The sequence below is a fragment of the Oncorhynchus mykiss genome, chromosome 16, assembly GCF_057628025.1.
Source record: "Oncorhynchus mykiss isolate SJ-2025 chromosome 16, ASM5762802v1, whole genome shotgun sequence".
NCBI lineage: Eukaryota > Metazoa > Chordata > Actinopteri > Salmoniformes > Salmonidae > Oncorhynchus > Oncorhynchus mykiss.
Genome location: NC_143037.1, coordinates 15,153,877 through 15,298,055, shown reverse-complemented (window position 1 = coordinate 15,298,055; position 144,179 = coordinate 15,153,877). Strand labels below are relative to the sequence as shown.

The 144,179-nt window shown below is 42.9% G+C and overlaps 5 protein-coding genes across 12 annotated transcripts; 4 read left to right on the top strand and 1 right to left on the bottom strand.

Moving 5' to 3' along the window:
* The first annotated feature begins 9,785 nt into the window (after window positions 1-9,785).
* On the top strand, window positions 9,786-24,704 carry LOC110491442 (V-set and transmembrane domain-containing protein 4). Of its 2 annotated transcripts, none has more exons than XM_021564903.3 (9): window positions 9,786-10,163; window positions 11,253-11,657; window positions 21,238-21,291; window positions 21,470-21,577; window positions 21,759-21,792; window positions 21,946-22,067; window positions 22,778-22,842; window positions 23,079-23,194; window positions 23,513-24,704. In XM_021564903.3, the coding sequence occupies exons 1-9, from the start codon at window positions 10,112-10,114 to the stop codon at window positions 23,595-23,597; spliced, it is 1,041 nt and encodes a 346-aa protein (XP_021420578.1). In that variant the 5' UTR covers window positions 9,786-10,111; the 3' UTR covers window positions 23,598-24,704. The 2 variants fall into 2 exon arrangements, with proteins under 2 accessions (XP_021420578.1, XP_090058158.1); XM_090202032.1 differs by having other exon boundaries at window positions 9,894-10,163; window positions 23,434-24,704.
* An 8,370-nt stretch (window positions 24,705-33,074) lies between these two features.
* LOC110491441 (leucine-rich repeat-containing protein 18) lies at window positions 33,075-37,380 on the top strand. Its single transcript, XM_021564900.3, has 6 exons — window positions 33,075-33,789; window positions 33,938-34,008; window positions 34,142-34,201; window positions 34,397-34,475; window positions 35,334-35,463; window positions 36,049-37,380. Exon 6 carries the CDS (start codon window positions 36,053-36,055, stop codon window positions 36,818-36,820), a length of 768 nt encoding a protein of 255 aa, XP_021420575.1. The 5' UTR covers window positions 33,075-33,789; window positions 33,938-34,008; window positions 34,142-34,201; window positions 34,397-34,475; window positions 35,334-35,463; window positions 36,049-36,052; the 3' UTR covers window positions 36,821-37,380.
* Window positions 37,381-41,004: 3,624 nt separating this feature from the next.
* On the top strand, window positions 41,005-80,044 carry LOC110491439 (rho GTPase-activating protein 22). 4 transcript variants are annotated; one of them, XM_090202027.1, is made up of 11 exons: window positions 41,691-41,932; window positions 46,176-46,375; window positions 47,090-47,263; window positions 47,584-47,671; window positions 69,729-69,860; window positions 72,916-73,123; window positions 74,698-74,830; window positions 75,004-75,077; window positions 75,194-75,315; window positions 75,597-76,551; window positions 76,834-80,044. In XM_090202027.1, exons 3-11 carry the CDS (start codon window positions 47,237-47,239, stop codon window positions 77,054-77,056), a joined length of 1,962 nt encoding a protein of 653 aa, XP_090058153.1. In that variant the 5' UTR covers window positions 41,691-41,932; window positions 46,176-46,375; window positions 47,090-47,236; the 3' UTR covers window positions 77,057-80,044. The 4 variants fall into 4 exon arrangements, with proteins under 4 accessions (XP_021420565.3, XP_090058153.1, XP_021420569.3 ...); XM_021564890.3 differs by lacking the exon at window positions 47,090-47,263 and having other exon boundaries at window positions 41,005-41,932; XM_021564894.3 differs by lacking the exons at window positions 41,691-41,932; window positions 46,176-46,375; window positions 47,090-47,263; window positions 47,584-47,671 and adding an exon at window positions 52,204-52,597.
* A 111-nt stretch (window positions 80,045-80,155) lies between these two features.
* On the bottom strand, window positions 80,156-96,518 carry LOC110491440 (mitogen-activated protein kinase 8). Of its 4 annotated transcripts, none has more exons than XM_090202030.1 (12): window positions 96,256-96,518; window positions 93,188-93,355; window positions 91,207-91,336; window positions 90,785-90,843; window positions 88,194-88,332; window positions 87,809-87,974; window positions 87,215-87,286; window positions 85,494-85,676; window positions 84,982-85,106; window positions 84,322-84,385; window positions 83,630-83,707; window positions 80,156-83,345 (listed from the first exon to the last, which is right to left on the bottom strand). In XM_090202030.1, exons 2-12 carry the CDS (start codon window positions 93,328-93,330, stop codon window positions 83,329-83,331), a joined length of 1,176 nt encoding a protein of 391 aa, XP_090058156.1. In that variant the 5' UTR covers window positions 93,331-93,355; window positions 96,256-96,518; the 3' UTR covers window positions 80,156-83,328. The 4 variants fall into 4 exon arrangements, with proteins under 4 accessions (XP_090058156.1, XP_021420571.3, XP_021420573.3 ...); XM_021564896.3 differs by having other exon boundaries at window positions 80,156-83,340; window positions 96,256-96,514; XM_021564898.3 differs by lacking the exon at window positions 87,215-87,286 and adding an exon at window positions 86,244-86,315 and having other exon boundaries at window positions 96,256-96,514.
* Window positions 96,519-102,999: 6,481 nt separating this feature from the next.
* Window positions 103,000-119,228, top strand: LOC110492840 (FERM and PDZ domain-containing protein 2-like). The gene is made up of 25 exons (XM_090202031.1): window positions 103,000-103,138; window positions 103,485-103,648; window positions 103,944-104,189; window positions 104,667-104,830; window positions 104,988-105,147; window positions 106,067-106,138; window positions 106,257-106,431; window positions 106,583-106,718; window positions 106,851-106,989; window positions 107,192-107,344; window positions 107,774-107,959; window positions 108,969-109,128; window positions 109,500-109,689; window positions 110,117-110,214; window positions 110,461-110,544; window positions 110,638-110,745; window positions 112,783-112,899; window positions 113,401-113,579; window positions 113,824-113,925; window positions 116,538-116,631; window positions 116,777-116,862; window positions 117,351-117,540; window positions 117,885-118,102; window positions 118,401-118,467; window positions 118,990-119,228. The coding sequence occupies exons 1-25, from the start codon at window positions 103,000-103,002 to the stop codon at window positions 119,025-119,027; spliced, it is 3,465 nt and encodes a 1,154-aa protein (XP_090058157.1). The 3' UTR covers window positions 119,028-119,228.
* Window positions 119,229-144,179: the final 24,951 nt, after the last annotated feature.

Below are 144,179 nucleotides of genomic sequence, written 5' to 3'. Positions count from 1 at the left end.
ATAGCACATTCACAGCTCAATAGGGACTCATTGGAACGTAGCGCTTTCAAAATATGGGGCACTTCCGGATTGGATTTTTCTCAGGCTTTCGCCTGCAACATCAGTTCTGTTATACTCACAGACAATATCTTTACAGTTTTGGAAACGTTAGAGTGTTTCCTATCCAAAGCTGTCAATTAAATGCATATTCTAGCATCTTGTCCTGACAAAATATCCCGTCTAAAACGGGAATGTTTTTTTTCTTCAAAAAATGAAAATACTGCCCCTAGAGTCGCAACAGGTCCCCTTAAGTGACAGAACACTCTGCCAATCATGACGCAACTAGAGAACATTACCAACCACTGGCTGCCTCACCACCACAAAAATCACTGAGCTAAGCCAAAACACCAGCATTCTGGAGCTGCCTTACTCAAGAAAGCAGAAAAGAGACCAGGTTGGTATGGAGGCTTTATTAACTCAATGATTATTTATTTTTTACATTGTTTTCAAACTGATATGTGACACGTATTGATGCTAAAATAACATGCAAAACAAGCAACCCAAAACATTTAGCTAAAAATGTGGAGCTCAGAATGCACCACCTGCCACTGGCCCTACGTTACCTAAGCCCTTTATTTAAATTGTTTTATTTCACCTTTATTTAACCAGGTATGCCAGTTGGGAACAAGGTCTCATTTACAACGGTGATCTGGCCAAGATAAAGCAATGCAGTGTGACAAAAAACAACAACACAGAGTTACACGTGTACAGTCAACAAAAGTACAGTCATTTAGCAAATGAACACTGGAGTGATAGATGTGCAAGTAGAAATACTGGTGTGCAAAATAGCAAAAAAAGTAAACAAAAACAATATGGGGATGAGGTAGGTAATTGGATGGGCTATTTACAGATGGGCTGTGTACAGCTGCAGCAATCGGTAAGCAGCTAAGATAGCTGATGCTTAAAGTTAGTGAGGGAGATATAAGTCTCCAACTTCAGCGATTCGTACCAGTCGTTGGCAGCAGAGAACTGGAAGGAAAGGCGGCCAAAGGAGATGTTGGCTTTGGGGATGACCAGTGAGATATACCTGCTGGAGCGCCTGCTACGGGTGGGTGTTGTTATGGTGACCAGTGAGCTGAGATAAACTTTCCCTAGCAAAGACTTATGCGTCTGGCAAAGAATATGTAGCAAGGGCCAGCCGACGAGAGCATACAGGTCTCAGTGGTTGGGTGGTATATGGGGCTTTGGTGACCAAAAGGATGGCACTGTGATAGACTGCATCCAGTTTGCTGAGTAGAGTGTTGGAGGCTATTTTGTAAATGACATCGCCGAAGTCAAGGATCGGTAGGATAGTCAGTTTTACGAGGGTATGTTTGGCAGTGTGAGTGAAGAATGCTTTGTTGCGAAATATGAAGGCGATTCTAGTTTTAATTTTGGATTGGAGATGCTTAATATGAGTCTGGAAGGAGAGTTTACAGTCTAGCCAGACACCTAGGTATTTGTAGTTGTTCACATATTTGTCCACATAAGTCAGAACCGTCCAGAATAGTAATGCTAGTCGGGCGAGCGAGTGCGGGCAGCGATCTGTTGAAGAGCATGCATTTAGTTTTACTAGCGTTTAAGAGAAGTTGGAGGCCACGGAAGGAGAGTTGTATGGCATTGAAGCTTGTTTGGAGGTTCGCTAACACAGTGTCCGAAGAAGAGCCAGATGTATACAGAATGGTGTCGTCTGGGTAGAGGTGGATCAAGGAATCACCCAGCAGCAAGAGCGACATCGTTGATATATACAGAGAAAATAGTTGCCCCGAGAGTTGAACCCTGTAGGTACCCCCATAGAGACTGCCAGAGATCCGGACAACAGGCCCTCTGATTTGACACACTGAACTCTATCTGAGAAGTAGTTGGTGAACCAGGCGAGGCAGTCATTTGAGAAACCAAGGCTGTTGAGTCTTCCGATAAGAATACAGTGATTAACAGAGTTGAAAGCCTTGGCCAGGTCGATGAAGACGGCTGCACAGTACTGTCTTTTATTGATGGTGGTTATGATATCGTTTAGTATCTTGATCGTGGCTGAGGTGCACCCATGACCAGCTCAGAAACCAGATTGCACAGCGGAGAATGTACAGTGGGATTCGAAATGGTCAGTGATCTGTTTGTTAACTTAGCTTTCGAAGACTTTAGAAAGGCAGGGCAGGATGAATAAAGGTCTGTAACTTTTTGGGTCTAGAGTGTCACCCCCTTTGAAGAGGTGGATGACTGCGGCAGCTTTCCAATATTTAGGAATCTCGGAAGATACGAAAGAGAGGTTGAACAGACTGGTAATAAGGGTTGCAACAATGCTGGCAAATCATTTTAGAAAGAGAGGGTCCATCGGTGGTGACCTTGTTTCCTAGCCTCAGTGCAGTGGGCAGCTGGGAGGAGGTGTTCTTATTCTCCATGGTCTTTACAGTGTCCCAAAACATTTTAGAGTTAGAGTTACAGGATGCAAATTTCTGTTTTAAAAGCTAGCTTTGTTTTCCTAACTGACTGTGTGTATTGGTTCCTGACTTCCCTGAACAGTTGCATATCGCAGGGACTATTCGATGCTAGTGCAGTCCGCCACAGGATGTTTTTGTGCTGGTCGAGGGCAGTCAGGTCTGGAGTGAACCAAGGGCTATATCTGTTCTTAGTTCTACATTTCTTGAAAGGGGCATGCTTATTTAAGATGGTGAGGAAATTACTTTTAAAGAACAACCAGGCATCCTCTACTGACGGGATGAGGTCAATATCCTTCCAGGATACCCGGGCTAGGTTGATTAGAAAGGTCTGCTCGCAGAAGGGATTTAGGGAGCATTGGACAGTGATGAGTGGTGTTTGTTTGACCGCAGACCCATAACGGATGCAGGCAATGAGGCAGTGATCGCTGAGATCCTGATTGAAAACAGCAGGTGTATTTGGAGGGCAAGTTGGTCAGGATAATATCAATGAGGGTGCCCATGTTTACGGATTTAGGGTTGTACCTGATCATTTGTGTGAGATTGAGGGCATCTAGCTTAGATTGTAGGACGACCGGGGTGTTAAGCATATCCCAGTTTAGGTCACCTAACAGAACAAACTCTGAAGATAGATGGGGGCAATCAATTCACGTATGGTGTCCAGAGCACAGCTGGGAGCTGAGGGGGGTCTATAACAGGTGGCAACAGTGAGAAACTTATTTCTGGAGAGATTCATTTTTAACATTTGAAGCTCGAACTGTTTGGCCATAGACCTGGAAAGTATGACAGCCTGCGAAGATCTAACTCTGCATTAGATTGCAACTCCTCCCCCTTTGGCAGTTTTATCTTGACGGAAAATGTTGTAGTTGGGGATGGAAATCTCAGAATTTTTGCTGGCCTTCTTAAGACAGGATTCAAAAACAGCAAGGACATCAGGGTTAGCTGAGTGTGCTAAAGCAGTCAGTAAAACAAACTTAGGGAGGAGGCTTCTGATGTTAGAATGCATGAAACCAAGGCTTTTACGGTTATGTTCCTTCAGCCCTATGTTCCATCAGCCCTATGTTCCATCAGCCCTATGTTCCATCAGCCCTAAGCTTGTTTGGAGGTTCGCTAACACAGTGTCCGAAGAAGAGCCAGATGTATACAGAATGGTGTCGTCTGGGTAGAGGTGGATCAAGGAATCACCCAGCAGCAAGAGCGACATCGTTGATATATACAGAGAAAATAGTTGCCCCGAGAGTTGAACCCTGTAGGTACCCCCATAGAGACTGCCAGAGATCCGGACAACAGGCCCTCTGATTTGACACACTGAACTCTATCTGAGAAGTAGTTGGTGAACCAGGCGAGGCAGTCATTTGAGAAACCAAGGCTGTTGAGTCTTCCGATAAGAATACAGTGATTAACAGAGTTGAAAGCCTTGGCCAGGTCGATGAAGACGGCTGCACAGTACTGTCTTTTATTGATGGTGGTTATGATATCGTTTAGTATCTTGATCGTGGCTGAGGTGCACCCATGACCAGCTCAGAAACCAGATTGCACAGCGGAGAATGTACAGTGGGATTCGAAATGGTCAGTGATCTGTTTGTTAACTTAGCTTTCGAAGACTTTAGAAAGGCAGGGCAGGATGAATAAAGGTCTGTAACTTTTTGGGTCTAGAGTGTCACCCCCTTTGAAGAGGTGGATGACTGCGGCAGCTTTCCAATATTTAGGAATCTCGGAAGATACGAAAGAGAGGTTGAACAGACTGGTAATAAGGGTTGCAACAATGCTGGCAAATCATTTTAGAAAGAGAGGGTCCATCGGTGGTGACCTTGTTTCCTAGCCTCAGTGCAGTGGGCAGCTGGGAGGAGGTGTTCTTATTCTCCATGGTCTTTACAGTGTCCCAAAACATTTTAGAGTTAGAGTTACAGGATGCAAATTTCTGTTTTAAAAGCTAGCTTTGTTTTCCTAACTGACTGTGTGTATTGGTTCCTGACTTCCCTGAACAGTTGCATATCGCAGGGACTATTCGATGCTAGTGCAGTCCGCCACAGGATGTTTTTGTGCTGGTCGAGGGCAGTCAGGTCTGGAGTGAACCAAGGGCTATATCTGTTCTTAGTTCTACATTTCTTGAAAGGGGCATGCTTATTTAAGATGGTGAGGAAATTACTTTTAAAGAACAACCAGGCATCCTCTACTGACGGGATGAGGTCAATATCCTTCCAGGATACCCGGGCTAGGTTGATTAGAAAGGTCTGCTCGCAGAAGGGATTTAGGGAGCATTGGACAGTGATGAGTGGTGTTTGTTTGACCGCAGACCCATAACGGATGCAGGCAATGAGGCAGTGATCGCTGAGATCCTGATTGAAAACAGCAGGTGTATTTGGAGGGCAAGTTGGTCAGGATAATATCAATGAGGGTGCCCATGTTTACGGATTTAGGGTTGTACCTGATCATTTGTGTGAGATTGAGGGCATCTAGCTTAGATTGTAGGACGACCGGGGTGTTAAGCATATCCCAGTTTAGGTCACCTAACAGAACAAACTCTGAAGATAGATGGGGGCAATCAATTCACGTATGGTGTCCAGAGCACAGCTGGGAGCTGAGGGGGGTCTATAACAGGTGGCAACAGTGAGAAACTTATTTCTGGAGAGATTCATTTTTAACATTTGAAGCTCGAACTGTTTGGCCATAGACCTGGAAAGTATGACAGCCTGCGAAGATCTAACTCTGCATTAGATTGCAACTCCTCCCCCTTTGGCAGTTTTATCTTGACGGAAAATGTTGTAGTTGGGGATGGAAATCTCAGAATTTTTGCTGGCCTTCTTAAGACAGGATTCAAAAACAGCAAGGACATCAGGGTTAGCTGAGTGTGCTAAAGCAGTCAGTAAAACAAACTTAGGGAGGAGGCTTCTGATGTTAGAATGCATGAAACCAAGGCTTTTACGGTTATGTTCCTTCAGCCCTATGTTCCATCAGCCCTATGTTCCATCAGCCCTATGTTCCCTCAGCCCTATGTTCTCTCAGCCCTATGTTCCCTCAGTACCCACAGAATCACCTTTATTCGCCAAATTAATTTGCATGTACAGGAATTTGACTCTGAAATGGTGCTGCTACAATAAACAGAATATACAGACAAAATATTTAGACACATCACAATCCACATACAGTATGTACATGAAGCTAAACACTACAGGCTACACTATGAACACTGAAGCTAAAAACTACAGGCTACACTATGAACTCTGAAGTTAAAGACTACAGGCTACACTATGAACACTGAAGCTAAAGACTACAGGCTACAATATGAACACTGAAGCTAAAGACTACAGGCTACATTATGAACATTGAAGCTAAAGACTACAGGCTACACTATAAACACTGATGCTAAAGACTACAGGCTACACTATGAACACTGAAGCTAAAGACTACAGGCTACACTATGAGCACTGAAGCTAAATACTACAGGCTACACTATAAACAGGCTACACTAAAAACACTGAAGCTAAAGACTACAGACTACAATATGAAAACTGAAGCTAAAGACTACAGGCTACACTATGAACACTGTAAGCTAAATTATAACTGTGCGTGTAGAGATGTATGAATAAAACATTTTTAAAGGTTGAGCATACAAAATATTAAGAACACCTGCTCTTTCAATGACATAGACTGACCAGGTGAATCCAGGTGAAAGCTATGATCCCTTATTGATATCACCTGTTAAATCAACTTTAATCAGTGTCAATGAAGGGGAGGAGACATGTTGAAGAAGGATTTTTAAGCATTGAGGAGATGGGGACATATATTGTGCAGGTGTGTCATTCAGAGGGTGAACGGGTAAGACAAAATATTTAAGTGCTGTAGAACGGGGTATGGTAGTAGGTGCCAGGTGCACCAGTTTGTGTCAAGAATGCAACCCTGCTCGGATTTTCAAGCTCAACAGTTTCCTGTGTGTATCAAGAATGGTCCACCACCCAAAGGACATACAACCAACTTAACACAACTTTGGGAAGCATTGGAGTCAACATGGGCCAGCATCCCTGTGGAACGCTTTCGACACCTTGCAGAGTCCATGCCCCGACGAATTGAAGCTGTTCTGTACAAAAATTCGCTTTTTGGTCTTAATTTAAGGTTAGGGTTAGGCATAAGGTTAGCAGTGTGGTTCATTTTAGAGTTTAGGTTAGGGTTAGGCTTCAAATACAAATGTAAGAGGAGAAATTGTAGAACTGGGTGAGGTTTATGACTTTGTGTCTATAGAAGCTAGGGATGACCCAGAAGCAGCTCAGGGTGAAGGGTCAATGGGGTTGTCTTCACGTTTTGCTGCACGCGACTTCTGAATCGTCATGTTGTCGCACTGTCTCCATCCACCTTGTAATTCAATATTTGCCATGTTTGGAAATATATTGGTGGAAGCACTTAATGTCCCTCTATGCACATTAAACATGTTTTCAGCTGCAGGCAGTTTAAATGTACTTTATCTATCTGTAAGATTGATGGAAGAATACATCAAACATTATTTCAGAAATATCCTGACTTCATTAAATCATACAAACTCCAAAAATGCTTGCTATTTCAGCTAAACCTACTTCTGTTCTGATGACACAAATAGAGACAAATGTTCTTATTGGGAAACACTATCAATATACATCCCACAAGGTGGCAGTATTTCTTACCATTAATAGCACCATAACAAGGCAGCTTGCCTAAACTGCAACTCCACAACTCACTTCCCTGAGCTCCAATTCCTCCCACACATATCTCACATCTGAGTGCAAGAAGGATCTTGTTAACATGCCTGTTTACTTTACTTTCCTTGCAACCACGTCAGTCTTAACTGCCTTCTGTTGAAAAGACATAGACTTTGACTGAAAGGAACTCTTGACTGATGAGAGTCTGAAGTCACTGTAGGATTTATACCCCCCCCCCCCCTCCCCGCAATGGTTTCAGTCTCTCAGTGAAGAGAGAGAGAGAGAGAGAGAGAGAGAGAGAGAGTGTAATTCTACGCAAACGTCAGATGCACTTAGGATTATCCTCAACAGACGTTCTTGAGCAGTGAAAATACAGTAACTCCCCCATGCCACGCCCCCCTAGTAGCCTAGTGGTTAGAGCGTTGGACTAGTAATCGAAAGGTTGCCAGATCAAATCCCCGAGCTGACAAGGTAAAAAATCTGTCATTCTGCCCCTGAACAAGGCAGTTAACCCACTGTTCCTAGGCCGTCATTGACTTACCTAGAAAAATTAAATTAAAAATTGCTCTATATAAGTGTCTTCTTGGACGCTTGTCAAGTCATTCTGGGGATGCGGAATAGCTCAGGATTTTCTATACAACTCACAATTGAGATGATTTCATCTCCAGCCTTGAGCATGGATAGAATATACATATTTTAATTTAAAGACTTTTGAGAAAGTTACCGGACATCCATCTACAGTTGAAGTCGGAAGTTTACATACACTTAGGTTGGAGTCATTAAAAAAAATCAACCACTCCACAAATTTCTTGTTAACAAACTATAGTTTTGGCAAGTCAGTTAGGACATCTACTTTGTGCCTGACACAAGTCATTTTTCCAACAATTGTTTACAGACAGATTATTTCACTCATAATTCACTGTATCACAATTCCAGTGGGTCAGAAGTTGACATACACTAAATTGACTGTGCCTTTAAACAGCTTGGACAAATCCAGAAAATGATGTCATGGCTGTAGAAGCTTCTGATAGGCTAATTGACATCATTTGAGTCAATTGGAGGTGTACCTGTGGATGTATTTCAAGGCCTACGTACAAACTCAGTGCCTCTTTGCTTGACATCATGGGAAAATCAAAATAAATCAGCCATATCCTCAGAAAATAATTTGTAGATCTACACAAGTCTGGGTCATCCTTGAGAGCAATTTCCAAAGGTACCACGTTCATCTGTACAAACAATAGTACCCAAGTATAAACACCATGGGACCACGCAGCAGTCATACCGCTCAGGAAGGAGACACGTTCTGTCTCCTACAGATAAACGTACTTTATTTCGAAAAGTGCAAATCAATCCCAGAACAACAGCAAAGGACCTTGTGAAGATGCTGGAGGAAACAGGTACAAAAATATCTATATCCACAGTAAAAACGAGTCCTATATTGACATAAACTGAGAGTCCGCTCAGCAAGGAAGAAGCCACTGCTCCAAAACTGCCATAAAAAAGCCAGACTACGGTTTGCAACTGCACATGGGGACAAAGATCATACTTTTTGGAGAAATGTCCTCTTGGTCTGATGAAACAAAAATAGAACTGTTTGGCCATAATGACCATTGTTACGTTTGGAGGAAAAAGGGGGAGGCTTGTAAGCCGAAGAACACCATCCCAACCGTGAAGCACAGGGGTGGCAGCATCATGTTGTGGGGGTGCTTTGCTTCAGGAGGGACTGGTGCACTTCACAAAATAGATGGCTTCATGAGGAAGGACAATTATGTGGATATATTGAAGCAACATCTCAAGACATCAGTCAGGAATTTACAGCTTGGTCGCAAATGGGTCTTCCAACTGGACAATGGCCCCAAGCATACTTCCAAAGTTGTGGCAAAATGGCTTAAGGACAACAAAGTCAAGGTATTGGAGTGGCCATCACAAAGCCCTGACCTCAAGCCTATAGAAAATGTGTGGGCAGAACTGAAAAGCGTGTGCGAGCAAAGAGGCCTACAAACCTGACTCAGTTACACCAGCTCTGTCAGGAGGAATGGGCCAAAATTCACCCAACTTATTGTGGGAAGCTTGTGGAAGGAACATTTGACCCAACTTAAACAATTTAAAGGCAATGCTACCAAATACTATGAGTGTATGTAAACTTCTGTCCCACTGAGAATGTGATGAAAGAAATAAAAGCTGAAAGAAATAATTATCTCTACTATTATTCTGACATTTCACATTCTTAAAATATAGTGGTGCTCCTAACTGACCTAAGACAGGGAATATTTACTATGATTAAAAGTCAGGAATTGTGAAAAACTGACTTTAAATGCATTTGGCAAAGGTGTATGTAAACTTTCGACTTCAACTGTCAGTCTCGCTAGCTCTAAGACAAATGGATCCATGAATGCAGTCACGTTTTATTTCAAGAAGAGTGAATGTCTCAACGTTTGTTCTAAACTCTAGTGTGTCTATAAAGAGAGGAAACCGAGTTGCTCTCACAAACTCCTGTACAAACATTGTCTGTGGGCTCCAGTTACACAGTCGGAGACTGTGTGTGTGTGTGTGTGTGTGTGTGTGTGTGTGTGTGTGATTGTGTGTGTGTGTGTGTGTGTGTGTGTGTGTGTGTGTGTGTGTGTGTGTGTGTGTGTGTGTGTGTGTGTGTGTGTGTGTGTGTGTGTGTGTGATAAAAATCTAGCCAAAAGTGTCTGTTTTCTCTGCTGTAGTCCACAGCTGGAAGTCTGATCGAGTCTGCGTCAAAGCTATAGCACAACCTTCCTTCCTCCTACACAGGAAATTGCATTTCCCACTTTCTGCCAAGCAGAGGAGTGAGGTGGGTGGGGTTGTGAGCCTGGGGGGAGGAGGGTGGTTCTAAGCAGAAACAGAGCGAGACCCATTTCGTATTACATACGAATACAGAAAAAAGAAAAGGGAATCCTGAGCTGAGGCTCTTTACTTCGGGAGACATTTAACTGTTTTTTATGGAGACTGCTGGTCTGGAAAATGAAGATCTCTTCTGTGGTCATAGTTCTCCTGACTAAAGCGTTCATTGGAGGTAAGCAACTTTTCTATTTAGTTAACTTGGTTAAAATGGAAAATAGTGTTTTTAGGTCATGCTATGAAATTTGGCAATACCTTGAAGAGTTATGTGTTGATGGAGAGAGAGAGAGAGAGAGAATGTCATAATAAAAGATTGGGAAAACTTTTATGAAATGAGTAAGTGTTAGAAAACACATTCCACATGACATGCATTTGAATCAGTAAATAATGGGTTTTCCCTCATCTTTGTTAAAAACAAAATTTACTCTGGTTTGTGTGACTTTTTCATAAGATGCAGCTTAATACTTTAGCTAAATAAATATATCTAGCAAATTATAGATTTTATCTAGAGATGAATAGTTCCCTTCTTAGTGGCTTGATGGCTTTGTGTGTCATAGAAATATACTTACTGCAAATGGAAAGTTATGAAATTACTTGAAAAACCAGATGTTGCTTTTGTCATGAAACAGGCCATAAAGTCTGGTCCTTAATATTTCTTCCACTTAAAATGGACATATGCTGGCACTTGAGCCAAACACCACTTTCAGATGTCTCATCCACAAACATTAACACAGTAGGAAAGAGATAATTGGGAACACCTTCCTAATATTGAGTTGCACCACCTTTTGCCTTCAGAACAGCTTCAATTCGTCGGGGCATGAACTCTACAAGGTGTCGAAAGCGTTCCACAGGGATGCTGGACCATGTTGACTCCAATTCTTCCCACAGTTGTGTCAAGTTGGCTGGATGTCCCTTGGGTGGTGGACCGTTCTTGATACACACGGGAAACTGTTGAGTGTGACAAACCGAGCTCAAACTGGTGTGCCTGGATCCAACTACTATATCCCATTCAAAGGCTCTGAATGGCACACATACGCAATCCATGTCTCAGTTGTCTCAAGGCTTAAACATCCTTCTTTAACCTATCACATCCCCTTGATCTACACTAATTGAAGTGGAATTGAAGGTGACATCAATAAGGGATCATAGCTTTCACTTGGATTCACCTGGTCAGTCTATGTCATGGAAAGAGCCAGTGTTCCTTAATTTTTGTCTACTCAGTGTTTATTTACTGTACATACCCTTTGTGTACTATATATTTCAGAAGTGTGCCAGGCCATCAACATCACTGTCACCCCCTCCCCGTTTACGGTGGCCCAGGAGGGCGAGAACGTCACCCTGACCTGCCAGGTGTCCCAGAGACGTCGCTCCAGCAGCCTGCCCGTAGTCAAATGGACATTCCTGCCGGAACGTTCTTCAAGCGACAAAGAGTTCCTCATCGCCAGGGTCAACATGAGAAAGGCCAGGTTCTATGGGGACTATACCAAGAGCTTCCCCTGGCCTAAGTTGAAGCTGACAGTGGTCAAGCAGGGGAAGATTTTCGACCTGCTCATTATGAACATCTCAGTGGAGGACCGCGGACTCTACATATGCCGGGTGCAGGAGTTCAAGAAGCACCAGAACCGATGGAAGGCATCAACAAACTGTACGGCCGCCACCGAGCTTAGAGGTAACTATGGCTTTAGGTGTAGCACTGTCTGTGGTGCAGTAGAATAGAAATTATGCAGTTGGTGGTAGTAGTAGCAGTAGCAGCAGTAGCAGTAGCAGTAGCAGTAGCAGTAGCAGTGGTAGTAGTAGTAGTACAGTGGTATGAGTAGTAATAGTAGCAGTAATAGTAGTAGTAGTAGTAGTACAGTGGTATTAGTAGTAATAGTAGCAGTAATAGTAGTAGTAGTAGTAGTACAGTGGTATAAGTAGTAATAGTAGCAGTAATAGTAGTAGTAGTAGTAGTACAGTGGTATTAGTAGTAGCAGTAGTAGCAGTGGTGGTAGCAGTAGTATAAGTACATTTACATTGATATTTAATTATTTAGCAGACGCTCTTATCCAGAGCGACTTACAGTTAGTGCATTCATCTTAAGATAGCTAGGTGGGACAACCACATATCTCAGGCATAGTAAGTACATTTTTCCTCAATAAAGTAGCTATCAGCAAAGTCAGTGCAAGTAGTAGCAGTAGTATTAGTAGTAGTAGAAGTAGTAGTGTAGTACAGTGGAAATATTAGTAGTAGCAGTAGTAGTAGTAGTAGTAGTAGTAGTAGTAGTAGCAGTAGTACTATCAGTAGTAGCAGTAGCAGGAGTAATAGCAATAGCAGTAGCAGTTGTAGTAGTTGCAGCAGTAGTAGCAGTTTTAAGACGGGTGACGTTTTACGTATTCCTAACCGATTGTTTTTTTTGTTTGTTTCTTTGCGATGTTTGTAACTTAGTTTTCAACTTATTTTGCACATAATGTTGCTGCTACAGTCTCTTATGACCGAAAATAACTTCTGCACATCAGAACTGCGATTACTCACCATGGACTGGCAGAATCCCTTTTTTCCCCTTCATTTGCGTGAAGAGAAGGTCGGAGAAAAAGGGGCCAGAGGGCGGGCTGCCTTCTGAGAATTTGTAGGCGATCGAATAAACCCCCACTTCCTTCCATTCTGCTAGCAAACGTGCAATCTTTGGAAAATAAAATCGATGACCTGCGCGGAAGATTAAACTACTAACGGGACATTCAAAACTGCAATGTCTTATGCTTCACAGACTCGAAGCTGAACGACGACATTATCAACATACAGCTGTCTGGTTATACGCTTTATCGGCAGGATAGAACAGCCGTTGCCCCTTGGTAAGGCAAGGGGCAACGGACTATGTATTTTTGTAAATAACAGCTAGTGCACGATATCTAAGGAAGTCTCAAGGTTTTGCTCGAGAGTATCTCATGATAAGCTGTAGACCACAATATCTACCAAGATAATTTTCATCTGTGTTTTTCGTAGCTGTCTACATACCAGCACAGACTGATGCTGGCACTAAGACTGCACTCATAAGCAAACAGGAAAACACTCACCCAGAGGCGATGCTCCTAGTAGCCGGGGACTTTAATGCAGGGAAACTTAAATCCATCTTACCAAATTTCTATCAGCATGTTAAATGTGCAACCAGAGGGAAAAAACTCTGGACCACCTTTACTCCACACACAGAGACGCATACAAAACTCTCCCTCACCCTCCATTTGGCAAAACTGGCCATAATTCTATCCTCCTGATTCCTGCTACCAAGCAAAAATTAAAGCATTAAGCACCAGTGACTCGATCAATAAAAAAAAGTGGTCAGATGAAGCAGATGCTAAGCTACAGGACTGTTTTGGTAGCACAGGAGTACACCACATCAGTCATTGGCTTCATCAATAAGTGCATCGATGACATCATCCCCACAGTGACTGTACGTACATACTCCAACCAGAAGCCATGGATTACAGGCAACATCCGCACTGAGCTAAAGGCTAGAGCTTCCGCTTTCAAGGAGCGTTTCACTGACATTTTCAACCTCGCCTTGTCCGAGTCTGTAATACCAACATGTTTCAAGCAGACCACCATACCCACCTGTAGCACTCACATCTGTAGCCATGAAATGCTTTGAAAGGCTGGTCATGGCTCACATCAACATCATTATCCCAGAAACCCTAGACCCACTCCAATTTGCATACCACCCTAACATGTCCACATCTGATGTAATCTCTATTGCACTCCACACTGCCCTTTCTCACCTGGACAAAAGGAACACCTATGTGAGAATGCTATTCATTGACTACAGCTCAGCGTTCAACACCATAATGCCCTCAAAGCTCATCATTAAGCTAAGGACCCTGGGACTAAACACCTCCCTCTGCAGCTGGATCAGTGATAGGCCTGATCACCGACAATGACGAGACAGCCTATAGGGAGGATGTCAGAGACCTGGCCATGTGGTGCCAGGACAACAACCTCTCCCTCAACGTGATGGACTACAGGAAAAAGAGGACCGAGCATGCCCCCATTCTCATGGACAGGGCTGTAGTGGAGCAGGTTGAGAGCAGTTTGACTGCAAGGCACTACAGAGGGTAGTGCGTACAGCCCAGTGCATCACTGGGGCCAAGCTTCCTGCCATCCAGGACCTCTATACCAGGCAGTGTCAGAGGAAGGCCCTAAAAATTGCCAAAGACTCCAGCCACCCTAGTCAGAGACTGCTCTCTCTGCTACCACACGGCAAGCGGTACCGGAGTGCCACGTCTAGGTCCAAGAGGCTTCTAAACAGCTTCTACCCCCAAGCCATAAGACTCCTGAACAATTAATCAAATGGCTACCCAGACTATTTGCATTGCCCCCTCCCCCCCACCCATATTTTACACCGCTGCTACTCTCTGTTGTTATTATCTATGCATAGTCACTTTAATAACTCTTTCTACATGTACATATTACCTCAACTAACCGGTACCCCCACATATTGACTCTGTACCGGTACCCCTCTGTATATAGTCTTTCTATTGTTATTTTACTGCTGCTCTTTAATTACTTGTTACTTTTATTTCTTATTCTTATTCGTGTTGATTTTTGTATTTTTTTAACTGCATTGTTGCTTAGGGCTCGTAAGTAAGAATTTCACTGTAAGGTTGTATTCGGCACATGTGACTAATACAATTTGACTTGATTTGATTAGTAGTAGTAGTAGTAGTACAGTGGTATTATTAGTAGTAGTAGTAGCAACAGTACAAGTAGTAGTAGTATTAGTAACAGTAGTACAGTGTTGTTATTAGAAGTAGTAGTAGTAGTAGTAGTAGTACAGTGGTATTATTATTATTAGTAGTAGCAACAGTACAAGTAGTAGTAGTATTAGTAATAGTAGTACAGTGTTGTTATTAGAAGTAGTAGTAGTAGTAGCATCAGTAGTAGCAATAGCAGTAGCAGTAGTAGCAGTAGTAGTAGTATCAGTAGTAGCAATAGCAGTAGCAGTAGCAGTAGCAGTAGTAGTAGTAGCAGTAGTAGTAGTATCAGTAGTAGCAATAGCAGTAGCAGTATCAGTAGCAGTAGTAGTAGTAGTAGCAGTAGCAGAAGTAGTAGTTGCAGTAGTAGCAATAGCAGTAGTACTGTAGTAGTAGTAGCAGTAGTAGTGTAGTAGTAGTAGTAGTAGTAGTAGCAGCAGTAGAAGTGTAGTAGTAGTATCAGTATCAGTAGCAGTAGTAGTGTAGTAGTAGCAGTAATATCAGTAGCAGCAGTAGTAATGTAGTAGCAGTATCAGTAGCAGAGGTAGTAGTAGCAGTAGCAGCAGAAGTAGTAGTAGCAGTAGCAGCAGCAGTAGTAGTAGTAGCAGTATTAGTAGTAGCAGTAGTATCAGTAGTAGTAGTAATAGTAGTAGTAGCAGTAGCAGCAGCAGTAGTGTTAGTATGAGTGCTAGTAGTAGTAGTAGTAGTAGCAGTATCAGTAGGAGTGTAGCAGTAGTAGTAGCAGTAGCAGTAGTAGTGTAGTAGTTGTTGTTGTAGTATTAGTAGTATTGGTAATAATAGTAGTAGTAGTAGTAGCAGCAGTAGCAGGAGTAGTAGTATTAGTTGTAGCAGCAGTAGTAGTGTAGTAGTAGTAGTAGTAGTAGTAGCAGTAGCAGTAGTAGTGTAGTAATAGTAGTATAGGTAGTAATAGTAGCAGTAGTGGTAGTGGTAGTAGTATTGGTAGTAGCAGCAGTAGTGGGGTAGTAGTAGCAGTAGCAGTAGCAGTAGTAGTGTAGTAGTAGTAGTAATAGTAGCAGGAGTAGTAGTATTGGTAGTAGGAGCAGCAGTAGCAGTAGTAGTGTAGTACAGTGGAAACATTAGTACAGTGCTAATGATAGCTGGAACCAGAACTGGCTGACCTAGTTTCGTGTTTCATTGATCATGAGAAGGAAGAGATTGTGTCATGTGTAAAGGTCATGTTTTCATTGTGGTAAGGAGTTCCATGGTTTTGAACAAGCTTGAAAAGAAGTGATACTTCATAGCGATGCTTCATGAGAGAGTATCTTGTCTTCTCTAAAGCTGATGTCAGCCCTTCTGATCTGCCAGTTCGATGCACAACATTCTGTGAAAGAATCTATGCAATATACACTGTAGCACAGCAGATGTAGCACAGCATATGTAGCACAGCAGATGTAGCAAAGCAGATGTAGCACAGCAGATGTAGCACAGCAGATGTAGCACAGCAGATGTAGCACAGCAGATGTAGCACAGCAGATGTAGCACAGCAGATGTAGCACAGCAGATGTAGCACAGCAGATGTAGCAAAGCAGATGTAGCACAGCAGATGTAGCACAGCAGATGTAGCACAGCAGATGTAGCAAAGCAGATGTAGCACAGCATATGTAGCACAGCAGATGTAGCAAAGCAGATATAGGAAAGCAGATGTATTACAGCAGATGTAGCACAGCAGATATAGGAAAGCAGATGTATTACAGCAGATATAGCACAGCAGATGTAGCACAGCAGATGTAGCAAAGCAGATGTAGCACAGCAGATGTAGCACAGCAGATGTAGCACAGCAGATGTAGCAAAGCAGATGTAGCACAGCAGATGTAGCACAGCAGATGTAGCACAGCAGATGTAGCACAGCAGATGTAGCAAAGCAGATGTAGCACAGCAGATGTAGCACAGCAGATGTAGCACAGCAGATGTAGCAAAGCAGATGTAGCACAGCATATGTAGCACAGCAGATGTAGCACAGCAGATGTAGCAAAGCAGATGTAGCACAGCAGATGTAGCACAGCATATGTAGCACAGCAGATGTAGCACAGCAGATGTAGCACAGCAGATGTAGCACAGCAGATGTAGCACAGCATATGTAGCACAGCAGATGTAGCACAGCAGATGTAGCAAAGCAGATATAGGAAAGCAGATGTATTACAGCAGATGTAGCACAGCAGATATAGGAAAGCAGATGTATTACAGCAGATATAGCACAGCAGATGTAGCACAGCAGATATAGGAAAGCAGATGTATTACAGCAGATATAGCACAGCAGATGTAGCACAGCAGATATAGGAAAGCAGATGTATTACAGCAGATATAGCACAGCAGATGTAGCACAGCAGATGTAGGAAAGCAGATGTATTACAGCAGATGTAGCACAGCAGATATAGGAAAGCAGATGTATTACAGCAGATATAGCACAGCAGATGTAGCACAGCAGATGTAGGAAAGCAGATGTATTACAGCAGATGTAGCACAGCAGATGTATTACAGCAGATGTAGGAAAGCAGATGTATTACAGCAGATGTAGCACAGCAGATGCAGAAAAGTAGATATAACAAAGCAGATGTAGTAAAGTAGATATAACAAAGCAGATGTAGCAAAGCATATGTAGCACAGCAGATGTAGTAAAGTAGATATAACAAAGCAGATGTAGCACAGCAGATGTAGGAAAGCAGATGTATTACAGCAGATGTAGGAAAGCAGATGTATTACAGCAGATGTAGCACAGCAGATGCAGAAAAGTAGATATAACAAAGCAGATGTAGTAAAGTAGATATAACAAAGCAGATGTAGCAAAGCATATGTAGCACAGCAGATGTAGTAAAGTAGATATAACAAAGCAGATGTAGTAAAGTAGATGTAGTAAAGTAGATATAACAAAGCAGATGTAGTAAAGTAGATATAACAAAGCAGATGTAGTAAAGTAGATATAACAAAGCAGATGTAGCAAAGCATATGTAGCACAGCAGATGTAGTAAAGTAGATATAACAAAGCAGATGTAGTAAAGTAGATATAACAAAGCAGATGTAGCAAAGCAGATGTAGCAAAGCAGATGTAGTAAAGTAGATATAACAAAGCAGATGCAGTAAAGTAGATATAACAAAGCAGATGTAGCAAAGCAGATGTAGCACAGCAGATATAGTAAAGTAGATATAACAAAGCAGATGTAGCAAAGTAGATGTAGCAAATCAGATGTAGTAGATGTAGCAAAGCAGATGCAGCTAAGCAGATGCATCCTTTCTTCCTAAGCTATTGTTTTGAGTAAATTGAAACAGAAGCAGATGTAGCAAAGCAGATGTAGTAAAGTAGATATAACAAAGCAGATGCAGTAAAGTAGATATAACAAAGCAGATGTAGCAAAGCAGATGTAGCACAGCAGATATAGTAAAGTAGATATAACAAAGCAGATGTAGCACAGCAGATATAGTAAAGTAGATATAACAAAGCAGATGTAGCAAAGTAGATGTAGTAGATGAAAGTAGATGTAGCAAAGCAGATGCAGCTAAGCAGATGCATCCTTTCTTCCTAAGCTATTGTTTTGAGTAAATTGAAACTTAACCCGTTTTTTCCATGAAATCATTTGTGCCGGCTGTGGCATTTGACTGTCCTGTCTGAGCCCAGGCAGACAGACTGGCGGAACAGCCGAGGTAAGGGAACACTGGCACCATCACCACCAAACACATTTTGACTTTGGCTATAGCCAGGATTTTCCCTGCGTATTATACACACATACAATTGTGGCTAGAAGTTAGTGAACTCAACAGTGAGAGAACAAGAGATAGTTGTAGTATGAGACTGCCCAACGTTGGTTGCCTAGACAACTGCATAGTAATGTGTAAACACACTCATTTTGCATTTACAGACGCTCTTATTGAGAGAGACTTACAGGAGCAATTGGGGTTATGTGCCTTGCTCAAGGGCACGTCAATAGATTGTTTCACTCCACAGCTAGTTTGAAATGTCGCCAACGGTGCTATCGAATTAGATCCTTTCCTATAGCTCATTTGGCTCATGTTAGAGCTGGGAATTTCCAGGGACCACAAAACGTAGGTGCCGATACAATATGTATTGTGATTCTCCCGATTCTCCCTATTCTACATGTGTTGCAATTTGATAATGTGATTTTATTGCGATTTCATGTCAGAGGTCGGAGGCAGAGCAGTTACCATACCAGGCAGTGATGCAACCCGTCAGGATGCTCTCGATGGTGCAGCTGTAAAACGTTTTGAGGATGCCAAATATTTTCAGTCTCGAGAGGGGGAATAGCTTTTGTCATGCCCTCTTCACGACAAAATCTTGGTGTGCTTGGACCATAATAGTTTGTTGGTGATGTGGACACCAAGGAACTTGAAGCTCTCAACCTGCTCCAATACAGCCCCGTTGATGAAAATGGGGGTGAGCTCTGTCCTCCTTTTCCTGTAGTCCGCGATCATCTCCTTTGTCTTGATCACTTTGAGGGAGAGGTTGTTGTCCTTGCACCACACAGTCAGGTCTCTGACCTCCTCCCTTTAGGCTGTCTCGTTGTTGTCGTGATCAGGCCTACCACTGTTGTGTCATCAGCTATACTTAATGAAGGTGTTGGAGTCGTGCCTGGCCGTGCAGTCATGAGTGAACAGGGAGTACAGGAGGGGACTGAGCACGCACCCTTGAGGGGCCCCCGTGTTGAGGATCAGCGTGGTGGATGTGTTGTTACCTACCCTTACCACCTCGGGGCGGCCCGTCAGGATGTCCAGGATCAAGTTGCAGAGGGAGGTGTTTAGCCCAGGGTCCTTAGCTTACTGATGAGCTTTGAGGGCACTATTATGCTGAACGCTGAGTTGTAGTCAATGAATCGCATTCTCACACAGGTGTTCCTTTTGTGCAGGTGTGAAAGGGCAGTGTGGAGTGCAATAGAGATTGCATCATCTGTCTATCTGTTGGTGCGGTATGCAAATTGGAGTGGGTCTAGGGTGTCTGGGATAATGGTGTTGATGTGAGCCATGACCAGGGTTTCAAAGCATTTCATGACTACAGAAGTGAGTGCTACGGGTCGATAGTCATTTTGGCAGGTTACCTTAATGTTCTTGGGGACAGGCACCATGGTGGTCTGCTTGAAACATGTTGGTATTACAGACTCAGACAGGGAGAGTTTGAAAATGTCGGTGACGACACTTACCAGTTGGTCAGCGCACGCTCGGGGCCTCACACGGTGAAAGAGGATGATGCAAAGAAGATGGAGAAAAGTGAAGAAAGAGGATGTTAAAGGGAAGGATGTTTTGAAGGTTTTTGTGATGAGGACCTTTGTGTGGATCATCACTGTATACTGGTATTCATTTATTTTCTTTTTTTCTTTACATTGGATGAATACTCTGACGTAGCCCAAAGTGACCCATTGAATTGGTCTATTGATTGCTGAAGACAGTATTTATCCCAGAATGCAAATCTGTCTTAGGGATGCTATTCATTCGATCTGTGTACCGTCACTGTGTGAGGATATAATGAGAGACTTCCTATCAAAAATAAAGGGGGAGCACATATGAATGGAATCAATTGAACAGTGAGAGACATTTCTTTGGCTCCAAGCAGTGCTGCAGATTCAGATGATTCATAGTATTCCAGAATGTGCAGCTGGCCTTTTGGCTCAGTGCATATTCATAATGTCCTATTGAAGTCATACTATATGATTCATGGCAAAGAAGAGTCTTCTGCACCACAATACTGATTTCTGATGGCCACTATCAAGTATATCCGGTACTCATCAATCAGACTTGGGAACCAAGAACACATGATTGAGTGTAACTTCACCTAGATGGGAACAAGCTATAGAATTTACAGTAAAAAAAATATGTGTGGCTAAAAAAGTACATGGCAAACACAACTACAGCAAATACTGAGCCAAGACTCATAGCTCGCTGTCATCTACCTCAGACTAATGTTTCAAAATAGTTGAATGTAGGCCATAATTATGGTCGGCACAGACAAAGCAAGTGCTGCTGGTTTAGCATCAAGGGAAATACTCTAGAGGTAACCCCAGCGTAAGGGTCAGTGCTATCCGGGTTCCTTGGAACATCCCTACTCCAAACCTGACGCTAACCTTAACCATAACCTTAACCATAACCCTTACCTAAACCTAACCTTAACCCTTACCTTGACCATTTTGCATTTCAACTTCAATGTGGGTTCCCAATGATCTTGGATGGCACAGACCCAGTTTAAACCCTAAATGTGCAGCACACCCAGACACCCAGCCAGGCTTCAGCCCAGTAACCCTGGAGATCTGGTGGCTAGCTAAGCTAAGGATGGCTGCTATGTGTGACAGAGGCTGTTGTCAGCTGCTCGCGGTTTAGGGTATTTCAGGACGACTCGGTGGGTGTTAGCTACCACTAGCCAGTGATTCAGGAAGAGGATCCAGAGGAGAGGATAACCTCAATGCTGTCGTCCTACGCCGAGCCACGTACAATTAGATGTATTGCAAATGTATAATCAGGCAGGACGGTTGACACACTGATGATCGTGGACTTTCCCTGGTTTCCTTTCAGTGCATGTCCTACCAGCGACCACGGCCAAGGAGAGTCTGTGGAGCCTGTTTGAAGGTAAGAACGTGACTCTCTGGTTCTCTGCATTGTACTTGACTAAAATAGCGCAACAACAAGAAATAGGTCATAAATGGCAAAGATATTTCTGCATAAGTGACAAACAACTGAGACATGAGTCTTCAGGGTTGTAGGATATTATGACTGTGACTAATCTGGTCGGTTTTGTGTGTTTCAGACGTGTACCTGTGCGCTGTGCTGATCTGCTCTGTGGGACTGGTGTGCATGTGCATGTTCACCGTGGCGGTGACCTGCCAATATGTTCAGAGGAAGAAGAAGTTAAAAGGTGAGTAAACACTCTATCCCTGCTCCTTCCCATCCAACACTGAAAGCCCTCATCTGGGCCATATTACCAGATCATTTAAAGATAATGGACTCTGATATGTAAAGCCAAGGCATGATTTTGATGACACGGCAGAATGTTTTTTTGCCCCTAATGCGCTTATGTTTGTCTCATTGCCTCATAGACAACTACCATTTGGTCAAGAGCCTACAGAACAGGTAAGTTTCATCATTCAAACTCAAGTAACTATGACTTATACTGTACTTTTTAGCCACTATGGTACACACAGACTCTTTTCATGCATGACCGCGATGGCTACTACATTTCCCTGCTCTAATTCTGCTGTAAACATGCCTGTCTGCTGTCTGCAGTTCAGGGGAGACGGTGACCAGTCTAGTCAGTGTGTCTCCTGCTCTGCCCAAAAAGCAGAGGAGGTACAGGAGGAAACGAAGCAAAGCCCAGTCAGAGATACCACCAGAGATACCAGTTAAAGGTAAACAGACAGTCTCTCAACAACATCATACATCTGTATCACATTTTCCCTTACCCAAGCATGTATGTTTACTTAGAAGCCTATCTTCATAAGCACAGTTGGGTATGTGGTCTGGGGCATCAGAGCATAAAGGAGTTCTGAACATTCTGTTTCCTGATGCTAGAGATGTTGTGAATTATCTATGAAACATTGCTTTACTTGCCACTACCTTTTGAGCCCATATATGGATCAACTGTACCGTACATGTGGGCATAGATAAACTGGAAATAGAGCAAAGCAACTTCTATATCAGTCTTTGTGATATCAGGGTGCTACCAGAAATAGTGCAAAGTTTATGGTCAACTAATCAAGTAAGAAAGCGGATTTGAAGAAAGTAACGTCTGTTCTTGATGATCATATTTTTGTTTCCCCTGGAGATGAATAGGCTGATGTTGGGCAGTTTTAAAGTGTTGCATCTGTCTCACAAGGAGTTCATGTCATGTCGTAGTAGTCTGAATGCCAACACACGTCAAACGTTGTATGTCTGTTCAACTCTGCTTTGACGCCTGCGTCCAAATCATCACTAATAAATGACAGGATGGGCACGTAAACATTGCAGACGGGGAACATTTTGGTTCTGGGTTTGGGTTTTAGGGGGGAAATGTTTCTTGTGACACAGACAATGTGTTCGCTATCTGCATAAAGTATGTAAACACTGTATTCTTCCACAGCACCCATAGCAAACAAAATCCCCAAACCCAAACTTTTAAAGGTACAGCCGATGAAAGTGGTCTTGGTAAGTGCTCTGGGGTAACTCCTGGTTCATACATACAATTTAAAAGGCAACAAGGTATTTCAGTAGAGGGCTGTCCAGAAATCTAAAATCTAATCTAAGTTTTACTTCATTTGATTTTTGTGTATATGTGACTGTTAACCCGAGGTAATTTTGTTCAGTATCAAATTATAAAAGACACAACGTGAATAACGAGTATGCTTCTTCACACATTTAATCTTTCTCCTTGTCCCCTGCAGCCAAAGATTGCAGAAGAGAGCCTGACATATGCAGAGTTGGAGCTGGTCAAGCCTCTGCCAGACAACAAAGCCTCGTGCACAAGCACTGTGTACGCCCAAATCCTCTTTGAGGAGAGGCAAGTATGAGAAACACACCACTTTTAGCCGAAGCTCATGTACAAAATGTTATATTTATGATCAGCATTATTGTTTTATATTATATTGAGTTTTATTTTTCTTACAAAGCCAAAATGAGATGAGATACAAACAGGTTTTCTATACTGTGTTGAAATTTTATTTTACAATTGACTTCTTTTTTTGTTTACCTCCCAAAACATCTGCATGATGTCTGTCATCTTCTGCTATGTTATTATAGCAATACTGCAGCTGCAAAGGTTGACATTAAGGCAACAATTAGACGCCCGCCCATTTGTGTTATTTGTGTTATCACGCAGCTCTTTCAACTGGTGCCAAAGTCAACGGGCTCTTGGCGACACACTTGTACCCAGAGCTGTGATCAGCTGTGACAGAGCAGTTTAACTGGCTACAAACGAAAGGCCTTGTTTGGCTTGACTTGTATCACCAGGGTTTTCCTCTCACCTTATGATTACAAAGCACATGATTACTTAAGTTTTTTATTTTATTTTTTACTCCTGGTAAGAACAACACCAATGACCAAATGCCGTTTCTTTATCTCTCAAGATCTGCACAACAGCGGAGATTTTGTCTTCTGTTTTTTTTACTTTTCCGTGAATGTAAGTGTGTGTAAAAATGCTTAGTATGTTTAATGACCCCTTGGATTTAACCATGGAAAACCGAGCAAAACAACAGTATTTTTTTTTCCCCCAGTGAACTTGAAATGCCAGACATCCAGGCACCATAACCATTCCCCATCCACCAGTTCTCTCTCTCATATATGAAGATCTATACATAGACTAATAATCACCAGAGTGCATTGAAACGATTCCATGTAGGAAAAACAAATCCTTCCCACATACATTGACAACAACGAAATCTATCTATATCTATCTACACACATCTATCTACACAATGGTTCAAAGTAACCTTCCTGGGGTGAGAAAAACGTCTTAAAACCTTTTTAAACTGTGAAAATTGAAGTCTCCTCCAAACCACGTTTGACTTAATGGGAGGCCACTGCGTGGACCTCTAACTAGAACCATGTGTGAACGCTGAACTCTGCACTTTCCTCTGCACTTTTCCTTTGCCATTCGTTTCACCCGGAGAGTGCCGTCGCCCGCACTCATCAACATTACTCTCCATTCCAGTTGGAGCACCTCTGTTATTTGTTTTTGTCATTTGAAAATGACGTCGTCGCTGTCTGATGAAAACCTCATAACTACATTTTTGCCAATTTAAATGTTTTTTTCATTTATTGAAAGCAATATGTCCCCTCAATGTACTCTCAACATTTAATGACTATAGGACCAAGAAAATGTATTCAAAATAGCTTCTGAAGTTTCGTAATTGTATGTTCATTAATGGGAAAATATGGTCATTTTTTCATTTACTGAAAAGTTTCTGTTTTGGAGATGAGGGTTCATCAGACAGCGACGATATATGTGTGTGTGTATAATGTATCATATGTGCTGTATAAACATAAAGTGGATGTATATGGTCAGTGGTTAATGGCATGTTTCCTTGTGCTTTCTTTCAAACCTCAGGATATCACTTCAGTGAAAAGTCAATGATTATTCATGACATGTTATAAGGAAACGAGAAATTGAACAAGTAGCAGGTAAAAGAGATGTTGTGGTTTGATCATACCTCCATGTGTGCTTAATTGAGGGAAATGGAGGGTGGGGTAAGGAGTGTCTCCTCTTGTGAAGGAGGAACTGTAATGAGAGAGAGAGAGAGAGAGAGAGAGAGAGAGAGAGAGAGAGAGAGGGACAGAGAGAGAGACAGACAGAGAGAGAGACAGACAGAGAGAGACAGAGAGACAGAGAGAGAGAGAGAGACAGACAGAGACAGAGACAGAGAGAGAGAGAGAGAGAGAGAGAGAGAGAGAGAGAGAGAGAGAGAGAGAGAGAAAGAGAGTAAAGTGTGACAGGCCCAGACAGGTTGACAGAGGGAGCAAACAGAGTGACTTTAAATAGACACAAACAGTCTGCCTCCCCGCCCTGCACACAGATTAAACTACAGAGGCCAGTGAATAATACATGAAAAATCAAAGCATATTTTTCTGTGTGTCACGTAGGGGGTCAGATCTCAAGTCTCCAGACATCACAACGTTTCTGAATTGCAGTGTACAGTAAACATAGTGTAGCTATTGCCTACGTATATCCTGTGTGGTAAGAGAAATAGGTATCGTGACTGTCAAAGTACCAGTCTGACATCTCTGACTCAGACTCAATAAGCTATAGGAAATACATGGTTTAGGCTATTTAACCATGTCATGTCTCACTGAAAATTACCCACTGGCTCTGTTAAACACTCATTGTGTTCAAAGAGTGTTTAGGTCATTGGCTTACACTAAAAGTGTTGGGCCGTAACTAATGAAAACAGTTTGGTAACTGATCCCTCTCTGGTCCCATGCTGATGACATCAGTCCTTAGTGACACACTATGAACGAACCATTACATTTTTACAGAATACAGAAGAGTACTATTTTCATTGAAGATGTTCTTCTGTATCGACAGAGTTGTTTCTTTTTCCACAATCACATCTGTAAGCAATGACACAGTATCCAACTTCTCTCACCACCAAGCCCTTCCATTTTCCTGTACATCATAGCACCATTAGACACATTATACAACTTTTCCAAGTATAATTATTATTGATACTCAGTCAAGTACCTTTGAAGTAGCTCCAGAAACATGTATACAAGGAAGGGCTCTTTAAATGTAATCTTTAGACTGTATGACAGGGTTGTATTGAGTCCGAGGAGAACAAAACCACATCGATTCAGGACTTGAATAAACAGAACGACATGTTTCTGCCCATTCTTGACAGTTTTCCTAAACATGATGTCCAACAAACGCATCCCTTGAATAGGCTACATGGCTAATTTTGCTATCTTTGAAAGGAATTACAATACCAAAATAAAACAGCGCCGCAGTCAAAGACATGCCAAGAAAAGAAATGAGAATTGTACAGAAATCCTCTGTGAGTATCATCAGACAATTAGTCACTTGGGGCCTTAAATATTTAACACATAATGAAAACTCTGTACCTAGTGACCCTACCAAGTTTCAGGTAAGACCCAAGTGCAGACTGTGTTGAAGTAACAATGTTTCTTGCAACAACAAGGGCAGTCAAACGACAGGTCAAGGCAGGCAGGGATCGATAATCCAGAGTAGCGGCAAAGGTACAGGACGGCAGGAGGATACTTGGTAGACTGGGGTGGCGGGGGGGAAAGTCGGCGATGAGTGCCGGGTCCAAGATGTCTTTAGCGGGAACCCAGCTCATCTCCCCTGGGCCATAACTATCCCAGTCAACCAGGTACTGCTCCGTGGACGAACCTTCAGGATGCGTCTCACAGTGTATGCTGGCTGGCTACCGATGACACAGGGGGAGGGATGGGCCTAGAAACAGAAGACAAGGTTTTGACTCTAGGCAGAGCCAAGTTAAGAAAAATACGGAGGGTACGGGGCAACAGAGGACAAACAGCAGAGGGGCTAATGATCTTGGAGCGGGGGGGGGGAAGTCTCAGCTTACGGGGATGTAGCCGCGGCACTACAGTGGCGTGCCAGCGCCTCAGGCTTGACCTTCTTGGATACCGGTCGGTGCAGCAGAAGCGAAGTGGCCCCTTACTGAACCCCTCCCAGAGGTCCTGGTACTCTGTGGAGCTGGCGGAGTGGTCCGGAGCAGGCAGAGCTGACTTCAGGCAATGAGTGTGGCAGGACGGTCTCCAGCCCACGATGGCACCAGTAGCCCAGGCAACCAGCAGGAATTTGATCGTCTCGCTGTGGTTCCGACACTCGTAGGTTGACGGGAGGGGGGGTGGGGGGTCTGGTGGGTGACCCGGCCTATAGAGTGCCTGTACAGCGCTCTAACACCCATGGGAATGGAGAGCGGTTGTGTGGGGATGCCCAGCTCGGAATCCAGGTTAACGTCCATGAGACTCACATCGGCCCCCGAGTCAATGAATACCTGGAGGGACTTGGACTGGTCACCCCACCGCAGGATGGCACAGAGAGGGGGGCGAGTAAGGGGAGACAGACATTTTTATTTTAAGGCCCACCAGAGTACTCACTCCAACGAATGAGCTAGGTCTCTTGAAGGGGCAGGTAGGTACATAATGACTGGCAGTACCGCAATACAGACAACTCTGGGTCTCAAGTCTGCGTACGCGTTCGGCTGGAGATAGCCTAGCCCTGCAGAGCTGCATCGGCTCGGGAAGATGTGAATCGGGCAGTCTCCAGAGGCTCTTGGAGAACTCGGGGAAGCTCGGATGGGGGCTGGAGGGGGGGTGGAGACAAGTCAGGTGAAACAGATCAGGGAGAGACATACCCAATAGGGCAGGTACACAATAACAGAGGAAGAAAACCGAGAGTCTATAACATACACTGTCAGCTGGCACAGGGTTGGGAGTAGGAAAGCTAGACCGGACAGAACGGACGTCCTGCTAACAAGGGTGTGAACACGAATGGCTGTGTTCACACAAGCAGCCCAATTCCGATACTTTTGACCAATTATGTCAGATTCTTTCACAGCAGATATTTTTTCAGAGCTGATGTCAAAAGACCAATTTGTGAAAGAAGTATCATATTTGGGCTGCCTGTCTACATGCAGCCGTTGTGCCCAGCAATCCAGCCTCAGCACTTAGCCAATGTGCTAGTATCGCAGCAGTAGATAACCCAGTATGATTGATTGCTGAGTGTCAGTGTTTGACATTGTCAGCTACTGGAGGGTTTTCTTGAAAGAAACAATAAGTAGAAACAGTGTGTATGGGTCGAATAAACCAATAAAATAACTAAATGAATAGGTTAGTTAAAACACCAGTTAAGGAAATGCAGGTATGTGTGTTTATACTCAACGGGTTGTCTGGCTGTTACAGAGGAATCATCACCCGTCAAGTAAAGCAGAGCTCTTTTTACAGGATGACAGACTGAACACAGGTAAACAAGAGGCCCTTGTGATGTGCTGTCATCCTGGGGACCAGAAACAGGATCCCATTGAAAGACACGATGACCTGGGGGATCTGTCTAGCTTGGTCTCTGTCTGTGGACAACCCAAAAAACCTGTGGACAACCCCCGCACCCACCCCCTCATCCTCTCTCTCTCTTTCCCGCTCTCAATTCATTTCAATTTAAGGGCTTTGTTGCATGGGAAACATATGTTAACATTGCCAAAGCAAGTGAAATAGATAATAAACAAAAGTGAAATAAACAATAAAAATTTACAAATAACATAACACTCACAGAAGTTCCAAAAGAATAAAGAAAAACATAAATGTCATGTTAATCAAATCAAATCAAATGTATTTATATAGCCCTTCGTACATCAGCTGATATCTCAAAGTGCTGTGCAGAAACCCAGCCTAAAACCCCAAACAGCAAGCAATGCAGGTGTAGAAGCACAGTGGTAAGGAAAAACTCCCTAGAAAGGCCAAAACCTAGGAAGAAACCTAGAGAGGAACCAGGCTATGTGGGTTGGCCAGTCCTCTTCTGGCTGTGCCGGGTGGAGATTATAACAGAGCATGGCCAAGAGGTTCAAATGTTCATAAATGACCAGCATGGTCAAATAATAATAATCACAGGCAGAACAGTTGAAACTGGAGCAGCAGCACGGTCAGGTGGACTGGGGACAGCAAGGAGTCATCATGCCAGGTAGTCCTAAGGCATGGTCCTAGGGCTCAGGTCCTCTGAGAGAAAGAAAGAGAGAAAAAGAGAATTAGAGAGAGCATACTTAAATTCACACAGGACACCGGCTACGACAGGAGAAGTACTCCAGATATAACAAACTAACCCTAGCCCCCCGACACATAAACTACTGCAGCATAAATACTGGAGGCTGAGACAGGAGAGGTCAGGAGACACTGTGGCCCCATCCAATGATACCCCCGGACAGGGCCAAACAGGAAGGATATAACCCCACCTACTTTGCCAAAGCACAGCCCCCACACCACTAAAGGGATATCTTCAACCACCAACTTACCATCCTGAGACAAGGCCTAGTATAGCCCACAAAGATCTCCGCCACGGCACAACCCAAAGGGGGGGCGCCAACCCAGACAGGAAGATCACATCAGTGACTCAACCCACTCAAGTGACGCACCCCTCCTAGGGACGGCATGAAAGAGCACCAGTAAGCCAGTGACTCAGCCCCTGTAATAGGGTTAGAGGCAGAGAATCCCAGTGGAAAGAGGGGAACCGGCCAGGCAGAGACAGCAAGGGCGGTTCGTTGCTCCAGAGCCTTTCTGTTCACCTTCACACTCCTGACTTAAAGGTTGAGACCGAGTTAGCGTCTCTCACATGGGTAGGCAGACCATTCCATAAAAATGGAGCTCTATAGGAGAAAGCCCTGCTACCCAGCTGTTTGCTTAGAAATTCTAGGGACAATTAGGAGGCCTGCGTCTTGTGAACGTAGCGTACGTGTAGGTATGTGCGACAGGACCAAATCAGAGAGATAGGTAGGAGCAAGCCCATGTAATGCTTTGTAGGTTAGCAGTAAAATCTTGAAATCAAGCCCTTGCCTTGACAGGAAGCCAGTGTAGGGAGGCTAGCACTGGAGTAATATGATCACATTTTTTTGTTCTAGTCAGGATTCTAGCAGCCGTATTTAGCACTAACTGAAGTTTATTTAGTGCTTTATCCGGGTAGACGGAAAGTAGAGCATTGCAGTAGTCTAACCTAGAAGTAACAAAAGCATGGATTCATTTTTCTGCATCATTTTTGGACAGAAAGTTTCTGATTTTTGCAATGTTACGTAGATGGAAAAAAGCTGTCCTTGAAACAGTCTTGATATGTTCGTCAAAAGAGAGATCAGGGTCCAGAGTAACGCCGAGGTCCTTCACAGTTTTATTTGAGACGACTGCACAACCATTAAGATTAATTGTCAGATTCAACAGAAGATATCTTTGTTTCTTGGGACCTAGAACAAGCATCTCTGTTTTGTCCGGGTTTAAAAGTAGAAAGTTTGCAGCCATCCACTTCCTTATGTCTGAAACACAGGCTTCTAGCGAGGGCAATTGGGGCTTCACCATGTTTCATTGAAATGTACAGCTGTGTGTCATCCGCATAGCAGTGAAAGTTAACATTATGTTTTCGAATGACATCCCCAAGAGGTAAAATATATAGTGAAAACAATAGTGGTTCTAAAACGGAACCTTGGGGAACACCGAAATTTACAGTTGATTTGTCAGAGGACAAACCATTCACAGAGACAAACTGATATCTTTCCGACAGATAAGATCTAAACCAGGCCAGAACTTGTCCGTGTAGACCAATTTGGGGTTCCAATCTCTCCAAAAGAATGTGGTGATTGATGGTATCAAAAGCAGAACTAAGGTCTAGGAGCACACGGACAGATGCAGAGCCTTGGTCTGATGCCATTAAAAGGTCATTTACCACCTTTACAAGTGCAGTCTCAGTGCTATGATGAGGTCTAAAACCAGACTGAAGCATTTTGTATACATTGTTTGTCTCCAGGAAGGCAGTGAGTTGCTGCGCAACAGCTTTTTCTAACATTTTTGAGAAGAATGGAAGATTCAATATAGGCTGATAGTTTTTTATATTTTCTGGGTCAAGGTATGGCTTTTTCAAGAGAGGCTTTATTACTGCCACTTTTAGTGAGTTTGGTACACATCCGGTGGATAGAGAGCCGTTTATTATGTTCAACATAGGAGGGCCAAGCACAGGAAGCAGTTCTTTCAGTAGTTTAGTTGGAATAGGGTCCAGTATGCAGCTTGAAGGTTTAGAGGCCAATACTATTTTCATCAATGTGTCAAGAGATATAGTACTAAAACACTTGAGTGTCTCTCTTGATCCTAGGTCCTGGCAGAGTTGTGCAGACTCAGAACAACTGAGCTTTGAAGGAATACGCAGATTTAAAGAGGAGTCCGTAATTTGCTTTCTAATAATCATGATCTTTTCGTCAAAGAAGTTCATGAATTTAGTACTGCTAAAGTGAAAGCCATCCTCTCTTGAGGAATGCTGCTTTTTAGTTAGCTTTGCGACAGTAACAAAAAGGAATTTCGTATTGTTCTTATTTTCCTCAATTAAGTTGGAAAAATAGGATGAGCAGCAGTAAGGGCTCTTCGATACTGTACGGTACTGTCTTTCCAAGCTAGTCGGAAGACTTCCAGTTTGGTGTGGCGCCATTTCCGTTCCAATTTTCTGGAAGAGCTTGGGTATTTTCTGTATACCAGGGAGCTAGTTTCTTATGACAAATGTTTTTAGTTTTTAGGGGTGCAGCTGCATCTAGGGTATTGCGTAAGGTCAAATTGAGTTCCTCAGTTAGGTGGTTAACTGATTGTTGTCCTCTGACGTCCTTGGGTAGACAGAGGGAGTCTGGAAGGTCATCAAGGAATCTTTGTGTTGTCTGTGAATTTATAGCACGACTTTTGATGTTCCTTGGTTGGAGTCTGAGCAGATTATTTTTTGCAATTGCAAGCGTAATAAAATGGTGGTCCGATAGTCCAGGAATATGAGGAAAAACATTAAAATCCACAACATTTATTCCATGGGACAAAACTAGGTCCAGAGTATGACTGTGACAGTGAGTAGGTCCAGAGACATGTTGGACAAAACCCACTGGGTCGATGATGACTCCGAAAGCCTTTTGTAGTGGGTCTGGGGACTTTTCCATGTGAATATTAAAGTCACCAAAAATGTGAATATTATCTGCCATGACTACAAGGTCCGATAGGAATTCAGGGAACTCAATGAGGAACGCTGTATACGGCCCAGGAGGCCTGTAAACAGTAGCTATAAAAAGTGATTGAGTAGGCTGCATAGATTTCATGACTAGAAGCTCAAAAGACGAAAAGGTCATTTTATTTTATTTTATTTATTTATTTATTGTAAATTGAAATTTGCTATCGCAAATGTTAGCAACACCTCCGCCTTTGCGGGATGCACGGGGGATATGGTCACCAGTGTAGCCAGGAGGTGAGGCCTCATTTAACACAATAAATTAATCAGGCTTAAGCCATGTTTCAGTCAGGCCAATCACATCAAGATTATGATCAGTGATTAGTTCATTGACTATAATTGCCTTTGAAGTAAGGGATCTAACATTAAGTAGCCCTATTTTGAGATGTGAAGTATCACAATCTCTTTCAATAATGACGGGAATGGAGGTCTTTATCCTAGTGAGATTGCTAAGGCGAACACCGCCATGTTTAGTTTTGCCCAACCTAGGTCGAGGCACAGACACGGTCTCAATGGGGATAGCTGAGCTGACTACACTGACTGTGCTAGTGGCAGACTCCACTATGCTGGCAGGCTGGCTAACAGCCTGCTGCCTGGCCTGCACCCTATTTCATTGTGGAGCTAGGGGAGTTAGAGCCCTGTCTATGTTGATAGATAAGATGAGAGCACCCCTCCAGCTAGGATGGAGTCCGTCACTCCTCAGCAGGTCAGGCTTGGTCCTGTTTGTGTGTGAGTCCCAGAAAGAGGGCCAATTATCTACAAATTCTATCATTTGGGAGGGGCAGAAAACAGTTTTCAACCAGCGATTGAGTTGTGAGACTCTGCTGTAGAGCATATCACTCCCCCTAACTGGGAGGGGGCCAGCGACAATTACTCGATGCCGACACATCTTTCTAGCTGATTAAGTCTATATACAGTGTTGTAATGATGTGCAAATAGTTAAATTACAAAAGGGAAAATATATAAACAAATATAGGTTTTGTTCTTCACTGGTTGCTCTTTTCTTATGGCAAAAGATCACAAATCTTGCTGCTGTGATTACACACTGTGGTATTTCACCCAATAGATATGGGAGTTTGTTTTCACATTCTTTGTGGGTCTGTGTAATCTGAGGGAAATATGTGTCTCTAATATGGTCACACATTTGGCAGGAGGTTAGGAAGTGCAGCTTAGTTTCCACCTCATTTTGTGGGCAATGTGCACATAGCCTGTCTTCTCTTGAGAGCCAGGTCTGCCTTCGGCAGCCTTTCTCAATGGCAAGGCTATGTTCACAGTACATAGTCAAAGATTTCCTTAATGTTGGGTCAGTCACAATGGTCAGGTTTTCTGCCGCTGTGTACTCTCTGTGTAGGGCCAAATATCATTCTAGTTTGCTCTGTTTTTTTGTAAATTCCTTCCAATGTGTCAAGTGATTATATTTTTGTTTTCTCCTGATTGGGTTGGGTCTAATTGTGTTGCTGTCCTGGGGCTCTGTGGGGTGAGTTTGTGTTTGTGAACAGAGCACCAGGACCAGCTTGCTTAGGAGGCTCTTCTCCAGGTTCATCTCTCTGTAGGTAATGGCTTTGTTATAGAAGGTTTGGGAATCACTTCCTTTTCGGTGGTTGTAGAATTTAACGTCTCTTTTCTGTATTTTGATAATTAGTGGGTATTGCCCTAATTCTGCTCTGTATGCATTATTTGGTATTTTACGTTGTACACAGAGGGTATTTTTGCCGAATTCTGCATGCTGAGTCTCAATTTGGTGTTTGCCCCATTTTGGGAATTCTTGGTTGGTGAGCGGTCCCCAGACCTCACAACCACATAGGGCAATGGGATCTATAGACGGCCCTTCTTGCCATGTCTCTCAGATCATTCACAGCTTTGTGGAAGTTTCCTGTGGCACTGATGTTTAGGCCGAGGTATGTATAGTTTTTGTCTGCTCTAGGGCAACGGTGTCTAGATGCAATTTGTATTCATGGTCCTGGCAACTGGTCCTTTTTTGGAACACCATTTCTCTCTCTCTCTCTCTCTCTCTCTCTCTCTCTCTTTCTCTCTCTCTCTCTGCAGATCATCAAGCGTAATCTATCCAGCCTATTCAAAGGTCCACAAGGTGCAGTGGGCCTCGCTCAATTAAGTAGGTCAGTACGTCTGTCTGTCTTCATTACATGCATACATTTGCATATGGTCTATGTTAAATTCAGGCACTGAAGCGAAGTTGGTACTGTCTAACTGGCTAGGGTAAACTATACCCTTACATTTTATTGACACCAGATTCAACGGCCATGGTAAATGTCAAGAGCACAGATTTGATGGAAATGTGTGCTTTATTAGGTACGTATTTTCAAGCACCAGAGACGTTATTACTTTTCATAACATTTTTTATACTGCTAGTCCTCCTTCAGATTACATTTCTATCAACAATGACCTCCAAATATTTCATGTACATGCAAATAAGACTGACCATAGATTTAGAATGTATCGATTTACAGCAGTGAGTGACATCATAAATACCTCTTCCATTCTTAGAACCATTCTCAGTAGAATACCAAATCATGGAATGGTAAGAATTCTACACGAATCTGTGCTGCTGAAGTTTCGGATCAAGGTAACATTCATTTATTTTCCATCACCCCTTATCATGGTGCCATCTATTGGTGCTAAATGATACTGACTGAGATTAGTGATTCTTGAATGTGTTATGAAATGCCCATCTGGCTAAAAATACACTTGTTGACAGGGCTGAGTAATGTGTGTGGCTTTAAGGTATCTTATGAACCATGTGACAGATTTCATAACACTAATTGGGCGAAGTCTGAGATGTGGGTCATAGTCTATGCTATTTACAAACATGGGAAGGGGACCAGATCGAAGGGGACAAGTTAATTTATATGCCCTACTTTTGACTCCATCTTGATGTCTTTAAGTTGAATTACATTACTCTCTTAGAGCTTCCAATAGCCAAAGATCAATCTCTTTATCTCCAAGTAAAAGAAAACATATTGTTTTTGCTTTTCTATTCCTGTAGGATGAGGGCCCACTTAGGTACTTCCATGTACATGGAAGTAAATGTAGCAGTAAATGACTTGAGATATATGAGAATGTAACACGAAAATAGTCTAAGATTTTCCACCATTTATGTCTCAACATGACAGGCTTATTTGTGCTTATTTCTTCTGAGTTTCAGCTGTATGCTAACTGTGTACAGAATGTACACAGTAAGGTATTAACAGCAACAACAGTACACTAGCTCTTTCCCTGTAGGCCTTAGACCTAGTTATAAACCAAATTCAGTTGCTTGGTTACAAAGAAAAACGTGACAAAGCTTGCAGCACTCACAGTGTACCCAGGCCAGGCTGACAGTTAAACACAGGGCCTCAGCTGCGTCCACTTAAAAACGTCGGAGCAATGCACTTCCTGGTTTTTATTTACATGGCTCTCGGTGGCTCTTATGTATAATTCACAGCCAGGGAGATGGAATGATCCTCGACAAACACGGCCGTACCTTGGGAGAGTATTCCTGTGTCTTCGCTCTGGAGATTGCACCCTCTCTGGTTCTGCACTGATCTGGGGGTGGTGGACTAACTCCAATGCTGGTAAGAAACAAAACATCATATTTTTCTTCTATTCTATAAGTTCAGAACAAGTGAAACTTGATGAAAAGTCATACAGTAGATTCTAGTGTTGATGTCAGTGTTGTAAGAGGTTAGGTTAAATAGGGGGAATGTGAGAATAGGTGAAACTTATTTATAATTGTTCATTTAAAGACAAGCTATACAGTCAAATCAATGACTATTCACTCTTTTATTCCACTAAAAGGTGGGATTGAGAGTTGTGGTCAAGGTGCATGTTCATTCTCTGCTACAGTGTGTCATGTCCTTAGCTGTAATGTGATGAGCTTAGTTACAGTGAGACAAGTCTATTGCCATGGATACAAGGGATTATGACAATATCTATTACATCAATTTCTGGTTCTACTAGTAATTCCATTGTTCTACTGTCTACTTCATGTGTAAAGGAGAAATTAAGAGCTTTGTTACGAACCTTGAAGTAGTTAGAACCATAGAAAACTGAATAACATATTGATGGAACAGGTTAAAGCTTAACCAAGGAAACCACCTTTAATGAAACTTGTTAAACACTAAACTCATAACAAGTTGCACCTCCTTTATTTATTCAAGCACTATGGCCAAGGGCAACAAGCAGTCAAAAGAGCCCAAAGGCCGGAAGATCACCCTGAAGATGGCAAAGCTGGCTCTGAAGCTGACCGTGGACGGCAAACGTCGGCTGGACCTCAGCAACATGGAGATCGCCAGCTTTCCCAAGTGCATCCTGAAGCTGTGTGATGTGGACGAGCTGGACCTGAGCCGCAACATGCTCAAGAAGATCCCTGACTCCATCGACAAGTTCGTCAACCTCCGCTGGCTGGATCTCCACAGCAACCAGCTGGACCACATTCCGGAAGCTATCGGGCACCTCCAGAACCTATACAGCCTCAACCTGTGTAACAACCTACTGAGCAGTATAGGACTCCCCAACGAGATCGGCCTCCTGCAGAAGCTGAGGAGCCTCAACCTGGGCATGAACCTTCTCGAAAGCATCCCATCCTCCATCGCAGCCCTCAAGGAGCTGCGCCACCTGGGTCTGTTCAACAACCACCTGACCCGAGTGCCCGAGTGCCTCCGCAACCTGCCCCACCTTGAGAGCATCAACCTGAAGTGTAACCCAATCCCCTCGGGCGATGACAAAGGCATAGACCCCATCCAGAGGGTGGAATGTCTGTACCTGGTGAGGGAGAGCTGCCTGTGTGCATCCTGCCTCAAGAAGGTCAAAGACACCAGGCAGAGGTTGGACAGCAGGCTAAGCAGAGCCCCTGCTCATGGGAGGTCCATCTTCGCCGGCCTGATCACACCCAACTCGGTGGCGCAGGAGGACCAGGCCACCTGGAGGTGATTGAGGAACCAGGGTTGTGACTAGATGGAGTATAGCTATGACCGAAAGTGACTTTTCATGGCAGGTTAGGATAGACTCTAAGCTAACCCTAACCTTAACCTAATACTCCTAACCCGATACATTATTTATCCTAATCTGCTGCGTACGTTCTCCTAACCTGCTACAAAAAAAGTCACTTCCAGGAAGCTCTACTCCACCGAGACAGAACCAGGAACCAGGTCCTCCATGATCATCAAAAGGTCACCAAGGACAGATTATTTAGGATTAGAACAGTCCAGGTGCTCCATTGCAATAGCTGCTTATTGCAAACAATGTATATTAAGCATATCAGGAATTCTGGTAGACAAAAACATTACAGAGGTTCCAGTCATACATCTGTAACCACAGCTTTTTAGAAGTGTTCTACTCTACCACCCTCTAGAGTTTGAACTACTGTAATGTTCTTCAACAAACTACTAGAAGAAAACCTGCCTTAGCTTCAGTATACAGTATTCTCATTTGGTGTATTCTAAATCATTTCACATGTTTCTGTTAATAAATATGATTTCATTCTCATTCTTTATCTGATTATCTGTCTCCTCTGTTCCAGTAAGGAATCACACTAGGCCCAAGACAACAACATCCCAGACATAGTTTTTATTTTGTATTTTACCAGGTAAGTTGACTGAGAACACATTCTCATTTTCATCAACAACCTGGAGAATAGTTACAGGGGAGAGGAAGGGGGGATGAATCAGACAATTGGAAACCTAGGAAAAAAATATACAGTACCAGTCAAAAGTTTGGGTGGTATACAGAAAATAGCTAAATCCATTTTATGGCAAGGACAACTCAAATAAGTGAAATGTGAGCCTATCATTACTTTAAGAGATGGAGGTCAGTCAATACGGAACATTTCAAGAACTTCTTCAAGTGCAGTTGCAAAAACCATCAAGCGCTATGATGAAACTGGCTCCCGTGAGGACCACCACAGGAAAGGAAGACCCAGAGTTACCTTGTGCTGCAGAGGATACGTTCATTAGAGTTGCCAGCCTCAGAAATTGAAATTGAAGTAACAGACACATCTCAACATCAACTGTTCAGAGGAGACTGCAAGAATCAGGCCTTCATGGTCAAATTGCTGCAAAAAACAACTACTAAAGGACCGCAACTAGAAGAAGAGACTTGCGTGGGCCAAGAAACACAAGAAATAGACATTAAACCAGTGGAAATCTGTCCTTTGGTCTGATGAGTCCAAATTTGAGATTTTTGGTTCCAACAGCCGTGGGAACTCCTTCAAGATTGTTCGAAAATCATTCCAGGTAAAGCTGGTTGAGAGAATGCCAAGAGTGTGTAAAGCTGTCATCAAGGCAAAGGCTACCTTGAAGAATCTAAAATCTAGAGTATATTTTGATTTGTTAAACACTTTTTGTTTACTACATGATTCCATTTGTGTTATTTCATAGTTTTGATGCCTTCACTATTATTACATTGTAGAAAATAGTAAAAATTAAGAAAAACCCTTGAATGAGTAGGTGTGTCCAGTCTTTGGACTGGTACTTTATGTTTGGCTTGACAATGACAGTGAAGTAGGCAAAAGCACAAACTGATCTGGGACCAGGCTGGCAAAGACTGCCAGCACATTACCTGCACCAACCGTGACGGCTTGATAAGGTCTGTGCACACACCTTAGTGGAACAGCCTTGCTATTACCCTATCTTCCATTTTAATAAACCCTTGAGACACAAGGTCATCACCATCTCTAACATTACACCGTATTTACCATGCGGCTGCCTGGGGCTGACGTTGACCGGAGAAGTGCTGAGTCAACAAGAAGATAAAGACGCTAAATCGATAGATTAACTAGTTAGTCAACAGAAACTACACAGTATTGATCTGACCATTATAAGATCTGGCGGTATCTTATAAGATCCTCCTTTCTGTGTTCTCTCCATGCAGCCTTGTCACAGGTGAGCAGTCTAACATGCTTTGCTTTACACACTGCTCACCACTGTGTCAGCGCTATAGGAAATCAATGCACCAGTACACACAGACACACACACACACACACACACATGCACACACTCACTCCGTCAGTCAGGCTGGCAGAATGCAGTGGAGCAGAAGCCGTATGTGTGTGTGTGTGTGTGTGCGTGCATGCGTGCGTGTGTGCGTGTGTGTGTGCGTGTGTGTGTGTGCGTGTGTGTGTGTGTGTGTGTGTGTGTGTGTGTGTGTGTGTGTGTGTGTGTGTGTGTGTGTGATGGACTTTAACACTCATCATTCAGACATACGTGGCAGCCAGTGCATGCTCTGCTGTCAGAATGTTCCCCATCACATCCATTAGCAGATGAAATGATGGCCCTTGCTAATTGCCAGTGACAGGGTAATGGGGGTTTGGGCATTGTGTCGGGGAGAACGGGGGCTGCAGGGGCACATGGGAATCAACTTTATCTCTACAGACGTTACAGGTTTGAACTAATAAGCCCCAATTGGATTTTTCACTGGTCAATTATGACTGTAGAATGCACTCAGCGTGGTTGGAGTCCACCTCCCACATCAAATTATTACCACAGATGTCTGTATTCTGGTATAACTGAATATATAGTATTAAATATTTAGAAGAAGATTAAAGAATGACTGGCACTGGAATAGCCCAAACAGTGGTTATAGGTTTTCATTTTCGAATTCAATTACATCATTCATTACAGTAAGGGCCCACCCCAGATGTGACCCAGTTTTCCATTCATCGCATCCTAAATAATTGTCAGTATAACAACAATCTGTGAAGTAATTTAGTCTATACCTGTTTGTAAACGACCCATTCATTTCTTTAGATGCCAGATATTTAATGAAGTGTAAGTCCCCAGCATTCCGACTAACGCTACATTGAATATAATGAATAGTATGTTTGGCACAGTGTCAACCATCAAAAAAAATCTTTACTGTAGAAACGAATGGTGTAGATCTGCAAAGCCTTCTGTCAATACAGTCACTGCCAAACACCCCCATAAGAATGGATGGCTGATTCTTGAACACACTGCAAATCAATAAGTCATTCTAAGTCATCACACCTTTAACAGACAGCCAAGACAATCTCACAACAACTACCACACGTATCCATTATGAAAATGTACTTAGGTTAAACTATTCATATCAGAGGAGGCTGGTGGGAGGAGCTATAGGAGGACAGGCTCATTGTTATGGCTGGAATGGACTGAATGCAACAGGTCAAACATGTGGTTTCCATATGTTTGATGTGTTTGATACCCTTCCATTTATTCCATCCCAGCCATTCCAGTGAGCCAATCCTCCTATAGCTCCTCCCACCAGCCTCCTCTGATGAATATTTAACTTGAGAGCAAAGCTCTGGATTCCCATTTGTAGACAGTCAGAAGTATCGCTAGTCAGCATATTCCAATTCAGTACAAGGACATGCATTGACACAAGAAGGCTACATGTGTATTATAAACTGGGTGGTTCTAGCCCTGAATTCTGATTGGTTGACAGCAGTGGTATATCAGACAGTATACCACAGGTATGAAAAAACATATTTTTACTGCTCTAATTACATTGGTAGCCAGTTTATAATAGCATTAAGGCACCTCAGGGTTTGTGGTATATGGCCAATATACCACGGCTAAGGGCTGTATCCAGACACTCAACTTTGCGTCGTGCCTAAGAACAGCCCTTAGCCGTGGTATATTGGCCACATACCACACTCCCCAAGGTCTTATTGCTTAATTACTGTACAGCATTGCTTGCAGGTTTTCACACAGCTAGTGCTAAGCCATGATATTTCCCATTTCAAACAATCCATCTTAAACCACTAAACAACAATACAACATGTGATGCACCTCTGAAATAGACATAGGAGCCCATATTTCATGAGCAGCCCAGTGGTTATGACTGAACAAAAACAGCAGTGCCCAGCCCAACCCTAACCATAGTCCTATACGCTATCCATGGTGGTGAGGTTTTTATTGCTGTCTCATTTTGGGCTTGTGCTAGGGTGTGTGTTGCCCTCCCCCCGCTGGGCTCTGTAATAAGAGCATCTGTGGTCTACAGGGCAGTGCTGATTCAATTGCAATGGAGGATTTAAAGCTATTATCCTCCATACGGGAAGAGGAGCATGAAGAGGGGGAGAAGAGGAGGAGGAGGATGAAGAGAAGAAGTGGAGGATATCTGGGCTGCTGCTGCCTGACTGAGGGACATATTCTTAGAGAGATGCGGAAATAGGGGAGAGAGAAAGGGAGAGTGAGGGAGGGATGGAGGGAGGGAGAGAGGCAATATTCAGAGATCTAGAGATGAGAAAGATAATATACAGAGATCTAGAGATGACAAAGGCAGAGTTAATATACAGAGATCTAGAGACGAGAGGCAGAGAGAGATAATATACAGAGATCTAGAGACGTGAGGCATAGAGAGATCATATACAGAGATCTAGAGATGAGTGAGGCAGAGAGAGATAATATACAGAGCTCTAGAGATGATAGAGGCAGAGACTCGAGAAAGAAAAGGAAGAACACAGAGGGAGAAGAAGAGAGAAAGTGAGAAAATGACAGAACATCTGTGAAAAACAGGGAAGCACACAGCTGTAGCCGATTAATATGGTAGCTGCCAGCCAGAGAGAGAGGAAGAGTGAGAGGACGAGAGATGGAAGACAGCAGCTCTACTCCTTGTGTGTTTCAGCCTCAGTGAAGCCTGCGCTTGGAAGGACATTCTGATCACACACAGGCATTTACCTGTCAGTGTGGTGTAGTAAGAGTGGGATGAGATCCCCCCTCCCTCCCTCCACCCTCCCTACCGCCGTGGTCACCCTGGCGATGAATAATGCAGTAGGGATGGGTGGAGGCCACTGAGCGTGTGCGAGGAGGAGGGATCCCTCCCCCTCAGCCTCAGCCCCCTAGCCTGCTGTTGCTGCTGCTGCTGTTGCCTACTGCAGAACGTCAGTGGTAGAGAGGAGAGAAGAGAGGAGAGGCAGGACAGAGGAGAGGATGGTGTGTTGAGAGAGAGTGATAGAGAGCAAGAGCAAGAGGGGTGGGGTGCCGGACGGACGGACGGATGAACATGCCCAGTGTGGTATTCCTGCGATGACAGCCATGCTGAGTCCCAAGATTAGACAGACCAGGAGAGGTGAGAGAGCCGAGCGTGTTGTATTTTTCTCTACCACTACTACCTAACCATACTACTACTACTACCACTACATATCTGAATGGAGCGTACACACGGGTCGTTCTACTACGATGCTGTCAATGACATCATCATCTCCTGTTTCATCTTGATAATGCTGATCTGATGCTTGTCTGTCAATTGCTGCTTTTGATGCATTGAATGGTGAACGTCAAAATGATGCAGGTGTGTTTAAATAGTGAATGTGAAAAGGTGAATATCACTAGATAAAGGGATAGGTCACTTTGTTATCTTTGTTCTGTTATTCTCTCTAAAGTAAGATACAATTGAGAGTGTACGAGAAACAAAATGGATTAATTAAATAGATTCAATTAGCTTTGTGGTTCTAAGACACACACATTCTCTGCATAGATGTTGTAATTGGAATGTGATTGCTTCCTTTTATTCATTCAACAAAACACATGACGAAATTCGATTTCAATTCCTGGTCCATAGAAAATCTATTTCCTGGTCCATGGAAACATCATTAAATAGCCCACATCGCAGCTGTTTCCCTCTTCTCCTCACCATGTTTTTTTGGAATGAGAGATCCCACTACTGTACTATATTACACATCATGGACAGTACTGACAGCTAAGCTACAGGCATGGTAGTACACCCACACACACAGCATAAATAAGTACCCCCACCCCCACCCCACCCCACCCCGGCAACGCAACAGTTTCTCCGGCAACGCAAACACTCCACTAATTCTCAATGGGTTAATACATTCATCAACCGAGTCAGTGGAAATTATGCACCTGTAACTCTACCAGCCCCTTCCCATAAATCACACAGCAACCAGATTCATGAAATAGAATTTCTCAAAATGGATTCCATGCTTGGCGAAAAAGAGCCAGGTAATTTGTCTGGTGGCTGATAAGTCTGCCCATTGTGACGGGTTAATGGATAGCTGTTCTTCGATGTGGAGAGGGGACATATACATCTATACCGTGTGATGATGACTACACAGCTCAAAAGTGCATTAAAAATAGCGACTGGATATCATAGGCTATAGTACGTGTGTGTGCAATGCAATCATGCAGTCATAATTCTCTAGGGTCATGGTGACTATCTCTGGGTTGAGTTTTCACCCACGTTGAAACATCATACTGTAAGGTAGGTATGAGATCAACAGGAAAACAGCCACACTTAGTCTATGCCATTACTATGGATCAGAGCCATGCATTTAGCTAACGTGGCTGCATCATAATGCTCATTCTAGACATGATATTCCTCATGTAATGTTAATAGGAAGCCAACATGGCTGCCATAGAATGTTGTAGTGTCATGTAAATGCATCATATTGCAGAAGCCTCAATGTCTCAACTCTCCAAATACATGGCTCTGCTATGGATTAAATCATACAATGTGTAATTACTATGGGTTAGACATATATAGCATACGCTAGTAGCAGCACATTGAAACATGCTAAATAAACAGATTATACAGAGCACATCTCCGCTGGCGCTTTTAGACATCAGCTCATTGATTGATGATATTAATGAAGCTCATACACAATGTAAATGACTCATGATGCACATCCTTGGCAGCCTATTCTCTGGGGTCAGGGGGTACATGATACATAGAATCAAGATGGTGGACCACCAATCTACTACTTGTTCATTGAAGATAACTATAGATCATATGGAGGGGATAGCATGTGTGGGTTTGAATCCCAGGGCTACTGGGAGAGTGAATCATCCATTTACCTAACTTTAAACATGGAAAAAGACCTAGTATGAACGCACACTCAATGAATTGCTAGTATTTTGTGAAAATGTTCACTTTGCACCACAATCCCAATGTTACAGATTGAGTGAGACCACATTGTAGCTACACCCATGTCAACCCTATGGAAGGTATGAATCACTGTGAGGAGAAAGGTCCAAACTGACTCAGTGTAGCGTTTGGCCTACAAACACACACACACACACACACACACACACACACACACACACACACACACACACACACACACACACACACACACACACACACACACTGACTCAGATAATTGGGCAGTGTATTCCAAAGCGCCCACGGATTGCAACAGCTGGTGCAAACTACAGTACATTACATTACTATGGCAACATTTACAAATCATTCCTTCATTCCTCTTGGACCCAGTTGGTTTCTTCCTGTGGAGACAAATTTGAAAAGACAGTGTGGAAACTGGAAAACAAAACTCATGAGGTTTCCCCCAAATGTCCGTTTAGAAAACCCACAACGCCACTGTGTCCTGAAACACCACTGATTAAATACATCTGTCCAGAATGACAGAATAATGACTACAGTAGTGAAAGACCTTCTCCTAATAGTTCCAATTAAGACAATATTGTTCTTGTTCGATAATTCTTTGATATTGGGTTCTATTCAATCCGCATCGCAGAAGTTCAGCTTTACAGAATGATTGAAATTTAAAGGCAATGTTCCCGCTTCGGCGGAGACTGTATTCACAGTAAACTCTGCATATGCCAGCTCAATCGGAAATGACCTTAACATTTCTCGCTTCAGCTTTGAACAGATTGACTAGAGCCCATTGTATCTCACAATAAACCAATTCAAATTAATTCTCACAATAAACCAATTCAAATTAATTCTCTCAACAAACCAATTCAAACGAAAGAGCTCAAACAACACTCTACTAACCATGCTTATAGTCCCTGCAGGACTCTTGAGTGTACAGTATGCACTTACTCTAATAAGGCTTCCAGGGTAGAACACAGGGCTAAGTGGGGCCAGCAGTGCAGCCAGACACGGTGACGGAGCCAGAGAGGGATGGTTGTAGACGGAAAGAGAGAGATGGTTAATGTGATATACGGCCCCTGTTCCTCTTGTGAGTTTAACCGATTAGGAATGGAGCCAGGCAACGATGGAGATAGGAGTAGAGGGTGGAGTGATGACCAGGCTATAGTGGCCATGCTATGTTGTGCCACAGCCAAGCCCACAACCACAGAGTATAGTACACAATGACTGTAAATGAATGAACCGTTTGAACTATCAGTTCGTTCCAGTGAAACATGGTTGGTGGTGCCCGGGGATATGTCGGGAAGTGTCTCTTCAGGGTGTCTGCATCTATACCATAGCATTCCCCATCCTTAGGGTCAGGAGTTTTCTTTGACCATGTGAGAAACTCCTGGCCCCCCATCCCATATCGCAAGAAGAAGAAGAAGAAGCAGAAGGAGAATAAGAGAGAAATAACAGAACAAACATTGATTTTCATCCCCCCTTCCGCCTCCAAGCCATCTGGGCATTGATCCTGAGTGTGTCACACAGGATGCTGGATTGATTCTTATAAATTATACATGATAATCAAATAGTTTTGTCTTGTTTGCCTTGCTGCTGTTTGGCTCCGTGAGATGTGTTGCTGAGTGGTTATTCTCTCAGGATTGTCTCTAGAAGCTGCATTCAGGGTTTAGTTGATTTGGGGAAATGGCATGATCAAAGCATGCTGTTTCCCACTAGTAATCACCAGATGTTACTTTCTGCACAGGCTGTACTGTATTCAAATCACATTTTATTGGTCACATACACATATTTAGCAGATGTTATTGCAGGTGTAGCGAAATGCTTGTATTTGAGTTTAATAGAAATAACACCAAAAAAAGATAAATACTGCAAAACTGCTTAGGAGCTAGAAGCAGAACTGCCATGCCTCTCAGCGCCATCTTCTCTCTGAGAAAAATATTGAGTAATATTGAATGATTCCTGTCATTTTTAATGTAGCTCATTTCATCAATTGCGTTGAATAGAGAACAGATTGAAACTGATACAGGATGAGGGACAGCGCGTGACTCCAGAGCCTCCTGACATCAACTGCATCTGAGACGATCCTTGACTGAGCTCACATTACACTAAAACCCAGAGACAATCCCAGGAGGCCTTGTTATCCCAGTTCAAACAGGTTCCTGGTTCTATTGGTCTGCCAGAACTGACAATAACTCTCTACCAGGGGCTTTACATTAATCACTTATATCACCTGAGGCCTCTCATTTCTTCCCTGTGCCGGGTGGGTCTCCAGCCACCTCTACCCGGGGGAGGAAGGGGGGCCTCAGCCTCAGCTCCAGGGCAGGACATGGTGTGTGTGGTATGTGCCTCACCATGGCAACCCTGGAGCGCACACACACTGTGTGTATGTGCCTGTCTCCCTGCTGCTTAAATGTGTATTTGTATTCATGTTTGTATGTGTATCTCCACTCTCCAGCCCGGTCCAAGAGCATGGTGATGGGAGATGTGTCCCGGGGCCCAATCCGCCCGTCCTCCCCCAGTCTCCAGGAGGGGGCTCTGAAAGCTGGCTGGCTGAAGAAACAGAGGAGCATCATGAAGAACTGGCAGCTGAGATGGTTTGTCCTGCGCTCCGACCAGCTTTTCTTCTACAAAGAGGAGGAGGAGACCAAGCCACAGGTACTGAACGTTCACACCTAAGCTCTTCTTCACGACCTTACAGAGGTTAGCTGACATCCTTTATTTGGTTGAATGTGGGACCTTACTATAAAGCCAACGTCGCAGGTTCAGATCCTCTCCACAAATACTTTGCATGTCTGCTGTGGTTTTTCCATCCATTCCTTAGACACGCAGGTCAAATGGCCAATAGAAAATAAAGATCTTTCTATACCATGACCTAGCCTGGATGGATTACATTGTCATGGTGCCCTGCCTAGGAGGAAAATCAGGATAAAACACAATTTTGATACCGTCACTCAGTGTTGGTCATGAGTCATGACATCTGTTGGTTGACACCTTTTAATCACAGGTTGTCCATAGTCATCCAGCCAGAACTGATTTCTCTACACACACACCTCCCTGTGCAGTATTCAGGATGTGTGCGAGTGTCGATCTGGACGCTTTCCCCCCATCTAATCAATAGGAATCGGAGCAGGGCATTGCATAGGCACATGACACATCAAGGTCTCACACTGAGATGAAAGGAAATTATAATTGGAGGAAGGACATTTGCACAAAAGCGATCTATAGCCATTTCTCATCATGCAGAGCAGGTCATTAAGGAATGGATTGGTGTTAGAGCCAGAGAGTTTGCTCCAAGACACATTCTGAAGGAAGAATAATCTCAGATCTTGAGTTACATTTTGGTTCTTCTCATTCATTCGTTCCCACCAGCAGTATTCAAGCCACATTGTACGCTTGGGAGATGTGCTTCTGGGCTGCTAGCCCTGCGCCAACGCTCTACCAATTTGTTGCCATGGCGACTAATGTGGTGACAGCTTGGCCTCTAGTTTGGCCATTTGGAAGATCGCAGCCTGTTTGATGTGGGATAGTGCCAGCTCCAGACTGGTAGGATGAGACCAATTTTCCTTCTGCGTAGTCTCTAATTAACAGGCCTTGATTAACAGGCCTTGTTAAATTACTATTGATCTGCATTTGATAATGTGTACATCTTCATCATTGGATAGATTAAAGAGATCAATATAAATAACGAGATCTTCGGTCTATTTCCTACCCTAATATTCTCATCATGATTTAATCAATATTTGTGATTTAATCGATTAGAGTCTCACTGAGGTATCATTAATCTTTGGTTTCAAATGGATCTATTCCCAAATGCTGCTGATTCCTGTGTTCCAGTTATGTCCTTCTCGGTTTGTTCGTTCCAGGGCTGCATACCCCTGCAGGGCTGTCAGGTGAATGAGCTCACCGCCAACTCAGAAGAACCAGGGAGGCATCTTTTTGAAATCGTTCCAGGTGAGGTGATCCATCAACACCAAAAAATATATGTGCTGTCAAAGTCAGGCATCACCGCACAGAGCTGATATTTAACATTGCAGTTTGCTCAATACCGCCGTAAGCCAGCAGGGGGCAATGCTGATGTTTAACAACGGTGTCTGGAGTAGAGAATGTAGATGTAGGACACATACAGTACACACTACTGACTGGTAGATGAGCTTGCACTCAATGCACTGTGCAATTATATGACCAGCTAAGAATTGCTTTCGAAATCCTGTGGATGGTAATCTCTCTCATAACATAATTTCCAAACTAAGACTCCAGAATCAGAACTAATCTCTAAGAACACATTAATACCTCAGGGAGAAAAGAGAATCTCCTAGCCTTGTCCAGGCTTATCGACCCCAATACCTGGGTCTCATGTCTATCAGGAGTCTGTTACTGTTGACATCCATACACAGACAATACACAGCGTTGCCTGGGGGCGAGTGTGCTGGAAAGACCCTACTCAATCAGCTCTTCAAGCTTTTGGTTGCTCTCAATACAGCCAAATGGTAATTTTCAATGAAAGTCACTCAGAGTATGCGAGTTAGCTACATCACTCAGTAAAGGGTATTTGCTAGGTGGTTTTTCCCACTGTTTATTGTTGTCGACGGGCCAGTGGGTCCCTGTGTGTTTTATTTATGCTGAGTAAATATTGCAGGAGAGTGTGACCCCAATCAGCCAAGTGTGGATGGGCCAGGCAGGCAGCACACAGCCAGACAAAGCCATTTCTGAAGACCATTAAAACAGTGCGACAGTGAGAATGGAAAGGGGATTGAATTTCAATCTGGTCTGTGCACTTTACATACCTTTCACTCCCAAACCCAACTCATCCCCTCCATACCGCCTACATCTAATGTTTACAAGATATTCAATCCTCAGGCCCTGTTTTGTTTTTTTATCCCCCTTTGTTTTATTCTTAATCAGCTTAAACGAAAGCCTTTTTCGCTTCTCAGCTTTGAAATGAACAGCCACTGAGGGCTTAGGTTGACTTTCGCACTACGATAAAGATCCACTCTAGCACTTTAGTAAGAGGGGTTGGGAAACAGGGGATCATGGTAAACAAGTATTAGTGTAAGGCTTCAACAGAGGCGCAGGGAAGCTTTCTGTACACTTCTTACAGTGGGTCCACAGGGAATAATACATTGACCCATGCCAGCCAAAATGTCTCCATACAGTATGGAGTCAGATCCACTTTGGACCGATGGTCCTATGTCCTCATTCATACTATCCATTTCAACACCGGTTCTGGCACAGAGCAGTGCCTGCAATTCGTTTAACAATTTGGCTTTTGACTGCAGGGGGATAGAGAGCCCTTGACTCCTGAGGCTACTGTCGGTATGATGTTCATAGCACGTTTGATGAATTTCTCTTAGCACCTTTCGTTTTCTGTTACTGCGTCGCGTAATCCTTTCAGAGCAAGGCTGTGCGATAGGGTGTTCCTGGGTCTCAGTTCACTGACTCTATGCATGAGCTCTGGCAATAAACGCCCTTGCAGGTCGTGTTTGTTGTGGACACCTTAAAGGTCCTTGCGCTGTCCAAACGAAAGAGAGGCAAAAGCCCCTGCAAACTGAGACTAACTCATCAAGGGTACTAGTAGCTGGATTTTCTTTGGGGTCGAAAATTTGGCAGGTGATGATACATTGATACATGATACATCTCCACTCATTTCCACAAGAACTTCTACATTGATAGACATCCTGTATGACCAAATTAACCTCTCTGATAGCATTTCTTCTGTCCTCATATCCAAGGGTTTTATTAAACTAGTTTGGGAGGCCTCACACCTTTTCAAAGTAAAATATCTTGCTTATTTTAACTGTAAAATCCTTGGGACCTAGAAAGTAAGCAATGAATGAAAGCACAGCCAAATCCAACAATCCATTTTGGTTCAACTGAAAGTATACGGCTATGACTGAAAGCCAGTCAGATTATGACTGAAAATCAGATTAAGGAACAGTTGTAATAATCTGTGGTTTTTAAATACTGTCTGTGCTTAAGGGGGCTACTCAAGGCTAAACTTCCCTTTGTGTTGGTTCTCTAGCCATAAAGCCAGCTGGGAAACAACAGGATGGTGCACTAACACACACACACACACACACAGACACACACACACAAACACACACACACAAACACACACACACACACACACACACACACACACACACACACACACACACACACACACAACACACACACACACACACACACACACACACACACACTAAAGCACAAGCCTGTGTAAACGTGACTACTTCAGCTAATTCCTTATTGCAGGCTACTTGTTTAGCCAGTGCATGTGCAAACACACACACACACACACACACACACGCACGCACGCACGCATGCACACACACACACACACACACACACACACACACACACACACACACACACACACACACACACACACACACACACACACTTGGAGCCTGTCCCCTGCCCCCAGCTCTCCCACAGAGTATTTAACTAAGTTCAGCCTTATCAAATATCTGTTTGTCTATCCCCTTCCCCCACACATGCAACATCCATGGGTTTTATTAAGCACACCGGTAACAGTTCTAGACAAAGGGACAGTCCTCCTCTCTAAAGACTTACAGTACTTCTGCTCTGAGTTCAGCTTGCTGTCAGTGCTGAATGTCTGTCTGATCATTCCTTACAGACCAGGCTGACTCGGAATAGGGATAGACTACAACAAGATCCTTATAAGTCTCTATAGTTAATTGCTGTGTGAAATTACGTGATTCTGATTGGTTTATGACCTTGTTTACTTGAGTAATGTAACCCAGGTTGGAAAAGTAGACAATATTAATGCATACCTACATTTCATCTGAGCTTCAGTGTGAGCTCTTCTTACTTGATATGCATAAACTGTCAGCAACTACAACAATGGTTCACTTCATGACCCCAGATAGTGTTGCGTAAGAAATGGAAACGAGCTAAGTGCTGGGTTTAAGTCCCACGTCTATGGATGGAAACGAGCTAAGTGCTGGGTTTAAGTCCCACGTCTATGGATGGAAACAAGCTAAGTGCAGGGTTTAAGTCCCATGTCTATGGATGGAAACGAGCTAAGTGTTGGGATTAAGTCCCATGTCTATGAAAGGAAACGAGCTAAGTGCTGGGTTTGAGTCCCATGTCTCTGAGCAGCATGCTGGAATTAATACAGGCCATTTATCAAACGTTTTTATCGAAAGCGACTTGCTTGCATACAGTACCAGTCAAAAGTTTGGACACACCTACTCATTCAAGGGTTTTCTTTATTTTTTTTTACAATTTTCTACATTGTAAAATAATAATGAAGACATCAAAACTATGAAATAATACATATGGAATCATGTAGTAATCAAAAAAGTGTTAAACAAATCAAAATATATTTTATATTTCAGATTCTTCAAAGTAGCCACACGTTGCCTTGATGACAGCTTTGCACACTCTTTGCATTCTCTCAACCAGCTTCATGAGGTAGTCACCTGGAATGCATTTCAATTAACAGGTGTGCCTTGTTAAAAGTTAATTTGTGGAATTTCTTTCCTTCTTAATGTGTTTGAGCCAATCAGTTGTTTTGTGACAAGGGTGGTATACAGAAGATACCCTATTTTGTAAAAGACCAAGGCACGAACAGCTCAAATCAGCAAAGAGAAATGACAGTCCATCATTACTTTAAGACATGAACGTCAGTCGATCCAGTAAATTTCAAGAACTTTGAAAGTTTGTTCAAGTGCAGTCGCAAAAACCATGAAGCACGATGATGAAACTGAGTCTCATGAGGACTGCCACAGGAAAGGAAGACCCAGAGTTACTTCTGTTGCAGAGGAGTTCATTAGAGTTACCAGACTCAGAAATTGCAGCCCAAATAAATGCTTCACAGAATTCAAGTAACAGACACATCTCAACATGTGTGGTTCTCAATGAGAAGCATGGAGGAGGAGGTGTGGGGGTGCTTTACTGGTGACACTGTCAGTGATTTATATAGAATTCAAGGCACACTTAACCAGCATGGCTACCACAGAATTCTGCAGTGATACGCCATCCCATCTGGTTTGTGCTTAGTGGGACTATCATTTGTTTTTCAACAGGACAATGACCCAATTGGACCGCAGAGTGAAGGAAAAGCAGCCAACAAGTGCTCAGCAAATGTGGGAACTCCTTCAAGACTGTTGGAAAAGCATTTCTCATGAAGCTGGTTGAGAGAATGCCAAGAGTGTGCAAACCTGTCATCAAGGCAAAGGGTGGCTACTTTGAAGAATCTCAAATATAAAATATATTTTCATTTGTTTAACACTTTTTTGTGTATGGGCTAGTAGTACAAACTAGCCTACAGCATTGTGTGATCCAACAACATGATTACATTGATACAGTACATTGCGGTTTAGACTCATACTATAGATCACCATCACAAAGCTGGCCAGCCAGAGGCTTCCCAATTGATTAGCAGGGTCTGTTTGTTTTCTGTGTGGGGACGGTGGAGGTTTGTTTGGTAAGGAAAGGAAGAGCAGCCCATCTTCCTGTCACTCCACGCACAGCTGCACACAGCCAGGGAGGGAGAGCAAGGCAAGGCAACACAAGGAGAGCTTAGCTCTTCCTCTGGGACCTGCCCCTCCATAGGGGAGCTAGGGGATAGAGGGATTTGCTGCTGCCCATGTTAGTGAATGAGGGACCGTGTGAACGGATGAAAAATAAGAAGGGACTTGTTTTTGGGGGGGGTTTTTCCTGGCATCGAGCATGCCTCATTGGCACCGTCTGCCCAGTAGTACCTGTTTGTGGATAAAGATATACAACCTCCAGGAGGGCAGTGTGTACGTTCATGCCCCAGCTGTAGCACTGTCAGCTCCCCTCAGTGAAACATGGGAATGGGGCTGGCCTGCTGTAAGCCCACCGGGCTCAAACAGGAACACCTGCAAGGTAATGCTAGCTACCTTTTTAGAGTTATATTTGGAAAATGTAATTTCATTTTATTTGAGTACATGTAATGTGCTGTAATTACAATGTACATTGGACAGCTATGGGTGGTTGAAGCCCAGTCTCATGGATTAGATGTAACATACTGTAGTAAATGTAAACACCCAAATGAGCATGATATGTTAGGTTTGGTATGGTTACATAAGACAGAAGGTTACCTAAGGCATAAATGAAAGGAGGGTGGTTGGGTTGGACGTGCAGGTCTAGCAACCCAAAGGTCATCAAGGACAATTTTAGCAACTATGTACTACTTTTTAGCTACTTTGCAACTACTTAGCATGTTAGTTAACCCTTCCCCTAACCTTAACCATTTTACCTAACTACTAACTCTAAACTTAACCCTAACCGTATCCCCTAACCCTAATCCCTAGCCTAGCTAACTATAGCTACAATTCGTGACATAGCATACGTATTGCAAAATCGTAACATATTGTATGAATTGCAATTTGTAACATATCATGCGAATTGTAATTCGTAACATAACCTACGAAATGGATGATGGACATCCACAAATTAATACATACCACACGAAACGTAACATATCATACTAAATGGAGTGTTTCGGATTTACATACAGATCCATAGGAAATGCTATGAGACCAGGTTGGCGGTTGAGATGAATCTGTCTGTTGTGGATTTCACTTGTTTTGTCCATAGTGCAGTCTGTCATACCCCGACAGAAGGTGTACTTAGTAGGGGCACTAGAGTGCTTCAAAGAAGTGTTATCTTTAGTTGGTGGCTCTGTTGTTGTATAACATAGTGCAGTCAGGTTTTGTGAAGAGTCCTTCGTTTCACTTGAAGGGTAAGCTTTTCTGATTATCCAACAAAGGTTGGACAATCACAATGGTCAACAGGAGTTAATCCACTCCCAATCCTCAGAATAATTCTCAGGCCAATTATTAACACTGACCCCACACACACATACCGTACACACACAACACCACTGCTTACCATTTACTGCAGTCAGTTAACTAAGCTCACACAGTAAAATCAGCGATAAGAAGAAGTGTATTTTCGCAGTAAAACCCATCCTTCATCTTCCACTAAGGATCCATTCATCCACAAGCACAGTTGGCAGTCTGACATTTACCAACCTGAGGGAATCATTATCATCCAAAAATGACCTTCACTGCAGTTTTCTGTGGTACATGAAGTGTCCTTTTCAAAATACCAGCCCTTCACTGTGCTCTGTAGGAGTGAGACTTACTATAATTAAATCCCAGAGCTCCTGTCTCCAAATCAAATCTTTTTACTTTCTTTCTTCAAACAGAGGATTTTCTTAGATTTGTTGACAGTCTGCCTGTCCTTGACTGATTTAGTGAAGCTGTCTTATCCGCCTGGCGGTGGGCTGGAAGACAAACTATTGGCTGTGTTCAGGCTCCTCTATGTCTGCGTCGGCAAGACATCTTTATCACTTGCTTGATTTCTCTCTTTCCCGTTGGCTAGGCAACCTGGTGGGAAGGGATCCATCTGGTCGACACTGTTATTAATGACAGGAACTGGGTCTGAAAAGCTTTGGCTTTCCTATCAGACCACATAAAAAGGAACAGCTTTTTGAAGAAGTGCTTTTCAAGCTGTAGCGATATCAAGTCCTATGTTTTAGAAACCGAAAGTAGCCAATAAAGACAAGACGGTCAGAAGGTATATTTGGTACAAGACAGTAGAAGGTATTATATTTGGTGAATGATATGATCATCTCCTACAGTGGGAGTCCATTTATTCTCTGCTTTATTGAAGTTCATATCAGATGGCAGCAGCTAGCTGGGCATTATTGCTTTATTCCTGCCTGGTATATGAGTAAGTTGTTTTGAAGCAGAAGACAAGTGGGAAAGACAGTATACCTTCGCAGAACCAATATTCCACCAGTCAAATGATAGGATCGTAATGCAATATTTTATGAAGGCAAGGGAATTCTCATTACTTTTTACTCGGGCATAAGGGGTTTCAACTGATTCTAAGACTATAGTAATATGGTAGCAATGCACTAACAGGAATTCTATCTACAGATGCTCTTAACTTGATCACACTTCTGTCGCAGAGTATTTTCGTGCTGCATCAGGAAATTCAAATGAGCCTTGTGAGTGGCTGAAAATTAGCAGTTCTCTTTCTCTCCATGCAGAGGTAGTCGAATCACTGGGATCAGGCTTGCTATCAAAATCATATTCTCTCTCGATTGCACAAACTCTAGGCCTAGGCCCTGTTACTGCAACATTCAAATGTACAAACATTTATCTAAAATTCAGCCATACACATCAACAACCGTCGTTTTATATAGAGTAATAACACAAGATAGACATTGGTCTCCACCAGACTATGACGTACAAATGTCTAGTGTATCCTAAGGTTATAAATTAACTGTCAAAATTTAGTTCAATTGTGGCCTGGGATGTTTTAGCGGTTAGGGACGCTGCCTTCAGTGCGCATATATGTGCCTACAGTGTCACGCAGATACGATTCCGGCTGCGCCCTTCTGGCACAAATAAATCAATCCCCTGATTGACTTGATGTAGTTACACATTTCAAATGTGGACAGTCCATGGTTGTTTTCCCCCTGATCTTGATAAGAAATTACACTTTTGGATAACGTAAATAGGAAACTATTAACAAATAAAATAATAACAGTCAGTAAGCTACACCAATGTTAATTTCCATTCATATGAATTGTCAAGTAAATTGCCACAGTAGATTTTGTGTGGTAACCAAGGAAATACTTTACAGAATACTTGTCAAATAGATATATTGCCCTTAGTCTGTTAAAAAAGGACTAAGTTGTTGCGATGGCAATACCAACCATAGGGCGAACATACACTACATGACCAAAAGTATGTGGACACATGCTCACCGAACATCTCATTCCAAAATCATGGGCTATAACAACCTCCATTCTTCTGGGAAGGCTTTCCAACTAGACGTTGGAACATTGCTGTGGGGATTGCTTCCATTCAGCCACGAGCATTAGTGAGGTCGGGCAGTGATGTTGGGCGATTAGGCCTGGCTCGCAGTCGGCGTTCCAATTAATCTCAAAGATGTTCGATTGGGTTGAGGTCAAGGCTCTGTACAGGCCAATCAAGTTCTTCCACACCGATCTCGACAAACCATTTCTGTATGGGCCTCGCTTTGTGCACGAGGGCATTGTCATCCTGAAACAGGAAAGGGTCTTCCTCAAACTGTTGCCACAAAGGTGGAAGCACAGAATCGTCTATAATGTCATTGTATGCTGTAGCGTTAAGATTTCCCTTCACAGGAACTAAGGGGCCTAGCCCGAACCATGAAAAACAGCCCCAAACCATTACTCTTCCTCGACCAAACTATACAGTTGACACTATGCATTGGGGCAGGTAGCATTTTTTGGGTAAAAAGTGATTCATTACTAAAGAAGAACACGTTTCCACTACTCCAGAGTCCAATGGTGGTGAGCTTTACATCACTCCAGCTGACGCTTAGCTGAAATAGCCAAATCCACAAATTGAAGGGGCGTCCACATACTTTTGCATACATAGTGTATCTTGAAAGACTTGGGTTGCAACAGGACACAAATATCATATTTTAGGGAGCGGTAAGGAGGTGACCAATAATAATTGAGATCAACTGTGCAGGTGAATTCAGCGTGTATTGATGGTTTTGAGGCAGAGTTTCGAGGCAGGGCGTCAATATTGGCATGTCCCAATGCCATGTATACTGAGTAGAGTCTATCTGCAGATCGCGTACTACATGCCGCGAGGGTATCGTTTATCTGAAAAGCCTGGATGGGATGAGATCGCCAAGCCTATGGGTTTGTAGCTTCAACCCTGCAGCACACACACACACTTACACAGACCAACTGATTATTGGGCTGCTGAATGTTTTTTCTTTCCTTTTTTGGTTTGTTTGTTCTTTTCCATATGATGTCTATCTCTGATAGATAGATAGGGCGTGAGTTGTGGTGGGCAGTCTATGTGTGTTTTTCTATGTTTTTCCATTTCTATGTTTGGCCTGATATGGTTCTCAATCAGAGGCAGCTGTTTATCGTTGTCCCTCATTGAGAACCATATTTAGGTAGCCTGGGTTTCAATGTTGGCTTGTGGGTGTTTGTTTCCGTGTGTGTGTGGTTGTCGCCACACGGTACTGTTTCGGTTTGGTTATTTCACGTATTCGTTTATTGTTTTTGTATTTCATTGTGTTCAGTGCTTTTCTTATTAAAATCGCCATGAACACTTACCACGCAGCATCTTGGTCCGATCCTTACTCCTCTTCAGACGAAGAGGAGGAAATCTGCCGTTACAGAACCACCCACCAAAAAAGGACCAAGCAGCGTGGTAACAGGCAGCAGCAGGAGGAGCAGCGTGATGAGGAGGAATGGACACGGGAGAACATTCTAGATGGCAAGGGTTGCTACACATGGGAGGAGATCCTGGCTGGAAGGGATCGCCTCCCATGGGAACCGGTGGAGGCAGCCAGGAGAGCGGAGGCAGCAGCTAAAGGGAGCCAGCGCTTTGAGGGAACACGGCTGGCAAGGAAGCCCGAGAGGCAGCCCCAAAATGTATTGGGTGGGGGCACACGGGGAGTGTGGCTAAGGCAGGTAGGAGACCTGCGCCAACTCCCCATGCTTATCGTGGAGAGAGTGGGCGTTGTACCGGGCAGGCACCGTGTTATGCGGTGGATCGTACTGTGTCCCCGGTGCGTGTGCATAGCCCGGTGCGGTACATTCCAGCTCCTCGTATATGCCGGGCTAGAGTGGGCATCGAGCCAGGTGCCATGAAGCCGGCTCTACGCATCTGGTCTTCAGTGCATCTCCTCGGGCCGGCATACATGGCACCAGCCTTACGCATGGTGTCCCCGGTTCGCCAGCACAGCCCAGTGCGGGCTATTCCACCTCGCCGCACTGGCCTGGCTACGGGGAGCATTCAACCAGGTAAGATTGGGCAGGCTCGTTGCTCCAGATCTCCAGTGCGCCTTCTCGGTCCGGTCTATCCGGTGCCATCTTCACGCACCAGCCCTCCGGTGGCAGCCCCCCGCACCAGACTTCCTGTGCGTCTCCAGAGCCCAGTACTCCCTGTTCCTGCTACTCGCACTCACCCTGAGGTGCGTGTCCTCGGCCCAGTACCACCAGTGCCGGCATCACGCACCAGGTCACCAGTGCGCCTTCAGGGTCCAGTACTCCCTGTTCCTGCTCCTCGCACTCGCCCTGAGGTGTGTGTCCCCAGCCCGGTACCACCAGTGCCGGCACCACGCACCAGGCCTACAGTGCGCATCATCTGTCCTGAGCCGCCAGAGTCTCCCGTCTGTCCTGAGCCGCCAGAGTCTCCCGTTTGTCCTGAGCCGCCTGTCAGCCAGGAGGCGCCAGAGCCGCCAGTCAGCCAGGAGCCACAAGAGCCGCCAGCCAGCCAGGAGCCGCCAGAGCCGCCAGCCAGCCAGGAGCCGCCAGAGCCGCCAGCCAGCCAGGAGCCACCAGAGCAGCCAGCCAGCCAGGAGCCGCCAGAGCCATCAGTCAGCCAGGAGCCGCCAGAGCCGGAATTGCTTTTCAGTCCGGAGCTGTCCTTCAGTCCGGAGTTGCCCCTCAGTCCGGAGTTGCCCCTCAGTCCGGAGCTGCCCCTCAGTCCGGAGCTGCCCCTCAGTCCGGAGCTGCCCCTCAGTCCGGAGGAGTTTGTTCAACCCAGAGGCGTCCTTCAGTCCAGAAGCGTCCTTCAGTCCAGAGGTGTCCCTCAGTCCTGTGGGCTCATTTATTAGGGTTCCCAGGCCAGGGTCGGCGGCGAGGGTCGCCGTTCCTAGGAGGCCACAGAAGCGGACTAAGACTATGGTGGAGTGGGGTCCACGTCCAGCACCAGAGCCGCCACCGCGGACAGATGCCTACCCAGACCCTCCCCTATAGATTCAGGTTTTGCGGGGGGGGGGGAAATACTGTCACGTTCTGACCATAGTTCTTTTGTATTTTCTTTGTTTTAGTGTGGTCAGGGCGTGAGTTGGGTGGGCAGTCTATGTTTTCTGTTTCTATGTGGGGTTTCTTGTTTGGCCTGATATGGTTCTCAATCAGAGGCAGGTGTTAGTCATTGTCTCTGATTGGGAACCATATTTAGGTAGCCTGTTTTCTGTTGGGGTTTGTGGGTGGTTGTTTTCAGTCTTTGTGTGTCTGCACCAGGTAGAACTGTTTCGGTTGTCACTTTTGTTGTTTTGTAATTTGAAGTGTTCAGTTTTGATTATTATTAAATTAAGAAGAGCACTAACCACGCTACGCTTTGGTCCTCTCCTCTATCTCCAGACGACAACCGTTACATTCATGAAATCAATAACTTGCTGACAATAGATAACATCCATATATTAGCCATGTCAGAGACTCACTTAGATAATTCATTTGATGATACAGCAGTAGCAATAGAAGGATATACAGTTGAAGTCAGAAGTTTACATACACCTTAGAAAAATACATTTTAACTCGGTTTTTCACAATTCCTGACATTTAATCCTAGTAAAAATATTCCCTGTCTTAGGTCAGTTAGGATCACCACTTTATTTTAAGAATGTGAAATGTCAGAATAATAGTAGAGAGAATGATTTATTTCAGCTTTATTTCTTTCATCACATTCCCAGTGGGTCAGACGTTTACATACACTCAATTAGTATTTGGTAGCATTGCCTTTAAATTGTTTAACTTGGGTCAAACGTTTCAGGTAGCCTTCCACAAGCTTCCCACAATAAGTTGGGTGAATTTTGGCCCATTCCTCCTGACAGAGCTGGTGTAACTGAGTCAGGATTGTAGGCATCCTTGATCGCACACGCTTTTTCAGTTCTGCCCACAATTTTTCTATAGGATAGAGGTCATGGCTTTGTGATGGCCACTCCAACAGCTTGACTTTGTTGTCCTTAGGCCATTTTGCCACAACTTTGGAAGTATGCTTGGGGTCATTGTCCATTTGGAAGACACATTTGCGACCCAGCTTTAACTTCCTTTTGATTTTCCCATGATGTCAGATTCTGCGCTTGATGAATCTATGAAATTGCTTCTTCCAATTATTGATAAACATGGTTGAAAGAGATGGGGCAAAAGGAGTGGGACTCACTGCAAATCGTGAAGTTAGGTGACTAAACTCAACAAATAGAAGAGGAAACTGTATTATGAAGCCAAGATCTATGACATGAAGAATGATGAAAAAAAACTTTGGAGTACTTTAAATGGAAATATGGGACAAATCTTTCATCGAATCAGAAACCATTTGGTTTTGTCAATTATTTTTATGATTACTTAATGGCAAAGTGGGTAAACTTAAGCAGGAAATGCCAACAATGAACAGTGAGCCATCGTATTCGTGCATAAAAAAAAATATTACGAAAGAAAAGCATTGTAAGTTTGAATTTTGTAAAGTTAGTGTGGGAGAGGTGGAGGCATTATTGTTATCGATCAATAATGACAAACCTCCTGGCACTGACAACTTAGATGGAAAGCTACTGAGGATGGTAGCTGCTATAGCCACTCCTATCTGTCATATCTTTAATCTGAGCCTAGAGGAAAGTGTTTGTCCTCAGGCCTGGAGGGAAGCCAAAGTCATTCCACTACGCAAGAGTGGTAAAGTGGCCTTTATTGGATCTAACAACAGGCCTATCAGCTTGCTGCCCGCTCATAGCAAACTGTTGTAAAAAAAAAATGGAAGCTTCTCTAATGTCAAACATCTAAAATGTGGTGTACCGCAGGGCAGTTCTCTAGGCCCTCTTCTCTTTTTACCAATGACCTGCCACTGGCATTAAACAAAGTCTGTGTGTCCATGTATGCTGATGATTCAATCCTATATACACTACCGTTCAAAAGTTTGGGGTCACTTGTTTTTGAAAAAAACAACAAAAATTGTTCATTAAAATAACATTAAATTGATCAGAAATACAGTGTAGACATGGTTAATGTTGTAAATGACTATTGTAGCTGGAAACGGCAGATTTGTTATGGAATATATACACATAGGCGTACAGAGGCCCATTATCAGCAACCATCACTCCTGTGTTCCAATGGCACGTTGTGTTAGCTAATCCAAGTTCATAATTTTAAAGGCTAATTGATCATTAGAAAACCCTTTTGCAATTATGTTAGCACAGCTGAAAACTGTTGTTCTGATTAAAGAAGCAATACAACTGGCCTTCTTTAGACTAGTTGAGTGTCTGAAGCATCAGAATTTGTGGGTTCGATTACAGTTTGAAATGACTAGAAACAAATAACTTTCTTCTGAAACTCATCAGTCTATTCTTGTTCTAAGAAAGGGCTATTCCATGCGAGAAATTGTCAAGAAACTGAAGATCTCATACAACACTGTGTACTACTCACATCACCGAAGAGCGCAAAACCCTCAAATGCTGATGCTCCAGATACTCAACTAGTCTAAAGAAGGCCAGTACCCGCAAAACACCAGTCTCAACGTCAACAGTGAAGAGGTGACTTCTAGTCAGAGTTGCAAAGAAAAAGCCATATCTCAGACTGGCCAAAAAAAGAAAAGATTAAGATGGGTAAAAGAACAACGACACTGGACAGAGGTACTCTGCATAGAAGGCCAGCATCCCGGAGTAGATTTTGCAGGTACTATTTAATGTTAACAACTCGTAAAAAACTCACTCATCCAATCTTTACACCTCTGTTCACGCACAACGTGCCAGATACATTCTTAAAGCAACCGTGTTCAGTACTCAACTGAGCTATGACACCATATTACTGAAAACAACATTTTGCATAGTCAACTTACACACAGCACTGCCAGCCAGTAACACTTACCCCGCCAGACATCAGGGGTATTTTCACAGTCCACAGGTCCAGAACAAATTCAAGGACACGTGCAGTATTATTCAGAGCCAATATTGCATTGAACTCCCTTACATCTCATATAGTGCAAATAAACAGCAAACCTGGGTCGAAAAAACAAATAAAGCAACAACTCACGGCACAACACCTCTCCCACATGTAACCTTCATGTTGTGTGTTTGTACTGACATGCAAACCCAGCAAAAAAAGAAACGTCCCTTTTCCAGGACCCTGTCTTTGAAAGATAATTCATAAAAATCCAAATAACTTCACAGATCTTTATTGTAAAGGGTTTAAACACTGTTTCTCATGCTTGTTCAATGAACCATAAACAATTAATGAACATGCACTTGTGGAACGGTCTTTAAGACACTAACAGCTTACAGACGGTAGGCAATTAAGGTCACAGTTATGAAAAATTAGGTCACTAAAGAGGCCTTTTTACCGAGGCATGAGGACTGCAGATGTGGCCAGGGCAATAAATTGCCATGTCTGTACTGAGACATCTAAGACAGAGCTACAGGGAGACAGGACGGACAGCTGATCGTCCTCGCAGTGGCAGACCACGTGTAACAACACCTGCACAGGATCGGTACATCCGAACATCACACCTGCGGGACAGGTACAGGATGGCAACAACAACTGCCCGAGTTATACCAGGAACGCACAAGTATAACGTAAGTATAACGTTTGTTTATTCATAAAATTATGTTTTTTTTTAAATCAACAAATTACTTTCATATGAATGTTTTATTAAAATTCTGAGTCACTGGTGTTTATCCGCTTGTTGCCAAGTTAGCGAGCTAACATGTCAATTCAACATCTACTCCATGTTCAATGTAATTTAATTGAAGTGACGTGGAAACAACGTTGATTCAACCAGTGTGTGACCAGCTAGCAGGCGATCTCATCCTGCTTATCGTATGTTTAGATATGAACAACTAAACTAACTAATTGTAGATTCAGCAATGGGTCAATTGTGAAGAATCTGACCGTTTTTAAGTCATGAATTGGTGAACTTGCTAGCCAGTTAAAGACATGTCGCAAATATTTTTTAAATATTTTCAGGAACTAAAGTGGGCTCCTGATCCCGTTTCACTCCATTGCATTGGCTTGGCAGAAGAAAACAGTCCTGCCCGACTCGTTTGGAGGTAAAACATTTTAACAACATCTGTTCATTGTGTATTGTTCAGTCTAGGCTTGCTAGCCAGCCAAGTTATTTGTGCGTTTTGTTGACGAGTCTGTTTTGCTAGCTAGCTGTATGCAGTGTCTGTTTACCTAGCTAACGTTTTCTTGCCACATTCCCTTTCCCTATCGTGTTGCACCATTGGGGTTGGTGTTACTAGTTAAAAATTAGAAGTTAAGTTATTCTACTCTTACTGTAAACAACTTGACCAAGCCTAAAAAAATATGCAAAACTGTTAACAACGATTGCACATTAATAAAGGTAGTTGTGGCTTCATCAACTTGAACCAGTAACGTTACTGAAATTTGAGCAGTGAGGTTAATTACTCCCCCCTTGTCTCTGCTTGTTCCAGGATGAAGGATCCCACCATGACACCCTGCAGATGTAAATAACTTGTTGTGAACTTCCCAGGCACCAGGATAATCACCATATCCCAGGATCATATTCAGGAGTGTTACATCACAATGTTAGATAGAAATAGATTCACCCATGTTATTGTGTACCATGCAGATTTGTTAGGACATTGTAATTTATGAAGCTCATTTTAAGATACAGATGTGATGTCTGACCCAGGGGAATACACTGAACAAGTCTTCAATTTAGACCACAATTAGTTGAATTAGGTGTTAGTGAAGGGCTGGAACAAAAAAAAACTGTAGACTCTGGTCCTGTCTATAAAAAAAACGGTGGCTGAACAAGCTTATGTACTGAACAAGTTTATGACTGTTGGAGGTTAATCTCCTTGAAATCCCTCACTTGGTAATTATTTATTTTGTACAATGGACTGTGTTTTAAGGACTCATGCACTGATACAGGAAAACCAATAAAAAAGTTAAGATTTATTTAAAATTACAATTGTTGATGTCTCCTCATGTTTCTGGTTTTGAGGCTTGGGCATCTAAAGTATCTGGTGACTGCATCTGTCCAATCCACTGCAAGGAGAGAAAGGCATCAATCATATTACAATTCTGTATTCATTTAATTGACTATATATTTCTATTTGATATACATTTACATAATTATTTTGGACACGTTGTCCTTTATCACATGCCAGTATTTGTTTTGTATACAATGCATTTAGCTTACATTAGGATGGAATAGCCTAGGCCTTCTTATCTAGTTAGAATGCATCATATCACCTTTTCAATATTAGTTATCAACTAATATAAATCTTGGAAATCAATGTCATTTAATAATATGCACGGGTGTGATAGTTATATGAATTACTCACAATGCAAGCCTACTCATTAGAGAAGTACATTATCAGCTCTAATGCAATATTAGCTTCACAGTGAAACCACTATTCTGGCTATTAATCATTCTTAACCTTTCTGATCTCCCCATCCCGGATCCGGGTTCGTGAATACAGACTCAAGCTCATTACCATAACGCAACGTTAACTATTCATGAAAATCGCAAATGAAATGAAATAAATATGCTAGCTCTCAAGCTTAGCCTTTTGTTAACAACACTGTCATCTCAGATTTTCAAAATATGCTTCTCAACCATTGCAAAACAAGCATTTGTGTAACAGTATTGATGGCTAACGTAGCATTTAGCATTAACATTCAGCTGGCAACATTTACACAAAAAAACAGAAAAGCATTCAAAAAAATCATTTACCTTTGAAGAACTTCAGATGTTTTCAATGAGGAGACTCTCAGATAGCAAATGTTCAGTTTTTCCTGAAAGATTATTTGTTTAGGACAAATCGCTCCGTTTTCTGCGTCACGTTTAGCTATGAAAAAAACCCTGTATCCAGGATTGTGTAAATCTATCAGCAAGCTCATTAGCATAACACAACGTTAACTATTTATGAAAATCGCAAATGAAATGAAATAAATATGCCATCTCTCAAGCTTAGCCTTTTGTAAACAACACTGTCATCTCAGATTTTCAAAATATGCTTCTCAACCATAGGAAAACAATAATTTGTGTAAAAGTAGCTAGCTAGAGTTAGCATTTCGCGTTAGCATTTAGCGTTAGCATTAGCGTTAGCATCCAGCACGCAACATTAACAAAAACATAAAAGCCTTCAAATAAAATCATTTACCTTTGAAGAACTTCTGATGTTTTCAATGAGGATACTCTCAGTTAGATAGCAGATGCTCAGTTTTTCCAAAAAGATTCCTTGTGTATTAGAAATAGCTCTGTTTTATACATCACATTTGGCCACCAAAAAAAATCCATAAATTCAGTCCTCAAAACGCAAACTTTTTTCCAAATTAACTCCATAATATCGACTGAAAACATGGCAAACGTTGTTTAGAATCAATCATCAAGGTGTTTTTCACATATCTCTTCATTGATACATCGTTCTTGGACACATGCTTTCTCCCCTGAATCAAATGGTAAAGTGGAAGCAGCTGGCTATTGCGCACCGAATTCGACGCAGGACACCAGGCGGACACTTGGGAAATGTAGTCTCTTATGGTCAATCTTCCAATGATATGCCTACAAATACGTCACAATGCTGCTAAGACCTTGGGCGAACGACAGAAAGTGTAGGCTCATTCGTTGCGCAATCACAGCCATATAAGGAGAGAATGGAAAACAGAGCTTCAGAAATTCTGCTAATTCCTGGGTGATGCATCATCTTGGTTTCGCCTGTAGAATGAGTTCTGGGGCACTTACAGACAAAATCTTTGCAGATTCTGAAACTTCAGAGTGTTTTCTTTCCAAAACTGTCAAGAATATGCATAGTCGAGCATCTTTTCGTGACAAAATATCGCGCTTAAAACGGGAACGTTTTTTATCCAAAAATGAAATAGCGCCCCTAGAGCTCTAAGAGGTTAAGCTAAAGCTGTCAGCTAAATAACATATTTTACTATCTCAAAAAATTGTAGCCTGTATAATATCATGTAGGCAAGCTTACAATGATGGAGCAGCAGACCAAGCAATATGCTTGAGGACGCTATTCCAAAGGATAATTATTCTGGTCGGTGTCAACTTCATTCATTAACAGGTACTGAGGAGATGGATTCTGTTACTTGTTTATTTGTGTCAGATATTTCCATTTTTAGATGATGACGAGATTGCTAGCACTAGTTGCTCACACTAGTCACACACTTAGCAGCCGAGGAGAGAGGAAGGACAGCTGTGAAAATAATAGCTGGAAAATTAGTTGGAAGCACAGTAGCATTTGGATGCATTTTAATAATGTAGAGAATGTTCGAGCACAGTGTAGAATTTGCCAAAACAAAATCTCATATAAGCCGGTTCTACGCACAACCTACACCGGCATAGCCAAACTGTGCACCCAACTGTGAAGCTAGCTGTAGCGGAGCTTCGAGAAACTAGCGGGCCTGCTAGTGATAGTTGTGGAGCCAGCACCTCCACGTATCCACTCAGTCAAGTAGGCCTACTCTGCGACCCACAGCAACGCAGTCTTCTATGGACCAGTTTATGCCAAAGTCTGTAGCAAAACAAGAGCAAATTGATATTGCATATTGGCTAAAATAATTTCCAGCCATTTTCGATCGTGGAGGACAGGTTTTTAGAAAGTATTATAGCAATAGTCTAAATCCAATGTACACAATTCCAAGCAGGACAAACCTTTCAAAATCACTTATTCCATAACTGTACGAGAGCATACAGGCTTCAGTGCGGGAAAGAGTCCAAAAAGCTACTGCAGTTTGTCTTACCACTGACTGCTGGACATCAAGGGTAACCACTTCTTACATGTCGGTTACATGTCACTTCATTGAAGATTTGTTGATGTCTAGCTGTCTTCTGGACTGCTTTGAGTTCAGCGACAGACACACCTCAGAGAACTTGGCAGAGGAACTGTTGAGAATGGCAAGTAGATGGAAAAGTAGTCTGTTGTGTTAGCGACAATGCAGCTAACATAACCAAAGCCATGAAAAAATGTTAATGGACCCATCATCCATGTCTTGCCCACACAATCAACCTGTTTGTAAGAGATGCTCTGAAGGTGATGAAGCCCACTGTGGACAAAGTGAAAGCAGCTGTGGAATACTTCCACAGGAGCACAGTAGGTGTTGAAAAACTAAAGTCGACACAACACCAGATGGGGTTGCCTGAGCTGAGGCCTAAACAGGACTGCACTACAAGGTGGAATTCAACATTTTATTTGTTGAAGCAGTTTCTTGAGTCAAAGGATGCCATTGTCAATGCACCTGTTGATGCTCTGACCCAAGAGGAATGGGAGATGGTGGAGGAGGTGTATGGAGTCCTGGAACCCTTTGAGCAGGTCACTGTGGAGATCAGTGGAGAGAGGTACAGTAAACAGTTATTACTACATCGTTATTTAGTATTATATATGTGTATGAGCAGTAGATGAGAATGTTGTATCAGTAGACAAAACATGAACCTGAACTAATAAGTTACTGTTCTCTCTTCTCAGCTATGTGACAGCCTCAAAAATGATACTCCTGTGTAAGGGTCTGCAGCGAATCACAGCCAGCCGCCAGAGAGAAGCAAATGTAACCACAGGACATGTGACAGAGTTCATGGACACCCTATGTTCATCAATGGACAGAAAATTCCACGGAATGGAATATAATCATGTGCTATCAGAAACTGCTGCACTTGACCCCAGGTTTAAGAAGTTAGCCTTCAGTGATGCCACAGCGATTGATGAGGCTCTTCAAAGAATAACCTCAGCAGCAGGGAGGGACAGCCCAAGCAGTCAGCTGGCTCAGGCACCAGGGCAACAGGAAGAAGAGAGATCAGATGGAGTAGAAGCACCAACAGTAGTGCCACAAACGTATTCTGTTTGGATGCTGTTTGACGAGAGAGCAACTGGGGATGCAGCACAAAGGAATCCCTCAGTAGATGCCATTATGGAAGTCCGATCCTATTTGGAGTAGCCCCTCCTCCAAAGATCTGCAGATCCTTTGAACTGGTGGAAGAACAAGGCCTCTGTCTACCCATGGCGTACTAAAGTCATGACAGGGAGACTTTGCATAGTGGCCACATCCGTTCCCGCTAAAGAAGAGAGAGAAAATAGGGAACAGTTTGATGTTTTAAGTGGGATGCTGCAGTTTTGCACATTGTTATTTATTTTTATTTGATATGGTGCAATATTCTATTATTTGTTGTTCAGATTGTATTCATTTTGAATTGTTACATTTATATGCACTTTGTTCATAAACATTAAAAAGTTATATTTTAAATGCAAATGTTTAATAGCATTCCTTTTTCATAACAAACCAATGCATTTTTAAATACATTTGTGGTTAAGTATGATTTAATCATTTAATTAGAATTGTTTTAACATCGATCATAGTCAAACTTTCGCAAACTGTTTGACTTGAAAAATTACAAAACATTTTTTTTTAAAGAGCGGTTTGGGAGCCAAAAGAGCCGTCTCTTTTTGGTGACCTGAGCGGAACGAGCCGGCTCACTGAAAATAGCCGGATTGCCCATCACTAGCTCACACTGCTACAGTGGCTACAATGTGACTGTAAACGTTTCGCGCTCGGTGGAATTTGAATGCGTTATCACGTGATGCTGCCTTTGACTCTCGTTGCAAGTGGCAGTAACCTACTGGAAAAGTGCAACCTACTGGAAAAGTGCTACCTACTGGAAAAGTGCTACCTACTAAAGGTAGGTGCCTCTGGAGGCAGGGAGGCAGTAGGTACCTAGCTGCTGTTGGATTGGTTAAACAATAACAGTAACCAACATTAGGTTCCAGTCATACAAAGTGTAAAAATGATTGCACAGCACTGGCCGCGAGCCTGTAATGATTGGCTTTGAAGTGTGCTGCTCAGAAAACTGCTCTATGGCATTTCACAATACTTTAGCAAACCATGAGAATACTTGATGATATGAGGTCGGTTGTTTTGCAATTACCCCCAAGGTATTGTACTGCATTGTGCAGCCTACAAACACCACTTCCAGCTGCCCCCTGACAGCGATTCTACATTTTCGATATTCATTCAAATCCTCCTGTGCGGGATTATTTTTCTCCTGCGACGAAATTGGTCATATTAAGATCCGACATCTGTACTCCATCAACATAATATTCAGTACCGTATATGAAGTACTGACTGAATGAAATGACTGCATGTGGTAATAATGATGAAAGTAATGATGACTAAAGAATTTCAGCTAGGTACTAGAATACAACCTTGTATCTACACTCTTAAAAAAGTGCTATCTAGAACCTAAAATGGTTCTTTGGCTGTCCCCATAGTATAACCGTTTGAGGACCCCTTTTTGGGTCCAGGTTTGGTTCCAGGTAAAACCCTTTCCACCGAGGGTTCAACATGGAACCAAAAAGGGTTCTCCTATGGGGAAAGCCGAAGAACCCTTTTGGAACCCTTTTTTCTAAGAGTGTAGGGGTCACATGAGTACACAGCAACTGGTCTGCTCAGTGATAAAGGTGTGAGTTTGCTGAGCTGGGTGACAAAGGCCTTTAACTTTGAGGCACTGCTGTTTTCTATTTGGTTTACCTTCCCGAAGCTAAATGCTATTGAGTAACATGGCAAGAGATACCATAACATATAACGACCACAGTAAAATTACATCTCAATAATTATATCTGATTAATCACTTAAATGTGACAATTAGGGTCAATCAATTGAGACATGTAGTCTATATCGGTATTTAAGTCATTCTGTTAAGTTTGTAGCTGTCACTGTATTCTAAACAAATCAACTCCACCATCTAGTGGTACTAACGCCAGTTACAACGTAATTTACTGATAGGTCTGAGATGAGGGCAGATGATAATTAGCTTGATTTGCTGAAAATCAAATCAGAATTTTAATTTAGACAATTAGATTTTTGAGGAGTCAGAGGTTGTTGACCAGTCACAATATCTCATACTGTAGCCTAATACAGGGGTGGGATCTTGAAGGACACCATCTCCCCCTGTAGAGCTGTGGTATGGGGGAAAACATGGGAGGATATTGAAGTGGCTGCTGGACTCATCAACCTTAACATCAGTCCAGTCTTCCCCAAGATTGGAGTCTGGCAAAAACATGTACTTTTCAAAGACTAATTCCACTCATCTCTCTCTCCCCATCTCCCTCTTTCTCGCTCTCTCCATCTCTCGTTCTTTTTCTCTCCATCTCTCTCTATCCATCTCTCTTTCTTTCTTTCTTTCTCTCCATTTCTCTCTCTTCATCTCTCTCTTGCTCTTTTTCGTTCTCTCTCTTTCTCGCTCAGGTGGTCCAGGAGGAGAAAAGGACCGTGCTGCGCTCAGTCATGAGGCCTTTCTGCTCATGGCCAACTCTCAGAGTGACATGGACGACTGGGTCAAGGCCATAAGACGGGTCATCTGGGCACCCTTTGGAGGAGGTAAACTAGCCTGGCATTCCAAATGATTTTGCTCGGTTTCAACGTTGTTTTGCTTTGTTCAGGCTGGTTTAGCCGGGCTAGAGGTAAACTGCTTTGCCCAGAATTATATTACTAGACAGAATGATTACAAAATGCACTCTAAATCTCAGTAAAAGCATATTCTGGTACGGGCTCACATTATGCTATTTGTATATGTCACTCAAACGTCTTTGTCTAGTGCTTTATGGGGTCAGTGGTTTGACAGACAGAAGATCATTTTATGACGTACTGTGCATTTGAAAAGTATTCAGACCCCTTGACTTTTTCCACATTTTGTTACGTTACAGCCTTATTCTAAAATTGATTAAATAAATAAAACATCTTTGTAAATCACACACAATACCACCATAATGACAAAGCAAAAACATTAAAAAAACAAAACAGAAAGACCTTATTTACATAAGTATTCAGACACTTTGCTGTGAGACTCGAAATTGAGCTCAGGTGCATCCTGTTTCCATTGATCATCCTTGAGATGTTTCTACAAATTTATTGGAGTTCACCTGTGGTAAATTCAATTGATTGGACATAATTTGGAAAGGCACACACCTGTATATACGGTCACACAGTAGACAGTGCATGTCAAAGCAAAAACCAAGCCATGAAGTTGAAGGAATAGTCCGTAGAGCTCTGAGACAGGATTGTGTCAAGGATCAGATCTAGGGAAAGGTAACACAAAATGTATGTAGCATTGAAGGTCCCCAAGAACACAGGGGCTTCCATCATTCTTAAATGGAAGAAGTTTGGAACCACCAAGACTCTTCCTAGAGTTGGCCGCCCGGCCAAACTGAGCAATCATGGGGAGAAGGGCCTTGTTCAGGGAGGTGACCAAGAACCCGATGGTCACTGACAGAGCTCCAGAGTTCCTATGTGGAGATGGGAGAACCTTCCAGAAGGACAACCATCTCTGCAGCACTTCACCAATCAGGCCTTTATGGTAGAGTGGTCAGACGGAAGCCACTCCTCAGTAAAAGGCACATGACAGCCCACTTGGAGATTGCCAAAAGGCACCTAAAGGACTGTCAGACCATGAGAAACAAGATTCTCTGGTCTGGTGAAACCAAGATTGAACTCTGTGTCCTGAATGCCAAGCATCACGGTGAAGCATGGTGGTGGCAGCATCATGCTGTGGGGATGTTTTTCAGCGGCAGGGACTGGGAGACTAGTCAGGATCGAGGGAAAGATGAACAGAGCAAAGTACAGAGAGTTCCTTGATGAAAACCTGCTTCGCCCCAGTTCTCAGGACATGAGACTGGGGCGAAGGTTCACCTTCCAACAGGACAACGACCCTAAGCAAACAGCCAAGACATTGCAGGAGTGGGTTCTGGGCAAGTCTCTGAATGTCCTTGAGTGGCCCAGCCAGAGCAGGAACTTGAACCCGATCAAACATCTCTGGAGAGACCTGAAAATAGCTGTGCAAAGATGCTCCCCATCCAACCTGACAGAGCTTGAGAGGATCTGTGTGCCAAGCTTTGAATGTCATACCCAAGAAGACTCAAGGTTGTAATCACTGCCAAAGGAGCCACAACAAAGTACAGAGTAAAGAGTCTGGATACTTATGTAAATGTGATATTTTTTAGATATATTTTTAAAATCCATTTGCAAAAATGTCTAAAATGTTTTTGTCATTATGTAATATATTTTAGAATAATGCTGTAATTAACCAAATGTGGAAAAAGACAAGGGTCTGAATACATTCCGAATGCACTGTATGTTCAGAACAGAATAAAAGGTCCTACCAGAGCTTCATTTCCTCACTAGTCTGTCTTTACACCCTGTACAGTTGCTAACGTTGCACTGGAGGCTAGTCTACTGTATGCTACTATCCTTGACATGTGTCCAGAAATATAACTAGGCTAGGTTGTGTGGAGGCAGCTGGATGTACAGATATTATGTTACGAAAAGGACGTTATAAATAGGAGGATCACAGTATGTCTGTGATCATTGCTGTAACTTTAAACCAACCAACTCTCTGGAACTGGAAGGGAGGCACTGTATTGCAGCCAGTACTTGTGGCTTCATACATTACATTTTAAAAGGAGCATGCAATGCCGAAGATCACTCTTCTTTAGCCCGACATGTCTAATTCATGTAAATAGGGCCTAAACTGAAAACGGTTGGCTATCATTTCCATTTTTACATCAGGAGGATATACACGAGATTGCTGATAACAGCAGGATTTCATCTGTACAGTATTCAAGGCTTATTGACACGTTTTGTATTGGCCCCTGAATGTCCTGTTGCACTGGAGTGTATTTCGTTTCCATCGTCTCAAATGTACATGGCTGCCGGAATGCTTTCCAAGTTCTCGCTCTCCATCAAGAATAGAATTGTTGCCAATTTATAGAACTGTCGTTAACAGGAATACTGCTGGCAGAACCCGTGACGCTTCCATGTCTGTTATTTAAATGTTTCTGTGCTAACTATCTGCCACCAAACCTTTTATCTCTTGCTCATCCTCTTCCCACTTCTGCACGGACGCTACGCTATCAACAACGTCTATAGATGTGTCATTACGGTCATTACGTGTTATTAGAAAACCAGTCATCTCGAGTGCACGAGCCAGACTGGATTGAATTACTTCGACCGTCGCTGCTTGGTAAATGTGGCTTTGGCATGTATGAAAAGCACGCTCTGATTCTGTGTAGCACTTGCTCGATGACGTACTACGACTACTCTGATCTGTCAGTGTCTAGTGGTTGCGACTGTGTTGAGAGGCGGCGTTGCGCACAATCAGGTGAGATGCGGTGCGCGATTGATCGATGTAGATGTGGAGACTGTCTGAACTGTTTTTCCTCCCTTTCCGTTTCTCCTTTATTTAATTTGCACTTTGTGTTTACTGTTCATCCAACTACTGAATGTTGACAAACTGCATATTGGTATTCCTGAAGATAACTTTCCATTGATTTGTCATTTTAATATGTTAAAACTTTTTAAATTGAATGAATGACAACCATCATAAAATACTGAAATACAGAACCCTATACTGTATGTAAACCATGTTTTTTGCCTGCAGGGATATTTGGCCAGCATTTAGAAGACACAGTCCAGTATGAGAAGAAATTTGGGCACCGCCTGGCACCTCTTCTGGTGGAGCAGTGTGTGGACTTCATAAAGGAACGAGGTCTGGATGAGGAGGGCCTCTTTCGGATGCCAGGGCAGGCTAACCTGGTAAAGGATCTACAGGAAGCCTTTGACTGTGGGGATAAGCCTCTGTTTGACAGGTAGATCTGCATTCGCTGATATTGAATGGCAAAAAGTGCTGACTTGCTATTTGTTCAGCTGGATGTAGAAGTGGGGGCCACAGTAATGGTGGCAGTGGTCAATTATTGACAGTCAAATAAAATGAAATGTTATTAGTCACATGTGCTGAATACAACAGGTGTGGGTGGACCTTAGCGTGAAATACTTACTTACAAGCCCTTAAAAAAAGTTACAACATTTGGTAAATAAATGAAAGGAAAAATAGTAACACAATAAAATAACAATAGCAAGGCTACATACAGTGGGTACTGGTAATGTGCAGGGGTACGGGTCAGTCGAGGTAATTGAGGTATGTGCATGTAAGTAGGGGTAAAGTGACTATACATAGATAATAAACAGATAGTAGCAGTTTGTGTGTGTGTGTGTGTGTGTGTGTGTGTGTGTGTGTGTGTGTGTGTGTGTGTGTAGTATTTGCGAGTTTGTGGTTAGATTCCAGTGAGTGTATATCGAGCCTGTGCAAGAGAGTCAGTGCAAAAATAAGGGTAGCCATTTGATTAATGGCTGTTCAGCCGTCTTGTGGCTTGGGGTCGAAAATGTTCAGGAGTCTTTTGGTCCCAGACTTGGCGCTCCGTTACTGCTTGTAATGCGGTTGCAGAGAGAACAGTCGACCCATCGTCGTGGGTGATCAGGCATATTACCGTCGTGTTGGAGTCGTGTGTGGCCACGCAGTCATAGGTGAACAGGCAGTACAGGAGGGGACTAAGCACACACCCTTGATGGGCCTCCGTGTTGGGGGTCAGTGTGGCGGATGTGTTGCTGCCTACCCTCACCACCTGGGGGCGGCCCATCAGGAAATCCAGGATCCAGGTTCAAAGGGATGTGTTCAGTCCCAGGGTCTTTAGCTTAGTAATGAGCTTGGAGGGCACTATGGTGTAGAACGCTGAACAGCATTCTCATGTAGGTGTTCCTTTTGTCCAGTTGGGAGAGGGCAGTGTGAAGTGCAATAGAGATTGCGTCATCTGTGGATCCGTTTGGGCAGTATGTGAATTGGAGTGGGTCCAGGATTTCTGGTATGATGGTGTTGGTGTGAGCCATGACCAGCCTTTCAAAGTATTTCATGGCTACAGATGTGAGTGCTACGGGGCGGTAGTCATTTAGGCAGGTTACCTTGGAGTTCTAGGGCACAAGGACTATGGTGGTCTATTTGAAACATGTAGGCATTACAGACTGAGTCAGGGAGAGATGGAAATGTCAATGAAGACAGCTGGTCAGTGCCTGCTCTGAGTACGCATCCTGTACTGTGATAGTGTATACACACGAGGCTGGTGAGGGGAGAACAGCTCATAACAACGACTGGAATGAAGTGAATGGAATGGTATCAAACATAAGTAAACCATGTGTACGATGTTTTGACTTCATTCCATTACTGCCATTACTATGAGCCCGTCCTCCCCAATTAAGGTGCCACCCAGCCGCCTGTGAAACACACAATAAATCCCTCTACTGTTGGCCACTAAGGCTATAGCACTTGCTATTGGACTGATTCATGCAGTTAGTAGACCACTCTAGATAACTATTTTGTACCCTCTTGCAGTAACACTGACGTCCACACGGTGGCATCCCTGCTGAAGCTCTACCTCCGTGAACTGCCTGAGCCTGTGGTCCCTTTCTCCAAGTATGAGGACTTCCTCTCCTGTGCTCAGCTGCTGGCCAAAGACGTGGAGGAGGTAAGAGACACTTCTCTGCACTAGTTCCAGTTCATGTTAGTATTCACACTATGACACCGAAGCCAAAGAACAGAACTGCTCTGTCATTCGATAGAAGCCAGTGTTCAAGTACATGTTGTCTATGTGAAGAAACAAGTGATGGTGATACTGTATGTTCTCCTCTCATCTTTTAGGGTGTACAGGAGCTGGTCAAGCAAGTGAGCAATCTTCCTCCCGCCAACTACAATCTCCTGAAGTATATATGCATGTACGTCCACAAACATACAACTCCTTCTTTTGAAGATCTCAAATATCTTATTTTATCACGGTGCCATTTTCATATAATTTTAATTCCATCCCACCGTGCCATGCCGTCCTTTGTAGGTTTCTTGACGAGGTCCAGTCTCACGCAAACAAAAACAAGATGAGTGTACAGAACCTGGCCACGGTATTTGGCCCAAATATCCTCCGACCCAAAATGGAGGACCCAGTGGCTATTATGGAAGGTGTGAACTCTCATTCATTTTATATTATACTGATATTAATAGGCACTGTATTAATCATATGAGACATTCCTAATATTTTTTTATACAACTGTCTGGGAGGTATGAGGCAGAGTAGATACAGTACATTAGCCTATGGAAAGCAGAGTACAGAGAAACGTCACTATTGCAGGTTATCTATTCATGACTCATCTTGTCTATCTCTAGTTCATAAAACATGTCAAATCTAAAGTAGAGCAGCGTTGTACAGTATAGTTCCTTATTGTTTTTTATTTCCTGTTAAGGGACCTCCCTAGTCCAAAGCCTCATGACCGTACTGATCAGTGAACATAACCGTCTGTACTCGGGGAGAGGGGAGCTGGAGGTCCCTGTTCCCCAACCAGAGGTAACCCTCCAGGGCCAAAGGCTCCAGCAGCACAGCATCGGTGGCTGGATCTCTGAGGAGGACCTCCAGAACTGCCCCACCAACCCCAACGAGGACCTCGCCTGCAGCAGCGCCTCTTCTTTGGACGCAAAGCTCTGTGCTGCCACCACCCCTCCACCTAGACTTGCTCCTTCAGGGAAGGGGGAGCCAGTGGTCAGCCCCAGCAAGCAGACCAAGAACCTTCCCTCCTGGAAGTACTCCTTCAAGGGCACCTCAACGCCACGGCCCCCTCCTCAGGCCGACGTCACCACCGTGTCCCCCAGTGGCAACTGGTTGATGAACGGGCTGTCCTCTCTGAGGAGCCACAGGCGCACCTCCTCGGGGGAGCGTGTCAGGGACTCCACCGGCTTTTCCCAGAGACTGTCCACCTACGACAACGTCACATCTTCCTCCAGCATGGGCAGTGGCCCTAGTGTAGCCAGCACGCCTTGGTCTACCTCCTCCTGTGACATCTCCGCATCCGACTCAGGCAGCGAGCCCTCAGGGCTTAACTGTGGCAATGGGAAGGGTCTAGAGGAGTGCCAATGGCAGGAGCTAGCCTCACCCCAGGGCAAGGGTCAGAGGGGAGGCCGGGTGGAGGAGAGAGTTGGAGATAGGGTCTCAGAGCAAGAGCAGGACAGTAGTGAAGCCATGGAGCTGTGTGTTAGCAGTGCAGGCTGCAGTGACAACGGGAACACCATAGCCAATATGGTGGTGCCGTCCATCGTGACGCCAGAAGACCTTGATGGAGGCTCCAAAGCACTTACCAGCCTGGTGGAGGGTCTGAAGGATGAGCTGAGGAAACAGAAGGTGGCCTACGAGACCAGGATCAAAAGGTAAGTCTGCAAGGTTATTTATTGTACTATGGGGGTTTATAAGTCCGAATTTTGAAAGAAACTTCTGAGAAACAGTTCATGTGAACATAACAACAAAATATGCACTGTCTGAGTAGATTGATTCCTAGTGTCCCAAAAAATCAAAGGACTAGAGTATTTTCCCCTCTAAAATACTCAATATTGCTATAAATCTGTCAACAATCTTTCTCGGGTTACATGTACTGAGGAGCACCAGCTCTACATTTGTGGAAATCAACATATGTGTGTGTGTGCCCCCTGCAGGCTGGAGGAGTCCAGTGCGGCGCTGTGTGCTCAGATGGAGCGTCTGGAGCAGGAGATGGAGCAGGAGAGAAAAAAGCAGCGGATGCTGGAGATCAAGCTCCGCAACTCAGAGCGAGCCCGTCACGACGCAGAGAACAGGAACCGGCTCCTGGAGAAGGAAATGGAGGACTTCTTCTCCACTCTGGGGGACCTGGCTCTGGGAGCAAGGACTAGTGACATTTAATAGCCCTGGTTATAGTCCTCTATAGTCTCTTCCCACAGCTGAGTGCCATGAGTCTGGCAAGCAAGACTGACAACTACATGGACTCAGTGAATAATACTGCATGTTGTCCAACGCAGGCAGCTGCGTCTCTCAATGTTTCCTCAGGCCTCAAAGTGTGCCTATGACTACCACGAGTATCTATCTGGATGGAATTCCGTGTCGTTTGGTGACAAAGCCTCGGTCCTTGGTTTACTCTGGTCAACTCTGTCAGTATACTTTTAATGTAAATCAAAGGGTTTCGACTGCTATCATTATGACTATACAATAATCCCTGCTGTGTTAATCATATGCTGCCTACAACAGTACACAATATGCAAATACAACATTACCAAAGCTGGACTCTGCTAAGGACCAGGGTTGAAGCCACCATGTTGGTTTGGGGCACATGAAGCTGATTACTGCCCTCAAAGGAACAATGAAGAAGTGTGCTGGCTGTGCCTTTGCAGACTTTTTGAATTCGATAAAAGAAAATGTTGCGTGCTTGTCCAGAGGTGTAGTTAGTCAATTACTGTCAATACTCACATGGTACATGTATTGCTTAACTTAATCACTACACTACTTGTTGAAGAGCCACATGACATCCTCAGAGTCACTTGCAGTAAGATAACAATCGCAGAGGTGCATAAAGATGGCGGCCCCCATGTACTTGCCGCGAATACCTCGTTTGATAAGTTCGCTGTATTGCTCTCCTGTTCTCCAGTGTTGTCGTTAGCACAGTATACATGATCCCAATTCTAGCTCCAAGACGGCGATTTAAAAACATATAGTATAATATTCTGATTTATTGGCGTGTTGAACTATGTCGCAGGCTGTAGTTTAAAAATCCAGTATATACAGTGCCGTGCGAAAGTATTCGGCCCCCTTGAACTTTGCAACCTTTTGACACATTTCAGGCTTCAAACATAAAGATATAAAACTGTATTTTTTTGTGAAGAATCAACAACAAGTGGGACACAATCATGAAGTGGAACGACATTTATTGGATATTTCAAACTTTTTTAACAAATCAAAAACTGAAAAATTGGGGCGTGCAAAATTATTCAGCCCCCTTAAGTTAATACTTTGTAGCGCCACCTTTTGCTGCGATTACAGCTGTAAGTCGCTTGGGGTATGTCTCTATCAGTTTTGCACATCGAGAGACTGACATTTTTTCCCATTCCTCCTTGCAAAACAGCTCGAGCTCAGTGAGGTTGGATGGAGAGCGTTTGTGAACAGCAGTTTTCAGTTCTTTCCACATATTCTCGATTGGATTCAGGTCTGGACTTTGACTTGGCCATTCTAACACCTGGATATGTTTATTTTTGAACCATTCCATTGTAGATTTTGCTTTATGTTTTGGATCATTGTCTTGTTGGAAGACAAATCTCCGTCCCAGTCTCAGGTCTTTTGCAGACTCCATCAGGTTTTCTTCCAGAATGGTCCTGTATTTGGCTCCATCCATCTTCCCATCAATTTTAACCATCTTCCCTGTCCCTGCTGAAGAAAAGCAGGCCCAAACCATGATGCTTCCACCACCATGTTTGACAGTGGGGATGGTGTGTTCAAGGTGATGAGCTGTGTTGCTTTTACGCCAAACTGATTGTTGTCCTATGGACAGAGTCTCCCACCTCAGCTGTAGATCTCTGCAGTTCATCCAGAGTGATCATGGGCCTCTTGGCTGCATCTCTGATCAGTCTTCTCCTTGTATGAGCTGAAAGTTTAGAGGGACGGCCAGGTCTTGGTAGATTTGCAGTGGTCTGATACTCCTTCCATTTCAATATTATCGCTTGCACAGTGCTCCTTGGGATGTTTAAAGCTTGGGAAATCTTTTTGTATCCAAATCCGGCTTTAAACTTCTTCACAACAGTATCTCGGACCTGCCTGGTGTGTTCCTTGTTCTTCATGATGCTCTCTGCGCTTTTAACGGACCTCTGAGACTATCACAGTGCAGGTACATTTATACGGAGACTTGATTACACACAGGTGGATTGTATTTATCATCATTAGTCATTTAGGTCAACATTGGATCATTCAGAGATCCTCACTGAACTTCTGGAGAGAGTTTGCTGCACTGAAAGTAAAAGGGCTGAATAATTTTGCACGCCCAATTTTTCAGTTTTTGATTTGTTAAAAAAGTTTGAAATATCCAATAAATGTCGTTCCACTTCATGATTGTGTCCCACTTGTTGTTGATTCTTCACAAAAAAATACAGTTTTATATCTTTATGTTTGAAGCCTGAAATGTGGCAAAAGGGCGCAAAGTTCAAGGGGGCCGAATACTTTCGCAAGGCACTGTAACTTAGTGGTAAAACAATGAAGTCAAACCTGAATTCTGACATCTTTATGCACCGCCATTAATTGAACATTTTGAAAAATGGTGTATACTTTAGTGAATGTAACTGTGTTGTTGATCAAGCCAGCCCTGTAAATTGAGCCTAAACTAATTCTTAAAACATTGATATAGATTTGAATGGATAACAATTATATACATTTCCCAGAACATTCTCATGTGAGCGTTGCATGTGGTGAAACTGTTGATAGAATCCCCTTTTTCAGCAAATGATTACTGCTACTGCATAGAAATGTCTTGAGGCTTGAACACGAAACATATGGTTCTTGAAGACCACTATACGCAGTATAATAATGTGCATTATTTAAGGTAATGTGACTAGTTTTTGTTTTGTTTTTACATTTTATACAGACCCTTTTCATATGCTGTTCACAAGGTTGTGTTTTGAAAGACGACCGTTATAGACAAGCGTCTAGTGTTCGCCCTGTCGATGATTGCAGTTGAAATGTGTATCTCTTAAAACAAACTTAGGCTGAATGTTTCTTATGTCTTTGATTAAGATTTTAGTTGCTTATTTATTATGAATCTACACACTTGTAATGAATGGCATTATGGCAATCTAAGTAAATAAAGATGACAGGTGTCATTTCGTGACTGATACCTTATGTATGGGTCAGCAAGCTTGTGTTCCGTGCATCTTCTACTTAGTTCAGAGTGTCTTACTCACAATTCCAACACATTATACCACATATTAAGATCAAGCTCAAAAGAAAGACCTACAAATGCATGAGTCAAATTTTGTTTCTTTTATTTGCAGTACATGTTTGTTTTTTTAAGTTGGCATCATCAGATCCCAGTGTTTTTATTCCAGTAGTGTACTTTTCACTGGCTGCGGTCAGGATGCAGAGCCAGAAATGTTTAACTAGTTGCATAACAAACCAGCACCATATATATATATGAGTTTGTTTTTAGGCATTACTTATCTTTAACATTTTTTCCTTTATCATTATTTGGCCTTATCCCAATCAAAATCTATTGGCCATGTATGATATAACCGCCTCTGGCCATAGATTAAGGACTGGTTTAGGACTGATTACGTAACATCATAGATTAAAAGTCACAAGGAATCATCCTAATTCATAAAAAAAGGAAAACATGGATTGACAGTACCAAACATTTCTCTACCTTCAGAAAAATACAAAGTAACAGGCTAGATCCATCACTTAGTTTACTACTAGCATAATTTGCAGAAGGTATTGCACATGAACTGTAAAAACAAGAGGGGAAAAGAGGGGGGGGGGTGACATTTACATAAACAATTCTCTTTACATCTAGGTGAAGTACACACCGTACACAACTAGAAGTTTCCTAACATTGACAATATTACACTTTCAAATAAATAAATAACGGAATCTGTATTCACATGTCTTCGATAGCTAATCATGTGGGCAACTAGGAATCCAAGAACTGGTAGAAATTGAGTGTGAGGTAGTTCATCAAAGCCTACTTAAAAATCACAATTACAATTTTGAGAGATAGAAAAGCAAAAAGCCACAGAAAGTCAAACCATTCTGAATGTGTCCCTAATAATGCTGGGTTAAGAAACAGAAGAGCACTTAAAATAACAAAAAAAGTCATCATAATTATGAATTATAAACACAGCTACTATAATAATGGTTACATGTGATTGGCTGTTATTCTGCATACCTTCCCCATCGACCATTCAACAACACACTACATGGTAATTTACATTCTGAAACTCCATAATTTAGCACAGGCATTCTTCAACGCCACCGCATAACAGCTACACTGCCACAGCCACCATTCAGCGCAAATACATTTGGCTTAATATTGAGGAAATGAGGCAAAACAGTATGATAATTTCCCTCCTAAAATCATCAAGCACATTCTCATTATGCAAAGTAAAGCCGCAAACCATACGCACCTACCATTGTAATTTTTTAAACGTATTTTACTTTGATGAAAGACCTACTTTGATAAAACTGCCCCCTTTTTGAAGAAATGTCAAATGTATGAGCTAAAATAATCAGAAGCATACATCATCCTCTTGACAGAACATTGACCGTAAAGTTGGAGACTTACCAATTCCAAGAAAATGTACAACACATTAATGATAAACGCCTCAAATGTGATTTGACTTATTTGTGGAAACTACTGTAGTCATTATCAGGAACCGTTATTGACCTCGACACAACAGGACTACTCATCCGAGATACTCAGGAATGAATGCTTGACAAACTACAGGCACTTTTTCCTTTTAAAAAGCTAAATTAAACATTTAAAAAAACACAAAGGACACCATTATTGCATACAGTTCAGAATCACTGATTCACTTGGGTTTTGAGGTGGTTCTGTAGCTATTGTGTGATGTACTAAGCATAGGGTGACATTTACTTAGTGCATGCATACGTACAAGTTCTGCAAAGGGTTCAGCCAATTATCTTCTCTGAGATCCAGCTTATTACTTACGTATTGTACACTCATTTTCCAATTTCAAATGTTCAATATACTGCAAACTGCCTGCACACTTATATTACATGAATAACATGAGCACAGATTAGGAACCTTGTTTCTTTAAATAGTTTGTTTCTGCGCTTTAAGCCTGCAGAATGTCCATCCCTCCAAAGACAACCAACATCACCACATACACAAGCCCTCTCTTTTACGTCCCCGTTCTGGACTCAATCGAAACACATTCTTCATGTACCTTCAACCGTCTCAAGTCATGTATTCTAGCTAGTAACATCCTATTTCGCACAAAGCTCTTCGGCATACCGCCACGTTTCTCAGTCCTAGCGTTCAACATAGGTTTACTCTTTCTTTGACAGTGGGGCTGTAGAAAAGAATCACTGGAGAATAACTGACCAGTGCAGAGGAAGCAGTGCCTTCAGCACTGACAAACAAAGAAAATGATCAAACGCTCCTTAGTTTCCTTTCTGGGCCTATCTGCGCCATTTCCGTCATATACTGTAACACCCATAACATTGGAAAAGAAAATTCAGACAAAAATTCAACAACAAAAAATAAATACTAAAATGTCTTCTCTTACCAAAAGAGAAAATGGTTCAGGAATCTAACAGCATTTTGAGATATTTTAAGACTAAACTAATGAGAAAAGAAAAAAAGAAAGCGGTTTGATAAACTGTTTTGTTTTTTCAAGGAGGTAGTGACTCACAAGGAAAACTGTTTTTTTTGTTTGTTTTTTTACAAATAAATCTAAAGTATATCTCAAAATCCAACCCAATGGATATGCATTAAACAATATTCTATATGAAAGAGATTAGAATAGACAAAGAAATAGTACTATTCAGAAGGGGAGTACTAAAATCATAAATGTATCATTTAAATGATGGTTAGAATGGCTCACTGCAAACTAAATTTGAAAAAAATATATTCACCATAAAATCTGTACAAGCTACATTGATATGGCCAGTTGAAACAGCAGTAGCTTAAATAGAAGTAGATTAAACTAAAAACAAAGATACAAAATGAAAGCATGTAAAACTCTTTTACAGACGTTCTCAAACTATCACCATTGGCCAAAACTGCAGCGTAGTGAAATCATGAAGTTCCTAGGTTAAAAATAAATTGATATTACAGCCTGGACTAAAAAATATTAATAAAATGTAATAAAAATGACTCTGTAGTAGTACTTTAAGGAAAAAATGTTGTTTTTTTTAAACTGTTTTCTTTTTTTACAAACAAACAAACAAACAAACATCGAAACTGGCCTAAACTCTACACCATTGAAGACAAGCGGAGGGACTGGTGGGACAGGGACCAGGGCAGGGTGATGGTCATCTGCAGCAGCCCAGCTGGTCCGTGTTAGAGGCCGTCTCCAGGCTGCTGTCTGTGTCCGAGGCCAGGGTGGGGTCGGTGGACATGGAGGACACATCGTTGGCGGACGAGGACGACGCAGAAGTGTGCTGCTGGAAGCTGCTGCTCACTGCTGCACCTGTGCTACATGTATGGAGAAACAGATAGGGGGTATCAAGTCAGACTTAAACCACTTCTGGTTAGGCAGAAAGAGGAAAGGTTCTTCATTAAGAACGGGAACAGAAGCCAACTACGGGCAGAGAGACCGTGCCAGTCTCAATTTGTTGCTCCCACACATAGTACTCTAGAGCCAGGAGATTTCTCTGACCATAAGACCTGACCAGGAACAACTCTGTGCCCTAGTTATAGAGTATAACTATCAGAGTTTGAGTGCTAGGTTGCCCTTGGAGAAAACCCTCTAAACTAACCTAAAGACGCTGGCTGTCCCCGGATCACTCCATTCTTCGTTCTCTCCTCCCAGTCCTGGACCTCCATGTATATCAAATCTGCAATGAATCTCAAGATTTAGTAAAAAGAGTGACTACAGTTGAACTTCTGGTAACTACACCAAAACAGATTCCTGGAATTAGGAGGGAACAAGCAGGCTATTTAGGTATCTTCCAACTGGAATTTCTGGAAAACCTGTGAATCTCAAGAATTTTGCAACCCTAAACATGAGACATAAACCTAAGAAGAACATGACAGACAGGAACATTGCTAGCATGATATGACACGGGAGTCCACACTTGAGAATAGAGCCAATAAACAGGGCTCTGCTAGACTCGGGTGTGAATGCCCTGTCGTCATTATCACGCTCCCAGAGGAAGCAGGGTTAGATCACCAGACCAGGTTTAGATTAGACAGATAGGGAGGGGTAGGATGCACCATAAACACATCTCACTTTAGACAGGCATTTTTTTTAGGACAGACAGACAAAGGGCAAAACCTGCATAAAACTCAAATATTAAGATTGAATGTCCCACAAGAACATCTTGAGATGTAGATTCTTAGTAGAATAATGTGCAATTGTAATGTAACATAGTGGAAAATGTAAACATGCTCAAAGTGTATGAATCAAAGATTGGGTAAGGAAAATGGCTTCTCTCGCTCTCTACTGTACCTTTCCACTCCTCCACCGTGTGCTCCCTCTCATCCAGCTGCTTGTCTGTGATCAGTGGTGGGGGCTGCAAGAGGAACAGGACAGGGCACAGTGTACTTTAAGTGGGGTGACATGGGGACTGTTGGCCTTCTTTTCACTTGGCTGAGTCACAATCAAATTTGATACATTTGCGCAAGGCGCTGCACTGCAGCCAAATCTACACGTCTCAAGGCCGATTTTGTCAGTTGTGAGGAATGCTTGCATGCGAGTGACTGAGTGGAGTGCAACATCTCATTCTCCACCCCCGCACTTTACGGTAGCCGGGGTCTGATTGGTTGACAGAGGGAAAACGGCAAGTGCACTCTCGGTGATGACGACCTGGCTGTCAATGGATGTCAAATCCAGAGCCCCTGCTTAAACAGTCAGGGAGTTTTATGATCTGATCCGGGCTAAGCTTTTCCCAGGCAGGCAAACTCACAGGGCTTTCATCATTTTGCGTGTGGCTGTTTTGACGTTCCCTCTTATTGTGAATCACCACTCAATGTGTATTTCGAGGCATATGCATGCATAAAAAACACACACAGTAGATATGAAGAGTCATGTTATTATCTAACGTAAGAGTAGGTCATTAACACAAGAACCACCCCTCCACGCCCACATAATGGGCCAGTAAGTGCTTACCGCCTCCACTTCAGTTGGATCATACCACACGTTGATGTAGGGGTGCTGGAGAGCCTCGCTCACAGAGATCCGTTTGGATGCATCTATTACCAGCATCTTCGATAATAGGTCTCTGGCTTGACTTGCTGCAAGACAATTGAGACAAATAGAGAAATTAATGGCGTGAGCAAATTCCCCTTTCATTCCCTCGGCTGACATTCACTGTGCTTATAAATGAGTGTAGTGGGCCAGAATAGAGTCCCTTAGTCAAACATGATCCGAATCAAAGCAGAGTAAGGCTTCAAACCACTACATAAAATACTATTCATGATCAGACTACTTTCTGTGGAATTTCCAATTTCAGAGACAGTGTTAGGCACATAATATACTTATATTCAGCAAACGGACTACTATATATGGGATATTCTAGTCATACAGACATGTATGAGACATTTTGCATCTCACAATGACACACCATACTGCAGTTTCCATGCTTGGGGTGTCCCCCAGGGGCGTGTGCTCTCCCCGCTTACCTTTCAGTTTGTTGTGCTCCGAGTCGGCTGGGAAGAGGACGTCGGGGAAGAGCTTCTCGAAGGTATAGCCGGCATAGCGGGGTCTGTTTTCCACGTAAGTCCTCACTGACTGGTTGAGCTTCATCAGGAACTCCTGACTTGGAGTCCCCAGCTGCTCGATCACCTTGTTCCACTGATCAATATCTGACGTTCCAACATGTAAGAAAAATGCTGCACAGGGCTTTTCAGAGGCGGGATATTGGTTTTGTGCTTGTAGTTGGGATAAAGGAGGAGGATTACAGACATTTGTAGAACGACTGTGATTGAGGAACCAAGGGAAAGCTGTTCGATCGCCTCTTCTCCAGTGAGACGGACACAAAGAAGACTGAAAACAGTCTCGGCGTGGGACTGTGTAATGGAGGTGAAGTGATCAGAACACTTTTCCCTTGAGTTGAAATGGCCGCCGACAGGTACAAACCCTTTCACATATACCCAGTGGAAAGTAATTTGGATGGAGTGAAATGTCGCTGGTTTCAAATCCCTAAGCAGACTAGGTGAAAAATCTGTCGATGTGCTCTTGAGCAAGGGACTTAACCCTAATCGATCCTGTAACTCGCTCTGGTTAAGAGCATCTGCTAAATGAATAACATACAAATGCAGTACGATACGCTGACCACCAGACACACACACAACAAACACATTTGTATACACACACACACAAATATTCACACACACACAATGGAGGGACGACGAGGGTCCAGGGAAGGATACGATCTGTGCCTGGGAACAACACACTACCTCGGACCATTTCTGCCATGATGCAGCCAATAGACCAGACATCAACTGAAAAATGGAATGACAACCAAATTAGCATGCAGAACTCAAAGCAATCCAAAAAAAAATCATATGAAAAATCATAAAACAAGGAAGTAATTACGATGCAGACAAGGTGATGTGTGTGAATACAAACAAAGAAAATGAAGGCATGCCAACTCTCATGTCAAACCTCTGTCAGTGTCCGACTAGGCAGTGCATCATGATAAGGTGAGGGTTTTTTGCTTCACTATCTGGCATACTATTAAACAAAGTGGAAGTGGGCCAAAGAACTGCCTAAATTGGCTTTCTTTTTTTACATTGGCCACATAGCATTGGCTTTCTTTTTTTACATTGGCCACATAGCATTGGCTTTCGGCTAGCAAGACACTGACACTTGAGGCCTGCAGAAAGAAACTGTTTTATGACAGCAGAAATACATAAAACCCTCAAGATTTTTTACTATCAGTTTAATAGACAAAGGCCAATTTTTGATCATTGATAAAAGATTGACCAGTCAATCATTGATATTAGATATTCTGTTAGGACAGGGTCCATTTCTTATTCTCTGCCAAAATGGCTGCTTATCTTTGAAGAAGAACATCAAACAATATGATTTAAAAAGGGTATGTTTTGCAATTGTGTTGGTAAAAAATGAAAGCGCAAAACACTGTCGAATTCTATTTCAGGAGCTTGTTGCATAAGTCGGAAGTGCATCAAGCTACAGCACTGGGTGCTTTGGGGGGTAGAGGGAAGGTGTGTGTGGGGGGGGGGGGGTGGAGGTGTCAGGCATATCAGAAGAGAAATAGAATTTTGACAGTTGTTCTTTGACATGATCTCCACAATCCATTGTAACAAGCCTTCAAAAATAAACTCTTTAAATTTTTTTCAAATGCAGAACTGAACTGCTTCAAGCAGCGCAAGGATACAATCCCTTCCTGGAAAAAGGATTTTGTGGCGAACCATTTCTGCCATAATGCAGCCCACAGCCCATATATCCACTAAATATGTGTAGCATAGAAAGAAGGAGAAGAAGAAAGGCAAAGCAACAAGTCAGCAGGAAAGTTTGGGTCGTTTTTAGACACTGCAGGGATGCCCATATTTTCAGGCAGTTTTTTCCCTCGTATTTAATCTTTGAATTTTATCGCAGCGAGTCCAATGATTCGGAGATATCAAGCCCCATCACATCTGCACATTCTTGTAGTAAACGTTAATTGCTAAAGGCAAGCCAAACTAGGGACTGGATCACACTGACATCTAGTACAGCTGCGCCCTCTCTGGCCAGCCTCCTAGAAAACACAAGCACTACACCTGCTGTGCACTGGCTCTCTACGCAGCAGGAAAGGAACCCACAACGCATAGCCAGGCGTGCCACCTACCCCTCTGACTGCGACACTGACACGGGAGGGGGGTGTGGCTGTGAAGGTGGGTGTGTCTCAGGACCTTGTGGGCGGGGCATGCGACAAACAGCGTTCTGCAGCACACACAGCTCCAATTGGCCGGTCCCTCGGTCACTCACTCACCGTTGGCCTGGTAACCCATGCCCAATATGACTTCAGGGGCGCGATAGTAGCGGGTCACCACGTACGGGGTCATCAGGAGTCCCGTGGCTGCTGTCCTGGCCAATCCAAAGTCCAGGATCTTCAGCGTGCAGTCAGACTTTACCACAATGTTGCTAGGTTTCAGATCCTGAGGTTGGGGGACAGGAGGGGGATACGCTTTTGAGATGGATAACTCTCTACCGATGCTTAAGTATCATTCACACCAGGCCAATGAAATTAATTATTATTTATTTTATTCTCCAAAGGTGAATGCATTGTAAGAGAAGGGACAACTTTAGGAATACACAGGAGGACTGGGTCATATTAAGGTTGCTTGGCCAGGCAAGGTGTGGTGGTGTGTGCCCACCCTGTGTATGATGCCCGCGGCGTGAAGGTGCTTGATGCCACACAGCATCTGGTAGAGCAGATAGGACAGCCGCTCGTGGTCCAGCTCCATCTGAATCACCTGGCACAGGTTGGCATCCATCAGCTCCATCACAATATACCTGGGGACGGATACAGAGGAGAAGGGAGGGTGGATGACATTACACAGAAAGGTGTGCAGTGCACACGTATACACTCACAAACGTATGCATACACAGGCAGACGCACACAGATACAACCACACACATGAAAGAATATGAGCAGAGTGCACACATCTCGTGCTCTCACTCACACACCAGGGCTTCAGACTGTAACCATTAGACTAGTTGAGTATCTGGAGCATCAGCATTTGTGGGTTCGATTACAGGCTCAAAATGGCCAGAAACAATCACCTTTATTCTGAAACTCGTCAGTCTATTCTTGTTCTGAGAAATGAAAGCTATTCCATGCGAGAAATTGCAAAGAAACTGTAGATCTCATACAACGCTGTGTACTACTCCCTTCACAGAACAGCTAACCAGAATAGAAAGAGGAGTGGGAGGCCCCGGTGCATAACTGAGCAAGAGGACAAATACATTAGAGTGTCTAGTTTGAGAAACAGACTTCTCACAAGTCCTCAACTGGCAGCTTCATCAAATAGTACCCGCAAAACACTGGTCTCAACCTCAAAAGTGAAGAGGTGACTCGGGATGCTGGCCTTTTTCTTTGCATGGTTGCAAAGAAAAAGCCATATCTCAGACTGGCCAATAAAATTAAAGATTAAGATGGGCAAAAGAACACAGACACTGGACAGACAAATCTAAGTTTGAGGTGTTCAGATCTCAAAGAAGAACATTCATGCATAAAATGCATAAAGATGCATAAAGATGCATAAAAATGAAAAGATGCTGGAAGAGATGCCATCTGTCAAGCATGGTGGAGGCAATGTGATGGTCTGGGGGTGCTTTGGTTGTGGTAAAGTGGGAGATTTGTACAGGGATCTTGAAGAAGGAAGGCTATCACTCCATTTTGCAACGCCATACCCTGTGGACGGCGCTTAATTGGAGCCAATTTCCTCCAACAACAGGACCATTTTTTAATTTTACCTTTATTTAACTAGGCAAGTCAGTTAAGAACAAATTCTTATTTTCAATGACGGCCTGTTCAGGGGCAGAACGACAGCTCGGGGATTTGAACATGAAACCTTTCGGTTACTAGTCCAACGCTCTAACCACTAGGCTACCCTGCCGCCCCAAAGTACAGCTCCAAACTATGCAATAAATATTTAGGGAAGAAGCAGTGAGCTGGTATTCTGTCTATAATGGAGTGGCCAGCACAGTCACTGGGTCTCAATTGAGCTGTTGTGGGAGCAGCCTGACCGTAGGGTACGTAAGAAGTGCCCATCAAGCCAATCCAACTTGTGGGAGGTGCTTCAGGAAGCACGAGGTGAAATCTCTTCAGATTACCACAACTAATTGGCAACTAGACTGCCAAAGGTCTGCAAGGCTGTAATTGTCGGAGGATTCTTTGACGAAAGCAAAGTTTGAAGGATACAATTATTATTTAAATTAAATTAAAAATCAATATTTATAACCTTGTCAACGTCTTGACTATATTTCCTATTCATTTTGCAACCCATTTCATGTATGTTTTCATGGAAAACAAGGAAATGTCTAATTTCTGACCCTAAACTTCTAAACGGTAGTGTGTATATATATAAATAATGCGCTCTTTGAAAACTAACAATCAAATAACAGCTAGACAGTCAGGGAGAATAAAATAAAAAAAATGTTCACGGTCATTCAGGCCACACGTCCATTGATTTTGTTATAATGTTTGAGCAGAGGAACACAGCATTAGCCATGGCAAAATACATAGAATTGCAGGAAATTATCTTAAAACTGCTAAAGTGTTTCTCAGCTTGATGCCAAACTGTGTAGATTAAAAACTGCAAGTTACACTTCCTCTTCCAATAAACTGTGGGGAGGTCAAAATAATAACTGTCGCCCAAATCTATTCATTTTAAAATGTTGATTACTTGTCATTATCATTCACCCAATGATAAGACAAGATGTGATTCCTTTTTTTTTTGCTAAGATATGATGGTGGTCCCTCGGTCACTGGTTTGCCTTGGCAAGAATAGTTTGAAAAACCCTGGTCTATTACACTACTTAATAAAGCATCGTAAATGACTTCATAAATGACTCAAATGTATTCTATTGTGTGATGCTGCAGGATACATACACGCACACAGGAGTGGGCTGCTCCTCCGTCATAGTGAAACAGGCTGTTTACCCCCCAGCCATGATGTTCATTTTTCTTTTTAGATCCAAATCAGAAAGACAGAGATTCTCAAAGTACCTCCCTCCGCTCTGAGAATGAATCACATTTCCTCCCATGCACTACAATGTACTAACCCTTCAGTTATCCCACAATAGACCCTGGTCCCCACTACACTGTACAAAAAAAAAAACACATCCAAAATATACTTTTGGGCATTTCAGCACTACAGTCTACCAGGGAACAGAGATTATACAGTATTGCAATTTATCCTTATTGATTTTATAAGCAAAGGCGACAATGAATGTTACTTACACATCTTGAAATTCTTCCAGCGTCTTCTGTGGCGTGAATACATTTAATAGGCCAATGATCTGTGGAGATATAAGATGCATCAGTGCATCATAGTTCTGTGAGCAGCGTATGTAGGAACATTGCATTTCATGCTGACAATATGCTGCCTAAGGGCGCGCTAAAACTACAGAAGGGTTCTTCCGAAAATGAATAACACCACATCAAATAGACAATGACATTTTAGAAAAAGGGAAACATCAAGAATTCATATAAGAGCTGCAAGAGGATCGCAACATTCGAGAATGATCTGTGATGATCTTACATTTTGGTTCAATTGTACAAGAGAAACAACTTTCTATTCAATAATTTGGGACAACTCCCTTTTCTACTTGCTGTTCCTGTTTTCTATCAGACACACAGATTCAGAGAGGTAAATGGCTTACGTTCTTATGGTTGACACATTTCATGAGCACCAGTTCTCTGTAAGCTCTTTTGGCATGGGTCTGGTTCTGGAAAGGCCGGCTGAGTTTTTTAATTGCCACATTTCGTTCAAGGTTGTGGTCATACGCTGAGCTGGAAACACAGAAATACAAATGTACGTCCATACTTTATGATGCATCTGAAGAAGGCTAGAAGGCATTAAATATATATATGTTTTAATGAAAGATGAGTTTTGTTCCTTATTTCCCACATCCTAGATCAAAATCAGAATCCAAATGATTGAAGTGTAATACTGGAACAATGGCAAACATATAGCATATAAACAAACTTAAAGCAGCTAATAACATATCATATTGACTTCCAATGCCATTTCAACCTACAGCAGCTAATAATGTATCATATTGACTTCCAATGTCATTTCAACCTACAGCAGCTAATAACGTATCATATTGACTTCCAATGCCATTTCAACCTACAGCAGCTAATAACGTATCATATTGACTTCCAATGCCATTTCAACCTACAGCAGCTAATAACGTATCATATTGACTTCCAATGTCATTTCAACCTACAGCAGCTAATAACGTATCATATTGACTTCCAATGCCATTTCAACCTACAGCAGCTAATAACGTATCATATTGACTTCCAATGCCATTTCAACCTACCGCAGCTAACAACGTATGAATCACATTGACTTCCAATGCCATTTCAACCTACAGCAGCTAATAACGTATCATATTGACTTCCAATGTAATTTCAACCTACAGCAGCTAATAACGTATCATATTGACTTCCAATGCCATTTCAACCTACCGCAGCTAATAACGTATCATATTGACTTCCAATGCCATTTCAACCTACAGCAGCTAATAACGTATCATATTGACTTCCAATGCCATTTCAACCTACAGCAGCTAATAACGTATCATATTGACTTCCAATGTCATTTCAACCTACAGCAGCTAATAACGTATCATATTGACTTCCAATGTCATTTCAACCTACAGCAGCTAATAACGTATCATATTGACTTCCAATGCCATTTCAACCTACAGCAGCTAATAACGTATCATATTGACTTCCAATGCCATTTCAACTTACAGCAGCTAATAACGTATCATATTGACTTCCAATGCCATTTCAACCTACAGCAGCTAATAACGTATCATATTGACTTCCAATGTCATTTCAACCTACAGCAGCTAATAACGTATCATATTGACTTCCAATGCCATTTCAACCTACAGCAGCTAATAACGTATCATATTGACTTCCAATGCCATTTCAACTTACAGCAGCTAATAACGTATCATATTGACTTCCAATGCCATTTCAACCTACAGCAGCTAATAACGTATCATATTGACTTCCAATGTCATTTCAACCTACAGCAGCTAATAACGTATCATATTGACTTCCAATGCCATTTCAACTTACAGCAGCTAATAACGTATCATATTGACTTCCAATGCCATTTCAACCTACCGCAGCTAATAACGTATTAATCACATTGACTTCCAATGCCATTTCAACCTACCGCAGCTAATAACGTATTAATCACATTGACTTCCAATGCCATTTCAACCTACAGCAGCTAATAACGTATTAATCACATTGACTTCCAATGCCATTTCAACCTACCGCAGCTAATAACGTATCATATTGACTTCCAATGCCATTTCAACCTACAGCAGCTAATAACGTATCATATTGACTTCCAATGCCATTTCAACCTACCGCAGCTAATAACGTATGAATCACATTGACTTCCAATGCCATTTCAACCTACCGCAGCTAATAACGTATGAATCACATTGACTTCCAATACCATTTCAAATAGCTGGCAAATTGTGATATTTTATAGTATGATTCAGACGAGATGTTATTTCCCAGAGTAACACACACAGTTCTAACATAGCCACTGGAAAATGAGCATTGGGCATCTCTTTTCCTTTCCAATTCACAGCTCCATCTACTCACCAGACAATCCCTTGTGCTCCGGAGCCTATGGGTCTTAAATTCTGGTAGCGCTTCAAAACCGTAAAAGTGGAATCCCCGACATCTAAACTGTAATACTCCTTTTCACGCTTATTCCGATTCATGATTATTCCGATTTTGGGCATCCAAGTGGGACTTCTGTCTCAAGACCTAAGACAGAGGGAGAAGAAACAGAAAGATAAAAAAAAAGCAATTAGCATATTATCAGCTTATTACCTGGACCTTCCAAGCCATAGCTGTCAATCTATGGGAGTACGATTGACAGAGGCTGCATTGAGTGTCAAAATTCATGAGGGGAAATGATTCAGTATATGAGAGAAATCAAGTCCTCCCTCAATAGCGATGACATTTGGGTCATCTAGGCTAGCGAGGGTATACTGCGTTACACATACAGTTAATATAAAAAGGTTTAAATGCATTACAACACATTATAGTTCTGGGTTTATAGGATTAGCTGGTATTTTATATCCCATCATAAATCAATATACTGTACAAATTCATTCCAGGATTTGGATCACAGCTTTCAAAAATGTAAAACCAGAGCACAGCAGAGCAAAACATCAGCCCAGCAAACTGTCTGGTACCACCAATCAATTGTGGTCTAAACAGGGACCAATGTTTCAGCCACAATTGTGTTAGCCTAAGCTGGCTAAACCTTCAGCTCAAAAAATCCATTGCATACATCCTGCTTCTACAGCTTTAAAAACATCTCCAATATCAGAAAACAGAGAGGCATTTCCTGGGGTTTGTGGCAGTGCTTTGCGAGCATTTGAAATAGGGCTGTGTAGATACCAGTGTCGCAATACGTTTCCATGGCAAAAATTAAAACAAAGCAGACCACACTCTGGTCCTTTAAAAACCTGCTGAATGTAAAATACTGTGTGGAAAGGCAGGGAAAATAAATAAATGTGACTCTGGATGACACTAAAAGTATGTTCATTTCTAACATTAGGGCTGTTTTGCTAAAGAAGTTAAATCCACTTCGTGTTTTGTTTCCTTGCCACAATAGTAACGAGTCGTCTGGGCTCGATTTTAACATAGAAAATGCAAAACAAACACAATGTCTTTAGATGATTGTTCGGGCGAGATATTGGCCAGCGCTAGAAAAGTTCATCACTAGCTTATAGAGAAATCCCACAGCTATCCCAACAAGAAGGACTAGTACCACTGTCCGAAGTCCATTTGAGCATGCAGAAATGTATATTTAAGACTCATTGTTCAGGCAAATGGAAGGAAGTATTGAGGCAGAGAGAGAAAAGGAGAGCGGGAGGGAGCGCTGAATTTGATAAGGAGCTAGAAGAAGAAATCATTAGTCAAATCTAGAACATTTGTGCTGAGGACATTTTCACTGGCTGATGGCTGCACGGTCAACAGACCATGACTTGACCTCCATACTCCTATACAGCCACCCCCTTCCCCTTTTCCACATGAAGGGGCGTTCAGCAGGGTTTTTTCATCCCGGTTGAAAGGCATGTCAACGGCCTGAAGCCCTGCTATGAGATGGAGGGACTAAAACAGGGTTTGGAGAAGCCTGAACAGAATGCTTTCCCAAATTCAAAATGAAATGGTTTCCATGCAGTCGCTCCATCCAATTGTGTGCTCTGGAGCAGAATGAATGGCGGTGTGGACAACAGGATGACCATAGCAATACAGTCGGATTAATTTTAATGATATGCTTGTAATTTTATTAAAACAACATGACAATTTTTTTCCCGCCACATTATCACTGGAATGTGAGCATTTGTATGACATGTCAGTTGGTCTTTAGATGTGAAACTTAGATGAGTGCTGCTTCAAATCACAGAGAATCTGAGAGAATATGCGATCAGAGGGAGGCAGAGAACCATAGCGATGAAGCATGTCGTCACGCTACATCATCTGATGCTGTTTCAAGGTCTCTCACTAATCACACGTTCACGGTGTGGGGCATTTCAGTAAAATGGGGGCCATTTCATTTTCAAGGAATAAATTAAATGCATAACTGGAAGAAAGCTGAACATGAAAATGAGTTGTTCAGCTTTCAAACCAGCTGTCAAACCATTCAGGGCCATCCATGACTCTCTTTCATACAGCAATGCCCAACTGGGGTCTACATCTAACCTAAATTAATATGACTTCACATTATCTATGTGTTTTTCTGGGATTCACCAGCTAATGAAGACACTGAAGCCTATCACCACTGAGAGCAGACATCAGCATTAGAAGCAATGTGCCAAACGCCTCTGGCTTCATCTGTTACGGAGGTCATTATTCTATATGACACCTGGAATGGTTAATGAAGGTGTCCAAAAATAATTTAAAAACAACATGCGACACTAAACATCACCGAAATTGTATGAATCTTTACTTGAATAGATAGTCAAATTAAGATATGATTTAACCATATTTACATGATAAATAGCGTTCTTATTATAATAGATGGTTGTCTATGTGACCATAATATCGTCTATTCATTATTCTGCTATTCTTAGGTATATTGGATGAAATGTAGACAAATTGCAGCTATACACCTCTCACTTGTTTAATAGAAATCGACTTGACGCACTAGCAGCAGGCAATAAGTTAACTTGCACTCACAAGTTTATACTAGTCCATTGGTGGTAGGCTAATTGTCAAAAGCCCATTTATGACCGAATGGTGGGCTTGTGTTTCTTATTCATTTTAGAAATGATGGTGATGTTACAAATCAAAATATAGCATGGCAAATGTAACCACGCCGTTGATGTTGTCAGTAGCCTATATGCCGCGAAGATCCTTAACGTTAGGTCGTTGTTACAATGTAGCACTAGCTGTTAGCAGGTAGTTAAAGAGTCTTAAAATGTAACGTTAGCGCATTTTGTAGCCTGTCTTGCGCGTTTGAGAATATCCTAATAGCCATCTTTCTTTTCTGCGGTGCATGTCTTTAAAAGCCAAAACTTGACAATATGGTCCAACTAGCTAATTGCAGTTATTTCATGTATTTTCTGTGTTCTTTGCAACCCATCAGTGCTAATACCCTCCCCCCACTGCTAACAATAACATGTCTTATAATGGTTTAATATCGAACTCACCCTACTCCAAAAGAACGCGTTAGAAATTCCAAAACTGTCAAACCGCGGTTTCTGGTCTTCCGTTGAAATATACAGCAGAATGTTTGAAGATATTATATTATTTTTTTGCTTAGTAGGACAACCTCTGAATCCACTGCGTTTCCTTCCACTGGCAGGCCTGGGTCTGCAAAATACATGTGTACTACGTAGCCTAATCTTTGAGTCCGTGACACAGAGGCAGTTTCTGCCATTTCATACCGATGTCGTCGAAACCCTGCGATGTTTGCCGGAAGTTACCGATGAGAACTAGGTGACATTCAAGAGCAAATCGTCCTGCGGTGTTGTATAGCCTGCGGTAGCCTACCTCTCACGGTATTAGTTTATGTACACTATGCAGGACACATTAGAGGCATTTCACCTCTGTGATCTCGCCATAATAAGCACTTACGCTCGTGCATAGAGCGAGAGAGAACCTACAGCAGCACCTAGATCTTCTGTACAGATTCTGCCAGACCTGAGCCTTGACAGTAAATCTCAGTAGAGCAGTGGTTCCCAAACTTGTTATAGTCCAGTACCCCTTCAAACATTCAACCTCCAACTGCGTACCCCCTCTAGCACCAGGGTCAGTGCACTCTCTAATGTTGTTTTTTTGCCATCATTGTAAACCTGCCACACACACACTATATGATACATTTATTAAACATAAGAATGAGTGTGAGTTTTTGTCACAACCCGGCCAGTGGGAAGCCAGTGGGAAGCCGGCTGCTACAGAGCCTGGACTCAAACCCAGAATCTCTAGTGACACAGCTGGCAGGATATTCTGAGTGCAGCCCTACCCAGAAATCTGGCAGTGGCTTCTGATTAAATTCAATTTTCACAGAACCACTTGTTGCAATTTCGATGAGGCTCTCTTGTTCAGATATCGGTAAGTGGACTGGAAGCAGGGCATGAAAGGGATAACAAATCCAGTTGTTTGTGTCATCTATTTCAGGAAAGTACTGGCGTAATTGTGCACCCAGCTCACTCAAGTGCTTCGCTATAATCACATTTTACATTGTCCGTAAGCTTGAATTCATTTGTCTTCCTGAATTGACCCCCCATAAATATAATGGACATATATCAGGCTGAGCTGTGCCAGGCCCGCCAAGTCTGTTATCTCATCCAGCTGTAACGCATAGAATTCACTGGCTTGTATGCGAAACAGTAATTGTTTCAAAACATCTCCTGCCATTTCACTGATGAGTCGTAAAACAGTGTTGTTTGAAGGCATTGTCTGTATATTTTTTGTTGGCCTTTTCCCCCAGCATTGTCCCAGCCATATCTGCGGTAGCCGGAATAATCAAGTCCTCCACAATAGTATGTGGCTTGCCTGTTCTAGTCACTTGGTAGCTCACCATATAAAATGCTTCTAGCCCTTTCTTATTAATGATATATGTTGCTTTTATAAAGTTGCAGTCAGAAGTTTACATACACCTTAGCCAAATACATTTAAACTCAGTTTTTCACAATTCCTGACATTTAATCATAGTAAAAATTGCCTGTCTTAGGTCAGTTAGGATCACCATTTTATTTTAAGAATGTGAAATGCCAGAATAATAGTAGAGAGAATTCATCACATTCCCAGTGGGTCAGAAGTTTACATATTCACTCAATTGGTATTTGGTTGGCATTGCCTTTAAATTGATTAACTTCCACAAGCTTCCCACAATAAGTTGGGTGAATATTGTCCCATTCCTCCTGACAGAGCTGCTGTAACTGAGTCAGGTTTGTAGGCCTTCTTGCTCACACGCTTTTTCTGTTCTGCCCACACATTTTCTATAGGATGAGGTCAGGGCTTTGTGATGGCCACTCTTGACCTTGACTTTGTTGTCCCTAAACCATTTTGCCACAACTTTGTAAGTATGCTTGGAGTCATTGTCCATTTGGAAGACCCATTTGTGACCAAGCTTCAACTTCCTTACTGATGTCTTAAGATGCTGCTTCAAGATATCCAAATGATTTTCCTTCCTCATGATTCCACTTATTTTGTGAAGTGCACCAGTCCCTCCTGCAGCAAAGCACCCCCACAACATGATGCTGCCACCCTCGTGCTTCACGATTGGGATGGTGTACTTCGGCTTGCAAGCCTCCCCCTTTTTCCTCTATAACGATGGTTATTATGGCCAAACAGTCCTATTTTGTTTCATTTCTCCAGAAATTATGATCTTTGTCCCCATGTGCAGTTGCAAACCGTAGTCTGTTTTTTTATGGCAGTTTTGGAGCAGGGGCTTCTTCCTTGCAGAGTGGCCTTTCAGGTTATGTCGATATAGGACTCATTTTTAATGTGGATATAGATACTTTGTACTGGTTTCCTCCAGCAGACTTATGGAGGTCTACAATTTTTTTCTGAGGTCTTGGCTGATTTCTTTACATTTTCCTATTATGTTAAGCAAAGAGGCACTGAGTTTGAAGGTAGGCCTTGAAATACATCCACAGGTACACCTCCAATTGACTCAAGTGATGTTAATTAGCCTATCAGAAGCTTCTAAAGCCATGACATAATTTTCTGGATTTTTCCAAGCTATTTAAAGGCACAGTCAACTTAGTGTATGTAAACTTCTGACCCATTGGAATTGTGATACAGTGAATTTTAAGTAAAATAATCTGTCTGTAAACAATTGTTGGAAAAATTACTTGTGTCATGCACAAAGTAGATGTCCTAACCGACTTGCCAAAACTATAGTTTGTTAGCAAGAAATGTGTGGAATGGTTGAAAAACGAGTTTTAATGACTCCAACCTAGGTGTATGTAAACTTCCGACTTCAACTGTACATGTCTTACTACTCAAAAGTCATCTTTGTATCTAAAAGTACTTGAATCAGTAATAGAACCCATTGCCCTTTTTGGTTGTGAGGTCTGGGATCCGCTCACCAACCAAGAATTCACAAAATGGGACAAACACCAAATTGAGACTCTGCATGCAGAATTCTGCAAAAACCTCCTCTGTGTACATCGTAAAACATAAAATAATGCAAGCAGAGCAGAATAAGGCCGATACCCACTAATTACCAGAAAAGAGATGTTAAATTCTACAACCACCTAAAAGGAAGTCCCCTAAGCAACCTGGTCTTGGGGCTATGTTCACAAACACAAACAGAGCCCCAGGAATTGAATTGAGATTGGGTACCGGATATCCCCAAAAGTCCCCACAAGGATAGCAAAACAAGGAAAATTCTCCCAGCTAATTATTCTCACTTTTTAACTGTGCATTTGTTCTCGTGGGCCTAAGCTATTTTAGGTTTAGGGGTTAGGTTCAGGGTTCAGGGTTCAAATCAAATTGAATACAATTTATTTTTCACATGCTCCGACACAACAGCTGTAGACTGCATTGTGAAATGCTTACTTAAGAGCCCTTTCCCAACAATGCAGTTAAAAAGTAAGAAAAATTGGTAAACAAACGTTCGCCAATTGAACAGAAGGGAAATGCGGTTTATCCACTCGCCAACCTAGTCTCATCTGGTATCCCACACACTGGCCTCTATAACGCCTCCTGGGATGAGTAGTATGTCCTTCGCCCCAACTAATGGCACTATTCCCTTCAGCGCCATTCTTTTAGGTTTACAATTAGGGTTAGGGTTATAACTAGGGTCAGGAGTTAGGTGTTGGTTTAGCGTTAGTATTTTGAATGGAAATGGTGTGTGAGAGAGAGAGAGAGAGAGAGAGAGAGAGAGAGAGAGAAAGAGAGAGAGAGAGTGAGTGTGAGAGAGAGAGAGAGAGAGAGAGAGGGAGAGAGTGTGGGAGAGAGAGAGAGAGAGAGAGAGAGAGAGAACGTAAGAAAGTAAACAGATAGCAAGAGAAAGAGAGTGTTGGTGACTTTAGCCAAACAACAATCACACATTATAGTCGAAATATATATATATATATATATATATATATATATATATTATTAACACGGGTTGGATTAGTAGAATTGAGCAGAACAATACGTGTATCACTACACTATTGAAAGATTAGCTAAATGTTCTTTCCCACACCGATTGGTTGACCACTAACTTGCTGCTTGTCAAACAGCTCCTGCGTAATCCAATTGAGTTCTTATACCTGGAGTCTAAAAATAGTCCAAATTGACCGAAAACCCAGTATCGATACATCGCTACGTTTGTGTACAGAACATTATATTCAATGGAGAAAATTACTTATTTCCACGCTATATTGTGATGGAATTATGGATAGATGAAAAATCGCCTGATAGGCTAGAAAAAGTAGCGAATGAAGAGTACAGCCACAGGTGGAATGCCGTGTGATGCTTGAGAAGATTACATTCGAGCTGGAGGTTTTCTGAAGAGGGACGTCTTCATATATTGAATGAAATTAGGTAAAGTTATGGGTTTAATTGGATAGAATTGCACAAAAATATAGACCTACATCTATTCAACACAAATGTGATATTCTATGAATGTCTAAAAGTCCCGGGAACACGACCAATGAGTAAGTGAATGAATGCCGGTATGTCATCGGGAGGTAATTGTGGCCTGATCTTGTCATTAGGTATTTACAGTTTAATTACAACATATTCCATCAACAGTTTCTAGACAATAACCTGGTAGGCATGATCAAGAGTTTATCGTCAGCGATAGTTTTAGCACATCAATTTAATTATTGGGCAAGTGATTTTGATATTTTGCCAGGATAAGAGTTAGTAAATATGTTTTAAATGTAACGACAGCATTAATATAGCCAGTTATCATGCCTTTATATTTAAATTATTTATATATTTTTGTACAAACTGTCCTGTTGCAAAAATAGACCTATATTTGTTTCTTTTCAGTGTAAACCAATTGAGAACGTGGTATTTAGGTAGTGGGCGTACCCATCAATACATCTCACTTTGTTGATGTCCTTTATACCAGCCTTCTAATCTAAGATACAGTATTGCCATTTTACTGATACCTGCTATTGCAGCAGTAGTGCTTACTCTCTTCTGTCAGAAAACACAACCTTGTGTGAGTTACAGTTGAGTGATTGCCTACCTACTTATTTTGGGATAAAATGAATCTTCAGTTTGCCGTTGTTTATGAGAAACGCTATTTTATAGGACTACTTTGAAAGTAATGTCGTCATGAAATAAGATGGCGAATGCTTAGTCTCGGCTTGTAAATGCTGTCCTGTTCAACTGCACCCAGGTTGAAAAACAATAGGAACTACTGTGTTCCTGTAGAGCAGATACAATGGCTTTGTAGCAATTAGATCTCCCACTAAACCTGGTGTCTCCGGACAGTCTTTGTTGGCCCAGATCAATCCTTGATCAAATGTTGGTACAGAGCGTTTTAGGTCTCAGCTAACTCTGAGTATTGGTATGAAGATTACTTATTTAATTTGAGTTGAGTATTCATACAGTATGAATACCCATCTACCCACAGTTATCCCCGATTCAAAACACCAACAAGGCTACACAATATATTGTTTAACTGTAATGACGAACCCAGCATAATTAACTCCCTAGAGTGTATCTTTTTGGAGACGTTTCCACCTGCAGGAACCAGAGATGCTACACAATCAATTACATCGCTGACATTAATTTTATTATAGTTCTGTGTCATCATTTGATTTAGTTTATATTTTTAGTAATCAACGTATGATTTTAGAGTGAAATGGGATACCACCTTGTCGTTCCATTCATCACTCAGTCAGTGTATAACTCCACAACTTTGAGGTTTAATTTAAAGAAAAGTAAACCAGCATCCCTCTAAAATAAGGTTTTATATGCACACAAAAACATAATACCTAATGGGTTGTTCCAACCTCCTTGCTACAAAATACTTTTTCATGTATTACATATAGTAATGTTTTTTTTTTTTTTGTCCCAATTTCTTGTGGAACGACCCTAATTCTAAAATGCCATCGCTGTTTAGTGAAATCACACGAGGTAAACTAATTTAATATGTCAGAGAACCTCAGCACTGTCACTTCTCATCTCAACGCTTCACCGTCACCTTGGTGACGAGAGGGGGGAAAAAATCAAAGGCACAGAGAGAGCAGAGACATTAGAGCAAATCCTCCAGGCTCTGTGAAAGCCAATTACCGGTATTTGCCAACTGAAAGCTCAGTTTGAATGTGTGAAAGCCTGGTGTGCGTGTGTGAGGAAGAGGGAGAAAGAAACAGAGGGGGGAGGGGGTGTGTCTCTATTGCCTTCCATTAGACCAAGCATTGGCCTTACTCATTGTACTATAGATATTTATCCTAATATCTCTATATTCTCAGCGAAAAGGATCAGTTTGAGATAATGATTTATGCGATAAGACAGTACGGTTGTGTGGACCCGTTTTAAAACTCCGAAATTATTCTGGAAATGATTAAGTTTCTTACATTCAACAGTTTAATTGTAATCCAAATATCAGCTTCGCTTATTTTTTCACTTAGACTATGATGAAACAAATATTGCTCATCAAATAACATCAGATTGAATTAGTCACATGATTTGTAAACAGCAGGTGTGGACTAACAGTGAAATGTTTACTTACAGGCCTTTTCCCAACGATGCAGAGAAAAATATAATAGAGTCTATAATAGAGAAGTAAAACACGTAATAATAAATACACAACGACTAACGAGCACTTGGCTATATGCAAGGGGTACCAGTACTGAGTCCATGTGCTGGGGTACGAGGCAATTGAGGTAGATACTGTACATATAACTAGGAATAAAGTTCGCTAGTACAGCGTTTGAACTTAAATAACAACAAATATCCCCCCCCCCCCCTTATATAATATATGACTGTATCTACTCATGGCTGTGTCCCCCAGGATGGGCACGTTCGTGACCCTGGCAGAGGTGCTGGAGGCCCGGGGGTCACCTCTGGAGGAGGATGAGGTGTGGCGTCTGCTTTTGGGCACCGCCGAGGCCTTAACGGACATCTCCCACAAAGGTACCTGGGCACATTTATATCCCATTGCTGACCCATGAAAATACCCACTGGCAGTTACTAAAAGGATCTTTAGGTCTTAAAGGGATTGCTCATGGCCCATTAAACATTTGTCCCATGTTTGCAGACCTCAAAAGTGGTCTAATATCCCATGACTTCTGATGTTACATGCCTCTTTATGCATTAGAAGAAATAGGCCTCAAACCCGAAATGAATGGGAAAGATAGGCACCACCATATCATATCGTGCTCTACTTCTAACATCTGACAAACGTACCCTTTTGGAGTGAGTTATTCCTATAGCCATGCAGACATGCAAGTTAATAGTATGTCTTTTGTCTTGTTGTCAGGTCCTGGTAACATGTGCAGTGTACTGAGCCCCGGCTCTATGTTACTGTCAGCCAGTGGGAACCTTGCTTTTAAAAGCTGTGCCCGGTCTGGGGACCTGGGCTCCTTCACTGCTCCAGAGGTACAGGCTGGACATGCTGCCTCCAACAGGACAGCCTCAGAAAAGGTCATCAATAAATCCTGCTCTTAGAGTAATAATAATAATAATAGATGTAATGAAAAGCGCTATATAAAATACAAGTAGAATCTCGAAGTCGGCTAAATTTTTTTTTACACATTTTTAAAAAAATGATGTAATTGTATATCACTACTAGCGTAGTTCCAGATCTGTCTGTGCTGTCTGGAAAACTCCTATGGTTATTGGCATGACATCTCCCCACTGTTTTGGTTCTTGGCTTTTGGTTTTACATGATTTCCTCTGGAAGGATTTTACTCATTTTTGTGTGTTGTTTTTTTTTCAGATGGTTGTATATTCCCTAGGAATGACCCTCTACTGGTCCGTTGATTATCAACTACCTCAAAACCAGCCCATTCAGCTGAGTGGCAAACTGAACAACCTGTTGCTGAGCATGTGTGAGGACACGGTCCAGAGACGAGCGGATCTCGTGACTGTGCTGGAGACCTGTGACCAGCACATCAAGACTGCTCAACTGCCCCCACCAGAGAAGCTCATCAAACAGCTAGTAGAAGATGTGTTTAGGGACTCTGTGAGTTCACCCACATTCCCTTTGGTTTATGAAATGCACCTCTAGTCAGTATAGGTATCACTGTACCTACCTGGCTGTTGTGTATGCAAAACCCTGGTCTACAGGTATACATTTGGCAGTCATACGTGAGTCATTATCTCTTCATTTTGTCCCTTTGTTATCGATACGCTGAAATTGAGATCGGTCTTGCCCAGTTTGGTATAGGCCTACACATAGGGCGGCGCACAATTGGCCCAGCATCGTCCGGGTTTGGCCGGTGTAGGCCGTCATTGTAAATAATAATTTGTTCTTAACTGACTTGCCTAATTAAATAAAGCGTCCGTTGAAGCGGTGGGGGAGACATGAAGTCATTAACTTGAGCTTTTAGCTCTGTATGTCTGTAGCTCTGAAGCTGGGTTTGTGACATATGGTTATTTTTAAGGATAGGTCAGTGCAACTTTTCTAATTCAGTAGCTGCAATTTTATTTGGTTTTCTAGGTCAATCATGTGTCTATGGCTGAGAATGGTCCTCAACTTACTGACCGGAGTCAGATGGTCAGAGAGAGGATTCACAGTTTCTCAGGAAGTGCCTCGTACCATAACTCTACCTGGGCGCTGAGAAACAGAAGCAACTCAACATTCCAAGTCGAGCTCAGCAGAGGGTAAGAACCTAGCCGGCGCCTTTCAAACAACAAAGGCTCATTTTGACCGTAATACACAAAGTATCAGCTTTACAAATGTGTTTTTTTTAAGGGATAGTTCACCCAACAGTCTGTGGACAATAAATTAAAGAATCCATGTATTATTTTTTTCTTACAGAATTGCCCAGGGGCTACGTCACAGAGAGAGTTACTGCAGCTATCAATTCCGTAACCCCTGTAGTTCTTACCTGGATGGCTTTCGCCGAGGCAGCATCAGACCTATACCATATGTGTATCTGAACGAGTCCACTGTCAGTCTTAATGAAAAGAAAGCCAAGGTATGATATCATAGAGAGTCATGTGACATTTTGGGTTGAAATACCAGAAGATATAGTACATATATACAGTGTGTGTATATATATATGTATGTATGTATGTGTGTGTGTGTGTGTGTGTGTGTGTGTGTGTGTGTGTGTGTGTGTGTGTGTGTGTGTGTGTGTGTGTGTGTGTGTGTGTGTGTGTGTGTGTGTGTGTGTGTGTGTGTGTATGTATATATATATGTGTATACAATTGTGGATTCGGCTATTTCAGCCACACCTGTTGCTGACAGGTGTATAAAATCGAGCACGCCGCCATGCAATTTCCATAGACAAACATTGGCAGTAGAATGGCCTTACTGAAGAGCTCAGTGACATTCAATGTGGCACCATCATAGGATGCCACCTTTCCAACAAGTCGGTTTGTCAAATTTCTGCCCTGCTAGAACTGCCCTGGTCATCTGTAAGTGCTGTTATTGTGAAGTGGAAATGTCTAGGAGCAACAGTTTGGGGAAATGTCTTGTGGCAACAGTTTGGGGAAAGTAATTTCCTGTTTCAGCATGACAATGCCCCTGTGCACAAAGCAAGGTCCATACAGAAATGGTTTGTTGAGATTGGTGTGGAAGAACTTGACTGTTCTGTACAGAGCCCTGGCCTCAACCCCATCGAACACCATATGCGAGCCAGGCCTAATCGCCCAACATCAGTGCCCGACCTCACTAATGCTTTTGTGGCTGAATGGAAGCAAGTCCCCACAGCAATGTTCCAACATCTAGTGGAAAGCCTACCCAGAAGAGTGGAGGCTGTTATAGCAGCAATTGGGGGACCAACTCCATATTAATGCCCATGATTTTGGAATGAGATGTTCGACGAGCAGGTGTCCACATACTTTTTGTCACATAGTGTAGTTCTTAACGTTTCCCTCTTTTTTTATGTGCAGGATGTGGGTCCAGAGTTTTTTCGAATGTTAGATGAGCCACTGGTTGTCTTGGAGCTGCCCGGATCCATTGTTGTAATTATGACTTTTCATCATCAAGAACTCCATCATCAAATGCTTTTTTTTTTACATCATCCCAACTATCACCAGCCTGTCTATCTATTAATCACTATCTTTCTGTCTGCCAATCCAGTCAAAGAAAGGGAAGTCTCACTCCACTATGAGGGAGCTGAGTGTGGTCATGCCAAACGGACAGAGCATCCTGGTCAAGTGTGACGTCAAGTCAGGAGGAGGGGATGTCTTTGATATGATTGTTGCCCACTCCAACCTGATTGAACACTTCTACTTCGGCCTTGCTTACATTGATGGTAATTGACCAGGTTCACTAGTGTTTTTGTTTTGAATGGCTCTTGTCCGCTACCTGCTGATTTGTTGTTGTTTAACTACAGTTCTGAAAAAGTCTTTACATGGTTGATGTGTTAAACATGTCACTCTTTTTCATCTTGTCTCGGTTTTTAGATAATGAGTTTTTCTTCCTGGACAATGACACAAAGATATCCAAGGTTGCCCCCCATAGTTGGAAGAAAGTGCCTACGTCCACGTTTGTCCTTTTCTTCAGGGTCAAATTCTTCGTCCACGACATCGCTCTACTTTTGTAAGTACAGTACGACACATCCTCCTATGCTCACACTGTGTCGTATTGAAGGACGACCTATAGAATCCATAGAGGTCAGGCAACATGGTCCACCGATTTCTCTATGTAAGCATATTCTGTTTTTTTTGGCAGGCACAAACTGACTCGTCACCAGTACTACCTACAGCTGAGGAAAGATATACTGGAGGACAGGTTGTCCTGCCATGAAGAGACAGGCCTATATCTGGGTGCCTTGGCTCTCCAAGCAGAGTATGGAGACTGCATGCCTGAGGTGTTTGCTACTTTTTATTTTAGTTATATGGTCATGAAGTATCTTTGATATGCTGTATCGCACAATTGTCACATGATTGGTCAAGGTCTAGGCGGATTGATCTGCATACTTAAGTATCAATTGCCTTGTTAGTATTTTGTAATATTAGCTCTGGAAATGTTATAGTTGAGTGATGACTAACTTTGTCTGATCTTTTCTAAAGGTTTATGGGAGGAACTACTATCGACCAGACCAGTACATTGCCAAGAGCGTCATGGAGAAAAGAGCCCTGCCTTACCTAAAGGAGGAGTTGCTACGGTTACATGCCAACAACTCCACGATGAGTACCGACGAGTCCGAGCTTGAGTTCCTCAAGGTAACATGAACCAATGAAAACTCTTCATAGAGTTCTACGTTTTATATCGTTATATTCATGTTATTAGTTTCATACTCAGTGGACTGATATTTGAATCATTACACCAAAAGGCTGTGGCACAGTGGATTAATGGTGAACAAATGGTAATATAGTATATTACATAAATGTTTGGCTTGTATTCTTAGCCCGTGTGGTAAACTTGCACATCGGCAGTTCCCGGTTTCCACTAGATTCCACAGCCACAAAGTCTAGTATCATAAAAAATCATGAAAACAAAATGTGCTTCTTGGTCTTAATTTAAGGTTAGGGTTGGGCATAAGGTTAGGAGTGTAGTTAGGGTTAAAATAAAATGTAATAAAGAGAAATGTATGACTTTGTGGCTGTGGAAGCTAGTGACGACCTAGTTCTAACATCTAACTTCCTCCCCAGGCCACCCAGCAGCTTCCTGAGTACGGTGTTCTGTTCTATCGCGTGGGGCGCGAGAAGAAGCCCGTCATCGGAGAGCTGATCCTCGGAGTGTGTGCCAGAGGAGTCATAGTGTATGAGGTTAAAGATAGCTCTCGCTCCACGAGTCAGACATTCCACTGGTGGGAAACAAACAGTATCTCCTCCTCTGTGAGTATTATGCTTTAGATAATGCATAACTCAGTTTTTAACATTTTAAAGTGGCACTCCAATCTCCTTTTCATCTCAAAAAAGAAAATCGGGTGTTAATCCTGATTTACTTAACAAAAGGCACATCTCAATAGGTGGTCCAGGTATCCTCATGACATGGCACAAGTGGGGAAGCCTTTCCTTTCTTTTTTACCCCTCTTTTATTAAAATATATTATTTTACCCCCTTTTTCTCCCCAATTTCGTGATATCCAAATGGTAGTTACAGTCTTGTCCCGTTGCTGCAACTCCAGTACGGACTTGGGAGAAGCGAAGGTCGAGAGCCGTGCGTCCTCCGAAACACGACCCTGCCAAGCCACACTGGTTCTTGACACACTGCTCTCTTAACCCGGAAGCCAGCCGCACCAATGCGTCGGAGGAAACACCGTACAACTGGCGACCGTGTCAGTGTGCATGCGCCCGGCTTGCCACAGGAGTCGCTAGAGCGCGATGGGACAAGGACATCCCGGCAAAGAAACAAGGAAACCCCTCCCCTAACCCGGACGAAGCTGGGCCAGTTGTGGTCCGCTTCATGGGTCTCCCGGTCGTGGCCGGCTGCGACACAGCCCGGGATCGAACCCCTCTGGGCTTTACCCTTTTGTTCTCTGTTGCTTCTCTATTGTTCTTCAAGCAAGGAGGGAGGCCGATGACATAACGGATTTCCATCAGACCAACTCTTTGAAGTTTGCAGTTGTGTTTAAAATGCACTATTATGCTCAATGTATTTTTTTGACCCTTTTAGTGTGTGTATTTACTGTGTTTATACTTGGGATATTAGTTTTCAGCAGTAAAAGTGTTTTCTTTTTTTATTCCCGGAGATTGATTTTAATAAAGGAAACTGAGGAATATTGAAAGTGAATATAGTTGACTATAAAGTGTTTGTTTAGTCAGTGAATTTTGTAGCGGTTGTTTTGTTGGATTGTTATGTCTGTAAATACCTTAACCCCTCCTCGCTCTCTGTCCCACCACAGTGCCGGAAATTTGTCATCGAGAGCAGAGGGAGCGCGAGAAAGCACACCTTTGTCACCGAGAGATCCAAGACCGCCACGTACCTGTGCAACCTCTGCTCTGCCCAGCACAAGTTTCACAATGAGATGAACTCTCGCCAGCTCGGACACAGTCTGGCCTCAGGTCAGAACATTTTATGATGACATCATAATTGGTAAAGTCACGTGGTCAAGAAAAAACTCCTGGCCCAAACCATAACCACGTCTACATTCCTGTAAATAGTGTCCCAGTGACAGCTTGTTCTGATTCTATACAGTTTGTGTCCTGTTCTTGGTGAATCATTTTTTGCCAGACCCTTCAGTCATATACAGTATATAGCTAATAAGCTATATATCTCGCTAATGTACCACGTGGGCTTATTGACAGGCCAAACAGAGAAACTTCTGGATCATTGGATTATAGCACAGTTATTGGATCTACATCTATCTTGATTTCATTATAGCCACCTTTGACCAACCTTGATTTGAACGAAAGAGCCCTTTTTTTCTTTCCAGAGGACAACATAGTGCAATATGCGGCAGTGTGTCAGGCACAGAACATCCGGATGAACAGGAACTCTGAGACCGTACTGACAGACAGCGGTCTGACCACACCGCAGGACGGCTCCATGACCAAACTGTGTGATGACATCGCCGCCAAGATCGAGGCGCGGATCAAACAGCAGCGTGTCCTCCACGAGCAGGGGTAGGAGTGATGGAGAGCATACCCGCTGGGCACAGGCGCCAGTTCAACATCTATTTTTGAATTACATTTGGTTGACTTGTCAACTAACGTGACTTCAACGTGAAATCAACGAATGTCACCATGTCACTGGATTTAGGTTCAAATTTGGGTGAAAAAAATGACAAAATCCCTTTATGTTGATGACTTTATGCAAATTCACTTGGTTTCCCACGTTGATTTAACGTCATCACATTGAATTATTTTGTTGAAACGACATGGAAACAATGTTGATTCAACCAGTTTGTGCCCAGTGGGTAAAGTATCCTTCCCTGTATTGTCTCTGTCCATGTACACTACTGTACATTCCTTTGCATTTAATTTCTTGCACGTTGTAAGTATTTCTATTTCCCTGCATGTTGTAAGTCATTTCTCCCTGTATAATTTTCAGCAGAAGGAGGCCATTGCCTGGGAACCTGTCTCCAGCCCTGTCTCGTGGGTCTGGGAAGTGTGGGTCAGAGGTCAACCCCATGTCCTTAGCAGGCAGAGGTATGGATAGATGATCAGCTCCTAAGAAAATTAACCTCTTAACACTGGGTAATCAGGTACAGGATCAAGTGTTCACATTCTGGAAGCGTTCCAAATCCGAGCACCGTGCGTGCGGTAGACATCCTCGCAACCGTTGTAGTAGCCTGTCAGTATCATCCACAGAGATGGCATACGGGTTTCTTATGAGGTGCTGCGGTCAATGTACAGTAATGTGTTAAAAGGTAGCTGCGGTATTTCTGTCAACAGATGTTTTTGCCCAAATGAAGAGAGTCATACCAGAGAGAGAAGTCATTTGTGTGTGCCTAAAGAAAGACCCGAAGCTCGGCGTCGGTAAGTTCATCGCTTACAACATTTAGTCATGTATCCATTAATGGACTTGTTGTAGAATAGAACTAAAATGGAGAAGTACTTTTATCTATTCAGGTGTTGTGATAGTTGGAGAAGACATGGTGGGGAAGTATGACCTGGGTGTCTTCATAGCATCCATCGTGCGGGGAGGACCAGCGGATAAAGATGGCCGCATCAGACCAGGTAGGTGACTAGGTTTTATTTCTGGGCTCGTCTCCACAAAGCTCACACCGGATTATGACGCCTGGGCACATTGGTGAACAATAGCCTTGCATGCCAGGTTTATTTTTAAGTTCTCATGTGAGCTTTTTCTCTTGACACTGCCGGTTAATTAGTCATGACTAGGGCCCTATCTACACTCTTAGGAAAAAATTGGTGCCATCTAGAACCTTAAAGTGTTCTTCGGCTGTCCCCATAGGAGAACCATTTGAAGAACCCTTTTTGGTGGCAGGTAGAACCCTTTCTACAGGGGGTTCTACATGGAACCCTAAAGAGTTCTACCTGAAACCAAAAAGGGGTCACCTGGAACCAAAAAGGCTTTTCCTATGGGGAAAGCCAAATAACCCCTTTGGAACTGTTTTTACTGAATGTAAAATCAGCAATAAAAGAAACGTCCTCACTGTCAACTACGTTTATTTTCAGCAAACTTAACAAGTGTAAATATTTGTATGATCATAACAAGATTCAACAACTGAGACATCTGAACAAGTTCCATAGACAAAATAAATGGAATGTGTCCCTGAACAAAGGGGGGGTCAAAATCAAAAGTAACAGTCAGTGTCTGGTGTGGCCTCCAGCTGCCATAAGTACTGCAGTGCATCTCCTCCTCATGGACTGCACCAGATTTGCCAGTTCTTGCTGTGAGATGTTACCCCACTCTTCCACCAAGGTACCTGCAAGTTCCCGGACATTTCTGGGGGGAATGGCCCTAGCCCTCACCCTCCGATCCAACAGGTCCCAGGCGTGCTCAATGGGATTGAGTTCTGGGCTCTTCGCTGGCCATGGCAGAACACTGACATTCCTGTCTTGCAGGAAATCACACCCAGAACGAGCAGTATGACTCGTGGCATTGTCATGCTGGAGGCTCATGTCAGGATGAGCCTGCAGGAAGGGTACCACATGAGGGAGGAGGATGTCTTCCCTGTAACGCACATTGCCAGCAATGACAGCAAGCTCATTCCAATGATGCTGTGACGCACCGCCCCAGACCATGACAGACCCTCCACCTCCAAATCGATCCCGCTCCAGAGTCCAGGCCTCGTTGTAACGCTTTGACGATAAACGCGAATCCGACCATCACCCCTGGTGAGACAAGACCGCGACTCGTCAGTGAAGAGCACTTTTTGCCAGTCCTGTCTGGTTCAGCAACGATGGGTTTGCCCATAGGTGACGTTGTTGCCGGTGATGTCTGGTGAGGACCTTCCTTACTACAGGCCTATAAGCCCTCAGTCCAGCCTCGCTCAGCCTATTGCGAACAGTCTGAGCACTGATGGAGGGATTGTACATTCCTGGTGTAACTCGGGCAGTTGTTGTTGCCATCCTGTACCTCTCCCACAGGTGTGATGTTCAGATGTACCGATCCTGTGCAGGTGTTGTTACACGTGGTCTGCCACTGCAAGGACGATCAGCTGTCCGTCCTTTCTCTCTGTAGCGCTGTCTTAGGCGTCTCACAGTACGGACATTGCAATTTATTGCCCTGGTCACATCTGCAGTCCTCATGCCTCCTTGCAGCATGCCTAAGGCACGTTCACGCAGATGAGCAGGGACCCTGAGCATCTTTCTTTTGGTGTTTTTCAGAGTCAGTAGAAAGGCCTCTTTAGTGTCCTACTTTTTCATAACTGTGACCTTAATTGCCTACCGTCTGTAAGCTGTTAGTGTCTTAACTATCGTTCCACAGGTGCATGTTCAGTAATTGTTTACGGTTCATTGAACAAGCATGGGAAACAGTGTTTAAACCCTTTACAATGAAGATCTGTGAAGGTATTTGGGTTTTTACAAATTATTTTTGAAAGACAGGGTCCTGAAAAGGTGACGCTTCTTTTTTTGCTGAGTTTAGATGCAACTCCCAGTCTATTTTCGTATCCCCTATTTCTATGGTCTTTACAGATCTGAAGGAATTGGATAGGGGCTATGGGTACCTGTTGATTCTAAGACCAGGACTAGGTGGATACCAACAAAATGATTATTTATATGAAATGTTGTGGTGATGTTCTCCCTCAGGTGGGCGTCTGATCTCTCTGAACCACACCAGTCTGGAGGGCATGACCTTCAGTGAGGCTGCAGAGGTCATGCAGAACAGCCCACAGGAGGTCACACTCATCGTGACCCAGCCCAAAGGTACTGGAAGTGCGTATATACAGTACTAGTCAGTACCAGAGAATGCCAAGAGCGTGCAAAGCTGTCATCAAGGCAAAGGGTGGCTACTTTGAAGATTCTGAAATATATAAAATATTTTGATTTGTTTACACTTTTTTTTGGTTACTACATGATTCCATATGTGTTATTTCATAGTTGTGATATCTTCACTATTATTCTACAAAATAGTAAAAATAAAGAAAAACCCTGGAATGAGTTGGAGTGTCCAAACTTTTGACAGGTACTATATATCTCTGCTCTGTTCAGGCTCATTTACTTTCCGTGATAAACTATATTTTAAGTCGACTGGCTTTTCAGCTAGATGTTTTAGTTAGAGCTCCAAATGGGAATGTACTTTTTCGTCCTCTCTGGATCTTCACTACATACATGGCTAGGCTTTCGTTATTAGTTGATAATTCCACATTTCAACTTTTATTACAATGTGGATTTTTTTGGTGTGTTTTTGTTGATGTTTCTGTACAGTTTCCTCGACACCCAACAACGTGAGATCTCCGCTATTGAAGACCTACGAGTCCCAGACCACTTTGAGGACTAACATGCGCTCTGGGGAGGACGACCTGGATGAGATCGTGTCTGTCATGTTGACCCCAAAGACTGGCAGTAGATTGCAACTCCCTGATGTACGCATCCTCAACGCTCAGGTAACCAATGGCTACTGACCATCATCTCCTCCATGTTAAGGACAATACTCTACATGTGCTAATATTGGGGAACAATTGTATTCATTTTGTACACAAACAAGACAACGAACATTAGCAATCAACTCTACATAATGTCAATTAAATCAACGAATAGAAACAAATACAATACAATGGTGCCTTTGTTGTGAATTGTATCATCCATCTTAATCTCATCATGAACTCTTATTCCCTATTAATTATCCAGGACTGCCGCTCCAGATCTCCTTCCACAAACTGCTTCAGGGGTGGTGAGATCTCTGTGGAGCTGAAGAAGAAAGCTGGAGTAGGTTTAGGGATCAGTATCGCTGTAAGTGAACTATTTCATGTCTAACTCCCTAGGACAGCGCTAGAAATGACTGTTATACACATGATATAACCTCACACTCCGGCCAGAGAGAACATTTCCCACCCAATACCCCAAGAGAGGGCCAGACAAGCTCCCATTTTTTCCTCAACATCTGATCTGAGATCAGTGATCTCACACCATTGTACGGAAGGGGTTTATTTTACTGGTCAGTGGTACTATAGGGAGATGGACCTACTGTACTTAAGTCTGGGATGGACAAATTAGTCTAGTCAGGAAGTCAGCTGCTTCTGTGTCTCTGGGTAGTAATCCTTTAGACCCCTGGGGTTAATCACCTTGGAGAGGGAGGAGCTGGAGCTGGACCCACTAGAGCCTGCAGCTTGGAGCCTGCCTGCTTACTGGACAGTACAGTAGGCTACGAGAGAGAGAGTGAGCAAGCGGGTGAGAGGGAGGGAGGGAAGGAGAGGGAGCAAGGGAGCGAAAGATCGAGAGAGGCAGAGAGAAAGGGAGCAGTAACAGCCTTCCGAGACGTCATTAAAATGCCTGTTAATTCTCACTGGGATTCGGATGATGTGAAGGTGGATCAGGGATGAAAGCATCCCACATCACACTCCTGGTGTGTCTGTTGGCAGACATTCTATTTGTTTACCCCCTATGTGTGAGAGACCTATGTGTGAGAGACAGAGCGATAGATTGTAAGATCGTATAAACATACTATATTCCTTTTAATCTTGATACATCCCTCTCACCTAGCAGCCTGAGGGCTCTATTTTCGGCTGGCGTGAAGCCAGCGCAATTGTCAAACTCACGCCCTATTAAAACCGGCGCTCTTCTGTTTTCAAACCGTATGGCAAGAATTGGTCATTTACATGTCTTATATGAGCTCGCTTGCGCAGAGGTGGGCGGGGTGTGTCCTTAAAAACGTGACCCAAAGTGCCAATTTCAGGCAGCGTTGGTGGGGATATTTAAGACCAACCAAAGCTGATCTTACCGGTAACGCGGTTGGTTTTGGCATGGATTTGGACAGCGGAAACGCAGCTTATCCAGCCGTGACGCCCACTGCCAAAATGCAAATGGAACAAGAGAGATGTGCTTTTTGTGCCCGTAAACCTCCCATTTAGTTTCATCTGATTGAAAAACCAATCATAACCTCCCCTCCTCTCAATGAAGACAATTTTCTTTTGTCCTGCCTAATGCATTTGCCAAGTAGGAAAGACGATTATAAAGGGTTTGACTCGTGAGACCACATACAGTCATTCTTAAATCACCAAAGCGTTATTAAAATGTTTTTTATTTGTACTATGTGGGGTTAGGGTTAGGGTTAGGGTTAGGGTTAGGGTTTAGGGTTAGGGTTAGTTTGTACGTTATTTTAACCTGCTGTTTTTTTTTTGCTTAAATAAGCCTCCCTGTATCCTACTGTATATGCCCATCATGGAACTAGACATGAGATGATCCGGTCACACTCGTATTTAGAAACATTTCAGTTATTTTCCTGTAACAATTGCTTGTTTTTCCATTTCATTTTTTATAAAAGCCCTTTAAGCTACACTTACCCTACTCGAACAAAAACTGGTTCAACAGCAATGTGTCTGCTGTCTTCCTGATCCTGGCAATGCATTAGTCAAGTACCCTATCCATACAAGGTTTCTAAGTGGTCTACTTGTGAGGCTTTTGCAGTATTCACCGTTCACATAAGCCAACCTGCCGTGCAAACTTTATTTCAAACTCCATTTTCAAAGAGCGCCTCTTGTCTTACCGAAGACGGGCTGCTCCAAACTTATTTAAGTCATTTAAGGCCCTATCAACGGTGTCTGGCTTATTGAGAACGTGCTCAACACGTGTAATACAATTTACGGTAGCCTAGGATGTTTTATTTCAGGGGAAAGTGCACCGCGTAAAGGCCTATACTCGTTAAGTCCAATTGCAACAATGTTGACTGTCTACGCTCCGAACATATTGAGCAAACATTGCATTTATTATTACTATTACTCATTACTGTAGCCTATGCTATTTAATAAACTGTATCGATCCACAATGAACCGGGAAGAGAATATTCCGTGCCCCCAGCCCGAATTACTGTTGATGACAACTCAAAGACCTTCAATAACCTACAGAACATGAGACAACAGCATGCAGTATTAACCCATGAAACACGTCGATTGGCCAGTGATTGACCAAGCCCTCGTCGATTGGCCAGTGATTGACCAAGCCCTCGTCGATTGGCCAGAGATTGACCAAGTCACACCTATAATTTATTTATTCATCAAAACCCTGTCCTTTTGCGGCACCGCCAGCTATTGCGCTCATAATTCCCGCAGTGAAAATAGCACAAATATTCCCTACACCCTGAAACTGTAGCTCTACTGCCAGAGCTAAGATTTACCATGGCGTTCGGTTTGTTAAAGTAGAGCCCAGAGAGTAGGGACTTAGCAATTATATTAGCATGAAAAAAATATGGGGAATTAACCCTTTATGGTACATTGTCATATTAAGCCACTTCAGCAATTAGTCAGACATGCAAATGTTATTGATGGTGTACAGTATATTGATAAACTTACGTTTCAACCGAGACTGTCATGTTGTTGGATAATAACCTTGTGTTTCTGATTTGTCAGAGTGGTGTGAACACAGGCCTGCGTCATGGAGGTATCTACATCAAAAGCCTAGTCTGTGGAGGGGCTGCTGAGCAAGATGGCCGCATTCAGTCAGGTACAGTATAATGCTGAACAAGCGCTACTCTGTTACAGTAAAGCACCTGGAATAATAATGACATTTAGAAGAACATTATACTGGATTATTGCTGCACAAATTGAATTTAGATGAGTGAGATTTTGTGTGTGCTTGCATCTAACAGGTGACAGACTGCTGAAAGTTGATGGAATCAGGTTTCAAGGGTTCACATATCAGCAGGCTGTGGAATGTCTGGCAAAAACAGGAAAGGTAAAGGAACATCAATATCTCAGCTGTAACACCAGAGCAAGGCAACACCATCATCGTTTTGCCTCTGCGTTGGCCTTTAACCGAACTGTGTACAAAACTGAGTGCAAACAAACACTGACATGTTAACATGTGTTCTGATTATGTGCTGTTTATCTTGTGCAATGTGAATATACCTGTTTATATACAGTACACTCTTAGAACAAAAGGTGCTATCTAGAACCTAAAAGGGTTCTTTGGCTGATCTCATAAGAGAACCCTTTGAAGAACCCTTTTGGGTTCCATCTAGAACTATTTCCACAGATGGTTCTACCTGGACCCTAAAAGGGTTTTAACAGGAATCAAAAATGGTTCTCCTATGGGGACAGCCGGAGAACTGTTTTGGAAGCTTTTTTTCTAAGAGAGTAGTTTTAAAACTAGTTTCTGAAAGGTACAGACTAATGAGAAGCATTAACTGTTGTTTGTCTTTATGTAACCGTTTCCTGTCCAAGGTGGTGACCCTGGTCCTGGAGAGGGAGAACATGAACAGCCTGCCCTGGGTGTCTCTGAGCCCAGACACAGGGTGCCACCTCTCCCCTCAGAGTTCCCACCGGGACATCACCCAGAAGAGGAACAACAGCTGTCCTGCTGTCATCACCCCCTTCTTGGTCAAGCCCAAGGACTACAGCTTTGTGTCTGACGGTAAGGGATAGTATATCATCGACAAGGGAACTTTAGTGTAAGGGGAACACTGGCGCTTCGAGGGACTGAGCTCAGAAGCATTGTCCCTGACTGAAGAAGGGATTAGAAATCAGCCAGCCGAACAGGAGAAATATGACCAGCAGATGGTGTAAAAACAAGCAAGCACACCCACTGACAGGCAACTAAACCATCTTATCAGTATAGTGTGAGTGAATACAGTAGGTCTATTAGGCTTTTGTGAGAGAGAGTGTTACCTTTGACAGCTACCCAGTCTGGATCCACGGTCCAAGCCTCCCAAGGTGAACTCTGACACACTTCAATCCCCTAACCCCTCCACCCTACAGGGAACACTTTGGAGGTGACCTTGAATAAGAGGCTGAATGGCTTGGGCTTCAGCTTCCTGGTCCCTGAGCTCGAGTCCTTGAAAGGAGACTCGGGCAGTGGTCTTGTCCGGATCAAGAAGCTTTTCCCTGGCCAGCCAGCGGAAGAGAGTGGGCAGATCCAGGAGGGAGACGTCATCCTGGCAGTCAATGGAGAACCGCTGAAGGGATTGTCCTACCAGGTAAATATAGACGCAGACTGGTGTGACGTAATACGATTGTTCAACCGTAGCTCCAGGTGTGAATTGGCATGCTGTATATGGGGGTGGGTGGGAGCGTTGGAAGACAGAGATATTGTGGAAATGTTAGTGTGAGAGAGAGGGTTTTTGTTTCACTCCGTGTGATTGATCTGTTCAATATTTCTGTATCACCACTCATTATCTTATAGGCTTATAAGGCTTACTATACATTATTATGGCCATTTCTCAGTCCGTAATTGTGGATGTGACAGTGAGTGACGGTTGTCTCTCTGGCATGTAGAGGGTGGTCACGCTGCTGAGAGGCTCTCCTCCTGAAGTCCGGTTGTCTCTGTGCCGTCCTGCTCCAGGTAAACACATATACATTCGGATGCAGGTTGATGTTTATTGCCATGAGTCTTGTCCTGGAGGAAGAACAGAGCGATTTTCTCTTAGATAGGCAAGCTGCAAAGTAGAAATTGGTTTTATTCATGAAAATTAAGACTAGCTTTTTAGTCTTAATTTAGGGTTAGGCATTAGAGTTAACAGTGTGGTCAAGGTTAGGCATTAGGGTTAACAGTGTGGTTAGGGTTAGGCATTAGGGTTAACAGTGTGGTTAGGTTTAAAATCAGATTTTATGACTTTGTGGCTGTGCCTCCAGAACAACATCCATGATGAAAAACACTAACCTGCTATCCGGACAACATAATCCAATTTACAGTTTTTCCTTTCACAAAGTAATGTCAGCATAGCTTTAATTCATTTAAATGTTACCTTTTTGTAAGACACATTTTCATCTTTCACACCTAACAAAGTTGTCTTTTTATGCAGAGGCTAACATCAAACTGCATGTACTTCTCATTCCTTCCCTTCCCATTTTGATATCTTCCAAGGAATTCTGCCTCCCATTGAAACGTTGTTTGGCACCTGAGTGATGTCACACCACAGTACGTGAGCACCAATGGGAGTTCAGGAATATACTTCCTGGAAGACAGAGAGGAGCTCTTCGAGGAGCAGGACAGGGGAAGATCTGTTCAGATGAAAGAGTAGGGCCGGGGGAGACGCCTGGCCCTCCCTACCTTGTAGCAGAGCCCTGGGCCTGACCTGACGGATTACAGAACCCACCTGGATGGTGGGTGGATGGGCAGTAACAGCACTGCAAGACATATCACAAGATACCTCATAATGTCAGATTCAGTTTAAAGACTGCAAAAATGTCACCTGAATATTTATGAAATTATTATTTTCAGCATCTCTGCGTTCTATGAGTCAGAGGGGTTGGATGAGTCGCCCCGCAGACAAGAACCAACTGTGTCATGTTACAACAGCCAGGAGGCACTGCTGAGGTCAACTCGTGTGAGGTGAAGAAAATGCTAAACGATGGAAATCTCTTGCTACTTAGGTAAATAATAGTTAGTTTAAAGTCTAGTGACATTAATGTTTGAAATATATGAAATATATATATTCGGATCAAGGCAATGACCTTTTCTCTTTTCCAAGATTCTGTTGAACACCAGAAGAGGCGAAAGAGTTGGTTGGACTGGGGGCGTGGGGGTTCTACAGTGTGAACCCTTGACGATAAGGAGAGAACTATTAAACAAGCTCAGTTGGTTTGAAGGTGAGGGGGACTGTATGGTGAGGGGTTCTGTGAACTGTGTGCTTTTCCCTGAATGCGGATGTGGCTTCAGTTCTGGCACAGAAAGACAGACGGTATACAAACATAGAAAAGGTGTATGATTGAGGTACTATGGTCACATAGGATATAGGAGCAGGACTTAACCACCGTCCTGCTTTAATAACCTGATAATAACCTGATAATAGCCTGATAGTCACCCGTGCGTCACAAAGTGACATCATTTTGAATATTGAGTAGCTCCCGGTATGTTTATACTAGAGACTTACCGTTTCTTGTAGTGGCTGCAGCTCAATCCCCTCTTTCCGCCGATATAAGGTTTGCACCTATTTCATAACATGGGGCTTGTGAAAGCTGCCTTTATTTTTTTTTACACATGAGAGGATCCAGACAAGAAAATCCCTTTTTCTATTTAATTGGAAATCAAACTCAAATCTTACTGCAGGCAATACCATCAGAATCTCACCCCAGATCACCTCCCATGAAGGGCATAAAGCATGCGCTATGGTCAAGTTCATATGGTATGCAATGTAGGTCAAGTCACCAAAAGTGCAAACATTTAGTATGCGGGAAAAGGGTACACCCTGACGGTCTTTGTAAAGCAATGCATTTCCTTCTCCATACGCATTACCTTGTGTGCATCCTCCACGTGCAGGGGATATATTCACATAACTGGGTAGGCAGAGGCTTCTGCTTTCTCCTCATATGACTGTCATTTTTGTAATATGAAACATTATTCCTGTAATATGGAACATCGTTTCCTGTATGACGAAAAAAGTTCAAGAAACCCTGTATATTTCAGGGTTCTGTAATGTTTCTGACACATTTATCAGATACCCTCAGTTCTTACCTTTTTCTAACAATATTAATAATTTGTTTGTAAGATTTATCATTTTGAAACCGAAATTGTATTATTCTTTATGGGGGTAGTATACAATATTATGCATCGTTTACAAAATGCCACTAGAGGGAGTCAGAGTTGAACATGTTTTAAATACACCTCACTGTTATGTAGGGTTGGTTGTTCAGCAACAAAACCGACGGGTGCTCAACTAAGGGGCAAAACAGACTGGGTTGGCTTAGATCGTTGATAAAATGTAAACTATATTTTGTCTCCAATGTTTTATTTAAAACATAAATAAAATTGCACAATGAGCACTTGTTGTCTCATACATTTTTACAGTTGTTGGTTAGCTAGCTGGCATTTTTTTTGTTGCCGTAAAAGCATAGACGTGACATCAGTCAAAACACCTCAAAACAAGACATGGTATCAAGAACAATTTCAAAACGAGCTGAAACTAGGAACTTACGATTCACCACCTGGCAGTTTCTTGTCATTGTTGACAAGAATCTGAAACTGTCTATCTGGCCATCCAGAACCATAACAACACACGGCCTTCTGCCCCCTTTGAAGTGGACACATCGTTTTCGTGACGTTGCCAGCCAACCAGTCTACTGCCTGAAACAGCCATTGGGATATGGAGAAAGGGCTTGAAGTAGAGGTTTACCTTTACCACAGATCTAGGATCAGATTACACTAGTCTAACTTTAAGTGTTAATTTAATGTTATATCTGATCCTGTGTCAGTGGTAAAGGGCATCTTCTATCTACTCCAGTGATGCGTACCTCCTGTTAACTCGAACTCAACAAAAGTGCACATTCAGTGTTTAGTTGGGCCTCTTTCCATCCCTCTCCCCGTTCTACTTTTCTAGGGCCTCACTAAAGCCTATTTTCCACAGTCACAAGTTCACAATCATGGAGTTAAACTCTGATGTTAGAGTTGAGTGTTGATTCTCGCCTTGACACAGGAAGCCTAGTACAGTAGAGCATTGCATGGGGACTTTAAAATACTGGGTTAATGGGGCGAACTTCCAGTTATATAAAACATGCTCCATTGCTGCCATATGGTGTGTATCCTCACAGACCAGTCCAGGATTTTATGAGAAAATGTGCAAAGGAAATGAATCAAGGTGGCTGTTATCATTTTACAGTATGAAGAGAAAGAGGTGGGGAGAGAGAGCGAACGCAAATAATTTCAACATAATGACAATTCACGTTCAGTCAGATCAGTGAAATAACACTATGCAATGAGGATGCCATGTCACTTTCATTCACGGGGACCCTCGCAGGCAGCATAGCACAACCAAAAAACATGTTATCCCCAGGCAGGCCTCAGCTGGTCATTTCCATCCGCCATCCACTGCTTGTGCTCTCTTCCACCATACCCTCTAGGTTCTATACCATCGCTGCAGGGTATTACCACCCAGGGTCGTGGCCAAAGTAAACAGACAAATCGTGGGCCTCCACACTGAGCCGTTAATATCAGCCTGCGTGAAATGCAGTGAGACCACAGCGCTCCAACACTGCTTTTACAAGACCTCTCTCTCTCTCTGCCTCCTCTGAACGTCAAACCCTGAGAACCGGAATCCAAACAAGCAGAGTCAAATTAAAGACATTGTTTTTCCTCCGATCAGAAACACGAGAGCCTCAGGGAAGCTCAGAGAGGAGAAGAGAAGAAATTTAACAACGCCTCAGAGCTTCAGTCCAGGCCCCTTTTTATTTGACTTTAAGATAATGGAATTGAGCTCAAAGAATCCTTTATATCCTTCCTCTAGCGCTCCCTCTCTCCTCCTCTAATGCTTCCTCCAGGACAAGAAGCAGGGCATGCCAGAACTGTAAATTCTAGCGCTGTATCTGTCCATCTCTCAGCATAGTACGACCAAATGGGTATTTGTACCCAGAAAGATTCATGCTGGGCTTTTTTGGGGCTGTTTTGGGGTGGCAAGTACCCTGGTCTTTACGATGGTCATATAATATAAATCATCAGGCCGTCCATGTAATGAAACACTGATGAATGATATCGGGTGGGTGAGTATCAGAGTGCTGTCAGAGCTACACAAGAGGAAATGTTGCTAATCGGAGTCTCCACCTGGATCCAGCCATGCAGAAAGCCCCAACATCCTGAGTGGAGGAGGCAGACGACGTGAATCGATCACTGTCAACACAAGTGTTTCCACCAGATGTCAGCAGTGCATTCACACTCATAGTACATGTTAAAACTGAGCTAACCACTCAACAACTGCTCACGGCCAATCAATGTAGGCAGGCATAGCACATTACTGTAAAGTCCTCTGGCACTGTGTGATAGACAGTTCAGTTTCATAGTGTTACTGTCTACTGTTAGAGTCCATGCATGGACGGCTATTATTCCTCTGCTGTGGTTATGTAAATAGAGAGGAAGGAGTCTCATTATGTAGTGTCAGGAATCATGGGACAAGCTATACTTTTCGTGGGTGTTTGTTTACCACCACAGACAGATGTGGTGGTAAAGCCACTAAGACCGCTCTCAGTCAGCAGTATAAGGAAATAAGCAAACAGGAAACCACTCACCCAGAGGCAGCGCTCCTAGTGGCTGGAGACTTTAATGCAGGGAAACTTAAATCAGTTCTACCAAATTTCTATCAACATGTTAAATGTGCAACCAAAGGGAAAAAAATTCTAGATCACCTGTACTCCACATACAGAGATGCGTACAAAACTCTCCTTCGCCCTCCATTTGGTAAATCCGACCACAACTCTATCCTCCTGATTCCTGCTTACAAGCTAAAATTAAAGTAGGAAGCACCAGTGACTAGGTCTATAAAAAAAATGGTCAGATGAGGCAGATGCTAAACTACAGGACTGCTTTGCTATCACACACTGGGATTCTTCCGATGACATTGAGGAATACACCACATTAGTCACTGGCTTTATCAATAAGTGCATCGAGGACGTCGTCCCCACAGTGACTGTACATACATACCCCAACCAGAAGCCATGGATTACAGGCAACATTCGCACTGAGCTAACGGGTAGAGCTTCCACTTTCAAGGTGCGGGACTCTAACCCGGAAGCTTACAAGAAATCCTGCTTTGCCATCAGACAAACCATCAAACAGGCAAAGCGTCAATACAGGGCTAAGATTGAATCATGCTACACCAGCTCCGACACTCGTCTTATGTGGCAGGGCTTGCAAACTTTTACAGACTACAAAGGGAAGCACAGCCGTGAGCTGCCCAGTGACACGAGCCTACCAGACGAGCTAAATAACTTCTATGCTCGCTTCAAGGCAAGCAACACTGAGACATGCATGAGAGCATCAGCTGTTCGGACGACTGTGTGATCACGCTCTCCGTAGCTGACATGAGTAAGACCTTTAAACAGGTCAATATACTCAAGGCTGCGGGGCCAGACGGATTACCAGGACGTGTGCTTCGGGCATGAGCTGACCAACTGGCAGGTGTCTTCACTGACATTTTCATAATTTCCCTGATTGAGTCTGTAATACCAACATGTTTCAAGCAGACCACCATAGTCCCTGTGCCCAAGAACACAAAGGCAACCTGCCTAAATGACAACAGACCCGTAGCACTCACGTCCGTAGCCATGAAGTGCTTTGAAAGGTTGGGTAATGGCTCACATCAACACCATTATCCCAGAAACCCTAGACCCACTCCAATTTGCATACCGCCCAAACAGATCCACAGATGATGCAATCTCTATTGCACTCCACACTGCCCTTTCCCACCTGGACAAAAGGAACACTTATGTGAGAATGCTATTCATTGACTACAGCTCCGCGTTCAACACCATAGTACCCTCAAAGCTCATCACTAAGCTAAGGATCCTGGGACTAAACACCTCCCTCTGCAACTGGATACAGGACTTCCTGATGGGCCGCCCCCAGGTTGTGAGGGTAGGTAGCAACACATCTGCCACGCTGATCCTCAACACTGGAGCTCCACCGGGGTGCATGCTCAGTCCCCTCCTGTACTCCCTGTTCACCCACGACAGCATGTCCAGGCACAACTCCAACAGCATCATTAAGTTTGCAGACGACACAACAACGAGACAGCCTATAGGGAGGAGGTCAGAGACCTGGACGGGTGGTGCCAGAATAACAACTTATCCCTCAACGTAACCAAGACTAAGGAGATGAATGTGGACTACAGGAAAAGGAGGACTAAGCACACACCCATTCTCATCAACGGGGCTGTAGTGGAGCAGGTTGAGAGCTTCAAGTTCCTTGGTGTCCACATCAACAACAAACTAGAATGGTCCAAAAACACCAAGACAGTCGTGAAGAGGACACGACAAAGCCTATTCCTCCACAGGAAACTAAAAAGACTTGTCATGGGTCCTGAGATCCTCAAAAGGTTCTACAGCCGCAACATCGAAAGCATCCTGACCGGTTGCATCACTGCCTGGTACGGCAATTGCTCAGCCTCTGACCGCAAGGCACTACACAGGGTAATGTGTACGGCCCAGTACATCACTGAGGCTAAGCTGCCTGCCATCCAGGACCTCTACACCAGGCGGTGTCAGAGGAAGGCCCTAAAAATTGTCAAGACCCCAGCCACCCCACTCATAGACTGTTCTCTCTACTACCGCATGGTAAGTGGTAAGTCTAGGACAAAAAGGCTTCTCAACAGTTTTTACCCCCAAGCCATAAGAATCCTGAACAGGTAATCAAATGGCTACCCGGACTATTTGCATTGTGTGCCCCCCCAACCCCTCCCCCCAGCCCCTCTTTGTACACTGCTGCTACTCTCTGTTTATCATATATGCATAGTCACGTTAACTATACATTCATGTACACACTATCTCAATTGGCCCGACCAACCAGTGCTCCTGCACATTGGCTAACCGGGCATTCGGCATTGTTTCCCGCCACCCACCACCTGCCAACCCCTCTTTTACGCTGCTGTTACTCTCTGTTCATCATATATGCATAGTCACTTTAACCATATCTACAGTACATGTACATACTACCTCAATCAGCCTGCCTAACCGGTGTCTGTATGTAGCCTCGCTACTTTCATAGCCTCGCTACTGTATATAGTCTGTCTTTTTACTGTTGTTTTATTTCTTTACCTAACACCTTTTTTGCACTATTGGTTAGAGCCTGTAAGTAAGCATTTCACTGTAAGGTCTACTACACCTGTTGTATTCGGCGCACGTGACAAATAAACTTTGATTAGATTTGATCTGTGTGTCTGCGTGCCACAGGAGGTTGGTGGCACCTTAATTGGGGACGATGGGTTCTTGGTAATAGCTGGAGCGGAATCAGTGGAATGGTATCAAACACATGGTTTCCATGGTTTCTATGTGTTTGATGCGTTCCAGACATTATTATGAGCCGTCCTCCCCTTAGCAGCCTCCATTGAAGCGTTCGTGAGTGTGATTTTTGCCATTTTATTACAGCCAGCTATTTTAAATGCCCAGCTTGTCTCTTTACATACCATTTGATATTCTGTGCACAGACACAGTAAAATAAACCAAAGGAATTTTATTTTTTTGTTTACAGTAATCAACTTTAAAATTTTGATCAGGTTGAGCTTATCTTTATCTAGACTTGGCCAAATTCAAACAAACAAAAAAACTTTGCAAATACAGAAATACTTTATCTTGCAGAGCATTTCAGTGTTGTTTTAGATGCTTTTCAATGCTAAGCAAATTTCAATGCTCTCAGTCCCATGCTTGGCTTCAAGTTCCAACACAGCTGCAGCGGCACCACTGCCTCCCCCACCTGAAAGGCACTGCACGGACAACCCAACATCTGCATTGGCCACGCAGCGTTTTACGGTGATACTGCCTCTGCCTGGTTGCTTGACCAAGACCTAGGTCGCTTGACCAAGAACTGGGTGGCCATCAGCTGAGATGGCACCTGGGGCTTGGGAAATGTTCATCCATTTCTGAACCAACACTTTTGATGAACAGGTTAGTGGCCTTGGCTCCAATTTTCGCTTCACGCTCTTTGCGAGACTTATAGTGCCCAATAACCACTTTTTTCTCATTACACACCCCGCTCTTCCACAGGGGGTTAGGCTGAGACGACATGATAAGCAGAGGTTTTCCTTTAAACATCTCATAGTTCAACTCGATCGGGGCTCGGTCAGAATTGGCTGGCTGATAGTTGTTGACATAAACATATGCCAGCAATCGGCAGGTGATGATGTCCTGAGTATAATGGGCCATCACAGAGTTTCTAAACCCAAAAGCCCAACATCAAAAGACTTCCGGGAACGCTTGTGAAACAGTCTCGGCAGACCAGACTGGGGTTTGAGAAGTCAATGAGAGAAGTGAAACATTCTTCCTTAGTTGTTCATGTTCTCCAAATCTAAAGGCACAACCTAGATCCAAGTCAACGTCTTAAGTAGTTGAACATGTTATTACTCCAACCTTGTGAAAGTGACAAACTGACACCTTTTAAATTTTTGTCAAAAACAACTTTACATCGAAGGACTGACTTTAATTTGACGGCCTGCACATGTGCAGTTAAGCGCGAGCAACCTTTAGACCCGATTACGTGTTTCTGCGCATAAGCTTAGCTAGCCAAAGTCGCCACGACATCACCTACAAGCGTGATCAGGGATTTCTATTGGAGAAACAGTTTCTACATATCTTCATACTGAAATATCTTCGGTGACATGCTGGTGAAGGTCACCAACATAAAAGGAGGAGATGGGTGATGCACTGAGATTCATGTCCGACTTTAAGATACTTTCTTTGCTTACAGAAATCTTTGTTGAATTTGTAGGAGCACATGACAGGAGATTGAATCATGACAGAAGAGTGAAACAATGTCATTTGGGACCCCCATAGCGCCATTGTTTGTTATGTCATTAGTGATGTTCAACCAGATAGAATACATCATATACAGTGCCTTGCGAAAGTATTCGGCCCCCTTGAACTTTGCGACCTTTTGCCACATTTCAGGCTTCAAACATGAAGATATAAAACTGTATTTTTTTGTGAAGAATCAACAACAATCATGAAGTGGAACGACATTTATTGGATATTTCAAACTTTTTTAACAAATCAAAAACTGAAAAATTGGGCGTGCAAAATTATTCAGCCCCCTTAAGTTAATACTTTGTAGCGCCACCTTTTGCTGCGATTACAGCTGCAAGTCACTTGGGGTATGTCTCTATCAGTTTTGCACATCGAGAGACTGAAATTTTTTCCCATTCCTCCTTGCAAAACAGCTCGAGCTCAGTGAGGTTGGATGGAGAGCATTTGTGAACAGCAGTTTTCAGTTCTTTCCACAGATTCTCGATTGGATTCAGGTCTGGACTTTCACTTGGCCATTCTAACACCTGGATATGTTTATTTTTGAACCATTCCATTGTAGATTTTGCTTTATGTTTTGGATCATTGTCTTGTTGGAAGACAAATCTCCATCCCAGTCTCAGGTCTTTTGCAGACTCCATCAGGTTTTCTTCCAGAATGGTCCTGTATTTGGCTCCATCCATCTTCCCATCAATTTTAACCATCTTCCCTGTCCCTGCTGAAGAAAAGCAGGCCCAAACCATGATGCTGCCACCACCATGTTTGACAGTGGGGATGGTGTGTTCAGCTGTGTTGCTTTTACGCCAAACATAATGTTTTGCATTGTTGCCAAAAAGTTCAATTTTGGTTTCATCTGACCAGAGCACCTTCTTCCACATGTTTGGTGTGTCTCCCAGGTGGCTTGTGGCAAACTTTAAACAACACTTTTTATGGATATCTTTAAGAAATGGCTTTCTTCTTGCCACTCTTCCATAAAGGCCAGATTTGTGCAATATACGACTGATTGTTGTCCTATGGACAGAATCTCCCACCGCAGCTGTAGATCTCTGCAGTTCATCCAGAGTGATCATGGGCCTCTTGGCTGCATCTCTGATCAGTCTTCTCCTTGTATGAGCTCAAAGTTTAGAGGGACGGCCAGTTCTTGGTAGATTTGCAGTGGTCTGATACTCCTTCCATTTCAATATTATCGCTTGCACAGTGCTCCTTGGGATGTTTAAAGCTTGGGAAATCTTTTTGTATCCAAATCCGGCTTTAAACTTCTTCACAACAGTATCTCGGACCTGCCTGGTGTGTTCCTTGTTCTTCATGATGCTCTCTGCGCTTTTAACGGACCTCTGAGACTATCACAGTGCAGGTGCATTTATACGGAGACTTGATTACACACAGGTGGATTGTATTTATCATCATTAGTCATTTAGGTCAACATTGGATCATTCAGAGATCCTCACTGAACTTCTGGAGAGAGTTTGCTGCACTGAAAGTAAAGGGGCTGAATAATTTTGCACGCCCAATTTTTCAGTTTTTGATTTGTTAAAAAAGTTTGAAATATCCAATAAATGTGGTTCCACTTCATGATTGTGTCCCACTTGTTGTTGATTCTTCACAAAAAAATACAGTTTTATATCTTTATGTTTGAAGCCTGAAATGTGGCAAAAGGTCGCAAAGTTCAAAGGGGCCGAATACTTTCGCAAGGCACTGTAATTGGAATTCTTTATGGCGTCATAGTAATTTACTGTAGCACGATTAACCTTACAAATAGTGTGTGTGTGTGTGTGTGATCCATATCCAGAGTCATTATGTATAAACCAACAGATGGTGCTAGTGATCCTCGTCTGCTGGCTGTACAATACAGCACAGTACCGTACAGTCAGTCTGCCTGGGACCAGGGGCCCTTATCCATTACCACAGCAGACTCCCCATCAGATAGCAGCAGTGGTTAACCATGGAGGTCCAGGGAGAACTGTCGAAATAAGATTCTGTTTCTCAGTTCAATCGAGGAAAGGCTAACTGAAGGAACAACCGAGACGGAGTGCAATATGAAAATGCATTAAAATAGGAATGCTCTTCGGTGCCAGAGACCCCCCTGCTGGGAAAAAAGGAGTTTGATGACAGGCCTTAAGCTGGTGGTGGTGGGGAGGTGGTTGTTGGAAACAGCAAGTGAGAGAACAAGGGTAACTTGACATATAAATACATCCCAAGAGTTACGCCCATTGGTTGAAAGAGAGAAAGGTGATAATTGTGAGCCCATTGGTTAAACTGCAAGCGTGAGGAATGTGCATTATTATGCCGTGCCCACAGGCTATAAGGTAAATAAGTGCATGACATCCCGAATGTCGCAAATAGAAAAGAGGAGAGATATGACGCTATGATGATAACATTTGTAAACACTAACATATATACTGAAGAAAAATATAAACGTAACACATAAAGTGTTTCATGAGCTAGAAATGTTCCATATGCACAAAAAGTATTTCTCTCAAATGTTGTGCACAAATTTGTTTACATCCCTGGTAGTGAGCATTTCTCCTTTGCCAAGATAATCCATCCACCTGACAGGTGTGGCATATCAAGAAGCTGATTAAACAGCATGATCAGGTGTACCTTGTGCTGGGGACAATAAAAAGTCACTCTAAAATGTGCAGTTTTGTCACACAACACAATGCTTTACATTCTTAGTAAAAACGGTTCCAAAACGGTTCCAAAAAGGTTGAACCATTTTGGGTTATACGTGTTATACGTAGAACCCTCTGTGGAAAGGGTTCTTCATGGAACCCAAAATGGTTCTACCTGGAACCAAAAGGGTTCTACCCAGAACCAAAAAGGGTTCTTCAAAGGGTTCTCCTATGGGGACAGCCGAAGAACCATTTTAAGTTCTAGATAGAACATCAACACTCTTAGAAAAAAAGGTGCTATGTTCTATGAGACTTGAATGTTCTTTCTCTACCATAGGCCGCCTCCAACGTTTTTTTTTAAATGTAGCTGTACATCCAACCGGTCTCCTGTATCCACGCCAGCTCAGGACCTCCACATCCGGCTTCTTCACCCGCGGGACGGTCTGAGATGAGCCAACCGGACAGCTGATGAAACTGTGGGTTTGCTCAACCGAATAATTTCTGCACAAACTGTTAGAAAACGTCTCAGGGAAGGTCATCTGCGTGCTCGTTGTCCTCACCAGGGTCTTGACCTGACTGCAATTCGGCATTGTAACCGACTTCAGTGGGCAAATGCTCACCTTCGATGGCCACTGGTATGCTAGAGAAGTGTGCTCTTCACAGATTAATTCAACTGTACCGGGCAGATGGCAGACAGTGTGTATCGAGTGGTGTGGGCGAGCGGTTTGCTGATGTCAATGTTGTGCCCCATGGTGGTGGTGGGGTTATGGTATGGGCAGACATAAGCAATGAACAACGAACACAATTGCATTTTATCAATGGCAATTTGAATGCACAGAGTTACCGTGATGAGATCCTGAGGTCCATTGTCGTGCCATTCATCCGTTGCTATCACCTCATGTTTCAGCATGACAATGCACGGCCCCATGTTGCAAGGATCTGTACACAATACCTGGAAGCTGAAAGTGTCCCAGTTCTTCCATGGCCTATATACTCACCAGACCAGTTTGGGATGCTCTGGATCAACGTGTACGACAACGTGTTCCTGTTCCTGCCAATATCCAGCAACTTCGCACAGCCATTGAAGAAGAGTGGGACAACATCACACAGGCCACAATCAACAGTCTGATCAACTCTATGTGAAGGAGATGTGTCGCGCTGCATGAGGCAGATGGTGGTCACACCAGACACTGACTGGTTTTCTGATCCACGCCCCTACCTTTTTTTTTAAGGTATCTGTGACCAACAGATGCATATCTGTATTCCCAGTCATGTGAAATCCATTGATTAGGGCTTAATTCACTTATTTCAATCGACTGATTTCCTTACATGAACTGTAACTCAGTCAAATCTTTGAAATTGTTGCATGTTGAAGGGCGGTGAGGAGGGCAACTCTTTCACATTGATTAAAGTGAGACTATTTTACACTTGTTTGCAATTGTTGTATATACCGCAGACCTAAATGTGAAGATGTGAACACAGCTCTTCTTCCACATGAATGGTTCCGGGAGAATTTCTATGACAAACTCATTTGGGAAGAGTTGCCGAAAAAAATCTATGTCAATGTCGTGTTTCTATCCAAAGATGGAGATTTTTCCCGGGCCACAGGCAGTTTCCAGGAGTCCAAGAACAACACAAATAATTGTATCAAGAGGACAGAGTGCTGAGAGACTGCAGTGTCTGTCCGTTTTACACTCGGAATCCTATTTCCTCCGTCCTGCTAGCATGTAAAATGTGTCCTACTTTTAAGAGCAAAGTGCTTGGCTTTGAACACTCACAATAATTACCCACTCTTGCTGTCTTCTGAACCTCGTGTGAAGTTCCCAAAATTGCGGGCGATTAATAAAATATTATATTTCCATGACTGCTCCTGCGACAATGACCACGGAGCCGAGGATATGAGTATACCTTCCATTGGCAAGTCTCGCTCTTCCATCTGCCAATGCCTAGGACACCATTATTCTCACTAACTATATTCCACCCTCTGGCTTTGATGACAGTTGCAACTCGGCTTCACTTTTACGGTGACGTCTCCTTGCCAAGAGAGAAATGACTCTGAATATGCTGATTCTGCTATCATGTCAGGAGAAATGCATCAAGTCCTGTTCTCACGATGATGAATGCCGTGCCTTCTCCAGGTGCCTGTGTGTGGAGTATCATCATCGTTTGGTTCATCAGACGTCGAACAAATTGATGTTTTGTTTCCACACAAACAGTACCTTTTTAAGGAATATTTGGACATCAGCCTGAGACTTTGCTCCCAAATTAATAACCAGTGAAGAGATAGAACATGTGAGCTAAAGAAAAGACATCAATGTCGGTCAAAGGTTCAGACTTTATTATGGAGATAGATTTGTGATTTTTCTTTGTATTCTACAGACCACGGTACACGTTGACTTTGTATGCTGTGTATTTACAAGAATTCTGGCACCAATCTATCTCCGAACTTTATTTTCTTAAAAAAAAAGAATGAATCTCAGAGGCTTGTGGTTGCTCTCACTCACTATGAAAATGGTGGAGGAGGACAAATATTGAATAGATATTACTCAGTCCAACCCAAAGGTCAACAGTAATATATTAACCACACGCGATTATGATCCCAGGGGGTTTCCAAGTCATTCTGGGTTTTCCAGCGTTTATGGTCAGTATTGTTGTCTATTTGGCTGAACTATTTTCAACATTGGTTTTGAGTAAAGACTTTCATGGCTCCAAGCAACTTTTTGGACACGTCCAGCATGGCGGGGTTAAGGGGGTTGTGTGAGAAAGAGAGAGAGTTTACAGTAAATGTTTTCATCTGTTCAGTCGAACAAAAGGAAAAACACACACTTTAGCCTGACCTTTACAATGCTAGAGCCAGCATTTTTCTGGTGTACAAGCGATTCAATGAGGGGACGTTCATAAAACACCATGTTGTTTATTGTTTGGCTACACCTTCCTCCTATGGAGGAAACCACAGCCATTCGTTAGCTGGTGTGGCTAATCATTTATGGAATGGTATTTATATGTTCAATATGGGGCCATTAGCAGCTGACTTTCACAGGCGGCACAGCAGGAGGGGACAGGGCTTTGTGTGCTGTTGTTATTCAGGCAACACACACACACACACACACCACACACACACTTTCTCTCTCCCAGAGCATGGGTGGTCATGGGCCAACTACAGCCCCAACTAACACCGTGGTCGTTGGCACGCCTCCCACAACACAGACACACTCCCGCTGCTCGACAAAAACTGCTCCAAATCGTTTTTGTCTTCCGATTACATACTCCCATTCCATAAGCTGTGCTTTGGTGGCTTGGTAACAAATGTCATATTGATCGGTGCATTTGTTTGGGTGTACTGCAGTATCCCTTATGAAGGACAGCTTTATGCACAGTAAGTTCCATACAGCCATCTTTAAAGGTCCCAATGTTAAGCACTCACCCACCCTAATGGCTGGCCCCAAAACAGGAAAGGCTCAAATTATGAGAACCACTTGAATTTTTGACAGACATATTGAAGTGGAAACTCCATGCTGAAGGATTTGGCCTCTTGGATGATATTTGGTGAGTTGACCAATCCCCCACCCAGTAGTCATGACCACTTATTTGGGTAAAGAGAGCTCCAACGTGACTCTTTTCACTCACAGAGGGACATCTGTTGCCAGTAGCTACAAACCTCGTTCACTTTGGATTGACAACATCAGTAAATCCTGACATATTATGCTTTCCTCCTTTGGTAGATAATACGGACAGAAATACTTCTACAGTTGCGTATTGGTTCCATTTTACATGGTTAGTATTAGTCAAAACAGCCTGGTGAATGTCAAGCTTATGGAAGACAGGAGGGCCTGCTTCTTTGGGATAATTTGCTCTTGGAGCCAGGTTGAGACACTCCTGTAGGCCATAGCAGTGATAAGATCATGACAGGAAAGAGATTGGCCACACATAGGTAGGGCCCTGAGTTTTCCCTGCCAGGTCATGTGATTAGAAAACACTCAGGGCCCCAGCTACACTTCCATAGCTTTTATGTTAATGCTCCATTGAGCAACAACTGTCCCGGTTTAGGGACACCGATCCGTAGAGGTTAAATGCTCAGCCGTGCTTGAAGTGTTCTTGTAGCAGAGAGGTAACAGGAGATGAGGAGTCTAGTTAAAGGATATCTTTATAGCCAACAGACAAAATGCAAAGTGAGGAAGAGGTTGGTTTTATACGGCAGCTGTGTAACTATACCCTGAAAAGAGTGAAAGATGTGCAATAGCAGTGTTTCCCAAACTCGGTCCTGGGCCCCCCTGGGTACACATTTTGTTTTTTGTCCTACCACTACACAGCTGATTCAAATAACCAACTCACCATCAACCTTTGATTATTTGTGTCACGTTCTGACCATAGTTCTGTTATTTTATCTTTGTTTTAGTATGGTCAGGGCGTGAGTTGGGTGGGCAGTCTATGTTTGTTTTTCTATGTTGGTTTTTGAGTTCGGCCTAGTATGGTTCTCAATCAGAGGCAGGTGTCAATTGTTGTCCCTGATTGAGAATCATACTTAGGTAGCCTGGGTTTCAGTTTTGGGTTGTGGGGGTTTGTCTTCCATGTTAGTACCACACGGGACTGTTTAGTTCATTTCACATTTATTGTTTTGTATTTTGTAGTGTTCAGTTTATGTAGTAAAATAAACATTATGGACACTTACCACGCTGCAAATTGGTCCTCCGATCCTTCTCGCTACTCCTTCTCAGAAGAGGAGGACGAGGTTCGTTACAATTTGAGTCAGCTTTGTAGTGCTAGGGCAAAATGCAAAAGTGTACCTGGGAGGGGCCCAAGACCAAGTTTGGGAAATCCTGTTCTATACGATGTCACCATAACCTGGGTTCACAACATTATATGTCTGCTAGTTATTCCTCCTAACAAACTAGAACGGTAGAGAATAAAGTTCAATTGATTGTTTTGCGTCGGTTCCAAAGCTGTCAAAAGAACCATTTTCCACTACATTCAGCTCTATAAAGTGCGAGAATAACGGAATACAAGTAAATTAGCATGCTTCCCTGTTGGAACAACTTGTAAAAATGTCACCTCCACTTTGCAATTGTTTAGTTAAAGGTTGTAAAATAAGAGCTTGGAGTGTTTGTGTGTGTGTGTGCATGCTTATTAGCTGCCTGAGGTCTTTCATCAAGGTCCTTTAAGACTTCTAAGCTTCCAAAACTTGTCTCTGCTATCTTAAGATGGGATACACACGCCGCTCAAGGGTTTACTTTAGTCCCCATGTGATCAGTAAAACCTACTGTACATCCCTTTCTATAACATCCTTTTCTGAACAATTGTTCACAGTACCGTTGTTTTGAGTCTGACGTGTGATGGCCAGACAGCGCGATCCAGGACGAGTTCTTGCTCTTGCCTAGACAACTCCTCAGTTGGCAAGACACACCTTAGTCTGAGCAACAGAGATCTCGCTGTCCAGCCAACTGCACAGCACAGAAGACAACAAACATTTTTCCACATTTGCATACCCACACTCATCGAGCACAAGTACACAAATAAACACACTCATACATACATGCAATACACACACAAAGAGTATACGCCTACTGTTCATAGGGCAATGCACAGTGACACTTTAAGTTTCCAAAAGATCATAGTGAGATTTTTTTTTATAGCTCATGAATATGCAAATACTGTATATTGACCGCAGGTCATTGTTGGTGCTCACTTGAATGCCATTGGTGATTATGACGACATGTCTGCCCCAGAGGAAGCTGGTGGGAGGAGCTACAGGAGGAAGGGCTCATTCTAAAGGCTGGAATGCAATTAATGGAACGGTATCAAACATATCAAACATATGGAAACCACATGTTTGGCTCAGTTCCATTTATTCTATCCCAGCCATTACAATGAGCCTGTCCTCCTATAGTTTCTCTCACCAGCCTCCTCTAGTGTTCCCCCATGGCAAAATTGAGTTTAACTCTCTCTTGTCTTGCACAATTCTTGATGTCACTTAGTAAATCCACTTCAAACGGAGTAGATGAAGGTTAGGAGACAGGTTAAAGAGGGATTTTTAAGCTTTGAGACAGTTGAGACATGGATTGTTGAGACATGGTATGTGTGCCATTCAGAGGGTGAATGGGCAAGACAATTTAAGTACCTTTGAATGGGATATGGTAGTAGGTGCCAGGCGCACCGGTTTGTGTCAACAACTGCACCGCTGCGGGGTTTTTCAAGCTCTATAGTTTCCTGTGTGTATCAAGAAGGATCCACCACCCAAAGGACATCCAGCCAACTTGACACAACTGTGGGAAGAATTGGAGTCAACATGGGCCACCATCCCTGTGGAACACTTTTGATATCTTGTATGGTCCATGCCCTGATGAATTGAGGCTGTTCTGAGGTCAAAAACTGATGGCGTTCTTAATGTTGTGTACACTCTGTGTATGTAAGTCTGCAATGTCTTCGTTAATGTTTTAAATGTATGTCAATTGTGAAGTATTTTAGTCTGTAATGTATTTTTTGTTATGTGTCGGACCCCAGACTGGCTGTAGCCATTGGCGTCAGCTAATGGGAGTCCTAATAAAATCAAATAAGTTATACACACGGTAGCAGGTCAGCTGGTTGAGCTCCTGGACATGCAACACTGCAATCGTTTTGGAGACGGCTCCCGAAACCTTGCCCTGTAACCCGGCAGCTTCAGAACACTTCTCATTTTTTTGCTTCATTATTTGTCCATTTGCTTCCCCCACAGGTCTTATCTGTCTCAACAGCACCTCTCAAAGTGTTGTGTGTGTGTGTGTGTGCGCAGCTAATTAAGTTTAAGGTGATAGACATGACTAAAATACATGAAAGAGCAAGGCACCCCCCCCCCCCCCCCCCAGACTGGCTACCAAACACTTCAAACAGGTGCAGGGACATGCAACTCCGGAGCAAGGCCTGGGGTGATGAATCGTTAACGACGTCTGCAGAGCACATTTGAAAATGAAGATGTGAGGCGGAATATTTGCAAACGCTTTTTGCAGACTTCATTTGCACAAGTCTGTCAAGAAGACGGTTCAGTTCTCTGTACGAGGACTTCCATAACCTCGGAGCAGAGCTTGTACGTCTATTTGTGCACAAAGGAGGTAGGTGTGTCATGGGAGAGGAGAAGATTCTGGAAGTGTTCCTAAAGTAATCTCATCACGGGGGAAGGAAGTTGGCTCAGACTTCTGTATCTCTGGTCCAAGCTATGACAGGCTCTGGGGCGCTGGTTAAATGGGCAGCCGTAAGGGAATCCTCAGCGGGTGATTCAGTAGGAATCTAAGTTTTCACCCCTCAAACGAATAATACACCACCTCAAAGTGAAGACCAAAATCCCACTAAGACAGTGATCCATTGGAGGGAAAATCCCCCATCACCTTGATGTGAAGGCCTTCAAAGTAAAACCTGCAGAGCTCTTCAAACATATCCCCTGTGCACGAGTGAGCTCCATTTCAAACCAGAAAGTGTTTTATTTGAATGAGCACTTGGGAAAGTCATTCTTACACTTTATTAATATCTCAAGACATAGAGCTGTACAGCTCAAGAGCCATACTTCATAGCACAGAAGCCAATGAGTGAAGAGATCCCAGTTCGTAACCTTGCATCTGGGATATTACTTGGATTTGAAACCTCTGTCTGGAGAAGACTTCATTTTGATAAACTGTATTTCCATAGCAGTGAGAGTACAGATGTAAGATCTTCATTTGAGCCAGTTTGCCACGGCACAAAAATCAACCTGCATCAACAGTAAATGTAAAATAGTGTGTGGATTAGAATTCAAATACATTTTTATAGGGATTGATCTATTTTGCTTTAGGACAAATCAAGTCTGACATTTTAAAGTAGGTATTGCTAACTTTAGAATCATTTTTAAACCTTGAATACACTACAAGTGTACATTTCCTGCTGTGTAGGAAAATTATCAGCAAAAGAGTGATCATATTATAAGAAGGTAAGCATGATTCACACCTCTTCCTATCCAATTCCCGCACCCCTTCCCTTCCCCTCACAAGTCAACTAGAGCATTACTGTAGATGCTGCATTCAGGCACTACTCATTAAGTTTGAAGACGGTGTGTGTGTGTGTGTGTGTGTGTGTGTGTGTGTGTGTGTGTGTGTGTGTGTGTGTGTGTTAGGGCGGGTGATTTTTTTTTTTTTACTCACTCCCCTAGCTAATAAAACATTCATAGGAGGTCAAGTATTCCAATGTATAGTTTCCCTGTGCCCGTGAGAGCTGGGATCCTGTGGTGAACCCATGGGGAGCACCATTCTGTCTGCAGACAAAGACCCACTGTTCCAACTATACAGCCAAAAACTATAAATAAAACACTCGCTACTGCACTGCTGCAAAGCTAATCAACAGTTTTTCTATTACCGTCAATTACTTCAGTATATGCATATGTATGTTGGTGGTTTCTTTCTGTGGTTATCACAAAGTGGAAAATACTGAAAATACTGACAGAGTAATAGACGTGCGATAAGTAGTTAACTGAGGAGCTTTAGAATTGGCTGGCTTGTTTACACTCTAGTTCTCTTAAGAGAGAAAAACAAATATATAATTTAAGTAGTCTTTCTACGAGCAAGTTGTAAAAACTTTTTTTTTTTGTTTACTCCATATTATGAACCTTGTGTGCCCCTCACCTTCCCTCAGATCGAGGTGAAGTCCCAGAGAGTCCAACCATAATCTTCCATTGCTGATTGCCCAAAATCATTTAGCTACTGTAATGATTCAGATTTCACTATGCCAGAGATTGGCCAATGTAGCTAACCTTCCCTCTGAGAGAGCTGTTTATTCAGCTCGTAAAAATATGGTTGACAAAAAAACATCTCATTACTTTATGTAATCAAGTGCAGGTTTAATTTATTTAGAGAGAAAAAAAATTATCCTATGAATTCCAGCTAATTTCTTTTTTCTTGGTTTTAACTCATCAGTCATGTTGAGGGTTTGATTAAATGCAGGTCTATAGCCAGACAAATTCCTATTTTTTGAAGAACTACATGGGTATTCAAGCACACATGTAGGTCTTGTTTTCCAACCCATGAGTCTTGTTTCAGCTTCATCCTGACTTCTACCAAACCTTTTGAAACCATCTGAAGAAGGAAGGCTAATAAAGCTCTGATGTGTGTTGTTGAGCCGATTTGAACACATTTTCAGAATACACACATTTACACTAACTGGACAAGACTGGTCTGATTTCCAAATAAGAGGTCACCCTAATGGAACAACAACACGATCTAGTTCCCAAGAAAACACTTTCAATGACAATGTTCTTGATTTTAAGTTAGGGCCTTCGCAATGATGTCATGCTGATACAATTGAAAGGATTATTATTATTATAGTATTATTATAGATTATTAGTATTTAAGAGAATCTTGAGTTGCAAGACATACCTCAGTACTCAGTTGATTATCTGATGTGCCAGAAATGTCTTATTTTCTCCTTCTGGCAATGGCAATTTGGTTGTAAGAAAATCATAGCCGTTTGCTCTCTCTGAAGTGGAGTGTAAACGAATACGACCCTGGGCTATTTGTCCAGTGTGTTTGACTAGTCTCTGACCTGTACTAGCACCTACTGTAACATCACCTCTCTCTTATCTCAGTATACTCTCTCTCTCCACACACACATGCACACATGCACGCACGCACGCGCACGCACGCACGCAGGCAGGCAGGCAGGCACTCACTCACTCACTCACTCACTCACTCACACACACACACACACACACACACACACACACACACACACACACACACAGAGGCAGGCACGCACGCACGCACACATACACATAAAGATACAGTAATTGTACACAGATAGGGTCGTGGTTCAGACAGGGCCGGGGTTCAGACAGGGTCAGAGTTCAGACAGGGAACACATGTCAGTGATGCATCGAAAACACATACAGTATTAATCTCCAACCAAATGATGACAAATGTGGTGCCTCTCAGATTGCTCATTGAATTAAGTCGAGGCCTTGTTTCATGTAGGCATAGTTACAGTAATAGCTGTACTAGTACTCACCTAGTACTCAGGTGACGTTCAAGTCGTTCAGGGCCAATTGACAAGTCACACGGAGTCATCAACACCATGTCAAATTAACCTGCATGATGTATTCCCTCCAAACCCAAAACGGGCCTGGTTTCTTGGTCTTCACCTATTTCTTATACCTTAGCCTTACATCCTGAAATGGACCTGTTGCCACAGAGAATAACATTTTTTATTTCATTTTAGAATGTGCAGGAATGGTTCCCTCCTTCATGAATGTGACTTTCTTTTTAAGCGTGCCATTTTCTCCCTCTCTCCCCCTCTCTCTCTCTTTATCTCTATCTCTCGCACTCTCTATCTCCCTCTCTTTCTCTCTTTCTCTTTGTCTCCGTCTCTCACTCTCTCTTTTCTCCCTCTCTCTTGCTCTCTCTCTTTATCTCCCTCCCTCTCACGCTCTCTTTATCTCCTTCTCTCTCTCTCTCTCTCTCTCTCTCTCTCTCTCTCTCTCTCTCTCTCGCTCTCTCTCTTTATCGCTCTCTCTCTCACTCACACTCTCTCTCTTTATCTCCCTCTCTCTCGCTCTTTATCTCCCTCTCTCTCGCTCTCACTCTCCCTCTTTATCTCCCTCTCTCTCTTTATCATTCTCTTTCTTTCTCTCTCTCTCTCTCTCTCTCTCTCTCTCTCTCTCTCTCTCTCTCTCTCTCTCTCTACCTCCCTCTCTCTCTCTGACCAGTTCAGCTGTGCTTAGACTTAGATTCAGAGGGGGAATATCGGATGTAGTATCTCCTTGACAAAGGTTTAATTATGCTTCACTGCTATCTTTGCAATTGGATACACCGAAATCTACTGTTAGACATATGCGATGACGTCTTTTCAAGAAAGTCGTTCTGGCTTGATTTCAGATCTACAAGGTCATGCCAGATGATCACACAAAATCCACCCAGGACATCAGATAGCAATGTGAAAGAAATACCCTTTTACCACAGGCTTCCTTAAAGCAGGGGCTGCCAAGTCGCAAATGAACGTTGATTTAGTAACAACAGAAGCCTTTTGTTTAGCTTTTTTTCTACATTGAGCACTTGGGTTTCCAGCTTGTTATTTTTCCAAGCATAAAACTTTCATGATGAAATAAGGCAGTGCATGGTTCGTTCTGGGGATGGACGATTTGCTCGGCTTGGCTCGTATCGTCGATGAACTTGACCCGCTGCATAGTGTGCGAACAGGCCACTCACACTAATCTAAGTTATACAACTAAGCTGCTAAAACCGTCTTATTGTTTGGTTAAGGACAGTCCCCTGCTGTTCCTGAAAATAACCAAAAAAAAGGCAAAAACAAGAAAATACAAATATCACATATGAACATTAAATCGACATACATTTATAAACAGACAAATCATCCACGTGGAAACAGTCCAGACATACTTCATCTGGAGTCAAGCAGTTCGAATTACAACCACTGACATTGAGAACTAGAGCCCGTTGTCTGAGTGTATCCCCCCCGGTAGTGATAATCAAACTGTTGATGGTTGAGATTCCACTTATCCTGCTGAGGACTGTATTTTACTGACCTAATGAATCTGGATATAAACAACCGGAGGCTGCAGAGTTCAACCCCCACAACCCCCTTCCAGATCCCCAACCTCCTGTTTATCCTCTCCCCAACCTGACTTTTATTGGCCCTGGATTCAAAACGGCATCATTGAAGTTCAGGAAGGTTGAAGGAATGTGTCTAGACACTGGAGGTGACCGCTGTTGCGAGATGTGCTGTTGAGTCACACAGCGTGTGTCATCATGGACCAGTCTACTGATGAATGTCATTTACCAAGCTCTGAGGCTGGGCTTTGAATAAAAGCAGATTGTCTCCCAGGCTGCTTGGGCATGTATGGCACAGTTAATAATAACACCCGTTATCAAATAAATATATATTTTTTTATCTGTATTTAACTTGGCAAGTCAGTTAAGAACAAATTCTTATTTTCAATGACAGCCTAGGAACAGTGGGTTAACTGCCTGATTTGTACCTTGTCAGCTCGGGGGTTTGAACTTGCAACCTTCCGGTTACTAGTCCAACGCTCTAACCACTAGGCTACCCTGCCGCTCCAATAATATTGGAATATGCTTGAAAACATAAGGCAGTACTATGTATCGTAAAAGGCAGCACTATGTACAGTGCCTTGCAAAAGTATTCATCCCCCTTTACGTTTTTCCTATTCTGTTGCATTACAACCTGTAATTTAAATTGATTTTTTTATTTGGATTCATGTAATGGACATACACAAAATAATCCAAATTGGTGAAGTGAAATGAAAAAAATGACTTGTTTAAAAAACAAACAAAATAAGAAAAAATGGAAAAGTGGTGCGTGCATATGTATTCACAGCCTTTGCTCTGAAGCCCCGAAATAAGATCTGGTGCAAACAATTACCTTCAAAGGTCACATAATTAGTTAAGTGAAGTCCCCCTGTGCGCAATCTAAGTGTCACCTGATCTGTCACATGATCTCAGTATATATAAACCTGTTCTGAAAGGCCCCAGGGTCTGCAACACCACTAAGCAAGGGGTACCACCAAGCAAGTGGCACCATGAAGACCAAGGAGCTCTCCAAACAGATCAGGGACAACATTGTGGAGAAGTACAGATCAGGGTTGGATTATAAAAAAAATATCCAAAACTTTGAACATCCCACGGAGCACAATTAAATCCATTATTTAAAACATTAAAGAATATGGCACCACAACAAACCTGCCAAGAGAGGGTCGCCCACCAAAACTCACAGACCAGGCATGGAGAACATTAATCAGAAAGGCAACAAAGAGACCAAAGATAACCCTGAAGGAGCTGCAAAGCTCCACAGCGGAGATTAGAGTATCTGTCCATAGGACCACTTTAAGCCGTACACTCCACAGAGCTGGGCTTTACGGAAGAGTGGCCAGATAAAAATAAGCAAACACGTTTGGTGTTCGCCAAAAGGCATGTGGGAGACTCCCCAAACATATGGAAGAAGGTACTCTGGTCAGATGAGACTAAAATTGAGCATTTTGGCCATCAAGGAAAACGCTATGCCTGGCGCAAGCCCAACACCTCTCATCACCCTGAGAATATCATCCCCACAGTGAAGCATGGTAGTGGCAGCATCATGCTGTGGATATGTTTTTCATCGGCAGGGGCTGGGTAACTGGTCAGCATTGAAGGAATGATGGATGGCACCATGAACATTCTTGAGGGAAACCTGTTTCAGTCTCCCAGAGATTTGAGACTGGGACAGAGGTTCACCTTCCAGCAGGACAATGACCCTAAGCATACTGCTAAAGCAACACTTGAGTGGTTTAAGGGGAAACATTTTAAATGTCTTGGAATGGTCTAGTCAAAGCCCAGACCTCAATCCAATTGAGAATCTGTGGTATGACTTAAAGATTGCTGTACACCAGTGGAACCCATCCAAGTTGAAGGAGCTGGAGCAGTTTTGCCTTGAAGAATGGGCAAAAATCCCAGTGGCTCGATGTGCCAAGCTTATAGAGCTATACCCCAAGAGACTTGTAGCTGTAATTGCTGCAAAAGGTGGCTTACAAAGTATTGACTTTGGTGGGGATGAATAGTTATGCACTCTCAAGTTTTCTATTTTTTTTTGTCTTATTTCTTATTTGTTTCCCAATGAAACATATTTTGCATCATCAAAGTGGTAGGCATGTTGTGTAAATCAAATAATACAAATATTATTTCCAGGTTGTAAGGCAACAAAATAGGAAAAATGCCAAGGGAGGTGAATACTTTCGCAAGCCACTGTATTGTAGAAGGCAGCACTAAGTACTGTAAAAGACAGTACCACATATTGTGAAAAGGAGTACTATGTATTTTAAAAGTCCACATGTTCATTCATTTGTATTGCCTCAAACCTTTTCAAATACAAAGTAAATACTTTTCTCTCTTTTCAGGTCTGCTGCTGTCTTTAGTATCCACAACCACTTGAGTCTGAGGGTCTTTTCAGCCCCAATAAAGACCACACAAAACGTGTTATGAATGAATAAACAAAATTACTACAATCAAGATCATCAACCTGGATAGCATCAGTACATAAGTATATTCAACTGATTCTTAGCTAAATCTCTTATCTTCTTTTGTCTGAGCCTGGACTAAAGGGACAACCCATAGTGAATGATGTCACACCAGAGGTACAGTGTGACATGGGTGGGAGGAGGCCACACAATGCAGGCTTATTGTCTCACGCAGGGCCTTCTCTAACAATATTTTTTCTAGACGGCCTTTTTCTT

What these genes read in the sequence shown, in the direction of transcription:
- LOC110491442 (XM_090202032.1), top strand. Translation starts at nt 10,112, where the DNA reads ATGAAGATCTCTTCTGTGGTCATAGTTCTCCTGACTAAAGCGTTCATT. An exon ending in TCTGTGGAGCCTGTTTGAAG is followed by an intron (nt 21,292 to 21,469) that starts GTAAGAACGTGA and finishes TGTGTGTTTCAG; the next exon opens with ACGTGTACCTGTGCGCTGTG. An exon ending in AGCCGATGAAAGTGGTCTTG is followed by an intron (nt 22,843 to 23,078) that starts GTAAGTGCTCTG and finishes TGTCCCCTGCAG; the next exon opens with CCAAAGATTGCAGAAGAGAG.
- LOC110491441 (XM_021564900.3), top strand. Translation starts at nt 36,053, where the DNA reads ATGGCCAAGGGCAACAAGCAGTCAAAAGAGCCCAAAGGCCGGAAGATC.
- LOC110491439 (XM_021564890.3), top strand. Translation starts at nt 41,890, where the DNA reads ATGACAGCCATGCTGAGTCCCAAGATTAGACAGACCAGGAGAG. An exon ending in TGGCCAAAGACGTGGAGGAG is followed by an intron (nt 74,831 to 75,003) that starts GTAAGAGACACT and finishes CTCATCTTTTAG; the next exon opens with GGTGTACAGGAGCTGGTCAA. An exon ending in CTCCTGAAGTATATATGCAT is followed by an intron (nt 75,078 to 75,193) that starts GTACGTCCACAA and finishes CGTCCTTTGTAG; the next exon opens with GTTTCTTGACGAGGTCCAGT.
- LOC110491440 (XM_021564896.3), bottom strand. Translation starts at nt 93,330, where the DNA reads ATGCCCAAAATCGGAATAATCATGAATCGGAATAAGCGTGAAAAGGAG. An exon ending in GGAGCACAAGGGATTGTCTG is followed by an intron (nt 91,337 to 93,187) that starts GTGAGTAGATGG and finishes CTGTGTTTCCAG; the next exon opens with CTCAGCGTATGACCACAACC. An exon ending in ATCCAACTGAAGTGGAGGCG is followed by an intron (nt 84,386 to 84,981) that starts GTAAGCACTTAC and finishes TTCCTCTTGCAG; the next exon opens with CCCCCACCACTGATCACAGA.
- LOC110492840 (XM_090202031.1), top strand. Translation starts at nt 103,000, where the DNA reads ATGGCTGTGTCCCCCAGGATGGGCACGTTCGTGACCCTGGCAGAGGTG. An exon ending in AGCTGCCCGGATCCATTGTT is followed by an intron (nt 106,139 to 106,256) that starts GTAATTATGACT and finishes CTGCCAATCCAG; the next exon opens with TCAAAGAAAGGGAAGTCTCA. An exon ending in CGGCCTTGCTTACATTGATG is followed by an intron (nt 106,432 to 106,582) that starts GTAATTGACCAG and finishes CTCGGTTTTTAG; the next exon opens with ATAATGAGTTTTTCTTCCTG.